General features: G+C 42.7%; 1 protein-coding gene across 1 annotated transcript; it reads right to left on the reverse strand.

Annotated features, from left to right (window-relative positions):
• Window positions 1-34,710: 34,710 nt before the first annotated feature.
• On the reverse strand, window positions 34,711-88,050 carry KIT (KIT proto-oncogene, receptor tyrosine kinase). Its single transcript, XM_040418855.1, is given in 24 exon segments — window positions 34,711-35,203; window positions 35,723-35,828; window positions 36,117-36,216; window positions 37,406-37,441; window positions 37,444-37,465; window positions 37,467-37,505; window positions 38,123-38,134; window positions 39,891-40,013; window positions 41,167-41,294; window positions 41,608-41,687; window positions 45,923-46,073; window positions 50,550-50,660; window positions 50,743-50,847; window positions 51,995-52,121; window positions 52,211-52,317; window positions 54,017-54,204; window positions 55,091-55,205; window positions 55,293-55,408; window positions 55,644-55,839; window positions 56,750-56,909; window positions 60,340-60,473; window positions 63,832-64,113; window positions 65,803-66,084; window positions 87,930-88,050. Coding segments are annotated over 24 exon segments (2,922 nt in total). The 5' UTR covers window positions 88,009-88,050; the 3' UTR covers window positions 34,711-35,080.
• Between the last annotated feature and the right edge of the window lie 56,129 nt (window positions 88,051-144,179).

A 144,179-nucleotide genomic window follows, 5' to 3' on the forward strand; every position in this document is an offset into this window, starting at 1 on the left:
TGGGAAGTTCAAGGTAAGATCTGCCTACCCAGTGTCCTGTATCCGATGATGGCCCAAGAAGCCCATGGGGTGACGCACCAGGCAAAAGGTTCTATGATCGACACTGTGGCCAAAAGTTGGATCGCTCCAGGGTTCTCCACCATGGCAAGCAGGTTTGTACAAAGTTGCATGGTTTTTGCTTTGAATAATCCAGGTCACGTGGTGAAGACTCCAAGCAAGCACACTCCGAGGCCATTTTACCTGTTCCAGAGACTGCAGATAGACTATATACAACTGCCTAAGGTAGGAGTATATGAGTTTGTTCTCGTGTGTGTTGATATCTTTTCAGGGTGGCCGGAAGCTTATCCCGTGTCTAAGGCAAATGCAAAGAACACCGCAAATAAACTGGTCAGTGAACTCATATGCAGGTATGGTGTTCCTGAAGTTATTGAGTCAGATAGAGGTTCTCATTTTACAGGTGAAGTGATGAGAGAGGTTATGCAAGCCTTAGGGGTGACCCAAGCCTTTCAAACAGCTTACCATCTACAAAGCAGCAGCCGTGCCGAGCGACTGAACGGAACAATTAAGTAAAAAATTCAGAAGGCCATGCAAGAAACAGGTAAACCATGGACAGAGTGTTTGCCTTGTACTAAATAAGAACCACACCGAACAAGAAGACAGGGTTGTCCTCTTTGAGGTATTGTTTGGCAGTGCCCCATGGCTAGGACTGTATTTTCCTCAACAGCTGCAGTTACACGCTGATAGTATGGTCAGATACATGAAGGCCCTTACTGAAAGACTAGATCACATTCATAAACAAGTGTTTGCTTCCAGTCTTGAGCCTGGAAATTAGGTGGTGATAAAGAGGCACGTGAGGAAAACCTTTGAGCCCAGATTTGATGGTCCCTTCCAAGTCCTGTTGAAAACTACAACCACTGTAAAGGTGGAATGAAAGACTAACTGGATTCACACCTCACATTGCAAGAAAGTGCCAAACCCTGAGGATGGAAATCTTTGCACTGCTACTCCTGGCTCTGAGCATCCAAGCTCTACATGTGAACCTAAAAAGTGACTGTAGCAATGCCCTTATTAGGCATCATCAGGTCATGTTAAAGAATATGACAGATGCGGACAATTATAAAAACTGTTGGATCTGTACTCACAGTCCTGTGAGTTCAAAGACTATGCCTTATTTAATGATTCCGGTACCGTGGTTAGAGCTTGCTGACATAAACTGTAGAGACTTTTTATCCATTCGAAGACCAGAGAATGAAAGCCTTAAGTTTAACTCTACTGCAGTGCCCCTTCCTATTGCTGGATGGGTAGAGTTCACCTGGTGGCAGGCCAATGTGACCGCAAAAAAAAAGACAGCACTGTCAGAGTATAGGATTTTGATGGACAGAAGTAGGCCAGAAAGAAAGTACGAAAGCTTCATCTAGGAGATTTTGATTTTCCAGTAAAAGTCTCTTTTGCACTGGCCCAAGGATATGATCAGACTGAAGGAGTCACTACAGTGGCAATACAAAGGGCTCTACATAACGTGTTATGGGAGCATAACAACAAGTTTGAAGGGTCCATAAAGGATAGTGATGACTGTACAGACAACCCTGGGGCTGTATTGACTCCTAAAACTGATGACAGTTATTCCTGCGGGTTTGGGGGGGGAATAGGCAGTGATAATGATGGTGGTCAAAAATGGTGTTTATACAATGAAAGTGTAACCATTACTGCAGTTGCTTACAGTTGCAAGAAAAAGTATGTGAACCCTTTGGAATGATATGGATTTCTGCACAAATTGGTAATAAAATATGATCTTATCTTCATCTAAGTCACAACAATAGACAATCACAGTCTGCTTAAACTAATAACACACAAAGAATTAAATGTTACCATGTTTTTATTGAACACATCATGTAAACATTCACAGTGCAGGTGGAAAAAGTATGTGAACCCTCGGATGGTTGAATTGGTTCAACCTCCTTTGGCAGCAATAACTTCAACCAAACATTTCCTGTAGTTGCAAATCAGACGTGCACAACGGTCAGGAGTAATTCATGACTATTCCTCTTTACAGAACTGTTTCAGTTCAGCAATATTCTTGGGATGTCTGATGTGAATTGCTTTCTTGAGGTCATGCCACAGCATCTCAATTAGGTTGAGGTCAGGACTCTGACTGGGCCACTCCAGAAGGCGTCTTTTCTTCTGTTTAAGCAATTCTGTTGATGATTTACTTCTATTCTTTGGCTCGTTGTCCTGTTGCAACACCCATCTTCTGTTGAGCTTCAGCTGGTGGACAGATAGCCTTAAGTCCTCCTGCAAAATGTCTTGATAAACTTGGGAATTCATTTTTCCTTCGATGATAGCAATCCGTCCAGGCCCTGACGCAGCAAAGCAGCCCCAAACCATGATGCCCCCACCACCATACTTCACAGTTGGGATGAGGTTTTGGTGTTGGTGTGCTATGCCTCTTTTTCTCCACACATAGTGTTGTGTGTTTCTCCCAAACAACTCAACTTTGGTTTCATCTGTCCACAGAATATTTTGCCAGTACTGCTGTGGAACATCCAGGTGCTCTTGCGCAAACTATAAACGTGCAGCAATGTTGTTTTTTTTAGACAGCAGTGGCTTCCTCTGTGGTATCCTCCCATAAAATCCATTCTTGTTTAGTGTTTTACGTATCGTAGATTCGCTAACAGGGATGTTAGCATATGCCAGAGACTTTTGTAAGTCTTTAGCTGACACTCTATGATTCTTCTTCACCTCATTGAGCAGTCTGCGCTGTGCTCTTGCAGTCATCTTTACAGGACGGCCACTCCTAGGGAGAGTAGCAGCAGTGCTGAACTTTCTCCATTTATAGACAATTTGTCTTACCGTGGTCTGATGAACAGCAAGGCTTTTGGAGATACTTTTTATAACCCTTTCCAGCTTTATGCAAGTCAACAATTCTTAATCATAGGTCTTCTGAGAGCTCTTTTGTGCGAGGCATCATTCACATCAGGCAATGCTTCTTGTGAAAAGCAAACCCAGAACTGGTGTGTGTTTTTTATAGGGCAGGGCAGCTGTAACCAACACCTCCAATCTCATCTCATTGATTGGACTCCAGTTGGCTGACACCTCACTCCAATTAGCACTTGGAGATGTCATTAGTCTAGGGGTTCACATACTTTTTACACCTGCAATGTGAATGTTTACATGGTGTGTTCAATAAAAACATGGTAACATTCAATTTGTTGTGTGTTATTAGTTTAAGCAGACTGTGATTGTCTATTGTTGTGACTTAGATAAAGATCAGATCACATTTTATGACCAATTTGTGCAGAAATCTATATCATTCCAAAGGGTTCACAAACTTTTCGTGCAAAAGTTTGGACACACCTTCTCATTCAAAGAGTTTTCTTTATTTTCATGACTATGAAGGCATCAAAACTATGAATTAACACATGTGGAATTATATACATAACAAACAAGTGTGAAACAACTGAAAATATTTCATATTCTAGGTTCTTCAAAGTAGCCACCTTTTGCTTTGATTGCTGCTTTGCACACTCTTGGCATTCTCTTGATGAGCTTCAAGAGGTAGTCCCCTGAAATGGTCTTCCAACAGTCTTCAAGGAGTTCCTAGAGATGCTTTGCACTTGTTGGCCCTTTTGCCCAGCTCACCCCAAACCATCTCGATTGGGTTCAGGTCCGGTGACTGTGGAGGCCAGGTCATCTGTCGCAGCACCCTATCACTCTCCTTCATGGTCAAATAGCCCTTACTTTCAAAGTTTTCCCAATTTTTCGGCTGACTGACTGACCTTCATTTCTTAAAGTAATGATGGCCACTCGTTTTTCTTTACTTAGCTGCTTTTTTCTTGCCATAATACAAATTCTAACAGTCTATTCAGTAGGACTATCAGCTGTGTATCCACCTGACTTCTCCTCAACGCAACTGATGGTCCCAACCCCATTTATAAGGCAAGAAATCCCACTTATTAAACCTGACAGGGCACACCTGTGAAGTGAAGACCATTTCAGGGGACTACCTCTTGAAGCTTATCAAGAGAATGCCAAGAGTGTGCAAAGCAGTAATCAAAGCAAAAGGTGGCTACTTTGAAGAACCTAGAATATGACATATTTTCAGTTGTTTCCCACTTGTTTGTTATGTATATAATTCCACATGTGTTAATTCATAGTTTTGATGCCTTCAGTGTGAATCTACAATTTTCATAGTCATGAAAATAAAGAAAACTCTTTGAATGAGAAGGTGTGTCCAAACTTTTGGTCTGTACTGTACTTCTTTATCATGTAACCTATAATTATACTCTTCCTGGTGATCTTTATTTTGCTTGTGGAGTGGCAGCATATACAGTCAGGTCCATAAATATTGGGACATCAACACAATTCGAACATTTTTGGCTCCATACACCACCACAATGGATTTGAAATTAAACAAACAAGATGTGCTTTAACTGCAGACTGTCAGCTTCAATTTGAGGGTATTTACATTCAAATCAGGTGAACGGTGTAGGAATTATAACTGTTTGCATATGTGCCTCCCACTTGTTAGGAAACCAAAAGTAATGGGACATAATAATAATCATAAATCAAACTTTCACTTTCTAATACCTGATTGCAAATCCTTTGCAGTCAATTACAGCCTGAAGTCTGGAACGCATAGACATCACCAGACGCTGGGTTTCATCACTGGTGATGCTCTGCCAGGCCTCTACTGCAACTGTCTCCAGTTCCTGCTTGTTCTTGGAGAATTTTCCCTTCAGTTTTGTCTTCAGCAAGTGAAATGCATGCTCAATCGGATTCAGGTCAGGTGATTTCCTTGGCCATTGCATTAAATTCCACTTCTTTCCCTTTAAAAACTATTTGGTTGCTTTTGCAGTATGCTTTGGGTCATTGTCCATCTGCACTGTGAAGCGCCGTCCAATGAGTTCTGAAGCATTTGGCTGAATATGAGCAGATAATATTGCCCGAAACACTTCAGAATTCATCCTGCTGCTTTTGTCAGCAGTCACATCATCAATAAATACAAGAGAACCAGTTCTATTGGCAGCCATACATGCCCACGCCATGACACTACCACCACCATGCTTCACAGATGAGGTGGTATGCTTAGGATCATGAGCAGTTCCTTTCCTTCTCTATACTCTTCTCTTCCCATCACCCATCACTCTGGTACAAGTTTATCTTGGTCTCATCTGTCCATAGGATGTTGTTCCAGAACTGTTAAGGCTTTTTTAGATGTCGTTTGGCAAACTCTAATCTGGCCTTCCTGTTTTTGAGGCTCACCAATGGTTTACATCTTGTGGTGAACCATCTGTATTCACTCTGGTGAAATCTTCTCTTGATTGTTGACTTTGACACACATACACCTACCTCCTGGAGAGTGTTCTTGATCTGGCCAACTGTTGTGAAGGGTGTTTTCTTCACCAGGGAAAGAATTATTCGGTCATCCACCACAGTTTTTCTGTGGGTTCCGGGTCTTTTGGTGTTGCTGAGCTCACCGGTGCTTCCTTCTTTTTAAGAATGTTCCAGTTGTTTTGGCCATGCCTAATGTTTTTACTATCTCTCTGATGGGTTTGTTTTGTTTTTTCAGCCTAATGATGGCTTGCTTCACTGATAGTGACAGCTCTTTGGATCTCATCTTGAGAGTTGACAGCAACAGATTCCAAATGCAAATAGCACACTTGAAATGAACTCTGGACCTTTTATCGGCTCATTGTAATTGGGATAATGAGGGAATAACACACACCTGCCCATGGAACAGCTGAGAAGCCAATTGTCCCATTACTTTTGGTTCCCTAACAAGTGGGAGGCACATATGCAAACTGTTGTAATTCCTACACCGTTCACCTGATTTGGATGTAAATACCCTCAAAGTAAAGCTGACAGTCTGCAGTTAAAGCTCATCTTGTTCATTTTATTTAAAATCTATTGTGGTGATGTATAGAGCCAAAAATGTTAGAATTGCGTCGTTGTCCCAATATTTATGGACCTGACTGTAAGTGGATTCCACCTGGAGCTTAAGGAATCTGTACTCTTGTCTGACTGACTCCAGCCACATTCCTACTGTCACATGATAAGCTTAATATAATTGCTGTGCCTTAACATACATTACATAAAAGAGTTGCAGACAACAATCCCAGACCATATGGGAAGCCTCATGTAGTAGAGATGAGTATTACAAATAAGTTCTTTAGTGCTCTGTTTATTTACCCAATGATCATGCAGATGTGGGATAAGGTATTGAAAAGATGAAGGAAATGAGAGATAAGTGGTTGGATAAAAATAGTGTGAATAAAGATTCTTGGTGGTCAGACACTTTCTCTTTTTTTGAATCCAGCAAATTGGTTCAAAAATATTGGTGGATGGCTTGTGGGCATAGTGCAGGGGATAATACAGATTTTGTTGATTATTGCACTTATTTACATTGTGATTAAGCTCACATTAATGTGCTTGAGTAAAGTGTGTGACAAAACCAGTAGTAGGAGAGATTATTAAATGTGTTGAGATTATCCCTCATGCAGGAACGGATATGCAGAACCTTGGAAACCAGCAGCAAGAGGAATGTCCGGCTGAAGTATGTGTACCTGTTACCTGCAATGAGGGAATATCTCAAAATGGGGGAATTGTGAGGGATAGCACCTTCATTTTGTATACTGGATTCCATTTAATAAGCTGGTTTATTTCAGGTCAGAATGGAGAATTGCTGAACTGTGTGTACGTGAGACAAACAAAATTTATGTTACTTGTTAGTTCTCAGAACTATGTGTATGTTCTGGTTCTAGATACTTCTCAAGGATGAATAACTCAAGGATAAGATAAAGCTTTTTGTAATTAAATGTGCTTGATTTACAAATACCAAAAATGTTATTATTGTTAATCACACGATTCTTACATAAGTGACGAGAGCTGTGTTGGCTCGAGTCCTAGAAACTGGGTATAAGTATTTCTGTATCCTCTCAATAAAGTCAAGAGATTATTCTGATACAACCTTGAGTCTGTGTCGTTTATCTCTTCCGAGTACTCGCACCTTTACCTGATTTGGACCCCAGGCAGGTCAAAGATGCAGGGGTTTTGCCCCAACAGGGTCATTTATCAAACTGGTGTAAAGTAGAACTGGCTTAGTTGTCCATAGCATCCAGTCAGATTCCTCCTTTCATTTTTGACAGCTCCTTTGGAAAATGATAGGATGAATCTGATTGGTTGCTAAGGGCAACTAAGCCAGTTCTACTTTACACCAGTTTAATAAATGACTCCATAAGTTCTCCAAGGGATCCTTATCCAACATCACTTCAACCTCTCCTGACATGTCTATATTAGTGACTACTTGCATTCCCCATGTAATAACAATTCTGGAACATATATTCTTATGACTCTATCATGTGCCATTCCTTTATTATTCCTGCTAGAAGTTATACATGAATTGCTGTCAGTTTGCCACGAAGGTTCAGATGGGTGTTACCAGTTGGGGGGGTGGGTGGGGTCTGAAATTATCCAATCAGTGCTGCCAGTGTCAAACTGTGCGGGGACACCCACGATAGTAATTCATTTATAACTTCTAGCAGGAATAATAAAGGAATGGAACAACACAGCGTCATAAGAATAGATTATCCAGAATTGTTATTACAAGGGGAATGCAAGTAGTTACTAAAACAGAGGTGTCAGGAGAGGTGACAGGTTCTACTTGTGCTTATCATTTTTACTTGCAGTATGCAGTTTCTACAAAATAATTCAACCAACTATGACACAACCAATGTATTAGTACATACCATATATTGTTTTGTTAAACTTTTGACATGTTATAATGACCTCAGCAGGGGTGCATCTAGCCTTTCTGCTGCCTGAGGCGAAAACTGAAATGACGCCCCCCCTTCCCCCTCGTGCCAAATTCTCAACCTAACTTCTTCCCGCCGTTACCATTAAAGGCATACTTGCAAAACATTACATATAGTGCTAAAAACATACTGTTTAATATGGCGATACAATTGAATATGCAGAGATGAACGTTTCCACAATGAAAGCACTCATTGCCCAAAGCCTTTACGCTGCCCCCCACTTGTCATTACCTGGTGTTGCCCGAGGCGGTGCACCCGTGTGGACCTCAGATATTTTGATCAGTGGGGATTTGGGTGCAACCCCCACTGATCACAAAAACAAAGGTGCAGAAGTTCTCAGCTGAACACGGTGCCCCTTTTAGCTTTGATTGGCCTTGCTTGCTTTTCCTCAGCGAACCAAGCATGCGTTTTATGGATTTATTTAGTAAGTATTGATCTGTACGCCACACTCTCAGCTCTCTCCGAAGAGCTAAGCAAAGCCGATCCAAACCAAAGGGGCACAAGAACATGCACCTGTGCTAAAAACACGGACCCATGGACCAGGCTAAAGCACTGATGTGTGAATACACACATTAAAATGAATGGGGGCGTGTGCTGTCGGTGGAGACCACGTACAGCACACATCTATGAAACGCTGACGTGTGAATGAGGCTTAACATGTTAAGAGATTAATAAAACGATAGGTACCTTTAAGCTGGTTATACACAAGAGAGAACCGAATCCACAGATATCAACAGAATCAGCCTATGATCTATGTATAAGGGGGTCTACAGCTGTCCCCCAATTCTGACCCTTTTGTTGTTATATGAGATAAGCAGCAGCTTGTTCTCCTCTCCAAAACATGTGCCGGACTGAGGCAAGCATGTGCGCATCACCTATGTATGACTGGCTTCACTGTTAGGGCAAACTTCCAGGGATTTGGGGGGTCATTTACTGATTAGGTGTATTTTAGGTGCAGATTAGTTGGCCAACTTCTCTGTGCTCACACCTGGTCCAAAATTGTGGTCGTGGTGTGGGCAAGGCCCGTCTCATTCATCATTTTCTACGCCTGTTTTAGGTGTAGAAAATAGTAAAAATTTAAAAAAGCTAGGAAAGCTGACTTACATTTAGACTGGTGCTGGATGCGCCAAAGTTATGGAAAGGCCTGCGCTGTTCTTAAGAAATGTGCCCCTTTGTTTTTGCCTTCTTCTGGATCAACACAGTGAGATATCTATAATATGTTGACTACTACTCCACTTTACCATGTACATTTGTAGCTTTCACAATCCTGGCTACTAAGACTAGCTTATAAAATGACATTAATAATATGATAAAATAATCAGCAGCTTTCCGGTGAGTTAGTGAAAAAATCGCTGTATAAATTATTTCTCTCAACCATGCTTGAATGTGGCTGGTGTAGTCGTGCACATAGCTATCATATGACATGACAGATGAACATTACACAATCCCTGTCATACATCATGTGCCGTATGAAGGATGATTTACTTTAATTGGGATATGAACATTTTGAAAGCAGTTTTTGAAGCTCGTGTTACGGGAATGCCAGTGTAATTTTGCTGTCCTGGGCACGCAGCAGCCGTTTAAGTAGTAAATGAAGGAAATGATGAGCGTCGTGTCTACAGAATATTGTAATTTGGAATGATATGATAGTGCACGTCTGGGTTTACACAGAAAATAGTTCTGACTAATGTTAAGACTACAATTAAAACATGTTGGAATGACGGAATTGGCCATGTTCCAGTTATTCTATTAATTGTAGATTAAGCCGTCTGGTTGGCAAATATGATGGATCATGGATAGGGTGGATCAGGTCATTGTACAGTTGGCTGTATATCTGGTTCAACCCTTTTGTAATTGGTATACTGATCTTTTGGATTTATCATTGGATCATGACCACACAGTTTACTCAATAGGGCAATAAAAACATTATTAGGCCAAATTTATTAAAAGGCAAAGGCCTCTTAATACATTTTGTGAAACTCCCAGCAGTCCATGCACTAGAAATTCAAATTCATGCGGCATACATTTGAACGCATGTACCATAATCGCATGACTTTTTTGCAACACAATAATCGATTAAACCATTTGGTAAATGTATTGTGTTTTTAATTGTGCTGATCTTGGAGCAATTAGAAAATTTATTATTGGCTTTCTGCTAAAAAACTAGCCTTGCAAAGTCACATTTTTTGGTGCACACTTAATTTGCTAAAAGAATTTCTGTTTTCTGCTGCTTATGCCAGTTTCTGGAAAAGTGGTGCAAGTGGGGCTTAGAGAGAGGGTCGTGACCTCCAATGGCCCAAATAATTTATGATGGGTGCCAGCAACCGGTGTAAATTATAGCTTAAGTCTATGCCCACTCCTAACTGGTGTAGATTTGACTTTCTGGCTCATGAGGTTCCCTGAGATGCATCTGATTTAGTAAGAGGCTTAATAAATTAGTTGCATCTTAATCCAGAACACAGGCTAGTTTCACACTGGCAGTAAAGAGATCCAGCAGGCTGTTCCAGCAAGGAACACCCTACCGGGGCTCTCTGGATCCGGCACAGCTGGACGCTACCTGAATGCCCACCACACCATTAACTCTCATGGGCACTGGCAAGAGATCTGAACGCAACCTGGCAAATATGCGACGAATCGGCCAGACAAAAACCGCTGTGCATGGTAGTGTAGGTTCCCATCTTAAGAGGCCACCCATTGGTAGATGGGCCCAAAGAATTGTGATTGAAAATGTATACATAATGCCTCAAATTTGGGATTCAAGATAATCCATGTTTTTAATGTCTGCATATGTCTTTGCACATAATAAAAATGCATGTCATCGTGTGCAAATGGACAGCCGTCTAAGATGTGCATTGTCGTTATGGATGGGAAAGGGTTAAATGTAGCAGTGTCTTTTATGTAACATAATCTCGATACAATGAATCTGCAGTAGTTCTCCTTGAGTAATGTTGTTTTCATTTAATATTAGTAATGTCTTGGGTTGTCGTTTATTGCAAAATACAAGAAGTACATCCGAAAGCATTGACTGAAACGTGAGACCGTTAAGAGCAAAAGATTTCTGTGGTTTCTCCTGGTTCATCTAAAGTGTACTAAAACCTTGCTATCTGCAAACCAATGAAAGATGTCAAGCTCATAAAACATGATCAAGTTCCTGTTGTGAAAGCAGAAAAGCCCTTCTCAGGATGCCCCACACATTTGGTCAGATAGAGATCTTGTGCAGTTCAAGAATTAAACCCACGTTAGACGTTTGCTGCTTGACTGTTCTCATACTATGCTGGATCCTCACTGTAGCATACCTTCCATTCTTCACGTTTCTGACCTGTCATACATTTTTGCTTATTGACAGGTGAAGCACCTCAGAAATGTGACCATAAAGACACACAGGGGTTCTGTATGATGATAACATATCAGCAGTCACAAACGTAGGATGATGCCTGCGTTGCGTCCTGTGGTCAGCGCTGGTTGACTAATTTCTATGGTACAAATTGCTGTTAAAAATATTCAGAACTTAAAGGGATTCTCTGGGATTTTAATATTGATGAACTAGCCTTAGGACAGCATACCTCCCAACTTTTTGGAAGTTCAAAGAGGGACTATTTTGGTTCACTGTGTGAAAGATCTATTTCCCCTGCCTATTTATACACTTCAATCATTTTCTTTTACACAATAACACAACAATTATCTGAACATAGCAATTTCTAGAATCCAAATTGCATGTAATAATGAAGTAATATACAAGGCGGGCAGTGGCGTACATAGAGAAGAAAGGGTCCCATAGCAAGGATCAAACCGGGCCCCCCACACAAGACAGAAGGGTTTATGCCTAAACCCTTTTCAATGACCCTTGGGCCATTTTTTCCACTGCCTCATTTGCTAAAAGTTGTTCCTTTAGATCAGGGGTGCACAACGTTTTCTGGATGGGGCCACATTGCCAGACTGAACCAATGACGAGGGCCAAAAATAAGATTTAAAGGGGTATTAACAACTGAAATACTGTATTTATGGAATATTGAATGCACAGTATATACCATTAATGTCTAGTTACAGTCCCAGGACTCCCATCTAATGGGAGAAATGCATGAAAAATACATGTGAGCAGCCACAAGACACAGACATACATGTCTGTTACCAGATGGTTGAGGGCTGCACAGAATGCTATCAAGGGCCGCATATGGCCCCCGGGCCGCAGGTTGTGCACCCCTGCTTTACAGGGTAGAGTCCTGACCAAGTTTTCACCCCCAGGAGAAGAGGGGATGATCCCAACTGGGCCCCCTCTTGCCCTGGGCCCCATAGCAGCCACATGGTCTGCCGCTATGGTAGTTACGCCCTCGAAGGCGCGCTCTAATATACAGAGGAGAACCAGGCAAGCATTTTCTGGATCAATATTGTAAATGTAATAATGCAAATCTATACTTCAGATCAAAAAGAGGGGAATTTAAAGGGGTTCTCCGGGCTTTTAATATTGATGACCTATGCTCAGGATAGGTCAACAATATCAGATCGACGGGGGTCCGACACCTGTATGAAGGGAAGGCGCGCGTAGTGTGCATGTGCCGTCTCCTGTCTCTCTTCCTGCTCGCTGCTACTTTGCCATAGACAAGAGAGAAGGGAGGCGACACGTGCACACTGTACATACAGCTGATTTGGCGGGAGTGCCGGGTGTCAGACCGCTGCCGATCTGATATTGATGACCAATCCTGAGGATAGGTCATCAATATTAAAAGCCAGGAGAACCCCTTTAAGGAGCAAAGAAGGACAGAGGGGCTGTCCCTCTAAAAGAGGGACTCCTGGAAGGTCTGGGATAGGTCATCACTGTTAGAGTCAAGATTTCCATCTCACCAACATTCATCCAGAGATGGATCCTGTTGCACGGATTTGTCCCTGGCCTGGGCACCAAATAACATCAAAAAGCATGGCAATCCAGCATACTTGTAAACCAATTCTTTATAATTATAAATTACAGTGACACAATTGACTACTGAACCCCAATTAAAAAAGCCACTTACGTGTTTCAAACGCTACCTGCGTTCTTAGTCATAGCATTATACAAGTGTTTGGCTACCGGTTATAACACAACAGGGATACCAGATCTCAATTAACAATTAAGAAAGGAAGGAGTATTGCGTTATTATCAGAAGCCAAACACTTGTATACCTCTATGACTAAGAACGCAGGTAGCGTTTGAAACACGTAAGCGGTTTTTAATTCGGGTTCAGCAGTGTATTGTGTCATTGTATTTTTTAAATCTTTGCAAATAAAGAGAAAAATTGATTCACAAGTATGCTGGATTGCCGAGCTTTTTGATAATAGGTCATCACTATCAGATCAGTGGGGAGCTGATTCATAGCATCTCTGCTGATCAGCTGATCTGCATAAGCTCTGGCAGAAATACAGTAGTTGCTGGAACTACACAGTTCTGTCCACTAGGTAGTAGATGGAGCTGGTTACTGCAGAGCTGCTCTGCAAAATAACTGATTGGCGGGGGTGCCAGGAGTCTGACCCTCACTGATATGATATTGATTATCTATCATAAAGATGGGTCATCAATATACAACTCCCGGAGTACCCCTTTAATGCATGTACATATATACAGTACAGACCAAAAGTTTGGACACACCTTCTCATTCAAAGAGTTTTCTTTATTTTCATGACTATGAAGGCATCAAAACTATGAATTAACACATGTGGAATTATATACATAACAAACAAGTGTGAAACAACTGAAAATATGTCATATTCTAGGTTCTTCAAAGTAGCCACCTTTTGCTTTGATTACTGCTTTGCACACTCTTGGCATTCTCTTGATGAGCTTCAAGAGGTAGTCCCCTGAAATGGTCTTCCAACAGTCTTGAAGGAGTTCCCAGAGATGCTTAGCACTTGTTGGCCCTTTTGCCTTCACTCTGCGGTCCAGCTCACCCCAAACCATCTCGATTGGGTTCAGGTCCGGTGACTGTGGAGGCCAGGTCATCTGGCGCAGCACCCCATCACTCTCCTTCATGGTCAAATAGCCCTTACTTCAAAGTTTTCCCAATTTTTCGGCTGACTGACTGACCGTCATTTCTTAAAGTAATGATGGCCACTCGTTTTTCTTTACTTAGCTGCTTTTTTCTTGCCATAATACAAATTCTAACAGTCTATTCAGTAGGACTATCAGCTGTGTATCCACCTGACTTCTCCTCAATGCAACTGATGGTCCCAACCCCATTTATAAGGCAAGAAATCCCACTCATTAAACCTGACAGGGCACACCTGTGAAGTGAAAACCATTTCAGGGGACTACCTCTTAAAGCTCATCAAGAGAATGCCAAGAGTGTGCAAAGCAGTAATCAAAGGAAAAGGTGGCTACTTTGAAGAACCTAGAATATGACATATTTTCAGTTGTTTCACACTTGTTTGTTATGTATATAATTCCACATGTGTTAATTCATAGTTTTGATGCCTTCAGAGTGAATCTACAATTTTCATAGTCATGAAAATAAAGAAAACTCTTTGAATGAGAAGGTGTGTCCAAACTTTTGGTCTGTACTGTATTTCAATTGTTAGAGGTTCTCTGCTGGAATATAGGGATCGTGCGCAATGTGAGGGGCACATACCCTAAAGAAAGAAACCCAGCATGCGCTAAACCCAATCCCCATTACTACATTTCCATTACTGGTCTCTAAGTCAGGGGTGTTGCTAGGGTCTCAAAAGATTTGGGGCTCAAGCCCAATGTATATGTGTTGAATTTTCAAACCAACCCCCCCAGCCACAGTGCTAAAGGAATATTTGGATGGACATTACATTCACCTCTATCACACATACAGGAGACTACTACACCACATAGTTGCAAGAAAAAGTATGTAAACCCTTTGGAATTATATGGATTTCTGCACAAATTGGTCATAAAATGTGATCTGATCTTCATCTAAGTCACAGCAATAGACAATCACAGTCTGCTTAAACTAATAACACACAAAGAATTAAATGTTACCATGTTTTTATTGAACACACCATGTAAACATTCACAGTGCAGGTGGAAAAAGTATTTGAACCCCTAGACTAATGACATCTCCAAGAGCTAATTGGAGTGAGGTGTCATTCAACTGGAGTCTAATCAATGAGATGAGATTGGAGGTGTTGGTTACCGCTGCCCTGCCCTATAAAAAAACACACACCAGTTCTGGGTTTGCTTTTCACAAGAAGCATTGCCTGATGTGAATGATGCCTCGCACAAAAGAGCTCTCAGAAGACCTACGATTAAGAATTGTTTACTTGCATAAAGCTGGAAAGGGTTATAAAAGTATCTCCAAAAGCCTTGCTGTTCATCAGACCACGGTAAGACAAATTGTCTATAAATGGAGAAAGTTCAGCACTGCTGCTACTCTCCCTAGGAGTGGCCGTCCTGTAAAGATGTCCGCAAGAGCACAGCGCAGACTGCTCAATGAGGTGAAGAAGAATCCTAGAGTGTCAGCTAAAGACTTAAAAAAGTCTCTGGCATATTCTAACATCCCTGTTAGCGAATCTACGATACTTAAAACACTAAACAAGAATGGATTTCATGGGAGGATACCACAGAGCAAGCCACTGCTGTCCAAAAAAACCATTGCTGCACATTTACAGTTTGCACAAGAGCACCTGGATGTTCCACAACAGTACTGGCAAAATATTCTGTGGACAGATGAAACCAAAGTTGAGTTGTTTGGGAGAAACACACAACACTATGTGTGGAGAAAAAGAGGCACAGCACACAACATCAAAACCTCATCCTAACTGTGAAGTATGGTGGTGGGGGCATCATGGTTTGGGGCTGCTTTGTTGCGTCAGGACCTGGACGGATTGCTATCATCGAAGGAAAAATAAATTCCCAAGTTTATCAAGACATTTTGCAGGAGAACTTAAGGCCATCTGTCCTCCAGCTGAAGCTCAACAGAAGATGGATGTTGCAACAGGACAACGACACAAAGCATAGAAGTAAATCAATAACAGAATGGCTTAAACAGAAGAAAATACACCTTCTGGAGTGGCCCAGTCAGATCCTGACCTCAACCCGATTGAGATGCTGTGGCATGACCTCAAGAAAGCGATTCACACCAGACATCCCAAGAATATTGCTGAACTGAAACAGTTCTGTATAGAGGAATGGTCAAGAATTACTCCAGACCGTTGTGCACGTCTTATCTGCAACTACAGGAAACGTTTGGTTGAAGTTATTGCTACCAGAGGAGGTTCAACCAGTTATTAAATCCAAGGGTTCACATACTTTTCCCACCTGCACTGTAAATGTTTACATGGTGTGTTCAATAAAAACATGGTAACATTTAATTCTTTGTGTGTTATTAGTTTAAGCAGACTGTGATTGTCTATTGTTGTGACTTAGATGAATATCAGATCACATTTTATGACCAATTTGTGCAGAAATCCATATCATTCCAAAGGGTTCACATACTTTTTCTTGCAACTGTACCTATTGCATCCAGGGCTGTCTTCTCTGACATTCTCTTTACTTATCTTCTCCATTCAGCCTCGATAACATATGATTACTTTTTTCAGACACCTCTTGTCTCTGCAGAGTTTGCCCAACAGACATCTTAGATTCCTCAGTTTTCTATCATCTTCCCCCTCCTGGTGCCCCAACAGTGTTATCCTGCTGCTGTATAATCCCAATACTGTGTTTGCTGTGCTGCCCAATGCCCCTAAATACTAAATTTACTACAAACCGGTTCCAAAAAAGTTGGGACACTAAACAAATTGTGAATAAAAACTGAATGCAATGATGTGGAGATGGCAAATGTCAATATTTTATTTGTAATAGAACGTAGATGACAGATCAAACGTTTAATCCGAGTAAATGTATCATTTTAAAGGAAAAATACGTTGATTCCAATTTTCACGGTGTCAACAAATCCCCAAAAAGTTGGGACAAGTAGCAATAAGAGGCTGGAAAAAGTAAATTTGAGCATAACGAAGAGCTGGAAGACCAATTAACACTAATTAGGTCAATTGGCAACATGATTGGGTATAAAAAGAGCTTCTCAGAGTGGCAGTGACTCTCAGAAGCCAAGATGGGTAGAGGATCACCAATTCCCACAATGTTGCGCAGAAAGATAGTGGAGCAATATCAGAAAGGTGTTACCCAGCGAAAAATTGCAAAGACTTTGCATCTATCATCATCAACTGTGCATAACATCATCCAAAGATTCAGAGAATCTGGAACAATCTCTGTGCGTAAGGGTCAAGGCCGTAAAACCATACTGGATGCCCGTGATCTCCGGGCCCTTAAACGACACTGCACCACAAATAGGAATGTTACTGTAAAGGAAATCACAGAATGGGCTCAGGAATACTTCCAGAAACCATTGTCAGTGAACACAATCCACCGTGCCATCTGCCGTTGCCAGCTGAAACTCTACAGTGCAAAGAAGAAGCCATTTCTAAGCAAGATCCACAAGCTCAGGCGTTTTCACTGGGCCAGGGATCATTTAAAATGGAGTGTGGCAAAATGGAAGACTGTTCTGTGGTCAGACGAGTCACGATTCGAAGTTCTTTTTGGAAATCTGGGACGCCATGTCATCCGGACCAAAGAGGACAAGGACAACCCAAGTTGTTATCAACGCTCAGTTCAGAAGCCTGCATCTCTGATGGTATGGGGATGCATGAGTGCGTGTGGCATGGGCAGCTTGCATGTCTGGAAAGGCACCATCAATGCAGAAAAATATATTTAGGTTCTAGAACAACATATGCTCCCATCCAGACGTCATCTCTTTCAGGGAAGACCCTGCATTTTTCAACAAGATAATGCCAGACCACATTTTGCATCAATCACAACATCATGGCTGCGTAGGAGAAGGATCCGGGTACTGAAATGGCCAGTCTGCAGTCCAGATCTTTCACCTATAGAGAACATTTGGCGCATCATAAAGAGGAAGGTGCAACAAAGAAGGCCCAAGACGAATGAACAGTTAGAGGCCTGTATTAGACAAGAATGGGAGAGCATTCCTATTTCTAAACTTGAGAAACTGGTCTCCTCGGTCCCCAAACGTCTGTTGAGTGTTGTAAGAAGAAGGGGAGATGCCACACAGTGGTGAAAATGGCATTGTCCCAACTTTTTGGGGATTTGTTGACACCATGAAATTCTGATTCAACATATTTTTCCCTTAAAATGGTACATTTTCTCAGTTTAAACTTTTGTTCCGTGATTTATGTTCTATTCTGAATAAAATATTAGAAGTTGGCACCTCCACATCATTGCATTCAGTTTTTATTCCCAATTTGTATAGTGTCCCAACTTTTTTGGAATCCGGTTTGTATATAACAGTGCCATACACAGGGCCGGCGCCACCTGTAAGGCGACCTAGGCAGCCGCCTAGGGCGCAATTTAGCAGGGGGCGCCGGAACCATGCGGTTTAAAAAAAAACAACGTTGGTTAAGTGGCCGGCGGCGCCCCTCATGCTGCGCCACCGCTCTAGTAAGCAGGGCCGGCGCTTCCATAGAGTCCTTAGGGGCCCCCCCGCGCCGGCCCACAACTAACTATAGGCAGGACACGTGTCACACGGAGATGAGCGCTTCCATTGTGGAAGCTCTCATCTCCAGTCATCTGTATTGCCGTCCTCAGGACAGCGATACAGATGGCTGTGCAGCAGGGCAGGGGGGGAGAGGTGTGTCCCTTCCCCTTTCTCTGATAGGCTGCAGGCACTAGGCCGGCAGCCTATCAGAGGCCGGCGCAGGCGGCGCGATGACGTCATCGTGCCGCCTGAGCCCTGAGCCGTACAGCGCGGGACACAGGCCGGAAGAGGCCTGCATCGCAACGCTGACATGGAGGTAAGTGTTTGTTTTTTGTTGTTTTTTGTTGTTGTCAATACTGGTGGCTACTGGGCTGGTACATGATGGGGGGCTCTGGCTACTGGCACATGATCGGGGGGCCTATGGCTACTGGGACATGATAGGGATAGGGGGGCCCTATGGCTACTGGGACATGATAGGGGGGCCCTATGGCTACTGGGACATGATAGGGGGGGCCCTATGGCTACTGGCACATGATAGGGGGGCCCTATGGCTACTGGCACATGATAGGGGGGCCCTATGGCTACTGGCACATGATAGGGGGGGCCCTATGGCTACTGGCACATGATGGGGGGGCCCTATGGCTAATGGCACATGTTGATGGGGGGGCCTATGGCTACTGGCACATGTTAATGGGGGGGCTCAGGCTACTGGCACATGATATAGGGGGGGCTCTGGCTACTGGCACATGATATAGGGGGGCGCTGGCTACTGGCACATGATATAGGGGGGGCTCTGGCTACTGGCACATGATATGGGGGGGGCTCTTGTTACTGACCCATGGTGGGGGGGCTCTTATTACTGGCACATGATTGGGGGGCATCTATGTGGGCACATTTTACTGGCACATTATTGGGGGACATCTATGGGGGCACTTATTACTGGCACATTGGGGGCACTTATTACTGGCACATTATTGGTGGGCACTATAGGGGCATCTACTGAGGCCACAAAGAACGGCTATTTTATATGGGGGCTCTGTATAGGGGTATTTTATACTGGGACACATTATGGTGGGTACTATGGGGAAGGTGGGAGAGGAGTACTATGGGGTCATCTACGGGGGCACTGAGAAGGGGTATTTTATACTTACAAATTATGGGGGACACTGAGGGCATCTACTGGGGCACTATATATGGGGCATTTTATACTGGTACATTATGGGGGGAGGGAGGGGGGAGGAGCACTATGGGGGCATTTACTGGGGGCACTATATAGGGGTATTTTATACTGGCACATTATGGGGGCACTATGGGGACATTAGCTCAACTGGGGGCATTACAAGGGGGTATTTTTAGCACTGTCACATTATAAGGAGAATTATTTCTACTAGGGGGGCATTATGGTGGGCTTTATTACTCCCCCATGGTATGACCCCCTAGTAGCAGCACCAGCCTCTCCCTGCTCTGCTATCCCTCTGCCCATTATCCAAATCCTTATTATGAAATCTTTCTCATTAGGATAAAACACATCAGCTCCGCCGAGCCCCCCAGCCAAGGGTCAAGCCAAGTAACTGTAAGTTTTCATATGAAATATGTTTATGTTATACACATATAGCATACACTGTGCCCCACAATATATAGTTTCTTCTGTAGAAGTCATCAAGTGTTATGGGGGGGGGGGGGGGGGGGGGCCTTATTGTTTTTCGCCCCAGGCTTGTTTCTTTAGCTATGGCTTAAGTTATGGTAGTTATTCTCCACCTTTCTTAATAGGGGGCTTTATTGCAACATATAAATCTCTTTTAATTTAAATGCTGAGAAACGTGTGGAACATATGTGATGTCATGATATGGGCAGATCATCTGATAAGGGGGGGGGCGGCAATTTTTATCTTGCCTAGGGAGGCAAAAAACCTTGCACCGGCCCTGGCCATACAGATAGTCCCGAAACTGCTCCAAAAAGTCCCACCAATATTAATAATTCCCTCCCAGACTGCCCCTATTAGTAATAGTGCCCCATACACTGATAATGCTCCCTGATTTTGCTCTTGTATTACATGTAGTGCCATATTTTAGGTACAAGTACCTCTATATTTTACTCAATAATAATAATGCCTCCACAGAATCCCAAGTAGTAATAATGCCCCACAGTGCCCCAGTAGATAAAGCTCCCTAAAGTGCCCTAGTAGTAATAAGGTCCTTCCATAAGGCCCTGTAGAACCACCTGTAAATATAATACCCCCTTATAAAGCCCCCAGTAGTTATAATGCATTCTATTGTGCCACCAATTGTTATTATGCCTCTATAGTTAGTGCCCCTAGTAAGTATAATGTCCACTGTAGTCCCCCAGTATTATAGCACACTACTGTAGTGCCTCCAGTACTTAAAATACTAAGTGAAGTTATAATGCCCACCTACATAGTGCCCCTAGTACTTATTTTGCACCCCTGTTATCCCCCCCAGTACTTATAGTGACCCCCTGTTGTGCCCCCAGAAACTTATGCTGCCCCCTGTGGTGACCCCATACTTATGCTGTTCTCCTGTAGTGCTCCCAGTGTTGCCCCCCTGTAGTGCCCCAGTACTGTCTTCCCCCAAAGTGAGTTAGAAACTCTGTTCTGCCCTCAAGAAACCCAGCGATCAGGTAATAGCCATCTCCATTGAATGCTATGTACATGCAGAAGAAAAGAAAATATGGAATGGGTAATTACTTTTGTATTCTCCTTGGGGTCCCCAGCTGTCATTGAAATCTCGCGACGTGACCTGCTCCTGCTAGATTGCAGCAGCTTTCATCCCTCTCTGCATATGTACGGCGCTCTGGATTATAAAGACCAGCACTTGGTCATTACCAGGTTATAGGGGTTTTCCAGTCCATTAAAATGAATGGGAGCAGCCCCACAGTAACCAGATTTTAAATTTAGCAAATCCTTGGTGTGAAGTGATTTTTGTACATGCCAGAATGAAGAATTATTGGGCTTCACTCCTCCATAGGTTTTCTATACCTGAAAGCATCAGGAAGCTGCAGGAAAGGACAGGGACCATGCTGTATGGTTATGCATTTGTCACGGCTGAGGATGGGGAAAACCCTCAGCCGTGCGGTATCAGCAGATGGAGTCGCTGCAAGGCCAGGACAGAGAATTAGGGAGCTGGTCACCTCCTACACATCCCTAACTCTGACCCTGTCTCCTATCCGTATGAGCCGACCCTGATGGTGGGAGGGCTCATACTCCGGAACCTGATATTCCTGCTCGCCCTCAGGGTGGCCCTGGACTAGGAGCAGGGTAAGACGACCCGTTCCTCCTAGACACGGAGGAACAGGAGTCTCACTGGCCAAGATACATAGAAAGGGGGAACATAAACAGACATATGGCAATGACAGGTAAGTGAGACTAGTTCCACACTTACCTGCCACAGACACACAACCTGGAATCCACGTGCAAGTGCTGCTATCAACAACCAACATAAAGGACACAGCACACAACAGACATCACACGGGAACCCAGTAAACCATATGCTGCAATAACAGATAAACCATAAACTAACACCAGACATAACGTTTATGACAACCAGGGTGGCCCTCACTGGCAGATGGTAAATAAGCAGGAGGCTGTCTCCAGCAAGCATGGCTGAAGCACCCTCTGACTACTGCCTTCCACTGAGGCTTTATAGGGCCAAGTAGCCACACCCACAGTCAGACACACCCAGTGCACACACACACTAGGAAGGAAGTTAACCCTTCCAACACCAGGGAAGGGAAAACAACAACTTAAAGGGGAAGTGCACACAACACATATAACACTCCGTGCACACCGATAAAAGGCACACCTATAAAGAGAGGTTGCCAGGTGCAACCGCATGCCTACTGCAGCAAGCTGCCTAGCACCGCTCAGGCTGCTCTGCTGCCACATACACAATGTTGCCAGCGGCAACCACAGGTGAGGCAACATACTATAGACCTGTGATTGACAACAACACCAAGACCGCAGGCAACTGCATGCGGTTAAGAGTCACGACCATGACCATAGCCGTGACAGCATTTTAGGACTGCAACAAAGCTGTTGTACAATAGAAGCAGAATTAATTGACACCCCAGTCTCAGTCCTGAGTATGGGTGTACATAACTACCAGGGCAGTCCAGCAGCCAAGGGTGCCCACCTAGCTGCAGTGGAAAAGAAAAGTTAATGATTACCATGAATGATGAAAAAGAGAGTGAAAGATTGAGTGAAAGTACATAAAAATCACATATCCTAAATTCCCTCTGCTGATGATGATTAAGGTGAAGTGGAGCCCCACTCCAAGTTGCTATATAGGGCCCTATGGTCACTTGTTACACAATGGTGTTCTGCTCATCTTGACTTAACCACCTCCGGACCGCCTAACGCACAGACGCGTCCGGAAGGTGGTTGATTCATTCCTCGTAGACGCATATACGCGTCATCTCGCGAGACGCGAGATTTCCTGTGAACGCGCGCACACAGGCGCGCGCGCTCACAGGAACGGAAGGTAAGCGAGTGGATCTCCAGCCTGCCAGCGGCGATCGTTCGCTGGCAGGCTGGAGATGCGATTTTTTTAACCCCTAACAGGTATATTAGACGCTGTTTTGATAACAGCGTCTAATATACCTGCTACCTGGTCCTCTAGTGGTCCCCTTTGTTTGGATCGACCACCAGAGGACACAGGTAGCTCAGTAATATGTTGCACCAAGCACCACTACACTACACCCCCCCCCGTCACTTATTAACCCCTTATTCACCCTTGATCACCCTATATAGACTCCCTGGTCACCCCCCTGTCATTGCTCACCCCCCTGTCATTGATCACCCCCCTGTAAGGCTCCATTCAGAGGTCCGTATGAATTTTACGGATCCACTGATAGATGGATCGGATCCGCAAAACACATACGGACGTCTGAATGAAGCCTTACAGGGGAGTGATCAATGACGGAGGTGATCACCCCATATAGACTCCCTGATCACCCCCCCTGTCATTGATCACCCCCCTGTCATTGATCACCCCCGTCAGGCTCCATTCAGACGTCCGTATGATTTTTACGGATCCACTGATACATGGATCGGATCCGCAAAACACATACGGACATCTGAATGGAGCCTTACAGGGGAGTGATCACCCCATATAGACTCCCTGATCACCCCCCTGTCATTGATCACCCCCCTGTGAGGCTGCATTCAGATGTCCGTATGATTTTACGGATCCACTGATACATGGATCGGATCCGCAAAACACATACGGACATCTGAATGAAGCCTTATAGGGGGGTGATCAATGACAGGGGGGTGATCACCCCATATAGACTCCCTGATCACCCCCCTGTCATTGATCACCCCCCTGTCATTGATCACCCCCCCTGTCATTGATCACCCCCCTGTCATTGATCACCCCCCTGTAAGGCTCCATTCAGACATTTTTTTTGGCCCAAGTTAGCGGAAATTATATATTTTTTTTCTTACAAAGTCTCATATTCCACTAACTTGTGTCAAAAAATAAAATCTCACATGAACTCCCCATACCCCTCACGGAATCCAAATGCGTAAACATTTTTAGACATTTGGATCCCAGACTTCTTCTCACGCTTTAGGGCCCCTAGAATGCCAGGGCAGTATAAATACCCCACATGTGACCCCATTTCGGAAAGAAGACACCCCAAGGTATTCCGTGAGGGGCATATTGAGTCCATGAAAGATTGAAATTTTTGTCCCAAGTTAGCGGAAAGGGAGACTTTGTGAGAAAAAATAAATAAATATCAATTTCCGCTAACTTGTGCCAAAAAAAAAAAATTTCTATGAACTCGCCATGCCCCTCATTGAATACCTTGGGGTGTCTTCTTTCCAAAATGGGGTCACATGTGGGGTATTTATACTGCCCTGGCATTCTAGGGGCCCTAAAGCGTGAGAAGAAGTCTGGGATCCAAATGTCTAAAAATGCCCTCATAAAATGAATGTGGGCCCCTTTGCGCATCTAGGCTGCAAAAAAGTGTCACACATGTGGTATCGCCGTACTCAGGAGAAGTTGGGCAATGTGTTTTGGGGTGTCATTTTACATATACCCATGCTGGGTGAGATAAATATCATGGTCAAATGCCAACTTTGTATAAAAAATGGGAAAAGTTGTCTTTTGCCGAGATATTTTTCTCACCCAGCATGAGTATATGTAAAAAGACACCCCAAAACACAATGCCCAACTTCTCCTGAATACGGCGATACCACATGTGTGACACTTTTTTGCAGCCTAGGTGGGCAAAGGGGCCCACATTCCAAAGAGCACCTTTAGGATTTCACAGGTCATTTACCTACTTACCACACATTAGGGCCCCTGGAAAATGCCAGGGCAGTATAACTACCCCACAAGTGACCCCATTTTGGAAAGAAGACACCCCAAGGTATTCCGTGAGGGGCATGGCGAGTTCCTAGAATTTTATATTTTTTGTCACAAGTTAGCGGAAAATGATGTTTTTTTTTTCCTTACAAAGTCTCATATTCCACTAACTTGTGACAAAAAATAAAAACTTCCATGAACTCACTATGCCCATCACGAAATACCTTGGGGTGTCTTCTTTCCAAAATGGGGTCACTTGTGGGGTAGTTATACTGCCCTGGCATTTTAGGGGCCGAATGCGTGAGAAGTGGTTTGAAATCAAAATCTGTAAAAAATGGCCGGTGAAATCCGAAAGGTGCTCTTTGGAATGTGGGCCCCTTTGCCCACCTAGGCTGCAAAAAAGTGTCACACATCTGGTATCCCCGTACTCAGGAGAAGTTGGGCAATGTGTTTTGGGGTGTCATTTTACATATACCCATGCTGGGTGAGAGAAATATCTTGGCAAAAGACAACTTTTCCTATTTCTTTATACAAAGTTGTCTTTTGCCGAGATATTTCTCTCACCCAGCATGGGTATATGTAAAATGACACCCCAAAACACATTCCCCAACTTCTCCTGAGTACGGAGATACCACATGTGTGACACTTTTTTGCAGCATAGGTGGGCAAAGGGGCCCACATTCCAAAGAGCATCTTTAGGATTTCACAGGTCATTTACCTACTTACCACACATTAGGGCCCCTGGAAAATGCCAGGGTAGTATAACTACCCCACAAGTGACCCCATTTTGGAAAGAAGACACCCCAAGGTATTCCGTGAGGGGCATGGCGAGTTCCTAGAATTTTATATTTCTTGTCACAAGTTAGCGGAAAATGATGATTTTTTTTTTTTTTCCTTACAAAGTCTCATATTCCACTAACTTGTGACAAAAAATAAAAACTTCCATGAACTCACTATGCCCATCACGAAATACCTTGGGGTGTCTTCTTTCTAAAATGGGGTCACTTGTGGGGTAGTTATACTGCCCTGGCATTCTAGGGGCCCTAATGTGTGGTAAGTAGTTTGAAATCAAAATCTGTAAAAAATGGCCTGTGAAATCCGAAAGGTGCTCTTTGGAATGTGGGCCCCTTTGCCCACCTAGGCTGCAAAAAAGTGTCACACATCTGGTATCCCCGTACTCAGGAGAAGTTGGGCAATGTGTTTTGGGGTGTCATTTTACATATACCCATGCTGGGTGAGAGAAATATCTTGGCAAAAGACAACTTTTCCCATTTTTTTTATACAAAGTTGTCTTTTGCAGAGATTTTTCTCTCACCCAGCATGGGTATATGTAAAATGACACCCCAAAACACATTCCCCAACTTCTCCTGAGTACGGAGATACCACATGTGTGACACTTTTTTGCAGCCTAGGTGGGCAAAGGGGCCCATATTCTAAAGAGCACCTTTCGGATTTCACCGGCCAATTTATACAGATTTTGATTTCAAACAACTTACCACACATTAGGGCCTCTAGAATGCCAGGGCAGTATAACTACCCCACAAGTGACCCCATTTTGGAAAGAAGACACCCCAAGGTATTCAATGATGGGCATAATGAGTTCATGGAAGTTTTTATTTTTTGTCACAAGTTAGTGGAATATGAGACTTTGTAAGGAAAAAAAAAAATCATCATTTTCCGCTGACTTGTGACAAAAAATAAAAAGTTCTATGAACTCACTATGCCCATCAGCGAATACCTTAGGGTGTCTACTTTCCGAAATGGGGTCATTTGTGGGGTGTTTGTACTGTCTGGGCATTGTAGAACTTCAGGAAACATGACAGGTGCTCAGAAAGTCAGAGCTGCTTCAAAAAGCGGAAATTCACATTTTTGTACCATAGTTTGTAAACGCTATAACTTTTACCCAAACCATTTTTTTTTACCCAAACATTTTTTTTTTATCAAAGACATGTAGAACAATAAATTTAGAGCAAAATTTATATATGGGTGTCGTTTTTTTTGCAAAATTTTACAACTGAAAGTGAAAAATGTCATTTTTTTGCAAAAAAATCGTTAAATTTCGATTAATAACAAAAAATGTCAGCAGCAATGAAATACCACCAAATGAAAGCTCTATTAGTGAGAAGAAAAGGAGGTAAAATTCATTTGGGTCGTAAGTTGCATGACCGAGCAATAAACGGTGAAAGTAGTGTAGGTCAGAAGTGTAAAAAGTCGCCTGGTCATTAAGGGTGTTTAAGCTATGGGGGCTGAGGTGGTTAAAGACCAATCATTACTCTGGACAGGCCTGCTTTAGTAAATATATTTGTTTGCCATCAAATAACTAGCTGGAACATTTTCTCCTCTAGATGTTCATCTATTCCTCTATTATTCCTCCTGGAAATATATAATACTGTATGATGCATTGGTGTTACCTGCAGTCTGACAATATTAGCACCACGGTGTACGATTTTTGTTTCTCCAATTCATATAGAACCGGACATATCTACTGTATGATATCAGAGGCGTTTGGAGGTACAGTAGGGCCCCATGCACCTCTATGGGTGCCTTATTACATATTACAGCCCCATACTAAACAGAGCCATAATACAGCCCCCGTGCCTTCTGCTCCACCTTGGCGTAATGTACAAGGAGAGGGCACGCCGACACTCAGGTAGGAATGTCTAGTTGACAGCTTACATGGACTCTTCTAGCTAGCAATGTGAAATACACCATTGCTTGTTTTTCCGTATGGCATATACAGTAATTACATAGAAAAAATTGGGCTGGGCATAACATTTTCAATAGATGGTTCCGCAAAAACGGAACAGATATGGAAGACATACGGATGCATTTCCGTATGTGTTCAGTTTTTTTTTTGCGGACCCATTGACTTGAATGGAGCCACGGAACGTTATTTGCGGGCAATAATAGGACATGTTCTATCTGTCAACGGAACGGAAAAACTGAAATACGGAAACGGGATGCATACGGAGTACATTCCGTTTTTTTTGAAGAACCATTGAAATCAATGGTTCCGTATAACGCAAAAACGCCAAAAAAGGCCCATAAACGGAAAAAAAATGGTCATGTGAAAGAGGCCATTCCGTTTCCGTATTTCAGTTCCTCTTTCACATGACCATTTTTTTTCCGTTTATGGGCCTTTTTTGGCGTTTTTGCGTTATACGGAACCATTGATTTCAATGGTTCTTCAAAAAAAAACGGAATGTACTCCGTATGCATCCCGTTTCCATATTTCAGTTTTTCCGTTCCGTTGACAGATAGAACATGTCCTATTATTGCCCGCAAATAACGTTCCGTGGCTCCATTCAAGTCAATGGGTCTGCAAAAAAAACTGAACACATACGAAAATGCATCCGTATGTCTTCCATATCTGTTCCGTTTTTGTGGAACCATCTATTGAAAATGTTATGCCCAGCCCAATTTTTTTCTATGTAATTACTGTATATGCCATACGGAAAAAACGTAACGGAAAAACAGAACAGAAACAAAAAATGAAACAACGGATCCGTGAAAAACGGACCGCAAAATAATGAAAAAGCCATACGGTCGTGTGAAAGAGGCCTTAGAAACATGCTTTAAAGAAAAAATTGTATCTTGAGATACTTGAAAAAGGTTTGAATCTTTGAACTTACAATTTCTCAATATTATTTCAGGTCAGGAAAACGTTAATGACATTTTTTTTAGCTTTCAAGATGTTTGCAAAGAAACCTGAATTAGGCTACATGCACACGAGTGTATGTGTTCTGCGGTCCGCAAATTGCCAATCCGCAAAAAAAAAACGGAAGCCATCTGTATGCCATCAGTTTTTTTTTTGCGGATCCATTTTAACAGTGCCTAAAACGGACAAGAATAGGACATGTTCTATTTTTGCGGGGCCTAAGTAACGGACATACGGATGAGGATAGCATGAATGGGTCTGCATCCTATCCGCAAAAAACACGGAAAGAAAATACATTCGTGTGCATGAGGCCTTGCTCTGGACAAGATAAATGTCCAAACTGAATTGCTTTGAAAGGTTGTAAATATTTCTGACAAAGGGAATGTGTCACATACACTACTCACAAACAGATAAGGTATTTGGCTTGTGGGTAAAATTTCATGTGAACTTAAAGGGAAGCTGTCACTGGGATTTTGTGTATAGAGCTGAGGACATGGGTTGCTAGATGGCCGCTAGCACATCCGCAATACCCAGTCCCCATAGCTCTGTGTGCTTTTATTGTGTAAAAAAAAACGATTTGATACATATGCAAATTAACCTGAGATGAGTCTTGTATGTGAGATGAGTCAGGGACAGGACTCATCTCAGGGTAATTTGCATATGTATCAAATCGTTTTTTTACACAATAAAAGCACACAGAGCTATGGGGACTGGGTATTGCGGATGTGCTAGCGGCCATCTAGCAACCCATGTCCTCAGCTCTATACCCAAAATCCAGGTGACAGGTTCCCTTTAATGTGACTTTATCTAAACTTTTGAATGCACATGTGCAGCTGTTCAATTTTTTCTGTACTTTTTGCACAACTTGAGCTTAACGGCCAAATTCACAACAGGTGTTTGATCCATGAATCGCCCAATAAATTTCCTTGTTCAATTAGAATTGGTATTTAAACAGTCCTCCTCATCAGCTGTTCACATTTTGACATCATGAGACCAAGACAACACCTAACAATTGATCCACAGTACCTCGCCATTGCAAGGCTTCAAGCAGGATGTTCTCAGACGGAAGTGGCCACTGAGCTTAGAGTGTCACAGAGTGTTGTCAGCAGAAATACATAGAGACTGGAAGAGTCACAGAAAGGCATAGAAGTGGACGTCCTTTGGTCACATCCCACACTGATGTCGCTTTATTGTTAACAATGCCCTGCGGAACCGGATGATGAATGCCACACAACTCCAGGAACATTTAATGGAGGTAAGAGGCACTCAAGTGTCATGTCAGACCATTCAAAACCATTTACATCAGCGTGGTCTGCGAACTAGACACCTTCAAGGGTACCCGACCACAGGAGTCATCGTCTTGCATGGGCCATGGCGCAACTACGCTGGACGAGGAACCAGTGGACCTCAGTGCTGTTCACTTATGAAAGTCGATTCACGCTGAGCAGAAATGATGTTGAAGATGTCAAGGAGAGCGCTCTGCATCAGCCACTGTTGTCACTAGACAAGCCTTTGGTGCTGGTGGTGTTATAGGTGTGTCTAGCCAGTACAGAACAGTCCTACACTTTGTGAATGGTACAGTGACAAGCCCATACTACATCATGAATACAGTCATTGAGCCTCTGCATGAAAAACACAGGCCTAATTTCATCTTCATGGATGACAATGCAGCAGCTCATCGAGGTTGCATCATTAGGGAACGGCTGCTGGAGACGGGGGTACCTCAAATGGAGTGGCCTACACTTTCTCCAGACCTGAATCCCATTGAAAAGCTATGGGATCAGCTGAGTCGCCGTGTAGAGGCTCATAACTCTGTACCCCAAAACCTCAATGACTTGAGGGCCGCCCTTCAAGAAGAGTGGGATGCCATACCTCAGCAGCAATAAGTCGACTTGTGAACAGCATGAGACGTCGTTGTCCAGCTGTAATTGATGCTCAAGACCACATGATAAGTTATTGAGACATTGACATTTTTCTGGGGTTATACCCACCACTGATGTTGACTTTTGTTTCAATAAATTGTTTGAGATGAGGAAATCACCATTGCTGCTTCTACTTAAATGCCCTACTTTCATGATATAATATCACTGTAGCGTGAGCTTTTTACGTTTTCCATAAATTTTACCCGAAAGCCAAATACCCCTAACTTTTTATGAGTAGTGGTATAATTGCCTCTGCCAGTAAGGCTCCATTCACACGTCCGTAGCGTGTTTTGCGGATCTGCAAAACACGGACACAGCAATGTGTGTTTCGCATTTTGCGGACCGCACATCGCCGGCACTAATAGAATATGCCTATTCTGTCCGCATAGGACATGTTCTATTTTTTTCGGGAACGGAACTGCGGACCCGGAAGTGCGGCGATGAAATGAATGGGTCCGCAATTCTGTTCCGCAAAATGCGGAACGAAATTGCGGACGTGTGAATGGGGCCTTAAAGGGATTGTCCAGGACTAGAAAAACATGGCTGCTCTATTCCAAAAACTGCACCACATGTCTTGGTTTGTGTCTGGTGTTGCAGCTCAGCTCCACTGAGGCGAATGGGGCTGATCTGTAATACTACAGACAAACTGTGGACAGATCACAGATGCTGATCAATAGATCAGAAAGCCATGATGCCACAAGAGAGAATCAATTAGAAATCACAGTGATTTTTTTTGCCAATGAACAACATAGCGACACTTTTTTTCGAATCCGTTTTTATTTACTGATCGTAGAATTTTTATTCTATTCCTGAACATGATTATAGGGGATGCCATTTTGCCTGGGCTGTTGTTAACAGCATTTGGAGATATGCTTTACAGCAGCCACCATGGGCCGTAGGCATAATGGACAGGGAGTGACCTCATTGACTTCTGTGGGAGAGTTTTCCAGGCATGCTGTGTGACCTGTGCAGAAGTCAGGAGGGAGTAGATAAGCTACTACTATGAATGGTGGATAATGTGCTATCTATACATAGGTGATATCTGTCATTGTAATCCTGCCTGTGATGATAATGAGATGATGGCTGAAAAGTGATCTGTACAGATCAGGAAGAAGCTCCTATTATTAGGCTTAATGTGAAAACTGATGGATTTTAGGCTTTATTTTTTTTTATATATTGACATAGAAAAAAATAATCGCCAAAATTCTTTAAAAATATTTTTAAATAACATAGGTTATTTTATGATGATGCCATTCCCCAGTAAATGCTGAAAGCAGAATACACATGTTCTTCAGATTTGACACATTTTTATAAATTGTTATTGTGTGATCTCTTTTTACCAAATGCTGTAAAGACCTTTAAGAGTACCTAGATTGAACCCACAGCGGCAGTCCTAAAAAAAATACACACTTTATTAAAATATTGGTTTCTGTTCTTTTCCAACACTTTGAGACTCTTTCAAAGACAACCACTTATTGGAGCCATGATTATACTTTTATCCATTATACTATACTATCAACAAGTTTAAAGGGGTTGCCCCATCAGAGACAACCCCTTAGGCCGCTTGCAGACGAGCGTGTGCGGATTAGGTCCGGATGAGTCACGGTGCATTGCAGCAAACCCGCGCGAGTAGGTACGCAATTTCAGTCAGTTTTGACTGCGATTGTGTTCCGTTGTTCAGTTTTTATCGCGCGTGTGCAATGTGTTTTGCACGTGCGACTGTGGTACCCAGACCCGAACTTCTTCACAGAAGTTCAGGTTTGGGTTCAAGGTTGTGTAGATTGTATTATTGTACCTTATAACATGGTTATAAGGGAAAATAATAGCATTCTGAATACAGAATGCATAGTAAAAAGGTCTGGAGGGGTTAAAAAAAAATAAAAAAAAATTTAACTCACCTTAATCCACTTGTTCGCGCAGCCAGCATCTCTTCTGTCTTGTTCTGTGAGGAAACGACCTTTGATGACATCACTACGCTCATCACATGGTCAGTCACATGATCCATCACCATGTGACGGACCATGTGATGAACGTAGGTGCCGTCATCAAAGGTCCTATTCCTAACAGAACAAGACAGAAGAGATGCCGGTTGCGCGAACAAGTGGATTAAGGTGAGTTAAATTATTATTATTATTTTTTTAACCCCTCCAGCCCTATTTTACTATGCATTCTGTATTCAGAATGCTCTTATTTTCCCTTATAACCATGTTATAAGGGAAAATAATAATGATCGGGTCTCCATCCCGATCATCACCTAGCAACCGTGCGTGAAAATCGCACCGCATCCGCACTTGCTTGCGGATGCTTGCGATTTTCACGCAGCCCCATTCACTTCTAAGGAACCTGAAAAACGCACAAAGAGGAGCATGCTGCGATTTTCACGCAACGCACAAGTGATGGGTGAAAATCACTGCTCATGTGCACAGCCCCATAGAAATGAATGGGTCCGGATTCAGTGCGGGTGCAATGCGTTCAACTCACGCATGCACCCGTGCGGAAATCTCGCCCGTGTGAAAGGGGCCTTACAGTTTAATGACACCATGGCAATTAGCCTATTGATGCTCGTCTGGCTCTTAGCAAACCCTGGCAAAATGGATGATTTTACTGGGGAACCCTGCCGCATGGATGAATGAACTGGTCCTGTAATACATGGATGGTTCAAGTCCCATCTATGGCGTTCGGCCGAACGTGTATGGGTATTCAATGGGGAGAGAGGAGAAAGCCAGATTATCTCCAAGGACCTAGGAGAACTAAAAATATATATGTGTGTGGGGGTCTTAAAGGGGTTATCTAGGAATTTGATATTGATGACCTTTCCTAAGGATAAATCATCAATATCAGATCGGCAGGGGGCTGACTCCCAACACCCCCACCGATCAGCTGTTCAAAGAAGCTGCAGTGCTCCATGAGAGATTAGGTCTTTTCATAGGCCAGTAACATCATTGTACATCGGTCACGTGGCTAAGGTACAGGTCAGTCCCATTCAAGTGAAAGGGGCTAAGCTACAATACCAAGCACAGCCGCTATACAATGTACTGCGCTGCGCAGTGCTTGGTAAGTTATGAAGGGACCACCGGAGCTCTAGTGAGCACAGCAGCCCCTTCAAACAGCCTGATATGGTGAGGGGAGCCGGGAGTCTGATCCCTGCCAATCTGATATTGATTACGTATCCTGTGGATAGGTCATCGATATCAAATACCTGGATAGTCCCTTTACATCTCCTAATGCATTTAGTGATGGCATTAAGGGGGTCCAGCTGAAACAGACGAGGTGGTCTTGTCTGCCAGCGGTGAGTCCTTTTCTTCAGGTGTTGTTGTAGGTAGCGGCAGCTCCTGACATAGCCTATCAGATAGTGAGTACAATTGCAACAAACAGATGCCCCAATTTTAAGGTAGGTTGTATTGAAGAACGTTTCCTAGAGGAATTTGACAGTAGCATTCAGTACTGTTCTTTGCCTTCAGCCATGTGGGAATAAAGGCTTGTCAACACAAAGACAGCACCAACTACGCATATAGGCTAAGCTGTGAAGCTAGCCTACATCTAGCATGGGAAATAGAGAGGAGTGTTTTTTGGTCTCCGTGTTTTCATGCAATAAGGAAAACTTGTAACATGACGAAACAGTTTATTAACAACTCTTTATAACAATCAGGCAACATACCCCAAATGTCTTGAAACTTGCAACACTAATTACACCTATGTACATACATACAAAAATATTTTGAGTAAAGGGAAGGGGTAAATGCAAAAAATTGCTACATTTTCCATATTTACAGAAAAAAATAACACAAAATAAAACATAAGAACGAAATGTTAACATCCAGTCACATTGAAAGTAACAGTTGCCGTAAAAATGTACAAAAATATAACATCTTAAACCATTAAAATAAAAGTGTTTGACTAAGTGCCCCCAAAAAGTACCTTTCGCATTAATGGTTTGGTTAACAGGCATATTCTAAGTGATTTGTCTGCGATCATACAGAGGAATTTCTACCATCCCTGAATGGCCAGAGGTCAAAGCATTCTTTTTTTTTTTTTTGGAAAATATTTGACATTTTAAAAGGTGCAAAAAATAGACAAATGCAGTGCAAATACAGGGTAATGCCTCAGCCCACCTTTTTGTATAGAACCAAAATGCATTAGAAGAAAGGGATCTCAGTAAGACAGGGCTATAATATTCATCTGACCGGATATACAACTGTCATGAATTGTCCAAGGATTATGGTAGTTGTAGTTCAGCAATCCACCGATCAGTAATTTGTGCTTTGACCTATTCTATACAAAGCAAGGCATCCCTCTGGTACTAAAGATGAAAGTTATATATCCAAATAATTTAACTCGAATAACAATATTTGCTGTATCTATCAATATGAATAAGTGCATGAGAATGGTCAATAAATATCTGCATGAAATATACTGTATAGGAGAAATGAATCAGTAGCAAGACACTGGAGACGTACGCGTGTCTGGTCACACAGCAGAAGCGGTTCAGCAGGATTCAGCTGTTGCACTGAGTTTTTTTAATGCTACAAGTCAATTAACAATGCCTTTAAGTCTCTTCGAAAATTCCTGGATCAGTGATCTCAGAAGCTTTAAATCCAGGATCTCAAGTCTTTATCCATAATCCACCACCGGTCACTGACACACAGGTCGAGCTTTCATGCAGTTGGTTGTTTCCATATGATTTTCACAAGGAAACAACGTGTGACAATATGTTTGAATATACCTAAAGTCTATTTCTTCTGTTATCACATGTATCAGCAATGCCAGCGAACGTTCTGTCTTGAAATTCAGCAGCTCAGTAGGATTGCGACAATGTTGTAACATTTGGAAATGTGTGTGAAGATAAGATCCACAAGCAGCGAGAAGCGACATGAAGGGATCTTCAGCGTTCCCTGTTGGCCAGTAAGGGCTGAGTAGATGATGTGCTGCTCCCCACTGAATTGATCCTCACGGAATGATCCTCAGGGGCGTGGTTCAGACACACAGGAGAGCCGTTTGAAATCTTCTGTTTTTGTGACAAAAATGAGAACAATATTAGTATTATAAATATTAGGCAATGAGTACAGCACATCCATAGCGTTTCTAGCCAAAAATAATTGCCAGGCCTGAGCAAGGTGTCTAAGAAGGTGATATACAAGATGCCTAAGGTTATTTTATCATATTGGGATGTTTCACATTTCAGTTCATGGAGACATGCATGCTCCATCACATGCAATATTACAGAGCAAATCTTCCCTATAAATATTGCCTTTAGTGGACAATATTTGCGTCATACAGAGGAATCACATGACAGAACATGGAGGGATGTGTACAGGACATATTCCATGCACACAGCCCTGATGAGCCAAAGGAGGCTACATCTGTAAGACCTATTAGAGAAGAGCCTGAACACCAAACATTCAGTGTCCACATTGCAGCTATCACAACCTATCAGTCTTCGTGATCTATTATATAATTAAAAGCAGCAGAAGGCCCATTATAGCTTAAAACTTTAGACTCCAGCAAAAAGAAAAAATATACTTACATGCCCCTTGCTGTCTGAAAGCTGCTGTTCCACCATCTGTACAATCTGCTTAAAGGTAGGTCGCTTCACTGGGTCGCTGTTCCAACAGCTCTTCATTATCTCATAGCTGAAAGTGAAAAATATTGATGAATATTAATTGAAGAAGCGATCCTACCAAATATTATTTTTGGATTTCTTCAGTTGCTAACAAGTAAGGAGCCATAGGAAGGAATTCGGAGAGTCATGTGCTCCCATGGCTCCACTAGACTACTAAATGTAGTAAATCTAATTAGATTTTTATGCTACAAATTAAAATAATCTAATAAAATATTATTCTTTTTTGTCTGTAAAATTAAAAGATTTTCAAAATGTCAATAGAAAAAAAAAAATAGGAACCAAACGTGTGTTTACTCACAGCTCGGCTGGTGCACAATCTGGGCTCAGCATGCGGTAACCATCCTTTATCATTTTGTAGAACTTGGAGTCCACCGGCATATGAGGGTATGGGCTGCTTCCTGTTCATTAATCAAACAAAGCCATGTTAAAACAGGATAAGAATTACAGAAGCAGAAGAAACTATTAGTTTGGGGAGGGCAGGGCTGACAGTAATCATGATTTTTGTTAAATTAGGACTTCCTTTAACAAGAGCCACTTATATGCACATCACTGTTCACCACTTTATTCCTGTAAGACATCATTAAATAGATTGCTGACCTCAGAGCATGACCTCAATGGTTGTAACTAGGGATGAGCAAATCGACTTCGGGTGAAACATCCGAAATCGATTCGCATAAAACTTTGTTTCAATACTGTACGGAGCGAGCGCTATTGGCTCCGACGAGCCAAGGTTATTACATTGCGACGTCTCGCGAGACTTCGCATAATAACTTCAGAAATTGATTTATACTGTAAAACTCGCTCCGTACAGTATTGAAACAAACTTTTATGTGAATCGACTTAGGATGTTTCATCCGAAGTCGATTCGCTGATCCCTAGTTGTAACCTGTCCAAATAAAGAAAAAAAGAACTTAAATGTCTGTGGTCCTGCCGTTTCCTTCAGGGACTTTCTGTCACCAGCAGACCATAAGTGGAGTGGTCCCTTGACCATTGCGGGTTGTTCCATATGTAATCTCTGAGGCAGTGATTGCCCACAGTGGTCACAGACCACATCATTTCCTGGACCCAGAGGTGGCTGGGAACCAAGCAGCAACGTGGGAACCATGGACAGGTGAATTCTTTTTAACTAGCCACAGGTTATTGGGTTTGCCTACTGAGGTTATTGATACTAAGCTGACATCATCTGTAATACGTATACACCCATTGCCTATAACTACTTTGCTAGTATCTCCTATCCTGTGCTTGGGGTAGTTAGTCCTTCTCTTGGGATTTGGATCCAAATAATCATCCCAAGCATCTTACTTTGCCTTGGTATGACTTGGACATTAATATGGACCAGTGATTTGATGAGTGTGCTTTAAAAAATGCCTCAGCTCCAGGGCACAGGAATAAAGGGGCGCCAAACCATAAAAGAGTAAAGTTGAGTAAACCACTGATTTCAGCAGGACTGGTTGACTTAGAGCTGAGTGTACTTCTACATGGGATGGCATGGGGCAACAGAGTAGAAAAGCGTCAGTCTTTGTGGAATTTTTCATCTGCTTAATGGGTGATAAGTACAAATTTTGAAATAATGAGAGGCAACGTATCCCAGAGAAAAGATCTCCCAAAGTAGGATCCCATAAACCATACGTCACTTTCAAATGTATAGCACACAATGAAAAATACTTTCAGGTGCCATCCACTTCATCTGGGAGTCGAGCCTATAATATAATGTTAAAAGATTCATTAGATAAATCTAGGTTATTGTGTATAGATGTTCATTTCTGTACCGTGGAGGATCTTGTTTGCATTTCATTGCCATGTATAATAAGGATACTGAAATAAGCCACAAAAGCAACATGCCACAATAAAAGACCTAATCTGACCTATAAGAATGTACTAATCATACTATCTCATTCTCAGATCTTGTACGACTATAGTGACCCAGATACAGGTCACGGGACACATGCATACGTCCTTTAACCGGGTTCTCTAGCAGCTTTTATTCTCATGGGGTGAGGGAACTGCAGTTCACCATTTGCTTATGTTACCTGACAAATCAAACGACGTTTGTTTCTTACACTATCAATAAACACCTACATTTGCTCTAGTAAAGGATGAAACTTCATCGTTCTGACTCCGTTTTACAAGGCCATAATTTCATGACATGTCATATCCTCTCCTTGGTTGGTACCTAATCATGCATCTAAGATTAAACTGTTATAAAAAAATAAAATGCTTGAAGGGATAGTCTAGTGTAGAAAATCCAACTATTATATGTAAAATTATGGCCTACAGAGTTAACAGAGGAAGGGGAAACCCAACTGGTAATCTCTCCTCATTATAGTTGAAGACCTTAAATTACTTCTGACATCCTTTCAACAATTCCAATAAGCACCCTGCTCTCTAAGACCTCCAAACACCCAGATGACCCACAAATGTAGATTATGTTTCTCCAAACAGTACATCCACCTTAAAGGGTTCTCCGGTTAGATTTTGCCATATGTAGCTGACTGACACTAGCGATGTGCTAGTGTCAGCAGTACATAACAGTCTTCTTTGTTCACTTCTGTCTGCAGCCGTTCACCTAAAAAACGTACTTTTAATCCATATGCTAATGAGCCTCTAGGTGCTATGTGGGGGTCGATTCAGCACCTAGAGGCTCCATCTACTGACCGTTTTCGCCGCCCATGTCATTCTTCTAGCCCGCCCTGCTCCTCTTGATTGACGTCCGATTTGCCTGCATCTCAGTCTAAATCCTGCACCTGCGCCGTGCGCTTCTGTATAAATGGTCAGTAGACAGAGCCTCTAGGTACTGAATCGACGCCCACATAGCACCTAGAGGCTCATTAGCATATGGATAAAAAGTACGTTTTTTAGGTGAACGGCCGCAGACAGAAGTGAACAAAGAAGACTGTTATGTACTGCTGACACTAGCACATCGCTGGTGTCAGTCAGCTACATATGGCAAAATCTAATGGTAGAAACCCTTTAATGGAAAGTCCTCAAATTTACGTAATGTGAACTGCACCCAAAATACATTTAAAGCTCATTTGCTTGAGAAGCTGTTTGTGATATTGACAAAGAGGTTTAAGAGATCTACTATGTTCCCAAAAATACACTTAAAGTTTTATGTAAAGAAAGGAGAGGTTGTCACAACCCTTCTCTCTACAGACCATTATAGGGGATGTCCCATCTAGATATTTATGGCATATGCATAGGATATGCCTTATACTGTATGTCCAATAGGTTCTGGTCCCACCTCTGCGACCCACTCCTATCTTGAGAATGGGGCCCTGTCTAGAACCACTATAAAAGGAGAGGAGGCTGCGCATGTAAGGCTCTCTCTATTCACTTCTATGGGATGTGTGAAAATAGGTGAGTAACTGTTCTCAGCCCTTCACGGTGATGTGAGACCGGTGTTTTTTTTCCAGAGGTGGGAAACGCACCTATCAGACATACATGATATAGTGTGTAAATATGCCATAAGTATCCAGATGGCAATACCTATTTAAGGCAAATCCTATTCAATTAGAGACATTCATTGCTGGTTATTGCTGCAATTTTTTTTTACAATGGCAAGTAGTATATAGTTGAATATAGATGCCTCAACCCATACAATGACTGAAACCGATGTGCAAAAAAGGTAGAAGAATATAAGGAGGAAATATCTACTTCTTCCATTGCCACTTCTGCACTTATTGCCCTGGAAAATATTATAAGGTTATTTTCTCCTCAATAGGGACAGTGTCTGGAAGCTATACACCTCAACGCACCCTCTCCTGATATATTAATATGCCATGGCTGAACTATATTACCTTTTCTATCAACTGCTAATCAGTTTAGAAAGATCAATAAAAAAAAAATCTCCAAAAAGTACATTATGTCCAGGGCTTCCATTATGTACATTAAAATGTGCCTAATAGGTCTACTGAAGTGTCATTTTTACACAAAATTTTACATTATATCACCAAATCATTACATTCTCTCCAAGAGAGAGCGTCCTGATGTGATTTGCCATCTTCTTAGGGTTTTCTAAGGGAATTTGAGAACACTGAGCAGCACTAACTGAATTACACCTGCTCGGACTTACATTTCCTTTAACCACATAATTCGAGTCATTCTTGATATCTCTAGCAAGGCCAAAGTCACAAATTTTTGTTATCCGACCATGAGTGAGGAGAATATTTCTTGCTGCAAGGTCTCGGTGAATGCACTGGTGAAAAAATAAAGGAACACAGAAATACATATATTAGAAAAGAATCAGCTTCGCCGGTAGGCAAAATGTACTGCCATGATGAAAATAGTAAAACTAGGCTCTCAAGAACAAGAGTGGTGGGGATGAAAGTCTTATTTTGCATGAAGCAGAGCTTAGTGAAAGTCCCATACATCATCTTATCAAAATGGTGAAAAAACTCTTTACATTTTAATCTGGACCCTGCTTTCTTCAGACAAGATAGATGGGGGGCTGTTGGGCTTTGCACTCAGAATTCAAAGGATATGGACAAAATCCCTGGGATCCTTCTTTTTTTTTTTTTTTTACTTTAACAACTTTATTAGTATATAAAAGAAATACACAAAGAATAGAATATGAGTAGACACTCAATATAGTTAATACCCTTTTTTCTTTTTTTCCTCCTTTACCCCCAACCATATTGTAGTAGTGGCCCACATTTTAGAAAGTAATTTTGTAGTCTCTTTATAGTCCCGATCTCGACTAATCAATAGTCCAGATTCCAAAAGAGTAAGTATGCATTATATGAATAACTCCCTACTAGGCTCCTTAAAAGTGCACTATTTTTCCATTCATAACACATCAATAACTGGGCGGCAATAAAGTAACCTTTGAAGTAGGAGAGGTTTAAACCCCCATACTTCAATGGTTTGTATAGGTATTCCAATTTTAGCCTTACTCGTTTTCTTCCCCAAACTAGATCATTGATTATTCTTTCCTCCTAAAAAAAAAAATCTACTGTGTATGGCCAACTTTATGGAGACCTCACCACTGCCAATCCTAGAAATGGGTGCATATGATTTGGAAGAATTTTCAAAGCTAAATTTCTGGTTCTTGTCTGGAGACCAATTTTATGATACAAAACCAAGCTTTATGCGTCAATGATTAAAATACAACAGAACAACATGGATACCTTGTATCTCAAGGCTCTCTAATAGTGTATTCAATAGAACATGAATGTTTAGAAACTGCTTTTAAACCTAAAGAAAAAATAACTTTTTTGCATTACTTCTGAGAATACCCAATATAACTGATGTAGATTTCCCACTTCCAATGTAAGTAGATCAGTAACTGGATCTTTGCCTTGCATGTCTATCAAGTCCAAATGTGTGTGAGCATCTGTGTATTAACTCACATTTTTAGACGCCAGGAAGTTCATGCCCTGTGAAACTTGATATGAAAAGCTAATCAGATCTTCTGTATCTAGGGCTAAATCATCTTCTTCAGGCATTGCAATGGTGACATCCTGATCAACATATGAACCTATTCAAGATAAATGGTTTAAACAGTAAGAAGGATATTTCAAACAACCGTATCACGACTCTGAGAAATTACCACTTTATTCTTCAGCGGAAGCAAACAAAAGCCTTGCTACAGCAATAAAACTATGTGAAACTTAAACAAAAAAAAGCTTGGTTTGGAAAAAATACGGCATTTCATAAAAATGTAATTATTTGAGCTTTCGCTTTTCTCTTTTTCTGTATTCATCGTAAACTGACAAATATGTACATGGGTAGGTAGCCATGATGGTTCCATCTACAGGGAAATTAAATTCTAGAGAATGAATTCAACTCACCTGATTTTCTTTTGTCTGACTTGGATGGCACCACGTAAGAAACTCCAGGCTTCATGTCCATGTACTCACTCAATTCATCACTGTAAAACAAGAGAAAATAATTTTTTTGAAAAAACACAGCCACTATTTACAGCTGCTCGACTGAAGGATTCAAGAACAAAGACAAGGATATCAATGTTTTACTTGGCAGAAGAACAAGCATAACAACTCCTGACATCCATGTTCTGCAGGAATTGCAGCACAGGATGCACGTATAATTAATGAAGATACGACCAATGGTGGCAACAACAAGACTTATTAGATACATTAAAAAAAAGGAAATACTTATTATTTCATACATGGAGTGCTATCCTTAAATCCCACCTGCCATACCACAATGTCTTCTGACGAGCCATATGCTGGTGTATTTACATAAAAGAACACCATCAGGTCCACTACCATTTCTTAAAGTGATTACACGTGTTAGGAGCAGAAGTTATACCCATTACATTGTATCAGGAGGGGAAGAAGGCAAGTGATGAACAATAGATCAGTCTCCAGGGAAACTTTAAGTTACTGTGGTTTACTTGAGACAAGACCTTGCACAAATGCTGCTCACAGGTCAAGGAGAAGACTGATTAAGACTTCTGCTCTTACAAGAGGAGATGCGTCTCTGAACACTGCAGTGGAATAAATACTGATGAGGTTCATTTTTATTTGTAGACACAGTAATCCCATGCTTTTATTTAAGCTCAATTTCCTTGTCTACATTAGCACCATTAATCACTAGGGTAGACTGAGTCATGTAATTTCTTAGAAGTTTTTTAACTTTTAAGGTTAATGTCCTTAAAGGGGTTCTCCGGGCTTAACCTTTTTTTGGCTCTTAAAAGTTAACCGGTTGAGGAAAGATTATTGCTCACATATATAGTGACGTCACCGCCTCCTGCTGGAGAAATCTCCGGCCGTCAGTCTTCACAGCGCACTAGGCTGAACACTAGTGCGCATGTGCAGGATGGCCGGCCGTCAGTCGTTGTATCGTACAGGCTTCTATGTGAAGCCTATACTGACTCCTGCACAGCGCGATGTAAGCGCTGTGCAGGGGTGACAGCATAGCGATCAGCCACAGAGGCTGATCACTATACTGTGCATGTCACAGGGGACACTGGATGGCAAACAGGGGACACTGGATGGTAAACAAGCGGGCACTGGATGGCACAAGTGGGCACTGGATGGCAAACAAGGGGCACTGGATGGCCCCATGTGGTAATGAATGGCACAATGGGGGAAATGGATGTCACAAGAGTGCAAAGGATGGCACAATAGGGGAACTGGATGGCACAAGGGGGTCAATTGATGGCACAAGTGGGGCACTGGATGACACAATGGGGCACTAGAAGGCCCACAGAGTCACTGGATGGCAAACAGGCACATTGAGGGCACAAGGGGGTCAATGAATGGCACAAGTGGGCACTGGATGGCAAACAAGGGGGCACTGCATGGCACAATTAGGGCACTGTATGGCGCAAGGGGGCAATGGATGCCACAATGGGGTAACTGGATGGCACAAGGGGGTAATGGATGGCAGAATGGGGACACTAGATGGCACAATGGGGATATGCATGGCAAACGGGCACTGGATGTCACAAGGGGGGCACTAGATAGCAAACGGGGGACTGGATGGCAAACGGGGGCACTGGATGGCAAATATGGGGGCACTAGATGGCAAACAAGGGGGCACTGCATGGTACAATGAGTGCATTGGATGGCATAATGGGGAACTTGATGGCCCAAGAGGGTCAATTAATGGCAAACAGGGGCACCGGATGGCAAACAAAGGGGCACTGCATGGCATAGTGGGGGCATTGTGGATGTCACTGTTATTGGGGCACTGTGTATGTCACTGTTATGGGGGCACTATGGATGTCAATGTTATGGGGGCACTATGTATGTCACTGTTATGGGGGCACTATGGATGTCATTGTTATGGGTCCGCTGTGAATATCACTTTTATGGGGGCGCTGTGGACGTCGCTGTTATGGGGGTGCTGTAGAAGTCACTGTTATGGGGGTGCTATGGATTTCACTGTTATGGGGGCGCTGTGGATGGCACTGTTATGGGGGCACCGTGGATGTCACTGTTATGGGGGCGCCGTGGATGTCACTGTTATGGGGGTGCCGTGGATGTCACTGTTATGGGGGCGCTGTGGATGTCACTGTTATGGGGGCGTCGTGGATGTCACTGTTATGGGGACGCTGTGGATGTCACTGTTATGGGGGCGTAGTGGATGTCACTGTTATGGGGGCACTGTGGATGTCACTGTTATGGGGGCACTGTGGATGTCACTGTTATGGGGGCACTGTGGATGTCACTGTTATGGGAGCTGAGATAGGGCTCGTACACAGAACTGTATCTGTTTTGCGGTCTGCAAGTCGTGGATCCACTAAATAAGGTTACTGTCTGTGTGCAATTCACATTTTTTGAAGTCCTACTGAGTTCTATGGGTTTTAGATCTGCATTATGAGGACCAGAATAGGACATGTTCTATCTTTCACAGAACTGGCCTACGGATGTGGAAAGCACATGGACGTCATCAGTGTGCTTTTTACATCCATATGTCAGTTCCAGTAAAGACAAAACATGTCCTATTCTGGTCTTCAAAATGAGGACATCAAATCCATAGAACTCAATGGGACTGCAAAAAATGTGGATCGCAAAATGGATACGGTTGTGTGCATAAGGGTTTAGATACACAGCTCAGCAGGCAGTATCATACAAGATGGGATTAGATACAGTTTAGCAGGCAGGATCATAGAAGATGGATATACACAGTTCAGCGGGCAGTATCGCACACAACAGGATGTGTATCAGGCACAAATACAGGATAGGATTAGATACAGATGTGTTTGGATACGTTTGCTGATTCAAGCTGTTTTTCACCATCTGGAGATGGTGAGGGAAGAGCCTGTGGACGGTCAGTGATGGGATTAGATACACCGCTCAGCAGGCTGTATCACAAAGGATAGGATTAGATACACATGAGGGCAGAGCCTATGGACAATCAGTAATGGGATTTAGACACTGGGTGAGAAGTAGATTCATTCTGGGTGTAGAAAGATAGACTCAGGAGTTGTAGTGAGTGTGGCTGCTGCAGACAGAGCAGAGTGGGGGGCGTGGCCAGCCGGTGACTCATCACTGTGCAGTGCAGCCAGGCTTGTGTATCAATAAAGTTATGTATTCAACAAAACAAAAAGGGGAGAAAGTAAACAGATCTGCCAGGATAATGGGATGTCTTCCAGGGGGGAAGGAAAACTCAGACATGAAAAACAGGTATTGGGGGCTTATGTATGCATGGAGAGGGGTGTTGGGAGTACATAAAAAGAATTTTGATTTTGAGACCGGATAACCTCTTTAACTATAGCACTAGGGTTTTTAGTGTTAGATAGACCACATGTGCCCTGGTAGCAGCCACCCCCCAGTAAGAATCACGGCAACTGGAATGTAAATGTTTTTCATTTGGTGCTACTACAATGGTTGTCCAGAGCCATGATGTGACACAATAAGTATTAGGCAGGTAAACTAATAGGTGGTAATTTGTCTATTAGCCCAACATACTTAAAGGGACACTTCTATCAGACAAGAGGGTATTTGCAAAGATCAATATTCATAGAAATTATTTTTTATTTTTTTTGAATTCGTGGCTGTTTTTCATTTTAGCAGTACTATACTATTGAAAATTAAATACAAAACACTGGACTTCTGTAGCAGTCAGCACACATGATAAACCCTCCTATATAGAGATATATATAGATATAAGGGGCAGTTGTTATCTAAAAGGTAATCCTCATGATGCCAGTTGGTGTAGTATTGGGATCACAACACGACCGCTCTATTGTTCTCTTGATAGGCCTAGATAAAGATGTGTGATGCTGTAATTGAGTCACTCATCCTCCTCTTTCTGGTCTCAGTGATGGTCTGACTTAGAAAGTCAAGGGAAGTTGTTCGTCTTGCAAAAGTTCAATCAAAGGAGGACGTTAAGAGCCAGAACAGGAGGTAGCATACATGGAGTGACTTTGAAAAATAATATCGAGAAAAATATCCAATACTTTTTTAATAAAAAATACATAGAATATTCATATATATGTTGTTAATATGTGATAAAAAATGACTTTCTGTTTTATATATTTGAGTTTTTTTCTCCATGAGTTATTTCAAAAACTTGGATAAATCCATTCAGGTAAATCACCTTAAGATGTCCTGGTAAAAATATGCAAAATACATCCATTTTAAAAAGTTCTAATGCTGATATGATAGCATATGTGACAAATTCTCTACTCACCAAACATGTTCCCTTGAGTTGAGGAGGTTCTTGTAAAGGGCACTTTCTGAATGGTCCTCAAATTTTTGGCAGATGAAGGAATCACGTTTTCTCCGTAGATAATTCAAAAGATCTCCATAGCAACAATATTCAGTGATGACAAGGGTTGGGCCTGGGAAATAAAGTTCATTTGAAAACTATAAGAGATATTTCAGAATGTATGGGAGAAACAAATAGCATAAATTAGGAGAACATCTGATCAAATAAGGACATCACGCTGGGGTCACAAGAGCTGAACATTATGTAGATGTGATTTGCTGCAACCACACAAACTATATGACAATACAATACCATATACAGAGATAATTTTCTAAGGGAATGAACTACAAGGATGTTCCAGGTTGGAAATGACATCTCCAAGGCAAAAATCGAATTGACTTTACACTTCAGATTTGCAAGTCGCACTTTATATTATAGGTATGTTGCTCTACTGTACTAGGGTTCTTCCTTACACTGAAGTTATATCTTATATTTCCTACAAGCATGCATCTAGAAAACCATCAATATGACAGCGGAATTCTGTGTCATTAGAGAAATGAAGACGACACATACTCCTTAAACATCAGATCCAACCTACGAAAAGTTAAAGGATGATGCTGTTAAACATGCATGAGAAGTTTTCTATTGAACCAATCATTACAAGATCAGCACTAGATTTAAAGTAGCTTCTCCAGAGTAGTGAAATGACTAATTCCTTAAGAGCGCAAATTATAATGTGAGCTCGAATGCAGCTGGAGAGCCACACAAGAGGTTTCTGTTTGAAGAAGTGATCCACTTAAACAGGCTGCCAAGTATCTAAAAACAGCCTGCCGGGTCACTCTACACTCAATTATATAATGCCATCTAATGATTTATTCCTCTGCTTACCCAAAGACTAAATTTATGTTCCGAATGTTTTAAGGCATACAAGAAATCTTAAAGAAACAATAAACCTAGAAATGAATGCTAAAAGTAAGGCTACTTTCACACTCGCGTTTGGTGCCGATCCGTCATGGTTCTGCACAGACGGATCCGTTCAGATAATACAACCGTCTGCATCCGTTCAGAACGGATCCGTTTGTATTATCTGTAACATAGCCAAGACGGATCCGTCTTGAACACCATTGAAAGTCAATGGAGGACGGATCCGTTTTCTATTGTGCCAGGTTGTGTCATAGAAAACGGATCCGTCCCCATTGACTTACATTGAGTGCCAGGATGGCTCAGTTTCGTCAGACGGACACCAAAACGCTGCAAGCAGCCTTTTGGTGTACGCCTCCAAAGCGGAATGGAGACTGAACGGAGGCAAACTGATGCATTCTGAGCGGATCCTTTTCCATTCATAATGCATTTTGGATCTGTTTTGGACCGCTTGTGAGAGCCCTGAACGGATCTAAACGGAAAACCAAAACGCCAGTGTGAAAGTAGCCTAAGAAGACATACTTGTCTTCAGTACTTGTCAGGCTGCAGCATTTTCTGCAAAATCCTAGAATAAACAGAAAAAATCCTGCAGAGAACAAAGGGTTAGTCCCCAACTGAGCTTTTCCATTATCAGCTGGTGGCCAACTGGGAGGGGGTGGGGGGGGGGGGCTTAGCAAAGGGGGTTTGTCTAAATATGTTGGGCAGAAAAGGGAGGTTCCTGCTCCTGCCAACTGTATTGCAGCCAAACACAGCACAATGAGAAGGATGGGGGACACTGAGGGATTTCAGTATTAATTGCAATACCAGACAAAATAAGAATAAGGGAAGGGTTGGAGTAGTATATATATATATTTTTGTGTGTATTGTCTGTGTTTAGTGTTCCTCTAAATTTCCACAAGGACCTTTATCTATTGTACATATAAGAGTCCTGGCCTAATGGATTTTACAACAACTGCTAATATTTGATGATGGTGCAGGGGTTGGAAAAATGTCATGGTGCTTCTCATGGCCTTTTTTAAAAAATGAGTGACAAGGAATGCAACCCTAACGTCCCACCCACTATTTCTAACACATTCAGACACGCCAGAAAAAGTGTCCTAGGAGGGCTTTTTCAACCACCATGTTTTCAATGTAAACGGTTTGATAAATCGGTCCTATTGTCTACAAACTGGATTAACAGATATGACAGGCTTGTGCCTGACATGTAAGTACTTATAGAAATAGCATATTTTTATTTGAAAGGGATTTTCACATAATTAACTTTTATGGCATGTCAGTCAACTTGCTGGAAACTGAGCAGGTCAGAGTACCTAACTTCAGTAGAGAAGGGCTGTCCATGGACAGTTCTTCTCTGTTGCAATCAGAAGAAGTCTAGAAAACCAACGAGTTCTCTTACATTTGACTGACAAATTAATTGATGAGGAAAACCCCTTTAAAATGACTTATAGCAAACCAGCATGTCATTTCCCTGGATTATAGTGAGGTGGACTGGTCATACACCCTACAGGGAAATTACCCATTGGGCCAATGCCCAGGGGGCCACCAAAGTCCTCCTCAGTGCCGCCAGCCAGGTACATAGCAATCTGATGCTCTCAACATTAATTAATGCTAGGAACAGCAGGTACTTAAGAAGCTGGCTGAGGGCTTGTATGGTAATACAGTTCAATACTATAACGGGAGCGGCAGTATTTATTTTGTGCTTCACTGTGGTATTTGGTCCCCTGGGGGTAGTATTTTGTGCAGCACTAAGGTAATGGTGGCCCCGCCTTCTGTCACCTACAAAATGGGGCCACTTTTAGTTTTTTTTCCAGGGCCACTTTAAGTTCTCAGTCCACCCCTGCTGTATAGAAAAGAAATTGGTAACTAAGGGTATGTTCACATATACAGGTTGGCCCTTCAGGCAATGCACCTTACTACTGAAGCTCTGAGTATACCCTAAGGGTAACGTCAATCAGAGATTTGCAGTTTCTCCTCTTATCAGAAGGTGCAGAATAGAAGAATGATACTTTTTTTTCCTCACACATTATCAGAAGCTTTCTTTTCTCATAATGAGCCCCGTCCCTCTCCAGACTCGGTGAGATGTCGGAGTGTTCCCTTTATGTGGCCCTGTGCATGTTGACTCAGCTCATCGTCTGCCAGACATAGCACGGTAAAGAGTATGGCGGCCTGAACTCTACTGAGCAGATGCTGTGTTTCTGCCTGACGAAGGACGACTGGTGATGCGCTTACTATGTACGAGATACAACGGCACAAGTGCCTGGCTCCATAAAGGCTTAGTCACACATCGAAGTCTTAAGCCGTACTAGCAATTAAGCGATTATCATTAACCCCTTAGGCAACCAGGTGGCCTACGTATTATAAGCGCGCTTGAGTCTGTACATGGTAATCCTTTAAAAAAAAAAATCGCATAGAAATAAAATAGAATAGAATAACTGATAGTACTGTCCTGCTGTAATCCCCTATATAGCCCACACTACCCATGTCACAAGGAGCAGAACACATGCTGTTTGCGTCTCCAACTTCCTCAGTCTCAGGGACTACGTTTACTCTTGATGTAATAAAAACTTAAATGATACAACGTATTTCATCATACAGGAAGCCAAATGTTACTTTGTGGCGCTGGCATTGTTTTCACTGTAAAATGTGGAAATGTCTGTTATTTTCAAGGCACAACAATTGGGCACCCAGAATGCTGCTGGTATAGAGATATGCGGTGGGTACTCTCTCCGCAGTAAGTCACTTTCCCAGTTAGCGGAAGCGTAAGGACTCACATGACACCGCTGTATTTACAAAAACAGGGTATTGATTTGTGGCACATGATCTGTACACTGCCAATAGGTTGATATGGACGACTAATGAATTGGAGGCATATGTGACAGTTCATTACAAACAATTCATGGGCATTTTAGAATGTATTAGTTACAAACCTGCTTTTTTCTAGATGCTGGCATACAGGCTACAGCTGTCCACACAATATCAGATAATGCTGACCAAACCTGCGGACCTCAGCGACCATTGAGTGTATATAGGGTAGTGATGAGTGAATCGGTTCACCCTGCTACAGACAAACGCAGAGGGCAGATTAAGATGGCCGCCAGTCTTGCAAAAGCATCTTAATCTCGTGCATGTGCCGTTACGGTGAGTAGTGGCACATGAGTGAGTATACTTAATTCCAAATCCAAACATGGGATAAGTGGCGCACTCCACAATCATAGCGAATCTGGATTTGTAATGCAGTATATTTGCGCATTTGCCACTACCCACAGTAATGGCACATGCGCAAGACTTAGATGGTCTCGCGAGACTGGTCTGCCCTAAGCGCTTCCAATACATTTTAACGGCGCAATTATTTTCTGGCCCACAATAACGATAATATGATGAATGAATCGGGTTTATCCATAGTAGGACAAACCAATTCTCTAAACACTAGTATAGGCCACATGTCGTGGAAAAGAAGGACTGGGCTGTTGGATTTGAACATGCCTGATCCTTTTGTACTCAGGGGAGATAAGCTCTGCTAAAGGTGTTTGGCAGCATATTACTCCCCCTTCCTAATTTATAGCACATGCTTGTATGGATGTGTATGGCTAGATCAGGAGGAATAGCTCGCGACCGAATGAGTGTTTGCTCGACAGCTATCTGAAATGTTTGGGCAGTGTTTAGCTTCCAAAGACATGCATTTGGTTACCTCCCACGGTGCAGGCTCCTAGAAGGTTTACAATGTTTTTGTGATGGCCAAGATAGCTCAGGACCTTCAGCTCAGACATAAGGGCTTCCCTCTCCGTAGCATGGGCGCTCGCTGCAAATAGAGAAATTTTATTCAGTGTCAGGTATACAGTGTCGCTAATCATGAAAATGAAACAAGTAAGAGTAATACTTACGTTTCAGCATTTTCACAGCAACTGTGAGTGCATTGTCTTCCTTCAATAGGCCATATGCCGTGGCCTCAACCACTTTACCAAAAGCGCCAGCACCCAGAATCTTACCTATAAGGAATGAATAGACAAATTATGTTTGTGCAATAATTCACATAGACTTTTAAATATAGTCCTTTATGATATAATACAAACCAAATAATAGAATCAAATATTCATGCAATGGAATAATAACCAGTGTGCATCCAGACATCATTATAGTGGGTGACACCAATAATAATTTGCATTGGCTGATACAGTAAATTATGCAATAGTCACACTTTTTTTTTCCCAAGCACATTGTAGACATGTAAAATGTGACTTAAAGAGGACCTGTCACCCGTCACCCCCCCTCACACACACACACACACACACACAACTCTTTTAATAACTACTTGCATTCCCAATGTAATAGAAATTCTGGAGCATCTATTCTTTAATTTCTATGTTGTGTCATTCATCTATTATTCCCGCTGGAAGTTTATAAAAGAATGACTAGCAGTTTGCAATGAAGTTCCATTTGGGTGCGACCAACTGAGGGTGTGTCCCTGCACAGTCTGAAACTAGAGGCACTGATTGGATAATGTCAGACTGTGCAGAGACACACCCAACTGGTAACACCCAGCTGAACCTTTATTACAGGCTGCTGACAATTCATTAATAAACTTCTATCAGGAAGAATAGAGGAATGTCCCATCAGAGAGTAATAAGAATGGATGGGCCAGAGTCATTATTACATTGGGAATAACAGTAGTTACTAAAACAGATGCGTCAGTAGATGTGTCACATCTTCTTTAAAGTGGACATATATCGGGGCATCAGAACTCTCCCCTGATAGCAGATATTGAGGGAAAAAAGATTGGGCTGTTGGATTTCAACTTGCTTGATCCTTTCATTCTCAGGGGACATAAGCCACTGCCAAAATCCATGTCTATTCAGCTGAGCTGAGGTGTGCATGTGTATGAGGGTGGGTCAGGAGGAATAACTGTAGGCCTCCGAAGGCTGTACAGTGCTGTGAAAGGAGCCATAGCCATTTTGTGCTCCCAAATGGGGCTCCAAAGGGTGACTTATTATTAGGTTATTTCCCCCTGGAAGCAGATATACAGTATTGGCACTATTATTTCTCCATAACCGATAAATGCAAGCTTTTGTCATGCACAGTATAATAAAAACATACAGAAAAGAACTGTACAACAATAGAAATAATCAATACACTAACCAAAGCACAGCCTGTCTCTAGGGAACTCCCACTTGTTGTCATAAGGAAGTTGCGTTGGATCGATGTAAACATAATTATTTCCATTGATTTCTTCCACTACTTTCCACTGAATTTCATACTTTGGTTTCTAAATTAAGAAAATACATAAAACTAAGTAAAAGGACAACAAATCAACATGAAACCTTGGTAGGAGCCCAACACAAGTGTCTGCCGTACCTGCAAGTACTTGTACATGAGGACCGCCGTGGCCACGCACATCACCGCGGCGGCTACTATAAATCCGATCAGCAAGGGCGTAAACAGCGTGTGGGAACCCATATCTGCTAGAGAGGTAAAGACAAAAAATAGAAAGGTTTCCTTACAATATGAAGACAAAGTAAAATAATACCAATTTATAATCTTCTCTGTAGAAAGGCTGATTTCTGCAAACCAGAGCAAATAATCGTGGAGGATCTGTTCACGGCAACCGATCAGATCACTTTTTTCAGGATGCTTGCTGTAGGCAATGCATCTATATTTGTCTTTTTATACCTAAGCCTCAAAATTAGTGGGATCTGTTGTCCTTATTCATGTGGTTCTATTGAATTAACTAGGGCACTATTACATATGTGGCTGAGCTGTGGGGACTGCACCATAACTCTCTAATTGCCAGAGAGCTCATGTACTTGCAACCTGAGATCATAGCCTGGCAATTAGTGGTACCCGTAGCAGGGTACTCGTGGCCTGGCACAAATGTGTAATAACACCCTTAAAAGAGTATGCCACCAATGTCTGATAGCTGTGGGCACCCTCTATGACCCACAGCTATCTCTAAAACAGACACAAACATGTGTGGCCACCCTCCATTCATTTATATAGGAGTGCTTAAAATACCCATGTGCTGGCACAGCCCCATAGAAGTGAATGGAGTGGTGGCCACGCTTCTGCAGTGGGCTTCTTATTCATTTCTATGGGACATCTGAAAATACCCGAGCATGCCGTTCGACCGTTTTCAACACTCCCATAGAAATTAATGGAACGTGGTCCTCTTTCCTTCACTTTGCGGGCTCTGTTTTAGAGTTACTGCAAAGGTAGGACCCGCAGCTATCAGATACTCAGGCCCGGCACTATAATAAGGCAGACCAAGCGGCTGCCTTAGGGCTCAGAGACGCTAAACCCTTTTTTTTTTTTTTTTATAAATCACTTGCGCGCCACCGGCCGCCCCCCCGCGGCTGTTCTCCTCTGTGTCGTCCTGGTATCTTCTCTCTGGGCTCCCGACAAGTTTGAGGACCTTTCCCACTCAGCCAATCAGTGGCCGCAGCTGTGCCACGTGTCAGGCCAGTGACATGACACAGCTGCGGCCACTGTGGCTGGGTGGGAAAGGTCCTCAAACTTGTCGGGAGCCCAGAGAGAAGATACCAGGACCACACAGAGGAGAAGGGGAGCTGCTGCAGACGGGACCAGGTGAGCATAATGTTTTTTACACAACATTAATAGAGGGGTGGTAACATGGGAGGGGGAGAAATGTGACATTAGAGGAGGGGAGTGATGTGAAATGGGAAGGGGGGGATTGATGTGAAATGGGGGGTGGTGAAATGTGACATTAGAGGAGGGGAGTGATGTGAAATGGGAAGGGGGGAGTGATGTGAAATGGGGGGGGGGGGTGAAATGTGACATTGAGGGGGTAAAATGTGACACTGAAGGGGAGAAATCTGACATGGAGGGGGAGAAATGTGACATTGGGTGGGAGAAATGTGACATGTAGGGGGAGAAATGTGACATGGGGGGAGAAATGTCACATTTCTCTCCCTCCATGTCACATTTCTCCCCTTCCATGTCACATTTCTCTCTCCTCCATGTCACATTTCCCCCCCTCTGGTGGGGGGGGGGCGCGCCAAAATGCAGCTTCGCTTGTGTTGGCAAAAATCCTTGCACCGACCCTGCAGATACTGGTGATATATCCTAGCGATATGCCACCAATGTTTGAGATAACACAACCCCTTTAAATTTTGTTCTGCGAAAATATTTCACATTTTGCTTTACCTGTAACGGCAAAACTGAATATAGACGTAATCCTCTCCACATCATTGTAGGCGATGCAGTGTACGGTGCCGTTCTTCTCCTTAATAGAACTCACATCAATGATACTTTCTACAACTGTGCGCCCAAGAGAGGAGTTTTCCATGCTCTGCTTTGTGTCAACTGGCATTATTGCCGGAGAATCCGTACACCTGCAATAACAAAGTCACGTCACACTCGCTTCTTTATGAAGCTCCAGCGGTTAAAGAAAATGGAAATTACAGATAATGAGGCAGGGACGGCAATAATGCAATATAAATACGAAAATGAAATGGAGTCGACTATGTTGATGTTGTTACACACGAACGGAGGCGCTTGCAAAGCAGATTACTGTGTCACTCCCACAGAGCTGGTTGACACATTAGTAATTGTGCTAATGTCTCAATACAGTACTTAAATAGATCCTATGTCAATAATGCATGGAACAGTCAGGAGTCATGTCTGGCTGTCAATCAGTGTGCACTCAGGACACTAACAGGCTGCGTCTAAGATTTAAAGAGGACCTGCCAACTCTTCTGACATTCCTGTTTTAATAGCTTCATGCATTCCCCATGTAATAACAGTTCTGGAACATCTATTCTTATGGCTCTATGTTGTGTGATTCCTTTATTATTTCTACTAGAAGTTATGAATGAATTGTTAGCAGTCTGCAGTAAGGGTACAGAGGGGTGGTAACCAGTTGGGGGTGTGTACCTGCACAGACTGACTCTATCCAATCAGTGCTGCCATTTTCAGACTGTGCAGGTACACCCCCCAGCTGGTTACCTCCCCTCTGTACCCTTACTGCAGACTGCTAACAATTCATTTATAATTTCTAGTGGAAATAATAAAAGAATAGCACAAGATAAAACTATAAGAATAGATGCTCCAGAATTGCTATTACATGGGGAATGCATTAGGCTATTAAAACAGGCATGTCAGGAGTGGTAAAAGGTCCTCTGTAAAGAAAAATGAGCTCCTGCAATAAAATTCAGGTTCGTGATGGACCAATGAGATTTTTATAAAAATACTTAGATTTATCTATAAGTAAGTGATTACCTGGAGTCAGATCCCGGACAGAATAACCAGTCAATGGAAGGCGCAGGGTACCCCGTTGCCACACACTGCAGCATATCGTTACCCAGTTTCTCAACTATGAGGATTTCTGGTTTTGCTGGAGAAATGCACAAGAAATCCAAGTCATTAAGAGAAATCCTTCAGAAAGTCTCCACTATATAAGCAAGTAAAAGATAAAACTTACTCTTCACTGATATGTTGAAGCTGACAGACGAGTTGGCATCGGAATTCGAGGCATAAAACATATAGATTCCCTTCTCGTTCCCTTTCAGGCGGATCAGATGTAGCTCACTAACATACCTATCAGAGGTAGAGTAGTGCATTCCGTTATAGGTGATAGTTACAGCAAGGGTTAGACATTGTATAATTATTACGACAGTCAATTTAATCTATCACTAACATTTTAGAGGGATTCACAGAAGCTAAACATAAGGGAACAGTCCCAAAACCCTAAGCTATTTCACTTGCGTGGTGGACTGTATGTTCATATTAAGCGTATATAATTCTCAAAAAAAGAAGTAGGTGATGGTCATACCTATTGTTGCCTTCGTCTCGCGACTGTACAAAATGGTCAGAGGTGTTGAGAACAGTCTCATTCATGAAAGTCCACAATTCTTCATCTGGTTGAGGATATGCTTCAATATAGACCTGCAGTATGATGTTGTCCCCGGCATTTACCCCCACATCAAGTGTGGTGTTGTCCATTACAGACAGGCTGATGTATCCAGTTTCTGTTCACAAATATAAAAATTGGAATAAAAGTAGAAAAAACATTAAAGGATATCACTAATATTAGGTTTAGAGGAAGACCACTAGGGGCAAGAATCTAATTTGGAACAAAAAATTGTGGGCATTTACAAAAGGCATGTCAATGAAAAGTCTTGGGTAGAGCCTACACTTTAAATGACTGGTGTCCTTCCCACTCCCAATTCACAACCCATTCATGACAACAAAAACAGAAAACCAGCAGGGCAGGAAAAAAACACATACCGGTACATTTAACTAGTGGAGGAGAGACCCATATCTATCGGGCATTTTGTGGCATATCCACAGCCTGTTCCATAAATACCTGAGACAGGAATACTCCTTTAAAGGGGTTATCCAAGAGAAAGACAGACCACCCAGAGTGGCCGACCCACAGTGAAGACGGTGTCTAACACTCCCCCGCCGGCTGTTCCACTCCTTGCCGCACTGAGGTCAAAATCCGTTGATGGGGGACACGTGACTGCTGCAGCCAATCACAGGCTGGAGTGGTGACTTGTTCCCATTTGTCATGATGCAATTGGAGAAGATCACCACTGCGACCTGTGATGGCTGCAGTGGTCATGTTTCCCCCCTTCAACGGATTTTGACCTTGCAATGAGAGGAAGAGCCGACCCAGGAGAGTTAGATGCTGAACCCAGAGGCAGGGACGAAGTAAGTAGGATACCCATCGTGGGTCGGCCACTCTGGGAGGTCTGTCTTACTCTTGGATAACCCCTTTAACCCATGTTAAAGTATCGGCAATGTGCAGCCAGCCAAAAAAAAAAGTCTAAATTAGCTTGGTGGCAGTCAAACCATATTTTAGCCTGTGTCGTCAATACACTTAAATGGAGAAACCTTTAAAGTTATATGTAGCTGTGATGCCAAACAAGGACTTACCAAGGACATCTAATGTGAAGGTGGCTTTGCTCACACCGATACTGTTCCTGGCTTGACAGGTGTATACACCAGAATCATTAAGCTGGACTGCACGGCTGCTAAGAGTGTTGTTCCGTTCAAATACTGTACCGGATAGGTACTTGCTGTTTGTAGTGGACTTCTGTAAAGAAATTACCAAATGAATAAGATATCAGCCACATTCCCCCTAATTGCCATTCCTCATGTCAAATGATCAAGAATCCAAAACCATCCACCTGTCAAACTGTCCAGAAACGAATATTTTAAGGCTGGGTAATGGCAGATAAATGGATAAGGATAACAATGCAAACCCTGAGTGCGGGGAGAGCTTATTATTGTGATGTCCCTGATTGGAGATTCACCTTTCCAGCTTCATTAAAATATGCTAATGACAGAACAGCGGCCGGCTGTATCTCTATGTGCAGACAAAAGAGACATAATGAAATGACAGATAGGAAATGGTGGATGATGAGCGGGGACTACGAGAAGAGAGGAAGGAAGGAAGAGGGGGCTTCAAGATTCCACAAATACTGCTTTTTTTTCAAGATTCCACAAAGGAAAAATGCTAATGATTGGTGGGAGGTAATGTTGGAGAACATGTAAAATATGAAGCTCTTCTGACAAATGATGTCTCTCTTTACATTACATAAGTATTTTTTTGTATATATTTATATCATGATGATAAGTAGAGAGTTTATATCTTCCTGCTGCAAATGACAGCAGGGTAGTCGCCCCTCACCCCTTGTTTTCACACAACCGTCATGTTTACACTGAGCTTCTTCTAACCAAACAATACATTGACCTCATAAACTCGGAGACCAACTTCCCCTATTGTTCATCTTATGCTACAAAAATAAATCCAGTCACCTGTCTTTATAAGGCAAGACATTTTCAGCCACATGCTATAGAAGTACTACCATATTTATATCTTTTAAAGGTACAGACCTTTAACATAAAAAATCCTAGTAAAGTCCTTGAGGTGTTTTCAAGTCAAGTTGTACTTTAAGGGTTTGTCTCCGTTCAGCAAACTGCATTTATCATGTAGAGAAAGTTAATACAAGACACTTACTAATGTATTGTGATTGTCCATATTGCCTCCTTTGCTGGCTGGATTCATTTTTCTATCCCATTATACACGGCTTGTTTCTATGGTTACGACCACCCTACAATCCAGCAGTGGTGCCCGTGTTTGCACACTATAGGAAAAAGTGTCGTCCTCTCTGGTGCCCCGGACCACAGGAGTGCGCATAAGAACTTTTTCCTATAGTAGATAAGTACGACCACTGATGCTGGATTGTAGGGTGGTCATAACCATGGAAACGAGCAGTGTATAATGTGATGGAAAAATTAATCAAGCCAACAAATGAGGCAATATGGCCAATCACAATACATTAGTAAGTGTCTTGTATTAACTTTGTCTACACGATAAATGGCATTTGATGACATGAGAGAAGCCCTTTAGGTGATCACACATATTAGAGAAATGTCTGAGCCTGACAACTTCAGCAGGACTGGTTGATCATCTAATGTGTATAGAGATTCATTGTACATTGATGAATCCCATTATCCCTCAACTGGAGTCTTCAACAGCTGGATGACACTTCATGCAATGGCAATAATAGCTGTCACCCAGCTTTCCTGGACTGCTAAGTCAGGCAAAAATAAGTGAGTTAGGGATGTGGCAATAAAAAGAAAAGTCAGTGATTGAAAGCAGCTGCAGGATCTATATTTCCTGGTAACGTTTTGTTAAGTGCAACGTGTTTTTTTTAAAAAATAACTTGAAGTTTCTTCTGTTATGCAGAAATAAGTGCAGTCTCTTGTAAAATGTCATTCACAGACAGAATCTTGAGCTCTGAACATCTGACAGCCAAGCGGGATCACAACATCCACGACCCCCCCACTGTATTTGCACACAATGTCTCGTGACCTCTGGACAGCAAAAATTAGGTGGAGAGTGACAGATAACCAAGACAATGGAATGAAGATCTCACAGAATATTCAATTGTGCAACCTTTTGTGAGCACCGTTACCATGATGCTGTAAACGGAGATGTCCATAGCAACAAGTATATGGGGAACATGCTTACTTGTTTTCCTGAAATGCCTAGGGCTAAACAGCTTTTGATAGTTCTCAGGGTAGATATATACAATGAAGGGACTATCAAGGTTTCAGCGTAGACCATAACATCTATACATCCAGTTCAGCTCTTCAAATGCCCTGGGGCAAGGAGCTGTTGTCCATATGTTTAGTCACCTATGTGCTATGTCACCTGTGTCTACCATATAGTGAGGCACTTGAGTTAAGGTGACCAAAAGCTATTCCTCTCCACTCCTCCCATACACATGCACCCTCTGCTCATCTGTTCTCTATGGGGAGAGCAGGATAGGTTACTGCCAAACACCTTTGGAGGTGGCTTCTCTAACTAGAAAAAAAAAGGATTGGACATGTGAAAATCTAACATATCAGATCCTTCTCCCCCCCCCCCCCCCCCCTCCATATCTGCCAGGACGAGCGTGATCTCCATTCATCTAATGCGCTTGCACTACTTTATGACAAAAGAAGCACTTGGATAGTGGTGGCGCTCATGAAAGGGGGTGATTCCTTATCTGCATTGAACATAGATCCCGGCACGTGCTCCTCTTCAATAACTTGTCTCTTTTTAACGCACTGACAAAGTAACTGGACACATTTCAAGACGTCTTGGGTCCTGAGAAAGGCTCAAAGGGGGCCGAAGTGCGTTCTATTATTGGATGTTAATGCATTGAATAAAAGCACAATATTGAAGAGGAAGCATGTGCTGGGATCTATGCACTCCTTTAGGCTACTGCTACATGGATATCCAGTCATTCAGATGATCAGACACAACCACGTACAGTAATGCATACTTGATCATTGTGAGAAGTGTCTGGTAGCAGATTATTCCGCTCTACCCATTGAAACATTATGAGTCCGGAGCAATATTTTACAATTACAAAAGAAATCTGATTCATTAACATTCATTTAAAAAAATTGAAAATTCTCTTAGCTTCTGCATCCCGAGTAGTGTACTTCCCCAGGACAGGAGGAGATCCTGCCTTCTTCCAGTAACAATGAGAACATTTGAGAAATGTGTACACTGAACACACATTCATTCCTAGACAATCCCACACTTCTCTTTTATTTCTTTTTTTACGCTGACGTATTTGATAAGATAGGCTGGCTCTAAACGGACTATTCAGAAATACACTCCAGGGCGGCTTCCTCTAGATCTACAGACTTCTGTTTATAGTGCACTGAGAATTCAAGACACCCACCAGCTGTCATCACAGAGCAATCCTTCCCTTCATTAAAGGAGCCTTTCAAATCACAAAAGCTTTTATGTGGCCAAAACAGCAAATTAATACGTAAGCGGCACAACCACGTTTTAATAATTCAGCATTGTTTGCAGGCCATTATTCAGAGATGTGTTTTCATTTTCCAAATACAGCATGGGATGCTGTTGAATGGCAAAGTGATTGATATCTTGTGGGAAATGTCACATTTGGTTCTCATGTGATGCACGGTAGACATTAGGAAGCAAAGCTTCTGCTTACCATGGTTGGTGCATCTAGCCAGTTGACCTCCACAGTGTTAACATCCCTCACCACACAGGTCACCTCCAATGGTTCCCCTGCTTTCAGAACCAGTCTAGATTTTGTAACAGACACTACAGGTTTTCTTTTCTGAACTAAAGGGCAATAAAAGACATAAAAGATACAAATTATTAAAAGGGAATGTAATATTTTCTTACCAAAATACATCAAATATTCAGTTTTTTTAAAATAAAATAACCCATCTCTCTGTTTTTGAATAGACTCTCAGGGTGTCCTGTTAGGGAATTAAATGAAATATATATATACAGTCAGGTCCATAAATATTGGGACATCGACACAATTCTAACATTTTTGGCTCTATACACCACCACAATGGATTTGAAATGAAACGAACAAGATGTGCTTTAACTGCAGACTGTCAGCTTTAATTTGAGGGTATTTACATCCAAATCAGGTGAACGGTGTAGGAATTACAACAGTTTGCATATGCGCCTCCCACTTGTTAAGGAACCAAAAGTAATGGGACATAATAATAATCATAAATCAAACTTTCACTTCTTAATACTTGGTTGCAAATCCTTTGCAGTCAATTACAGCCTGAAGTCTGGAACGCATAGACATCACCAGACGCTGGGTTTCATCCCTGGTGATGCTCTGCCAGGCCTCTACTACAACTGTCTTCAGTTCCTGCTTGTTCTTGGGGCATTTTCCCTTCACTTTTGTCTTCAGAAAGTGAAATGCATGCTCAATCGGATTCAGGTCAGGTGATTGACTTGGCCATTGCATAACATTCCACTTCTTTCCCTTAAAAAACTCTTTGGTTGCTTTTGCAGTATGCTTTGGGTCATTGTCCATCTGCACTGTGAAGCGTCGTCCAATGAGTTCTGAAGCATTTGGCTGAATATGAGCAGATAATATTGCCTGAAACACTTCAGAATTCATCCTGCTGCTTTTGTCAGCAGTCACATCATCAATAAATACAAGAGAACCAGTTCCATTGACAGCCATACATCCCCACGCCATGACACTACCACCACCATGCTTCACTGATGAGGTTGTATGCTTAGGATCAGGAGCAGTTCCTTTCCTTCTCCATACTCTTCTCTTCCCATCACTCTGGTACAAGTTGATCTTGGTCTCATCTGTCCATAGGATGTTGTTCCAGAACTGTGAAGGCTTTTTTAGATGTCGTTTGGCAAACTCTAATCTGGCCTTCCTGTTTTTGAGGCTCACCAATGGTTTACATCTTGTGGTGAACCCTCTGTATTCACTCTGGTGAGGTCTTCTCTTGATTGTTCACTTTGACACACATACACCTACCTCCTGGAGAGTGTTCTTGATCTGGCCAACTGTTGTGAAGGGTGTTTTCTTCACCAGGGAAAGAATTCTTCAGTCATCCACCACAGTTGTTTTCCGTGGTCTTCGGGTCTTTTGGTGTTGCTGAGCTTACAGGTGCGTTCCTTCTTTTTAGGAATGTTCCAAACAGTTGTTTTGGCCATGCCTAATGTTTTTGCTATCTTTCTGATGGGTTTGTTTTGTTTTTTCAGCCTAATGATGGCTTGCTTCACTGATAGTGACAGCTCTTTGGATCTCATCTTGATAGTTGACAGCATCAGATTCCAAATGCAAATAGCACACTTGAAATTAACTCTGGACCTTTTATCTGCTCATTGTAATTGGGATAATGAGGGACTAACACACACCTGGCCATCGAACAGCTGAGAAGCCAATTGTCCCATTACTTTTGGTCCCATAACAAGTGGGAAGCACATATGTAAACTGTTGTAATTCCTACACCGTTCACCTGATTTGGATGTAAATACCCTCAAATTAAAGCTGACATTCTGCAGTTAAAGCACATCTAGTTTGTTTCATTTCAAATCCATTGTGGTGGTGTATAGAGCCAGAAATGTTAGAATTGTGTCGATGTCCCAATATTTATGGACCTGACTGTGTATATATATATATATATATAAAATATATGACTGATAACATATTTATATATAAATATATTACTATTGTACACTCTAATGCCGTTTACTGAAATCAAAGTAACTAGAGGCACGTTTTCTGATTTTTGGATCATTGGCTTCTATCTGTGTTATTCAGGATACAGTTATCTGTGCCTAGAAAGAGAAGTTCATCTTCATTTTCTTATTATGGGATGGAGCAGAGCGCGCTATACTCCAGGGAAGAATGTAAGATCATTAGTAGCTGGGGTCACGTGTTAATGGATGAGACAGAGCTACAGCTGAAGCACAGCAACATGACTTCATTCCGTAAATTATAAGAAAAGTCATTTCGCAGGCGGCTTGGGAGAGACTTTTAGGAAAACGTTACCATACAAATGTCATATCGTTCTTGGACTACTCAGTGGTACTTTACTATAAGACTGCACGACATACAAATTGGTCTGATGTTTTCTGGGATAGAGGAAATTGTAAATCAGCAACTTACTGCTTACTTTTTTATCTATATTAATAAGACAAGCAACTACTAAGACTAACCTTTCAATATCCACTATACAAATATCCTATGTGAGCTATTTAAAGGGGTTAATGTATCCTAAGAGGACCAAAAAGTACAGTTAATCCTATTTTCTTGCTGTATTTTGCATAACATGCTATTCCAACATTAGTGGTGTGTGCGTCTTAAGTTGTTGCTCCTCTCTCTGTGGCATCAGATAAATTATATTTTTATGAAAGGGATTTTTTAAACTCAATATTCAGAGAAAGTATTTTTAGAAATGTTGGCTGTTTTCCTTTTTCATTTCGGCAGCACATTACAACTGAAAATGAAATATAAAATATTGTTCTTCTATAGCAGTCAGCAGAAATTATAAGACCTCCTCTGCTGCTGGGAGGGGAAGATGTAATCAGATGGGTAATCCTTATGATAATAGTAGGTGCCAAATTAGAATAACATTATGGCAGCTTTGCTGTTCTATTGATAGGCTTAGGTAAGGATGCCGACAGAAGATTATTGCATAAGTAATGCTCTAACTGATTCTCTAACTGAACTAAAGGGGGTTCTCTCTGGTAGGAGTGATGGGCTGACTTACAGAGTTGTCTTGCTAAAACTCCAGACGAAAAGGAAGTTTAGAGCGAGGGCACAATGTAGACTATATGGAGTGACCATGAAATTATATGCAGAAAACCACTTTTTTTTTAAATAAAAAAAATTACATTTAAAATTACTTATGTACTATGTTACTATGTTACATTGAATACTCGCATATTGGTTGTTAGTACGTGTTAAAATAAATTATGGAAGTGTCCCTTTAGTGTTAAGAGGTAAAAAACCAACTCTGCTTATTATCTTGCAGCTAAAGCCAATCCATTTGTGATTCAAGTCACCCACAGCTTCTGTAATGGGATTGAAAATCAAACCCACAATGCACTTCACGGGAAAACAAGCTTAAGTAAAGACCTTAAAGTCAAATCTAGTCACAAAGACAACAAAAAGATTCAGATATGGATGTATCTAACTCACCTGGAGTCACCACCAATCTAAACTCCTGGGAGGTCTTAACAACTCCATTTTGATTCACAGAACACACATAGTAATCGATGAAATTTGTCTGTACATTTTTTATGGTAATGCCGTTTTCAATGTCACTTTCATACACAAAACCTTTGGGCAGGGGGGATTTGTCATATTTTCTAATAGAATAATCTGTAACTTCCGAGTCGGAGACAAAACAGATGCCGGAAATATCTTCACCTTCTCTCACATCATAATATATCGGAAACTCAAGGAATGGGTTGCTTAAATCTGAAATAAGCACAGGGACTATGATTTGACAAATACCAGTTATTGAAAAGTGTGAAACAAACAAAACATGATTAAGAACTAACAGGTGCGAAATGCGTTACCTCTTCGCATACATTGATTTGTTTTATCATCTTGGAATAAATATTACATTTTAGCAGCTTAACCATAATTTTTCCATTGTTCCTGTATTGTAAATTGTGGGTTTTACTTTAATGTTTTCATAGAACAGAGCATAATCAAATATATATAGTTTATATAATATAAAGACCATTTATATAAACATATATATACACACACATATCAAATCTGAGTACAGAAACACAACTCTTCTTGTACTAGGCCTCTTTCACACGGGCGTTGCGGGAACATGCGAGATTTTTCTGCGCGAGTGCAAAACATTGTAATGCGCTTTGCACTCGCGTGAGAAAAACCGCGCATGTTTGGTACCCAAACTTCTTCGCAGAAGTTCGGGCTTGGGATCGGTGTTCTGTAGATTGTATTATTTTCCCTTATAACATGGTTATAAGGGAAAATAATAGCATTCTGAATACAGAATTCATAGTAAAATAGCACTGGAGGGGTTAAATTTTTTTTTAAAAAAATTTAACTCACCTTAATCCACTTGCTCGCGCAGCCGGCATCTCTTCTGTCTTCATCTTAGCTGTGTGCAGGAACAGGACCTGTGGTGACGTCACTCTGGTCATCACATGGTCCGTCACATGATCTTTTATCATGGTGATTGATCATGTGATGACCGGAGTGACGTCACCACAGGTCCTTTTCCTGCACACAGCTAAGATGAAGACAAAAGAGATGCCGGCTGCGCGAGCAAGTGGATTAAGGTGAGTTAAATTTTTTTATTTTTTTTTAACCCCTCCAGCGCTATATCACTATGCATTCTGTATTCAGAATGCTATTATTTTCCCTTATAACCATGTTATGAGTGAAAATAATAATGATCGGGTCCCCATCCCGATCGTCACCTAGCAACCATGCGTGAAAATCGCACCGCATCCGCACTTGCTTGGCGTGAATATGTTTTCCCTGCCGTGACTGTCAGTCTTTGGGTCCATTCACACGTCCGCAATTTAGTTCCGCATTTTGCGGAACGGAATTGTGGACCCATTCATTTCTATGGGGCAGCACGATGTGCTGCCCGGACATGGAATTGTGGACCCGCACTTCCGGGTCCGCAATTCCGTTCCGGAAAAAAATAGAACATGTCCTATTCTTGTCCGCAATTGCGGACAAGAATAGGCATATTCTATTAGTGCCGGCAATGTGCGGTCCGCAAAATGTGGAACGCATATTGCCGCTGTCCGTGTTTTGCGGATCCGTTGATCCGCAAAACACGTTGCGGACGTGTGAATGGACCCTTAGTGGTGGAGGGCAGCAAAGCAGGCAGGGAGCCTCTGGGTGCAACTGCACCCCTGTCGTTGCACCTGGGGTCCATTTACATATTATAAAAGAATGTTTTTGTACACATTAAACCTAAATAAAGAAATGGGACTAAAAGCATTACAGCTGGATTAATGCTCATCAATCTGGTGACAGATGCCCTTTAATATCTTTCCATCTGTAGTACAAACATAGCTGTTTGGACCAATTTTATTAAAGTCCATTTACTGCGAGCATGTTTCCCAAATGTTGGATGAAATGACAGTAGTGTGCAGTACACAAGGGACTTACCTTTGACAAAGAGATAGATGGCGTTATTATCTGTAGGGTTGACACCTTTATTGGCGCAGATGTATTTTCCGGTATGTTTCCGTTCTGCCTTTAAGATTATGAGGTTGGACCCTCCACTGAAGGATTTCTGTTGTGAGCGAATAACAGGCCTTGGCTTCTTACCATGTCCCAGCTTTTGAATGTACCATTCTACTGGGGCAGAATCTGTGCAAGACACCTTGAATGTGTCTCCTGCATTCACAAGTTGCCTTCCAGAGACAGATATTGTAGGAGAGGAATCTGCTGCAAAATAAAAAATATATATTAAAATCCCCAAATGCTGCTAAAGACAGAAACTGAGATTTTACAAATGAGGAATAATTTATATAACAAGCTGATATCAGAGCAAAAATAACATAACGTAGAAAACTGCTTAAAGGTCATAGACAGTAACAATGTGCTATTCATTCAGCCCAAATAACCAGAGCGAAACAAATATTTCAAAGTGATAAATGAAATGATTGTAAATAAGTGTTTTTCTTAGTGACAACCTTCTGAACCTCTTCTATTGCTGTACCCAAGCAGCACGTCACTCTTGGGTCAAATGCCACTGTTGGTTTCCTAGAGAATTTAAGCAAATCATCACTAGGATGATCATCTTAGCTGAGCAATTACAAACAGAGATATTTTGTATTATTTTGTGTGATGGGAGAAATACACAGGTCCATTCATCTCAGGTATTCTTCATAAGAAGGATTCCTGCTCCAGTCATGGTTTATGCCGAGAATTAGCCTTTACATGGCTTTTGTTACCAATGTACATACATTTACATGGTTTTCAAATGTTGTGCTAAAAGGTAACTTCATTAAAGTAAATACTTACATAAAGCCACCATAAAAAATTGTCAGAATATCCGGCCATATTATACTAATGAAAAATATTCTATTTGCGCAATGATACGGACTCCATGAAAATACAGATAAATCAATTTGACCGCTATCTGGTCATCAAAATTAGACAAGAAGTTAGCGTGAACAGTTAGGAACACAAGAACAAAGAGGCATGCAGTTGTGCTCGATATCTGGAATATAATACTAAAAACAGACCGAATCAGTGGTACTAAGGACTAAATGGCAGTATATCACCATGTGCTACCAAAGGTACAAAAGAGGTGAACAAAGCCCAACTTCTTCAAAAGTAGCTCTTTCAAAATGTAGCTTTGACTAATACAACATATGTTTTTACAGCCCATTGCTATATGTTTACTTATCTCTCTTATCTTCACATCCAAACCCCAGATATGGTTTGGACACCACCACAGAAACTAAGAATGAAGACAGATTTATAGCGCTCTACGTTCAACTACCAGGAAACTACTGTCTAGCATCTGCATGACTCTTTTCCTGTGGGGTACATGCCAATGTAGTTGAGTGATTCTATGAACAAACCCACAGTTCAGATATTACAACATAATAAAATTGCAATATGCCAACTACTCCCTTTTAAACGTCCTTGGATATGGTTCACATCTAAATGGTCATTTTAGGGATTACACAAAATCATGTATCCACTTATCACATGTAATAAGAGAAAGAATTTGTTCATCAGAAAAATAGGAGCTTGCACCCAAATTCTGAGCTCTAACCCATTAGTAAGGCTAAGGCCAACCACACCAATGCCCATTCAGCCCTCCACACCCAAATGTTCACTCCAGACACCCTTGGCATCATCTTAGCTCACCAAAAAACAAAGGATCGGGTAGTTGAAATCCAATAGCTTGATCATATCTACCTGACATCTGCCATTGAGAAAGAATTGGTAGACCCCCATACACATCCGATGGTTCTGCTGACATTTATTTAATGTTTATGGCCAGTCTAAAGGGATTGTCTAAGTTATTTTTAAAATCTATAACACTCACCTGTTTCTATCCCGCCACTCCGGTTCCCCTACCGCTGTTTGTATACAGATTAGCAGACAATCACTGTCCTCAGAGGTTTATGGCATGAGATTGCTAAGGACAGTGACTGGCTGCAGAGGTCCATGTGCCACATACCTGCACATCACTGCTGCAGCCTTATATATAAACCGTAAGAGGAGGACCAGAGCTGCAGGGGTGAAACAGGTGAGTATAAGATTTTTTTATTATTATTTTAAGTCATTTAGTGGCACATGGCAGATAACTCAGACAACTCCTTTAAAAGTCCTCGAAAGAAACTTAGCCACACTTAGTGCTCGAAAGAAAGACACACTTAGGTTGCTTTCACACAATCAGTGTTTGAGTAAGTAAGGAGTAAGGCTGAGTTCACACTTCAGTTATTTGGTCAGTTATTCCCATCGGTGACTATGAGCAAAAACCAGGCGAGAAGACTACCCAGACATACGGTACAATGGAATGGTTTGGACCTCATCTGCGTTTTACACTTGCACTTGGTTTTGGCTCACAATCCCTGATGCAAAACAATGACCGAACACTGACTGTGTGAAAGCAGCTTTACTATGAAGTATGCAACCCCAGGAGAGCCCAGTTCAGTTTCTACTTGACATGACACTTGTAACTGCATTAGTAGTTCCACAACTTAAATTCTTCGAGGAACCACAGAAGAAGCCTTACATTTTGGGTTGCTAGTGAAATCAATGGGATTCCATTGACTTCCATACTTGCAGGTGACCCATAAGCCCTAAACTCCCATCATTAACGTGTTCACTTCTTCAGACAGTTCTATCAGGGATAAATAAATCTCAAGAACCATGCATGCTGAGTGTGTGATGTATTTAGTCAAGGTAAACTGTTATCATATCAGTATTACAACACCTTTAAGATGACCATCATCATCTCTTCTGTTTTCTATGATGATTTATCTCCAAGGCTGCAGAAGTAGCAAGATAAGCAGTTTTCACAACTAAAGCTGATCATACACATTAGATAGAACTTGGTTGATGGTTGAACAGCAGTTCAACAAACAACCATTTTGCAGACATGGACATACACATTTTACTCCATATTGACTGTTCAATGAAATCGGGTGATGGACGACCCTTTGTCCGACTATCAGACGAAAATAATAACACAGCCGCCTTCCTTTCAGATAATAACGGTCTATCATCGGCCAGGTAAAACAATCATTTGTTGTTCAATTTTAACCGGCGAATGTTCGTTTAGTAGACTAATGTGTATGACCACCTTCATATTTCACAGATATCAGTTCTCAGAATGTGCAACTTATCAATTATCCTCTGTCTTTAAAGCTCAGGATGTCTAAACCAGCAGGAATATGGACTCTTCTACAATAAAGCTATGAGAATCTTAGAAATCAATTTATCTAAGACAATTAGTTAGTAAATAGTCATCATTACATAACTACATAACTATTGGTGTCTGTGCTCCTCAAAGCAGCAATAAAATGCATTGAGAGGACTCCTGAGCTCACAAACATAATAGAGAGGACTCCTGGAGGAGTCCTCTCAATGCATTTTACTGCCGGTTTGCAGGAGCACTGCATCAGAAAGCAAGTGAGTAAGAAGACACCAATTACATAACTGGACTCAGCGCCATTTGTTCTATACATTTGCTACCAATGGTGTTAGAGCAATCCTACTTAATTGCATGGTTATATATGTAATGACGTTGGAAAATTAAATCTAGCTGCGTTTTGCATGGCTATTGTTTTCATGTGTCTGAAAAAAAAACTAAGACTAATTCAACTACACTGTGAAAATAATTTACATTTTTTTTATTTTTCCTGCGCTTACAAATTAACCAACTTAAATGACTTCCTCATGTAACTTCCATAATTTAACTTCCATGAAATTCAGTAAAATGCTACTTATATAATATGAAACATATGCTGAAATACAGAAGCCATAAAGATTATTTTTTATTTTTTATTGCCCTAAACAGTTGGTCTGTCTCAATCTCAATCATCAAGACGGTTGTTAAATGTATGCCCAGTCCTAAAAATAATCACCTCTTATCAATAAAACCCTGTTCCCACGAGCTGGCTCTCCCGGTGATTTATTAACCCTGCATAGAAAAACCCCATATAATGTTGCATTGTAAATACTTATCCTGAAAGCAGTGAAAAACTAAGCTTTATGGATTATCAAATCAGAACACATGAATATAAGAGAGTTTCATGTCTCTACGTGTAAAGAAGAAGATGCAATCACCCATATATTGTATACCTATGCGCTAGACAAGACAGCTAGAAATTGTATACCATACAAACTCATCTCTGCCGGTCAATTAAGCCCTACAAGGATTATACTCCATCATAATGCACTCAGAAAACCTGGAAAGACCTGAAATGCCCAATCTGCTGGCCTGGCCCGCTGCCCACTCCACAAGCAGACAAACAATAGAATAAGGGGGTGGCAGCCAGCGAGTATTTGTTATTAAAATTACAAAAGGAAATGTAGTTGCCTTATTAACTTAATATTTATTCAGTTCCGGGACATTATAATAACATTGTGCGTCCAAATCACTCAATTATAACTGTAAAAGTAAACAATAAAAAAAAAAAAAACTGCACACAGTACATTTATCTAACCCTTCCATGTGGCAGGCATGTTCCAAAAACCAAATATACTACAGATATCTTAAATCTCAAAACTTAAAGGGGTTGTTTACTTTGGGGGTATGTTGGCAGACCTGCAAATGGAAGCCTACTTACCTGCACTCCCAGAATGTCAACTTCCGTTTTGCTGGCCGCAGCGGCATGTCAAATAGTCATGTGACACAAGAGGAGTGTGTCAGCGATACGGCCAGCGACTGGCTGCAGCAGCGTAAAAACAGAAGGAGGAGTGGGGGGCCAGCATCGGGAAGAAGGTAAGTATGCTTCACTTCGCAGGTCTGCCCAAGAGTGGGAAGTTTGACAACCCTTTCCCCCACCAAGGTGCACAACCCCTTTAAAGGAACACTCAGGGCCGGAGGCAGCAGAGCATGCCATAAGGACTAGAAAAACACAAAGATAGAAGTCGTATACCACCGCCCTCTCAGGCCCTGCATTAGGAATAACACAGCGGATCCGTTTTGGGGTTCTCCAGCATTATAAAAACATGGCTGCTTTATTCCAAAAACAGCCCCACACCTGTCCATGGGCTGGGCCTGGTATTGCCTTTTGTATTGGGCTGGAATACCCCTTTAACATCCAGAATGCCATGCCTAAGGACATTAGGATGTTCTAGGAATTGTAGTTTGTCATAGAGCCGGTGATTCTATTTTCTATACCAAACCAATATAAGGATATAAGAAACTTTAGAGTTTATGAGAACAGATTCACGTCTTTCTTGCTTAGGCTACTTTCACGCTAGTGTTTATAGTGGATGCGGCAGGGTTCAGCAAAAACGCTTCCGTTACTGATAATACAACCGTCTGCATCCGATATTTACTGATCCGGTTGTATTATCTTTAACAAAAGACGGATCCATCATGAACTCCATTGAAAGTCAATGGGGGACAGATCCGTTTTCTATTGTGTCAAAACGGATCTGTCCCCATTGACTTGCATTGTGGGTCATGACGGATCCGTCTTGCTCCGCAATCTCAGGACGGAAAGCAAATCGCAGCATGCTGCGGTTTGCTCTCCGGTATGAGAACGGAATGCATTTTGGAGCAATCTGTTCTGTTCAGTTATGTTTTGTCCCGATTGACAATGAACAGATCTCAATACCGGAAAACATTAACGCTAGTGTGAAAGTAGCCAACAGTCCAAAATACTAAAATTCTAATAAATGATAGTCTTCAAAAAATATATCTTAACTGCCCATGACTAATAATTGAAAAACACACACAAACAAGAATGCAGAAAACATAAAGACCTTTACGAACTGTAAAATCTGTCATAATTGAAAAAGTCACACACTTGACAGGTGCTTTAATCCAGCAATAAATTCCCAGCCCTGCACAGTCTACCTCTTGCTATTTAATATTATGTAATTCTATCGCAAGCAACAAGACCTTTGAAAATGAGTGTTCTCGGATACTGTAGAATGAAACTGCCCACACATGTGGGAAACTACTTGTTGTGCTTTTTTTTAACCATTTTTTGTAATTCAAAGTGGGAGGTCATGTTATGTCCTGAGATTGTCTGTGAACCTGTCGAGTATAACTTCCCATTTATATTCAATTTATCATTGTCTAAACTCACTTTTAGGACAATGCAAGTAGACTAACATGAAAGCCCTGACTCATCCGAGAAAGGGATCCTGCAGAGCCCTCACTTATTTCAGAGCTCAGATTGATTGAAATGAAGGGTGACTTCACGCAGCCCCTTCTTCATAACCGATTGGTATCAGCGCCAGCCTTCTCTTGAAATTGCTAGGGGACAGAATTCAGAGTCCGTTCACACAGTGGATTTTGACGTAGTCAATATTTGCTGTGTTATACCACCTTGCTGTGGTTGTTCAATTTGGATGCCTCAGACCCGTTCTGAAAGGAGCTAAACTGCGAGTGGACACCGCCAAGCAGCCGCGGTCCGCACCGACCCCTGAACTGCAATGCTGCCTTCCATTAAAAACAATAGGAGGCAGACCTCATGCGCCCACCTCATTTTCGAGTGCTGTCCATTTACATTCCCATCTGAATATGCAAGGTCCCACTAGAATTGTAATGAACAGCAATGTGACGGAATGTATCCCCATTTCACAAGAGTGTCATACCATCACCTCCGCTATTGATCAGTATTGATGAATGCTGAACACCAAGGAACACCAAGAGGAAAGAGAAATGTATACTGACAGCAGATGATGAAGGATAAAGCTACAAGTTCATATATTAAACATACGAACATGTAATGGCTGGTGGACAAGCAAAATAACCATCCAGGATATTGTAAGGAGTCATCACTAACGCGGGCATCCTTAAATGGATTGTTCTAAAAGGAGCACAAAATTAAAAGTAAAATGCCTACAGCAGTCGATGTATCAGTCCAGTGGTCACTTGATCCTGTAGCACCAGGAACGGAGTTATTTTATCCAACAATAAAGCAGCCAATAACGGTTTTCACTGCACTGCCTACTACCGTGTGTAAGTTACAAAAAAGGGGCACAATAAAAAAATAAAAAAACGGAGTTCTTCTTTAAAGTGTCCCTGAGTTTTCCAAAAAAGTTTGCATAATGGCTGTGCTTCTTTGTACAATCATAACTGTGAAGGAACCAGTGTTTTTTAGGCTTCTCTAATGTCTCTTTCAGCCACAAAATTTTCAGTTTCAGCTGCACAGCTAGATGCATTTTACTCAGAAGCAGTGGGGAGTATGTCTTCTATGCAAGTCTACAAGCAGTGTACAACCGTGACATCCTTTCTTTTACTTCCTACTATGTTTGTTTTCAGCTCTGGGGCTCACAGAACAGATAAGGAGGTGGAGATCACAATTACAGAAAAGCAGGATCCTCCTGTGATGTTCGAAGCAGTTATTTTTTTTTATCAGGCTCAGGATCTCAGCTAGCTCTGACACACCTCCACTTCTTCTGAGTCTCTGTTACCAGGGCAGGATCTTGACTGACAACAGGCAGTGGACGGAACGTTAGGAGGAAGCGAGACCCCTAGTGGTCATGACTTTACAGCTTTCTTTCAGGTGGATGCAGGCAGAATTTTTTTTTTTTAATACAAGATAGGAAAAAACTGTTCCAGCACTAGTGATGAAACTTCATTGCACTTTATTTCTTCTTGTAGCAAATATAGACATTTTCGAACACAGGTGTGTTTTTAGTCGCAAGATTTACAAATCTGCTAGTTACACCATTCTCTATGAAATTAAATAGTGTGAAAGTACAGTCACCCTTTAAGCACACTAAACTCAAATTCTCCCCAGCCTGAAATGGAAGACGGATAAAATATGTTCACCTGTAGCATGAGGACAACACACAGTTCTTATTGTAATACAATTCTTATATTACAATCTAGTAAAAGTCTTATGACTCTAATATTGCTTCAGGATACATACCGTAGGCAACACGTTTGTAAGCCATCATGTGAAAACTATGCATTGTTAATGAGCAAACAGTTGGCATCTATGACTTTGTCGCTATGTTGATCTGGAGAATATGGAACACTGGTAGGTACTTTACAAGGCAAGGTCAATCACTGGCCCGTGTTGCCGGCCGCCAAACTGCATAAACATGGCCTCATGTAGACAGGGGAAGTGACAATAATGTATACAAACAGCGGCACAAACAATCCAAACCTTCACACAGTCATTCGTACAGGCAATTATCTGCCCAGGTGAAGGTCCCGAAACAAGCAGATCGGCGCTTGTTACTGGGCGGAAATCTAACTGTGTAACTCGTCACATCGAGAAATAATTAGTTATCATATTCTCTGTAGTCAACCACTTTGGATTAAAACTCTCAACAGCCCATGCAAATTGAGTGATCAGAAGAACCTTTTACCAACAGTACTTACTAAGGTCCTGGACATAGATGTTCCAAATGCATGTTAGTCTACTTTCACACTTGCGTTTTGGCTTTCCATTTGTGAGATCTGTTTAGGGCTCTCCCAAGCGGTCCAAAACGGATCAGTTTGCATTCTAAATGGAAAAGGATGCATCAGTTCAGTCTCCATTCCGCTCTGGAGGCGGACACCAAAATGCTGCTTCACAGCGTTTTGGTGTCCGTCTGATGAAAGTGAACCAAACGGATCCATCCTGACACACAATGTAAGTGAATGGGGATGGATCCGTTTTCACTGACACAATCTGGCACAATAGAAAACTGATCCGTCACCCATGGACTTTCAATGGTGTTCATGACGTCTTGACTATGTTAAAGATAATAAAAACGGATCCGTTCTGAACGGATGCAGACGGTTGTATTATCTGAACGGATCCGTCTTTGCTATGTTAAAGATAATAAAAACGGATCCGTTCTGAACGGATGCATGCGGTTGTATTATCAAGATTTTTTTGACAAGCTGCTGCTTTTTTACTGTAGATGCATTGGAGCAGTAATTGGTTGGAATGGTGGACACACCCTTAAAGAGTTCCTGTCACAAGGATTTATGTATAAATGGTAAGGCATCACGGGAACAGACTGTACTGACATCTTAGCATGTGTTAAAAATTTAAGTCCAGTTTCTGCTTAAGTTTGTGATTTTAATTATGGATAAAACTCAATGACAGGCAAGAGAAGGTTTTCAGTCGGTGACCTTCTTCAGACCATTTTGCCTGTGTTCCGGCAGTAATACGGTGATGTAATGGCTTTTGAAACTGTAAGCATTCACTGCAAGCCACTGGGACATCATTTCATTCTTTGACACTTTCTTAAATTAACGTGCAGCCAAAATGTGTCTGGATGAGCCCCCATTACCTTGTTTACTAGTGCACTGGTGATTTGCTCTCGTATGACTGTGAGCTCGGAATGGGCCAGTGTTTCTAACTCTCCCTGCATCTGGCGCATGGGCTAGTACACCCATTTTCATTGTGCATGCCCAGAAAACACAAAGCAAGAGCGCAGGCAGATTTCAGGAAGTTATAGGGAATTAAGAATATGAAAATACTTAAATATTACTTCATTATAAATATATTACCAAACACCTTACATTAGTTATAACAGCTCGTTTTGTCTGGGAAGCAATAATTATGAGAAACAAAATGGCGCCATCCTATTAGTACACACAAAACCTGTCCTAATCACACAGGAGGACAAGTTACTTTTACAACACTGAGGTAAAGAGCTGCCTCATCCTCCTCTCTGCTCTGCTTGTCAGGGATTATGATCCCGAATACAGATGATAAGATCTTTAGCTGAATCTCTGTTGGAATTGAGTCCATGAACAGATGTGGCTAATGAGCAGCAGCACTTGTATGCAGTCTCCATTACCACAGCCCCACATTACCACAGTCTGTCCTGTCCATCCTCTCTGTACTTCATGTCTCCTCATGAACTCCATTCCCACAAAGATTCAGCTAAATATCATATTAAACTGTATTCAGGATCATAATCCCTGACAGTCAGAGTAGAGAGGAGGATGAGGCAGCTCTTTAGCTCAGTGTTGTGAAGTAACTTGTCCTCCTGTGTGATTAGGACAGGTTTTGTGCGGACTAATAGGACGGCAGCAATTTTGTTTCTCCTAATCATTGCTCCCTAGACAAAATGAGCCATTATAACTAATGAAAGGTATTTGGGAATATATATATATATTAAAGTAATAGTTACGTATTTTCATTTTCTTTATTCCTGGAAAACCCCTTTAAGTGTTGATGTTGAGCATTCACTAGCACATCAGTCATGCCATTGGGCGTGCCAAAATGGACGTGACTGCTCAATGACGAATCTACCTGCAGAATTTTGACAAAAGCATTGCCTGTAAAGCTGTTACAGGCTGCATTCACACGTCTGTGGTGTGTTGCGGACCCGCAACACACCAGCCCGGCACCCCCATTGAAATGCCTATTCTTGTCCGCAAGCTGCGGACAAGAATAGGACATGCTCTATCTTTTTGCGGAGCTGCGGACCCAAAATCGGGGCCGCGCTCCGCAATTGCGGCTGCAGACAGCACAGTGTGTGCTGTCCGCATCCATTCCGTCCCCATAGAGAATGAATGGGTCCGCACCCATTCCGCAAAATTGCGGAAAGGATGCGGACCCATTTTGCGGACGTGTGAATGAGCTAAAACAGCTCTCTATCCAGGTATTGGTGGTTTATTATGCAAAATCCATGTGTTTCCATAGGTTAGACTGAAATATTAGAATAAGTTTGATGCACATAACATTGCATCACATATCAAATAATGGCAGAACTATTTACTTAAAACTAACCCAAGATCACAAGTTTTCTTCCTGCAGATAATCAAATGTTAATGGCACTGACTCAGGCCCAGTGAACATGCCTTTTATTCTTCCGTGAATATCTCTTTCATAAACTTTCATAAAGAGTTCCATTTCAATCAATTTATATGATGGGTAGAAAGCTCCTTGTATCAGGAGCATGAAAAAAAAGCTCTGTTCTGGACAAGATTTAGGTTGTTATCCGTGCATGATAATCTAGCAGCTCAATATGTACATGTCACGGATGGAGGTGAAAAAAAGAATATTGCATGGGTCTGAGAGCTGGGACAAAGCACATTTCTATCTATTCTTAACCAAATGCCATCTTATATACTGGTGTTACTATAAGTGGAACACAACTGAGGCTGAGGGTTAATGCACATTTCCAAGGTGGCTGATCCGTAAAGGCAGCGTGAGTTACACCTGAAAATAGTACTCTCATGTTTTACAGCTATTTCACGGTAACAAACCCTGACTATGTAATCCATTGTCGCACCTCCGCAATGTTTATTTTGTATAATCTGTCTGTGAAATTCTTTATAACCATTCATAAGACACAACTATGCACAGGAATACTTACAATAAGCAAGGAAATGACTAAAACAAATATTTGGTATGTATTCCAAAGACTGTACATATGTATATAACAAACATTAAACCTGGCTAATATTGATGGCTCTAACCGATCGAGGCATGGACACCCCTAGATCTCTGAAAGTGTCCTGGGTATCTGGCACTTAGATATTAGGACCGGACCCTTTAAAGGGGTTTTCAAATCTTTTCCTGTTGGTGACCTATTCTCAGGATACAACATCAATATCTGATCAGCGAGGGTTCGACACTCCATACCCCAGCCAATAAGCTATTTCGGGATGTCTCCAGAGTCCATTGAGTCATGGACTCCTCAAGATCCCTGAAGGCGTTCTGTGGTATCTGGCACCAAGATTTTAGCAGCTGTTTTGGGATACCTCCAGCACTAAAAGTGAATGGGAGCAACTCTCATTAACCAGCTTCATCCACTACACAATGGATGAAGCTGTGTAGTTCTGGCAGCGACTTCTGGTGCCGGAGCTACCCCAAAATAGCTTATCAGAAGGGGTGAAGAGTGTAGAAAGCCCCCCACAATCAGATACCAATGGCCTATTCTGAGGATAGACCGTCAATAGTAAAATCCTGGACAAACAATTTTAGCACATTACACAGATGCCATGAAGGGGTGTCTCGGTCTGCAACAATTTTAAGGTAGGCGGTATGTGTACTGAGAGCTTTTGGTGTTTGATAGGGGTCAATATAATCACTCAGACCTGCATGTGGGTACCCAACCCTTTATGTAAAAGCTGCATTTTTTTTTACATCTTTCCATCATAAACAATTTCAACTTTTTTTGTAATTTTTGCTACAGTAGCTCTTCTGTGAGACTGGACTAGGTTGACTGGCCCTCATCCTAGTCCACACATCAATGAGATTATGAGCACCCATGATCCTGTCGCTGGTTCACTGCTTGTCCTTCTTTCCACCCTAACCATCAGGAACACCACACAAGACCTGCCATTTTGGGGATGCTCTGATCCAATCGTCTAGCAATCACCCTTGTCAAAGGACACTCCACAAATCCTTCAGATTCCCTAAAGGGACATTCTAGCAAGTGTTGTTATGTGGCCAGTTGTTTAGCAATGATGCTGTAGACGTCAGATGGCTATGCCTGCTCTTCATGATCTGCTGGAGGCTGGTGTAGTCACCTACTATACTGCAGATGTGGTTTTAGCACTTACCGATAACCTGCCCTTCTGTATTTTATATGGAAAGATAGCCACTAATGCTGGAGTATTATCAATAATAGGAGTATTATCAATATTTCTCTTGTTTTCAGTTAGGTATAGGTGGCATAGTGGAAACCTCATATAGAAATTGTTATTAATCGTACAGATGTGTGAGTTTACTATCCCCATACTATTCAAGTTCATGGCATAAAGCTATTTATATGGAATATTGCTAATTTGTATAGACACAACTATTTCTAAATGACGCAGGAAATGTTATTAGTGAGCCGTACACAAGGTCATATAAACTAACATTTCTTTATCTTACTACTGTAAAGGCATTACTGATATCATTAGGCTAAATATCTACAATGAAAGAATAACAATTGAAAATACTTGTTCTGTTTCCTAAAATTATTTTAAGAATGGATGGTATAAGACAAAGCTCCTTATGATTAAGCAAACTGAAAGACATTTCCCAGCTAATGAGGACTACTTTCATAGAGAGGGGAGGACCACTCATCAAGGATGTTATGAATGCTTTGTTTCCTGTTGTCTTTTTTATAACATAAAGTTTGGGGAAATGAGTCAAATTCCTGAAATCTACTATGTAGGCAAGTGGAAAAATGCAAGGTGTAAAAATAATAACATGAAATGTACCAGCTGTGGTTTGTGGCCAACACTGGGTTTCTGTAGACATCTCTAATGCTTACGGTAACAAGAACCATTGTCTCTGGCACTCCACCTTTTACAAGATGTTTGCTTTGAAAGTTTTCTTCTATTTTATCCTAAAAATGAGGATTAAAAGTCCATTGGGTGGTTTTAGACTTTTATCATCCTAATACCTTATGGGACTGAAATCTATTTTGTGGTTGCACCTAGCTCCCTGTAGTTGTTCAGCACTTATACAACTTGACGCCATTTTCCAGACCACACTTGTATCTTCGTACTTTAGGTTTACCATGGATTACTTCCAATGTTTTGGGAGAATGGGCACTAAAATAGATATCAGGGGGTTACGTTGGTGCCTTTCGCACACCCAGCAGCTTTCAAAACAAATTATTCTATGGTTTCAACTAAAAACTGTCTTATGGCAACCAAAGCGAGGAGACTCTAAGCGAGATTAAGTGCCATCTGCCTACACTGAATGAATGCCAAGCCTTTTGGCAAAAAGCAGGCTTGCCAAGAGTCAAGTCAAAGCCGGACAGCCATCTTGCATGATATTGGGATGACTACAAATCATCTTTCCTCCATAGCTTGGAGTTCAATCTATGAACACTCTTATGCATGCCAACCAATTTGGCAATAGGCATGCTTGCCAAGTTTCAAGTCAAACCCTGTCAGCCATCTTGTATGACTACAAATCCGCTTTCCTCCAATCTGAAGAAAGTAGCTCATTCAAAGAAGATAAGTCAAGCTCTTCTAAAGCGTAGTATTTAGAGCAACATATTCCCTAATGCCTTGCAATATTAGATTGTGTATGTCTTTATAAAGCAGATTAGCCTTCTCCGGCCAATATGAAGGCATTACTCAGTTCACTGTTCTGCAGCACTGACAGAGCAGACATGTAAATAGATATGGTCAGTGTAGACATTACAGATAACGAGAGGATTTCAAGGACCAATTAACATTTACTGTCCACTTAACTCTCTCTTCATTGCAAAGCAAGACGCTTAGTGGTTTCAGGCCGAGGCCAGCTCCCCTAAAGTCAAATTATGTCATTAAACCAATGCTCAATTACTACCCATAATAGCATCCAAGAGGCATCGTATAGAAGGAGCTGGTGTCATAAAAATAAAACGGCATCTCTTATGACCAAAAGGTAATCATTCCTAAACTTAACGAGGGTCATGATTCCAGAACTACTGGCAAAGTAAAAGAAGCCATTTACACCGCATGTGATTACAAGCACGTTGGAAATCAAGCCTCTTGTCTCACATGCTGTCAAAACACTGCCATAAATATATACCTGTTGCCTTCAGCAGAAAACAGAAATCATGCAATCAAGGACTATACAGAAATTATAGGGATATGTAAATAACCCTTTACTGCTGTGGCTGGGCATTGAAGGTAAAAGCGAAGGGAAGTGTGCCTTGAACAATGCCACTCGTAATGATCCCCTGGCACATCTGACTGATAGGCAGCATTATCCACACAAGACAGGTTAGAATGAAACAAATGGCGGAGCTGTTCAGAGAGGAAAATAATAGAAATCTGTATTCATTAGAACATTCTTCCGAATTTCCGAGGATTCTTTTTAACGGAAAGCGTAGAATTATGCGAAGATATAACCTAAGTGAGTCGCAGAAACAGAAAAAGTCTTAGCTTTTTGCTACCAAGTAACGCATCTGATGTAGGAACAACCTCTGGTGCACATTTTGGACACATATATCTGGCCAAAGATATGACTGAACAGTAAATAGGTCTCTTGCCAGTAGATTGAACCAGTATTTCTCAACTCCAGTCCTCAGTGCCCACCAGCCGGTCATGTTTTCAGGATTTCCTTAGTATTGAGCAGGTGATATAATTAGTGTCCATGCATCAGGACTTACCACAGGTATTCATTCTGTGGGATATTCTCAAATCATGACCGAGAGGTGGGCCCTGAGGACTGCAGTTGAGGAACACTGGATTGAACCATAAGCATGCATAGATTTACTTTAGAGGCAGCCATATTGACAAAGCTTGTAGAAGGCCCCTATTATACTCTACCAAGAGGGTCAGTGCAATTTAATAGTACATTGTGCTGACCTCTATCTGCGAGCAGGTGGAAATGATCATGAGTTGAATGCATAAAGCAGTGAATATCCCAGCAGGGTCCTAGCAAAAATAGCGAGAGGACAAGAATTTACTATTATTTTAACCCTTTGAACTAATACATGGCTTATATTTAATAGATTATCTGACTAGATGCAGCAAATGGTTAATGTTTCTAAACTTCAAAGTGCCAAAAACTGATCTAGTTGTTAGATACGTTGCAGTTCCTTCACTCTGCTTCTATTCTGAGGAGCCTAAGTGCAATAAAAATGAGCCAGCTTGTAACACTCACTGACAAAAGCATCTAGAGGGTCACACTGTGGGTCCTCCTTATTAGACTGTCTGATCGAGAGGGTCCCCACTGGTGAGGGACATTCATGGTCAAATAAAATCAATAGGGTGTTCACTAATGTCTAAGAGCAGAGACTTGCTGATCACCACAGTACACAGTGGTCTAAAGTTGGTCAAGATGGACAATTTCAACCAAAACAACTGTTCATCTGGTCATGTTCAACAACAAACTATCACAAACAACACAAGGTTGTCATCTGGAAAGAAGTTGGACGTGCTCAAAATTTTGGTTTGATAGTCTCATGTCCACAAACAATCTTTTTGTGAAATGTCCTGGAAAGAATGAATGTAACAGCCAAGTTGGGGGGGGGGGGGGGGGGGATCTGAATAGCTGCATTGGCAAAATCAGACGTCCATACATTCAACTGTTGGCAATCATCTGCCTACTTTTATCTAATTGTGTATAGCCACCTTAATAAAGGGAAGTGCTGATCACAGGAACCCTTTGGATTTCCTCATCATGCCCATTTAGTAAAGGTAACAACAGGTCGTGTAAACCAGGCAACTCTCATAACAGATAATCTTTAACCTGACTCCCAGACTTTTGAGAAGAAAGATTTGCTGAATGCTGACAATTTCCACAAGAGCAAATATTTCAACTAAACTATTATCTACTCCTAAGCAAACACACATTTTGCACACACTGCTTACTGTGTTTACATTTTTTGCAATCAGTCTGTAGTAGTCACATTTTGGACGGTCCTTTACATGGGCAAATTTCTTCCCAGTAACGAGCACGTTGACCAGCGCTGGTTTAAGGATTTTCCCATGGGCAGGTGATTGCTGGAAAGGACTGCCGTATGAGCAATCGAATCATTCATTTGGCTCTTTGTTTATGTTATTGTCGGCAGCACGTCCCCTGTTTACACGAGGCGATGTGCTCATTTTTATACCGGCATAAAAGATCCGATCTGCCGACCGATGACTTATCAGAGGCACTTAACCGGAAAGGTCTCTTTACACGACGACTTTTCAAATGACTGATGAACAAACGGCGGTCTGGAAAGTCATGCAACTCGGATAGGAGAGCCATTTCCATCAGAACGATCCTCACTGCAGGCGAGCAGCAGTGTCACTGTTGCCTGGTGATGACTCTCACGAGTGCACTACGCAGCAATAGTAGCCAGCACTACCAGGAGCAGTGACCGATCGTGCCATCAATAGTTTTTATGACAGTGCGATGAATAGCAGTGATAAGCAATAGGTTTTATCATTTTTTGCTGACCATTTCTTCATTTACATCAGCCATGCTACTGGCAGTAAAACGGTATTATGTCTACACCGATTCTTCACTTTAAACTGGTCCAAACCTACTGCTACCATTGAACTGTGTTATTACATGGAGCCCCAATCTCATATGCAGTATGCACTAAAGACATACACTTAACTGAACTACTAAACTAGTGGTCTTCAATCTGTGGCAGTGGGAAGCTGTAGGTTGCAGACCACTACATGTGACCACAGTTGGCTCCACACCAGCTCCACACTTTGTAGTTGAGTCATAGAACTGTCATGTGGTTCCTGTTTACATCTGCTAACTTACTACGCACATTAAAAAAAGCCCTCTGGGGTCTAAGATGTATTTTGTGTGTACAGAAGGCACGCTACCTGAGTGAGCACATGGCATGCCGATTTTAGGTCTAGACTCTGACAATGATCAGCGATTGCTTGTAAATTCCTATTCATATTTGTTTTTTAGAGGATTAGAACATGCAAACACATTCCCCTTTGAAGCTTCCATTAGCTGACCCCCCTAATTAGGCTTTAACCTGCATTTTATGCTTTTATTAACCTGGGCCCTATAATAAAAACGGGAAACGTTAAAATAAAAAACAAATAAGTTACCTAATCTTGTTCATATATGGTGAGGTGGCCAGCTCGCCAGACGTGCATTGTTACTGAATTTACAGAGCACACGTCCAGGGCAATTTAACCCTTTGAGGGCAATATTTCAGGAAACAACTGGGTGGTTACTAATAATGATTCTAAATTTAAGTTCTACTAGAATGGACATTGAATAGTTTTCAGAACACACCTGGGGTACACAGCACCAAATATACCATGTTCTTGGACTCTCATTTCGTGTAAAATGCGATTTGTTGTAAAAAGCATAGTCCGACTGGTAGTCATAGACATGGTTAAACTGGTTGTTAACGCAAAGTCAAGGTAACTTAAGGAGCAGCCAATGTGCTTAGGTGCTTACTGCTGGTGCCAAACCATGTGGGCTGTTTTCTCTTGATGTCTATGGAAGATCTCACTGGCAGTAAACAAAAACCTGCTGTACATTGTCCACCCTGCTTTAGCCAAACCTGAACGTACCCAGTCAATAAACATAATGGGTTCCATACCAACAAAACCCTTTTGGTAGATGTTCTATTGGTACCTGGGTACGACCACACAGTCAGGTTTCTGCCAAAATCATCTTAAAAGGTGAGAAATTAAAAGGATAGATGATATGACATCTTTTTTTAATTTTCTCCTGGTTCTGACCTCTAAAACTGCATGCTGAAACCTGACCATGTCGCTGGAGCCTCTGAGCTTCTAGAACAATCATGGGGGGCGGGGGTGGGGGATCTTGGAAACCACCCCCCCCCCCCATTCGGAGCAGACTTGTGAAGAAAAACATACCTACCTGCTTCTCACTTCCTGTTTGACGCCATTGCAGCCAATCACAGGTAGCATTGGTGACATGCTCCGCTTGTCTCATGACTAATGGTCTTGTGATGCAAGGTAAGCAGGTGACTGCTGTGGCCATCGATTGGCTGCAGTGGCATCAAATAGTATACATCCAGAGAGCCCAGCGGAGCAGCCGAGGACTTAGAGTGAAGGAGCAGATATGTATGCTTTTCATCACAGGCCTGCTCAGGAGGAAGGGTTGCCAAACAACCTCCCAAAGGCCCACAACCCCTTTGAAGTGGATCTACGCCTTCTGTTATCTGCTGGTGTCCCATAACTAGGTGTCTGAAGGTGTCATTTAATAGCTCCTACTGCTGAGGTCCCATGATGGGTTTAATAGTACTAATGCAGTCTACAAATAAATGAATAGTAAACAGAGACTAAGCATGGTCTGACTGGTACTCGTATACATGGTTAAACTGGTCAATACTTCAAAGCAGGAGTAATTTAAGGAGCCAGGTAGACAATGTGCCTCGGTAGTTGCTGCTAGTGCCAAGCTACGTGGGTTGTTTTCTCTTCATGTCTATGGGAGGACTCACTGGCAAGAAAAAAGAATCTTGGACTAAGTAGCTCCTAAAGCCTTCAGTATTGTCCACTCCTGGTTTGCCCACACCTGAACATACCCAGTCAGGACTATTTCGGTAAATGTTCTATTGGTATCTGAGTATGGCCACACGGTCAGGTTTCTGCATACAGTTTCGGAAGTGAAAATCAGTTGATCATAAAAGGAGAGAAAGTATAAATGATGCTTGCTCTTAGGCTACTTTCACACTAGCGTTTTTACTGGATCCGGCAGGGTTCAGCAAAAAAACGCTTTCGTTACTGATAATACAACCATCTGCATCCGTTATGAACGGATCCGGTTGTATTATCTTTAACATTCCCAAGACGGATCCGTCATGAACTCCATTGAAAGTCAATGGGGGACGGATCCGTTTTCTATTGTGGCAGAGAAAAAGGATCCGTCCCCATTGACTTGCATTGGAGGTCATGCCGGATCGGTCTTGCTCCGCATCCCAGGACGGAAAGCAAACTACAACATGTTGCGGTTTTCTATCCGGTATGAGAACGCAACTAAACGGAACGGAATGCATTTTGAAGCATTACGTTCTGTGCAGTTCAGTTTTGTCCCCATTGACAAAGAATGGGGACAAAACTGAAGCGTTTTTGTTTCCGGTATTGAGCCCCTATGACGGATCTCAATACCGGAAAACTAAAACGCTAGTGTTAAAGTAGCCTTAATTGAACTTTCTCCTGGTTTTGACTTCCAAAACTGTATCAAGAAACCTGAACATGTGGCCGTACCCTCTAAGTTTCTAGAACAATTAAAGCTGGTACTGAACCTTAAAGTGGACCTGCACCTTCTGTTATCTGCCGGTGTGTCACAGCTAGCTGTCAGAAGGTGGCACTGGTAGGTCCTACTGCTGGGGTCTGTTTGGCTCTCTATGGGCAATATGTAAATGTGTAAACTCAAATCTAGGTACTACTTTCTAAATATGACATATGGCAAATGATCTATGCATTTACACATATGACTGCAAACCTCTGCCAAGCCTATTATTAGTAGATGAATCCCAGTACGTTAGTACACCCTGAGCAAAAATGTAGAACTTTCAGAAACAGCAGTTCCAAAGGAAGGCTAAAGACGAATAAATGTAGAGTTGGGAGATAAAATCACACCATGGGGTAAATAGCGTAATCCCTGTGCTGCTGTTACGGGCTGCTTCCTAAATCACCTATATGTTTCTTTACAGGCCACTAATCCAGGAAATCTCCAGTGATCACTTATAATGAATGATCAAAAAAAAAACAGAACAAAGAGTCCTAGCGGTCTCCTACAGTAAACCACCAGTCCACCCTCTGCTATGCGAAAGACCAGAAGACGCATAAAGAAGGTCTATGGTAGAAGGTTGTTTACTGAGCAGGGAAGGGGCAATTTGTGTTGTTGTCCCAGTCTCTTATCTCCAGTCTGGTCACCGTAACAACATAAGGAAGGTAGTCATGTTCTAGGACCTTGTAGATGTCTTAGGTTTCACTAAGTTTTCATTCACTTCCAAGGCAACCATTCAGAAGTACAAAACAGACACAAATGACCAATTGACCGGCGGTACATTCCAGGACAGACCTAATAACAGAGTCTCCTTTCCATCAGGTTCAGGGCAAACAGGTATTCCTGAATTACCTGAACGTTCAAGCCTTAGCCGCACTCTATGGATGAAGTGGTGTCACCATGTCAAGTGAGATGAGCTGATCTCAGATGGTCAATGAATAATGAAGGGCAGAAGATTGCTAATTCATTGGCTAGGTGACATATGTAACCTGCCTAGGTGGCTTGCACGCAGAGCATGACATGATTTTGCTGGCACACAACACACGGTCGTTATAAAATGCAAATTACTGGTAAGTAAGTTTATGAGTCTTCAGCAGGATACGGTTAATGATGGTACTTGTAAAGTGTACGCAAAAAGCAGTCTGCCCCAGGGCACCAGGAATACCTACTAGGAGACTGGCTTTACCCAAAACCAGAACCAGGTTCCAATCAATCAACTCCAAATAATGTTACTATCGTGGGAATCATTTTACGGGAAAAACTGGCATAAGAAGTCATTGTCCTTGTCAGCCTGAAGCATCATCTCTGAACCAGGGACAACTTTAGAGATTTTTCTGCTAATAATTTTGCCCATTTTTACACAGGAATTACCAGTACAGAGGTCTCGATCTGCCAAATCTTTGACCCCAGATATAAAGGTTTTCCCCAGACAGGACAATAGATTTTTCTACCATCCTAAGGAAAGGGCACTGATTTCAGTGATTTTTCCCATCATTTCCACAATGTTTGCATCTTCCACATGTCAGACAATAATAAAGCGGCGTGGCTTCAGTTTATAACGGAGCTGTGCTAGCTATGAGCTGCAATTTTTCAAAGTGCCAGAATAGGGTCCGAATTTTGGACAACAAGGACAGTCTTGCAGCTTGTTATTCCAGCCATCAAGTGGTCAGAAACCCCGACAGAAATGCTGGACCCCAATGTGATCAGACACATCGATAGCACTGAGCCCTGAGGACAAACGGGATCCACAGGGGTAACTGCACACAATCCGGATTACCTGCTGTTTGTTGTGCAAAGTGACTGACATTTTCTATATCTTACATACACACTGCATATTTCGCGGAAATTTACCCTCTGTGTGGATCTGAAACTCTATCAACTCTGTCAACTCTATCTGCGATTACGCACTTTTTATGGAGCGATTTTCCCCATAGGGTAAACTGAAAATCTGAACCAAAATCAGATAAAATTTGAAAAAAAAACAAAAACACTATACACAGTATGGATTTCACGTGGATTTTCTGCATACAAATCAGCAATATCTAAGTGTTCAGATCTACAGAGAGGGTTTCTATGGCAAGACCAACCTGACTGCATCCCCCCAGTCACCTACATCAGCAGTCAGTCATCCTCATGATGTCACACAATGCAAAGTATTTGTAAAAGCTCCAAAAGTCTCCACCAGCAATTCACTGCTCAGCTGCCTGCTGCTGTGGAACTACAAGTGCCAGACCTCCTACTGGGGGAACGTGTCCTTCCACATGCAAGCCGCCAACCTACATGACACGCCAGTCAGCAGCCTGGTAGAGCAGGACGTTAATAATTACATGCCGGCACAAAGAGTCTAGATAAGGTGATCAACGCAGGGATTAACCCCCTGCCTGCCAGCACGACCAGTCAGCTCCACAGGACCAGGCGATCTCCAGCTCGGGGTTAACAAAGTTTGCAGGGGGCGCAGACTGATGGGTGACAGTCCCTGCCAGCAGTAAAATGCCCAAAAGTGCAGCTGACCTGTGTGATAGGTGACCAGCAGCAGCAGGCACAGCGCATCCCAGCCCATGATGAGCGTCCAGGAGGGAGGCTGCCTCATAGCGCCGACTCCTAGTCTGTCGTCTTCTCGCTCTCTCCCCGAGCAGCAGTCACTACAAGTGACCTCCTCACCGGGAGCACTCAGCAAGGTAGTCAGAGCGCCCCGGCCCCGCCCCTCCTGCCTGACCCCGCCCCCACGCCCCGCCCACCGAGCATGCTGCCTGCTCAGAGCACAACAGAGGAGAGCAGTGCTGTGTGCTCATCACCCAGTGTACAGACAGCAGAGCTGTGTGCTCATCCAGTGTACAGAGGAGAGCAGTGCTGTGTGCTCATCACCCAGTGTACAGACAGCGCAGAGCTGTGTGCTCATCCAGTGTACAGAGGAGAGCAGTGCTGTGTGCTCATCCAGTGTACAGAGGAGAGCAGTGCTGTGTGCTCATCACCCAGTGTACAGAGGAGAGCAGTGCTGTGTGCTCATCCAGTGTACAGAGGAGAGCAGTGCTGTGTGCTCATCACCCAGTGTACAGACAGCGCAGAGCTGTGTGCTCATCCAGTGTACAGAGGAGAGCAGTGCTGTGTGCTCATCACCCAGTGTACAGAGGAGAGCAGTGCTGTGTGCTCATCCAGTGTACAGAGGAGAGCAGTGCTGTGTGCTCATCACCCAGTGTACAGACAGCGCAGAGCTGTGTGCTCATCCAGTGTACAGAGGAGAGCAGTGCTGTGTGCTCATCACCCAGTGTACAGACAGCGCAGAGCTGTGTGCTCATCCAGTGTACAGAGGAGAGCAGTGCTGTGTGCTCATCACCCAGTGTACAGAGGAGAGCAGTGCTGTGTGCTCATCACCCAGTGTACAGAGGAGAGCAGTGCTGTGTGCTCATCCAGTGTACAGAGGAGAGCAGTGCTGTGTGCTCATCACCCAGTGTACAGACAGCGCAGAGCTGTGTGCTCATCCAGTGTACAGAGGAGAGCAGTGCTGTGTGCTCATCACCCAGTGTACAGACAGCGCAGAGCTGTGTGCTCATCCAGTGTACAGAGGAGAGCAGTGCTGTGTGCTCATCACCCAGTGTACAGAGGAGAGCAGTGCTGTGTGCTCATCCAGTGTACAGAGGAGAGCAGAGCTGTGTGCTCATCATCCAGTGTACAGACAGCAGAGCTGTGTGCTCATCCAGTGTACAGAGGAGAGCAGTGCTGTGTGCTCATCACCCAGTGTACAGACAGCGCAGAGCTGTGTGCTCATCCAGTGTACAGACAGCGCAGTGCTGTGTGCTCATCCAGTGTACAGAGGAGAGCAGTGCTGTGTGCTCATCACCCAGTGTACAGAGGAGAGCAGTGCTGTGTGCTCATCCAGTGTACAGAGGAGAGCAGAGCTGTGTGCTCATCATCCAGTGTACAGACAGCAGAGCTGTGTGCTCATCCAGTGTACAGAGGAGAGCAGTGCTGTGTGCTCATCACCCAGTGTACAGACAGCGCAGAGCTGTGTGCTCATCCAGTGTACAGACAGCGCAGTGCTGTGTGCTCATCCAGTGTACAGAGGAGAGCAGTGCTGTGTGCTCATCACCCAGTGTACAGACAGCGCAGAGCTGTGTGCTCATCCAGTGTACAGACAGCGCAGTGCTGTGTGCTCATCCAGTGTACAGAGGAGAGCAGAGCTGTGTGCTCATCATCCAGTGTACAGACAGCAGAGCTGTGTGCTCATCCAGTGTACAGAGGAGAGCAGTGCTGTGTGCTCATCCAGTGTACAGAGGAGAGCAGAGCTGTGTGCTCATCCAGTGTACAGACAGCGCAGTGCTGTGTGCTCATCCAGTGTACAGAGGAGAGCAGTGCTGTGTGCTCATCCAGTGTACAGAGGAGAGCAGTGCTGTGTGCTCATCATCCAGTGTACAGACAGCGCAGAGCTGTGTGCTCATCCAGTGTACAGACAGCGCAGTGCTGTGTGCTCATCCAGTGTACAGAGGAGAGCAGTGCTGTGTGCTCATCCAGTGTACAGAGGAGAGCAGTGCTGTGTGCTCATCACCCAGTGTACAGAGGAGAGCAGTGCTGTGTGCTCATCCAGTGTACAGAGGAGAGCAGAGCTGTGTGCTCATCCAGTGTACAGACAGCGCAGAGCTGTGCTTCAGAGGAGCCTCAGTCATAGTATCACTTATACCATCAAATATCAGGGAGACCTTCACACCCCTTTAAGGAAGTGAAAGACTTCTTGGAAGGGCTCCTGCGCACCACCGCAATGGCTCAGCGCTCCGTTTGCGGATGCGGACCTATTGACTTGATACGCAAGATACAGCCAAAGATATAACATGTTTTATCTTTTTGCGATGCCCTTCGTAGAGCTTCTGACCTGTGCCTCCGCTCCGCAAAAAAGTGCCCGTACATTGCGGACCGGCCGTTTACGGTCATTGAGCCGGTGCGCTCACGTGCGTTAGCCCTAAGGCTGCGTTCAGTTTTGCAGTTGTTTGCTTTTGTAGAAATTGCATATATAAGGGCTCATGCACACGAATGTATTTCGTTTCCGTTCCGTTTTTTTTTTTTTAAACGGAAGGTAGTACGTATGCCTTCCGTTTCCGTATTTCCGTTCTGTTCAAAGATAGAACATGTCCTATTATTGTCCGTATGATGGACCACGATAGTACTGTTCTATCAGGGGCCTGCTGTTCCGATCCACAAAAAATGGAATGCACACGTCATCCGTATTTTCTGCGGATCGCAAAATACTGACAAAGCCATACGGCCGTGTGCAAGAGGCTTTACAAGAACAGCCAAGAAATTGGGCATGCTTGGAGTTGTAGTTTCACAGCAGCTGGATTGCTGACTCCTACAGTACTGCAACAAATCTGCAAAAAGTCACCAGAGGAGGCCCAACACCCCGATCCCTTCATGAGCACCTTGCCCCACCGCAGTGCCCCCTGGCACGCTTTTAATTCTCTATGACATCAAAGGTCTCCACGTTACCAACTGAAAACCGCATGTTTTTGTTTCATCAGGACGCCCCCTGGACGTACATGTCATGGGGGACTTCTCCTCCTTGAGACCCCACCACCACCACGAGACACGGGACAGAACATTCATCCCTAGGTTCCTTCATACAAATGATCCCATCAGTACCATGGTAGACTAAACTGGCCGACAGGGAGTTGGTGTTTCCAATCTGGGCAACCACAGAAGTATGCCGATGAACATCACAGACATTTTACATGTCTGACGACTTTTATCTCGTGTATGGGGGTCATGAAGGGGTAGTCCGAGATAATTAAAATTGTTGGAACCCCCCCCCCCATTTGCCTGAAATACAAGATGATGTTATACTCACTTATTCCTCGTACTGGCACGTCACCGCTGCAGAACAAGGACCAGACCAGCACCATAGAGAAGGGCGCTGGGAAAAGGGGTGCGTATAACATAGGGAGCCTGGGGCTTGTCCGAGATTCCCTGAGGAGCACACTGTGGTCACATGTATTTCGTGGACAGCTTTCTCTGAATGTCATTTTCTCCAGCAGAGGAAACGTCTGGACGGCCGCAGCGTCCCCAGAAAAGTCCGCTGTTTGCCGGAGGTGTTTCCATACCAAGTAGGTTGCCAGAGACGTCTGCTTTATAAACTAAAACGTGTGGCGGCCGGAGTCAATAAGGCCACGTTCACATCTCCGGGGAACGTTTCCGTCAGCCTACTGGAGTTCAACCGGATCCTGTGTTGCTGGATTCTACAGATCACCACCGGATCCCTATTGACTGTAAAGGCATTCTGCGGTGATCCAGTCACTTTCCGGCATGAATGCTGGGTTTGTGCCAGAAAAATACCGCTGCCGGCATTTACACCAGTATTTGGCATGCCAGAGACGTGAACGCGGCCTGACGGAAAGTAGACAAGACCTGCTGCTAAGGGCTCATTCACACGACCGTATGAATGGGTCCACATCTTGCGGAACGGGCGCGGACCCATTCATTTCAATGGGGCCGCACAAGATGCGGACAGCACACCGCGTGCTGTCCGCATCCGTTGTTCCGTTCCGCGGCGTTGCAAAAATATAGTGCATCCCCTATTCTTGTCTGCCAACAAGGACAACAATATAACGCTGGCTGTGTGCGGTCCGTGAATGCACCCTTATCCAGGAGAAAACGTAAGGCTGCTTTCAAATTCAAAAGATGAAGAACATTTTTAAAAATCGTATTCATAAAAGTGAATAAAATGTGGGATGAAAAAAATTCAGCACAAAGGCTGATTTAGGGTACTTTCACACTTGCGGCAGAGGATTCCGGACGCAAACGGATGCATTTGTGAGACGGATCTATCTCACAAATGCATTGCAATACCGGATCCGTCTTTCCGGTTGTCATCCGGAAAAACGGATCTGGTATTTACTTTTTTCTCATTTTTAAAGGTCTGCGCATACGCAGGCCGCAAAACTGGATCCATTTTGCCAGAACACTTGGGGCCGGATCCGGCATTAATGCATTTCAATGGAAATTAATGCCGGATCCGACATGTGTTCAGGATTTTTGGCCGGAGAGAAAACTGCAGCATGCTGCGGTATTTTCTCCAGCCAAAACACGTAAAAAAGGTACTGATCTGATGCATCCTGAACGGACGGCTCTCCATTCAGAATGTATAGGATAAAACTGAGCAGTTTTTTCTGGTATTGAGCCCCTGGGACGGAACTCAGCGCCGGAAAACAAAAACGCTAGTGTGAATGTACCCAAAAAAAAACAAAAAACGTGAATTATGAATTTGAGGTAAAGCGCCATAGACTATGCTGATATTTCAGTCAGTGTGACCAATATCAGTACGTGGGACGGGATACTTTTGTGGACATCACAGACATTTTGACAAAATAGTGTATTTATTTCCACCAATGCTTGTTATTAGGATTACACAGCCTCCATAGAGCCTATTGCAGACACCAGCGCTTGTTAGCGGCACTTTTCCCTCACAAAAGCCTCCATATCTGATCCTATCTGTTAGACCCTGAGGGGGGCGGCTCCGGCCTCGCGGTTGGCGCGGGCTGATGGAGAGGAGAGAGCAGCAGCAGGTCCAGCAGGGGGCGCTGTGCAGGCTGCTCGGCGCTGAGTGAATGGGGAATCTTCCCATTGTGCAGAGCTCTGTCCTCCTCCTCCTCTAATGTAAACACATCCCGGCTGTTACTCTGCGCAGTGCGCATGCCCCTTGTCTTGTGAAGTTTATCACCGTTTATGTGTCAACATTGTAGTAATCCCCCTCCCCCTCCTCCTCCTCCTCCTCCTCAAGACAGTGTCTGACGTGTTAGTCCCGAGACTCCCATGATAATAGGTTATTCCAGACGAAATTAACTATTTTCAGTTTGGCAAGGACGCATGTGCCCCCCCCCCAGCCCCCCAGTCACTTTATTTCAGTAATTATTTTTAGGTAACAAGCATGGAGTCATGACAGGAATATCAAACCTGAGGCAAAGGCAGGAGATCATAGCAGGCAGATTCCATGTGTAGTTGCCCATAGCAACCAGTCCAATGGCAGATTTCATTTTCTATCAGAGCAATGGAGGTTTCATTAGTTGCTATGGACGAGTCCCGGGTCATTCTGCTGGGTTCTGTGCTTTTATATAAAGTCATTTCTGCATGACGTCTTCCGTGGACGCGGTGTATCAGAACCACCTCCGAGAAATTGTCCTTGTTGCATTGGAAACATAGGGGGACGTTTATTAAGACCGGCTTTTTAAGTTGGTCTTAGTTTCCCCCTCTGCGCTTCCGTCAGATCCGTCTCACTGATGACGAGGCACATAAATTAGGCACATCTGTGGCAGTCCGTACGCCTGGAGGAAAAACGACGCCAGCCCCTGACAGGCATAGTTTTTAGCTAAAATTTGCATCTGTTTCCAGGCACAAATTTAAGTAAATTTGCTGGGGCTGGCCCCCGACACGCCCCTATCACGTCCAACGGGCGCACACAGCGCAAAACCGGCTGTGCGACAGAATGTCTCAGAAAAAGGGACTTGCAACACTTTTTTATGTCTAAATGTGTTGCGAGTCCCTCAGTAAATGTGCCCCATAGACTCCGAGGCAACAAGGGAACTTTTAGGGTTTGGCCTCATGCACACGACCATTGTTGGGTTCCGTGTCCGTTGTTCTGTGATTTTCTGCGGACCCATTGACTTTCAATGGGTCCGTTGAAAACTCGGAAAATGCACCGTTTGTCATCCGCGTCCGTGCTCCGTGTTTCCAGTCCGTCAAAAAAATATGACCTGTCCTATTTTTTTCACGGACAACGGTTCACGGACCCATTCAAGTCAATGGGTCTGTGAAAAAACACGGAGGCACACAAGATTGTCATCCACGTCCGTGATCCGTGTCCGTTTTTTTCCTATCATTCTCAAGGCAAACTTGACTTAGATTTTTTTTTCACTTTTCTTGTCTGCTGATCCTCCAAAAATCAAGGCAGACACACGAAAAAAAAAACGGAAACGGATCACGGAACAACGGAACCCCGTTTTGCGGACCGTGAAAAAATACTGTTGTGCGCATGAGGCCTTTGTCTGCGCGGAGTATTCACTGCTCAAGTGCCCTGTCTGGACATGTCAGCACTAAGCCCAGTCATTGGCTGCAGCAGCGCCCGTGACCCTCTCCGCCTGGAAGTTTACCTAACGGGGACTGCATAAAGGGGCCCAAGGAGCCAGAATTGAGTGGTTGGGGGGAGGGGGGAGAAGATGAGTATAGCAGGCTGGGGTTAAAATTTTAAAAAGTGGACAAAGCTGGGAAAAAATATTTAACCCCTTAGTGACCAGCTTTTTATGGGCCAAAAGGACCAAGTGCTATAACTTTTTTAATTTTTTCCTGTTAATGTAGCCCTATGAGGGCTTGTTTTTTCTGGGACAAGTTGTAACTTTTAAAGGTGCCATTTTGGTGTACACATAACTCGACGATTAACTTTTTTAAACTCTTTCTGTGAGCGGGATGAGAAAAAAGCAGCACTAGACCTCTTTCACACGGTCAGTATTTGGCTGGTATTTTTGCATCCATATTTGTAAGCTATAACCAGGCGTGGGTGCAAAACACAGAAGAGGCACAAATATTTCTATGATACCTTTTCTCTGTAGGTTCCATTCCTTCTTTCACTTACAAATACTGACCAAATACTGAGCGTGTGAAAGAGGCCATACTGCCACTGAGTTTTTGCATTATAAATTTAGCTGTGTTCATTTTTCAGCATAATTAACATGATATCTTTATTCTCTGGGTCAGTACGATTAAAGGGATACCAAATACATATAATTTTTTTACGCTTTTCTACTTTTGCACAATAAAAACTTTTTTTTTTAAAAGAAGAAAATGTTTTTGCATTGCCGCATCCCAAGAACCATAACTGTTTTATTTTTCTTTCTACGGAGCTCGGTGAGGGCTTGGTTTTTGCAGGATGACTTGTAGTTTTTATTGGTATCATTATGAGGTATGTAACACTTTTTGAGAGTTTTTAATATATTTTATTTGTGGCCAGCAATTCTGGCTTTTTTTTTTTTTACTTCGATTACCATATGGGATAAATTACATGATAATTGTGTAGTGCAAGTCGTTACGGATGGGGTGATACCAAATATGTCGAGATGTTATTTTTACAATTTCAATGGAAAAAAAGGTTTTTTTTTACTTGGAATTTTTTTATTTAATAAAACTTTTTTAAAACTATTATAGTACCACAAGGGGACTATAATAGGCGATAGTTTGATCGCTTATAAAATACATTGCACTACTGAAGTAGTGCAATTTGTCCTGTTGGAACACGCTACATGCTTCAAGCACTATTGCCCGCGGCATGCAAAGGGTTAAATGGCCCAAATCATGTCAGAGCCAAGCCCCTGCTCTCTGCTGCATGGGAGACCCATACTGCTCTTAGACTGGGCCCCTTAGTGACCACCGTAAAAAAGGTGTATTGGTGGTCACTAAGAGGTTATAGGCAATGGGTGCCTTTTGTAGCCATTATAATAATTAATTTACATGCATTTTGGAATATTTTTTTTTTTTTATATTTATAAGAATATATTTTTTGATCAAAAATTTTACACCATTTTGCTTCTGCAGCTTCTATGTTTCACAGTTCATAGCAGCTGCAGAATACTGTTGCTTGACAGGCCAACTGATGGCTCATTCTCCAGCCTCCCTCTGACCCCTACTGAATGATCTTCTAGACTCAAAGTTTAAGGGCTCATGCATACGGCCATAATCCCGGAGTCACCAAACACAGATCCCGGCCGAGTACATCCCACCTTTTATTTTTTAACTTCACTAGAAATGTCCTTGTACGCAAAATGGACAAGAATAGGACATGTTCTATTTTTATTTGCGGGGCCGCAGGAACAGACGTGCGAAGGCAGACAAAACACGGAAGGCTGTCCGCATCTTTGGCAGCCCCATCCGATCCACAAAAAATGCGGACAGAATGGATTTGGACAGAAACTACTGCCATGTGCTTGAGGCCTAACTTTGATTTGTACATGAATCAGCATAGACGGTGTCCATACCTTTTTGAAGGGTTTAGGCCGAATGCACACGGCCGTGTTCCGCGGCCGAGAGCGGTCCGTGGTATGCCGGGCTGGATTCCTGTTCAGAGCAGGAGCGCACGGCGTCATTGGTTGCTATGACGCCGTGCGCTTCATGCCGCTGCTGCTGTACAGTAATACACAGTATAGTATATTACTGTAGTGCATCGGCGGCATGAAGCGCACAACGTCATGGCAACCAATGACGCCGTGCGCTCCTGCTCTGAACAGGAATCCAGCCCGGCATACCACGGACCGCTCTCGGCCGCGGAACACGGCCGTGTGCATTCTGAGTTCACACTTCAGTTATTTGGTCAGTTATTTCCATCAGTAAGGGCTCATTCAGACGGCCGTATGCTGTCCGCGAAAATACTGAATGCTATCCGTTTTTTTGCGGATCCGCAAAAAAACGGATCCGCAAAAAAACGGATAGCATTCAGTATTTTTGCGGACCCATAGACTTCAATGGGGCCATGTCCTGATTTTCACGGACAAGTATAGGACATGTTTCATTTTTTTTGTGGATCCGCAAAAAAACGGATAGCATTCAGTATTTTTGCGGACAGCATACGGCCGTCTGAATGAGCCCTTATTGTGAGCCAAAACCTGTAGTGAAGCCTACTCAGCGGTAAGCTATAATGGAAAGATTTGCTCCTGTTCTGTCTTTGTGACCCGCACCTGGGTTTGGCTCACAATTCCTAATGGAAATAACTGAACAAATAATTGAAGTGTGAACTTGGCCTAATACTGGGAAAAATAAATTTTTTATCAAGTGCACGAAGTATGGCCCTGAAAGAGAAGATCCATACTTACCTGATCCACTGGAGCAGTGTGGATCAGGTAAGTATGACTCTTCTATCTCAGGGCCATACTGTGGGTACTTGATAAAAAAATATTTTACCAGAAAACCCTTTCAGGGGGTTATCTGGGACAAAAAAATGCCCCCAATATGCCGGGCCCCTCACACTGATTCTACTTACCTGGCTCCCCGCGCCGTTCCTGGTCCCCGCACCGCCGCAGCTGCCTCTCCCCATGTGGGGCAGCCAACGGCAGGCGGTAACAGGGACGAGCCTCCCTAGCAACGCGGGTGACACTAGGGAGCCATCCATCACCGCCTGCCATTGGCTGCCCCCCCCTGACACCGGATGTTTTAATCCGCACACAGGGAGAAGCAGCTGCGACGGTGCGGGGACCAGGAGCGGCGCAGGGAGTGGGGAGCCAGTTAAGTATATTCATTGGGAGCGGGGCATATGGGGGGGCATTTTTGCATTCGGAGTACATTCCGTTTTTTTTTGCGGAACCATTGAAATGAATGGTTCCATATACGGACTGGATGCTTAACTAAAAAAACGGCTTATAAATGGAAAAAAAACAAACGGTCGTGTGAAAGAGGCCTTAGGCACATGTGCCTTGTGATAAATTAAGTGCATGCTCCAGAGGCACAGGGGATAAAACGGAATTTTACAAAATTCCTCCCAGTGTGTCTTGCAGACTTCTTATTAAAACTGGTGTAAATAAAGACAGTCTTTAGTAAATGTGTCCTTTGTGTCTATTTTACAACTCCCATTGAATTTGAAATTTAAGAGTGCCCTGCAGAAATGCTGATCATGGGAGTCATGCCCTTCCCCAATAAATGAATGAGCGACCATGGAATACATCTTTGAAGATGCTCTGTGCTCTGACTATGAAGTCAAGCACACGTGCAGTGTACTCAGGGCCTGCAGGGCAGCACGGACAGTTACTACAGATTTGTATTACGGAGCCACGATGTGATGACTGTGTACAGCATTGTTTCTAGCTGAGAATATCTTTATTACACAGTATTCAATGTAAATTGGCATGATTTTATTTCTCTCAGATTATATAAGGAATTGGTGTAAGTATGGTTCTATAGGTTTTTATAGGTGCTGCAAAAAAGACCTACCACCACAAAATGCAGTGCAATCTACAGGCAGGAGGAGCTGAGGAGATTGATTTATAGTTTTTCAGGCAAAGATTCGGTAACATTTTTAATTTATACATTTAAAGGGTTATTTGAAACTAAATCAGACCTCCAGATGTGGCCAACCTATGGTGTTGATGATACTCACCTGGTACCCACTGCTGGATTCGGTTTGTGACCTGCTCCCCTTGCGTCTCACGTTACACAAAGAGAACAGGTCACCGATGTGGCTTGTGATTGGCTGCAGTGGTCATGTGTCCCCTCATCGGCGGATGTTGATATAGGCGCAGAGGGGAGTGGAAGCGCCAGTCCGGGAGCCACGCAGATTGAATCCAGTGGCAGGGACCAATTATCACCACTGTGAGTCGGCCACTTCTGGACTGTGGCGGAGCTTGATAGAAACATAAGGAAACTCTCATAGGCTGTAGTGGAAATTGCAGTCTGTACAGGAAGCAGTCTGAAGTTCTCATGCTTAAGTCCCCCAGGGGAACATAAAAAGAGGTTTTTAAAAATATTAGATAATAAAAAAATGAAAACAAAATTCAAATCACCTTTTTCCACATATTAAAATTAAATCTAAATAAAAACAACATTAGCACTGCTGCTCCCCAAAATGCCCATACTATTAAAATATACAACTATTTATCCTTAACGGAAAAAAAATAATCAAAATGGCTGATTTGCCGTCTTTTTTCATTGCTTTGCTTCACAAAAAAAGGATAGAAGTGATAAAAAAAGTCATACACACTCTAAAATAATATCAGTAAAAAATGGAACCCACAAAACAGCTTCTCATTACATTCTATGCAATTTTAAATGATGCCATTAGAAAGTACAACTTGAGCTGCAAATAAACAAGCCCTCTTATGGCAATGTAAATGGAAAAATATATACAAAAGTTATGGCTCCAGGAAGGCAGGGAGTAAAAAACTAGAAGGTAAAAAAATGGAAAAATCGCAAGGTCTTGAAGGGCTTAAATCTCTACTATTTCTGACTTCAGTTGTACACAGGAGCAGTCTTATAAGTGATTGATAGCAGTCAGGTGTGGTATGAGATAAATGTATACATTTCAGGTTTTACTGAATCTTTTCCCTCAAAAGTATTTATCTGCTGCAATCTGCTCCTGCTCTACAGTATAACATCCTCCCTGCTGATTACGCAGCATTTTGTATAGACAGACCTTCCTTAAAGGGGTTATGCAGTATTTTTATATTGATAGCCTAATGGTCTATCCACAGGATAGGTCATCATTATCTGTGGGAGTTCAACAGTTGCTACAGTGTTAAGAGTCAATGAGGACAGAGCGGCAGTCTGGGGGCACAAGGTCACTAGTGGCAGGACGGATCCCAACGGAACAGCCCGCCGGAGGTCCGTGCCGCTAGTGTGAAAATAGCCTTAGGCTTCGTTCACATCACCACTCAGCCTTTCCGTTCTCCTGCTCCGTTTAGGAGCAGGAGAACGGAAAGGACGGAAAAGGCACATAACTGACCCCAAACTGAGCCCTTAGGACCCCATAGACTATAATGGGGTCCGTTATGTTTCCGCTCAGAAGATGATTTTTAAGTGGATGCAGGACTTTTGTCTCCGCTTAAAAATTATCTTCTGAGCGGAAACATAACGGATCCCATTATAGTCTATGGGGTCCTAAGGGCTCCGTTTGACTCAGTTTGGCGTCAGTTATGTGCCTTTTCCTAAACGAAGCAGGACAACGGAAAGGCTGAACGGTGATTTGAACGAAGCCTTACCTTACCCTCAGCTCAGACCTCCATCAGACATAAAAAAAAAATGACCTCTCCTGCTTTGGACAGCGCTGGCACTCTGCAGATCCACTCACTGATCCTTGCTCTTCTTCCAGCCTACGCTGCACTGTAAACTGACGTTGCACAGCCACAAGTCAAGGTGTGTGTCTACGTGCACTATGCCCTGATGCTGTACGCAGTTAGGACGGAGTGCAGGGAGCGGCGAGTACAGTGCACTGTGCTTCCTTCACTGCTCCCCGCACCTTCCACATGCTAATGACCAATTCCATAATGAAAGTGGTCATTAGCATTCGGGCTATATGACGCACTGCCACTTTTCCCTCACATTTGAGAGAAAAACGTGCGTCTTATAGTCCGAAAAATACGGTACATTTACAGATACAACACTTTTGTAATTGTTTGATATTAACTAGTGCAGGAAAAACAAATATCAGTATTTTATGATTGGCTTAGGCCTCCTGCACACGACCGTTGTGTGCACCCGTGGCCGTTGTGCCGTTTTCCGCTTTTTTTCGCGGACCCATTGACTTTCAATGGGTCCGTGGAAAAATCGGAAAATGCACCGTTTTGCAGCCGCATCCGTGATCCGTGTTTCCTGGCCGTGAAAAAAATATGACCTGTCCTATTTTTTTCACGGCCAACGGTTCACGGACCCATTCAAGTCAATGGGTCCGTGAAAGAACACGGATGCACACAAGATTGGCATCCGTGTCCGTGATCCGTGGCCGTAGGTTAGTTTTTATACAGACGGATCCGAAGATCCGTCTGTATAAAAGCTTTTTCAAAGCTGAGTTTTCGCTTCGTGAAAACTCAGAACCGACAGTATATTCTAACACAGAAGCGTTCCCATGGTGATGGGGACGCTTCTAGTTAGAATACACTACAAACTTTGTACAAGACTGCCCCCTGCTGCCTGGCAGCACCCGATCTCTTACAGGGGGCCGTGATCAGCACAATTAACCCTTTCAGGTGCGGCACCTGAAGGGGTTAATTGTGCTGATCACGGCCCCCTGTAAGAGATCAGGGCTGCCAGGCAGCAGGGGGCAAACCATCCCCCCCCTCCCCAGTTTAAATATCATTGGTGGCCAGTGCGGCCCCCCCCCCCTCCCTCTATTGTAATTATTCGTTGGTGGCACAGTGTGCGCCCCCCCCCCCCCCTCCCTCTATTGTAATAATTCGTTGGTGGCACAGTGTGCGCCCCCCATCGGCCCCCCTCCCTCTATAGCATTAACAACATTGGTGGCCAGTGTGCGGCCTCCCATCTCCCCCCCCCCCATCATTGGTGGCAGCGGAGTTCCGATCGGAGTCCCAGTTTAATCGCTGGGGCTCCGATCGGTAACCATGGCAACCAGGACGCTGGTTGCCATGGTTACTTAGCAATAGTACAATAGTAGAAGATTCATACTTACCGGCTGCTGCGATGTTCGTGTCCGGCCGGGAGCTCCACCTACTGGTAAGTGTCATTGCTAAATGAACTGTCACTTACCAGTAGGAGGAGCTCCCGGCGGGAAGCAGACATCGCAGCTCCCAGGTAAGTATGAATCTTTTACTATTGTACTATTGCTAGTAACCCGCTGCCACCAATGATCGGGGGGGTAGATGGGAGGCCGCACACTGGCCACCAATGTTGTTAATGCTATAGAGGGAGGGGGGCCAATGGGGGGCGCACACTGTGCCACCAACGATTACAATAGAGGGAGGAAGGGGGGGGGGCGCACACTGTGCCACCAACTAATTATTACAATAGAGGGAGGAAGGGGGCGGGGGGGCGCACACTGTGCCACCAAGGAATTATTACAATAGAGGGAGAAAGGGGGGGGGGGGGGGCGCACTGGCCACCAATGATATTCAAACTGGGGAGGGGGGGGGGTCTGCCCCCTGCTGCCTGGCAGCCCTGATCTCTTACAGGGGGATATGATAGCACAATTAACCCCTTCAGGTGCGGCACCTGAAGGGTTAATTGTGCTGATCTCAGCCCCCTGTAAGAGATCGGATGCTGCTAGGCAGCAGGGGGCAGTCATGTACACAGTTTGTAGTATATTCTAACTAGAAGCGTCCCCATCACCATGGGAACGCCTCTGTGTTAGAATATACTGTCGGAAATGAGGTTTCACGATCTAACTCATATCCGACAGTATATTCTAACATAGAGGCGTTCCCATGGTGATGGGGACGCTTCAAGTTAAAATATACCATCGGATTGGAGAAAACTCCGATCCGATGGTATAAAAGGGACTCCAGACTTTACATTGAAAGTCAATGGGGACGGATCCGTTTGAAATGGCACCATATTGTGTCAACGTCAAACGGATCCGTCCCCATTGACTTGCATTGTAATTCAGGACGGATCCGTTTGGCTCCGCACGGCCAGGCGGACACCAAAACGACTTTTTTTTCATGTCCGTGGATCCTCCAAAAATCAAGGAAGACCCACGGACGAAAAAATGGTCACGGATCACGGAAAAACGGGACCCGTTTTTGCGGACCGCAAAAAAATACGTTCGTGTGCAGGAGGCCTTATATAAATATAAACCTGAAAAACTGGTATAAGATGAAAATGTAACAGAGGGTATTCTATGACTGTAAAGGACGTTATTTTTACATTCACCAATGCAGCAAACACGTAAGTCATTAAACAACACATTTCTTTTAGTGGATAGGTCATATGGCAAATTGGAGAAGGTAACCTTTACATTGCCTCAGGGCTATTAAAATACCATCCCAGAAATACATATTGAATTACCGTTTTCGTTATATAAAATGGTGAGTTCATTATAACTCTATTACTTGTATTGACTTAAACTTTATATGAAACAAGATCATTTATGCAAAGCACACCATTCAGCTGTCAGACTGCAGATTATTATTATTCTTTTTTTTCCAGAACATAAATTGTCATTTTGTGTTTGTTGATTAAAATGTATCTTTCCCAATTTTTTTTTTCTTAAAAAATTACAATTTAATACAAATCTTATTTGAATTGAGTAATCATCAAACCCTACACCCCCGCTAATCAGCCACTCAGGTGTTTCTCCGGTGCTGGAAATAGGTGCCAGAATAGGTGCACAGAGCTGGTTACTGTAGTGCTGCACAGTGCTGCACTAACCAGCTCCATGTATTACAGAATGGTGTCGTTCCGTCACCTATTTCCCAAGCAGCTGATTGGTGGGGGTGTGATCTGTCCATGGATCCAAATACATCCGATTACTACTGATTCATGGCCCACACCTGTAGTTGTCGAGCTGCATCTGTACTTGCTATCTTTCCAAGTAATTCGTATAATACACATGCAGATCCCACAGTTGCACTGCACTGCGTAAAGGCGCATTTACACGCAGTGAGCTGTAGCAGATTGTCGGGAAGGAAAGAGTTCATTCCTGACAGTCGGCTGCTCTCTCAATGGAGATGAAGGGCTGCATTTACATGCAGTGATCACCTCCACTGTATGAGTACGAGGGATCACTATTACGATCGCTCATCCTCATACAGCCGCATTGTTTCTGGGCAGCAGATCGCTGTTTAGACCTCACAATCTCCTGCCCTGAAATGATAATTTAGGTGCCTGTACAAATGACAGGATAGAATCTGCAGCACATTTAGACGGGCAAATAATCGGGCATCTAAATCCACCTTAAGGGCACCCGAATAAAGACTTGTCTACACACACCACACACTTTGCCATCCATAATGTCCATCCATAATCTGTTTATTCTGCTCTTTTGCCTCTCGCTGCGCCTATAAACAAGGCCAGTGGTGTCTTGCCTCCGCCATCCTGCCGGCATTGCACGCTTCCTTCTTTTCTTCTACCGTGCAGACTCCACAACAAGTGTTCAGGGTCTGCGCAGAATAAGCAATGTCTGCAATGGATGTACAAGGGCTGTGATAGTGCGCCCACTCTCTTCACTTGGCAGCTTTGCCTTATTGGGCCTTAGTGGACAGTGCATGATTTTAGATTTTTTTAAATATAGATAGTAAGATGGAAAATTAAAACAAAAACCATAAAAAATGTTAAAAAAATAAAATAAAAATACTGTTCAACATATAAATGTGATTTAAACAATAGATTATTTTCTGATGAAACATTCCCTTTAAAAAAATCAATATTAAATCTGCAGTGGCCACATCGATGCTGTATCATATCGCCTTATCCTTGGGATATGCTCACAAGGCATATTTTTAATGAGGATTTTGACATGTCTTCCTCAGTGCATTTGCATAAGAATGCCTAACATAACTGTCTTGTTGAAGTAAGTGGAAATCTGCACCATGGTAAATATAGAGCAGATTTTTCAACCCAGAAATAAAAATTTTTTGCCAATTTTCGCTGCTGTGTCCTATTGAATAGGTCTAAATCAATGGTCCAATCCATGGTAGTGCGAGACCAGGGCAGAAATTCAAGAATCAGCCTTGGATTTCTGCCACGAATGGCACAGCTGTGCTGCAGAAGCTGTCACACCCTAACAGATAACTGTAAGAGTAAACTGAGATATGTGATATCTATGATTATCGGTACTGTGTGGGGATTTTGAGTATTGATCCCACTGCTGGTGACGGATTCCCTTTAAGTAATGTACTAACACCTCATACAATAACTTACATACATACAATTTGCTTGAGAACTGTGTGAAGAATTTCTAGTTCATAAACCTGGCCATACACAATACATTAAGGACAGGCCAGCCAAACCCAAAACCGACTGACCATTTAATATTTTTGGGGGCTTCCTAAGTCTCCTCAAACAGCAAAAGTCAGGGAAATTTGGCAGTTTGATTTAATCATGTCCGATCCTCATATTCTCAAGAAGATTACCTTCTGTCAGAGGAGTTTGGTAGCGGCTTTTCCCTGCTTCCCTTGCACTGAGGGCGCATGTATGACTTGTTCAGCTACCTACTGTAATCTGTATGGCCAGCTTTAGGCTGCATTCATATAGCGTTTAAGCCTGCAGGGCTTTCCATTGAGGATATACCAATGAATCCTCGAAAACAATATTTGGAAGTTTACCGCAAGCAATACCTTGACTTTAAGGGGTTAAATGGAGTTCATCTTGGGACTCTGTTGGACCCTTTTTCCATTCTTTTTTTATTGTATGCCAAAAATGCAGAAAGGAATGGAAAACGGGTGAAATGTAGCCCAAGGATAAATCTTTGAACTCAGTTTAACCCATTAAAGTCAATATATCCTTTGCGGTGTATGAATACCTTTTTTTCTGGTATTCAGATGTATACCCCAGACATATGCTGGGTTTATACAGCCCGATTGTCAAGCAGATTATCAGGGACGAACGTTCCTACGAATGCTCGTTCCCAATAACCTGCCCGTGGAAAGGTGCAGCCGATCACTCGATTTATTGGAAACAATCATGCTGTCTAGACAGCACTCTACTGTCCGGAAACAATGCAGCTGTATGAGGTCGAGCAATCGCAGTAGTGATTGCTCCCTCTCATACTGTGGAGGTGATCGCTGCTTGTAAATGCAACCCTTCACCCCCACTGAATGAGCAGCCAGTAGTCAGGAAGGAACGCTTTCTTCCTTCCCGATAATCAGCTGCTTAGAGTTTTTTAAAGTTTCCATGACAAATTCTTAGTAGACTGTGAATATGTAGTCTGTGAATATGATGCTGGTTACTGCTCTGACTGACGGGATAGCTACCTCTTTATAATGGTCATGTTGTTATATTGGTGAATTAACACTTGAACATTGTTAATAGTATCAGCAAAACCAAGAGTGGATGTTTCCTTTTATTGCGCAGGGCTATTACAAATACAAAAATGTATTTCTAGGCAAATCAAGTGTGTACTTTAGTGGACATGAAGAATGGCAAACATTTTCATGAGCCACAAATATGCATAGTGTAGTTGTCAATTCCCCTTCCCAACCTCTCCCATCAGGTCATAGAAAGTGCATTACTCAGCATGGCTTACAATATGTACAGGTGAAAGTGTCTCCCATGCTAATGAGAAGTCTTTGTGTCTAGCCTGATGCATGATGGGAGTCAAATTCAGAATAATAAAATGTATGTATTACCTATTTTCCAATTGCCTTATCCATTTAACTTATGGATGTATTTGGTTTGCAGTATTTTCTAAAATACTTTATACTCTATGCTTCGAGTCCTGCTTGTACTTGGTGTCTTTAGTAAAGAGAAATGTTCCTCTGTTCAGTCTCGTACTAACAAAAATCACCTGCCTGCTGCTACTGTTAGGAGGCTGATCTGTATGCAACTCCAATTCATATCAATAGAAGCCATATCTACTGTAGTTTTATACAGATCCGCCCTCTAGTGGTGACAATAGATAGCCAAGATCTTTATAAATATGTACACAAGAAACTACTGCAACAGTGCTAAAAAGACAGAAGACATAGCCATAAAATACAACCATGCCTCTCAACTTTAAAATAATACAAAGTGCGAAAACTTCTACAGTGGTTATAGCGTGACATGGCTATGTTTTTTTACATTAAGCTATGCCTTTAACCCTGCACAATCCCTGTCCATACACGCACAATCCCATCCAGTAATGATGCCCCCTTACACAGTAAAGATGCCCCCTTAGCGCCATAGTATCTTTTTAATACCTGATTATTACCCTCACTCAGGATTATTCCCACTTAGTGCCTTCTTTTGCACAGAGGAGATAGGAAATTTAAAGCATAACTATTGCTAATATCCTTAAAATAGTGGAATAGCCCCACACACAATGTAAAAATAGACACCAACAGCTTAAAAAGTCAAAAGGATTTTTCAAGACTTTAATTCTCAGTTCTGTCTCTTAATAATCAGTGGAGGTCCAACACCCAGGACCCTTCTGATCAGCTGTTTGAGAAGGAATTGGCGCTGCACCTAGGCCACGTGACCAATGAATGTGTCGTCAGTAGCCAGGAAAAAGCTGAGAGAAGCTTCTCAAACAGCTGATCGATGGGGGTCCTGGGTGTCAAACCCCCACTGATCAAATACTGATAAACTATCCTGTGGATAGGTCATCAGTTATAAAGTCTCTGAAAACTCCTTTAAGTCAACTCATTGTTGTATAATTAGTAAAAGATCGGATAACATAAGCTAGACCAAAAAATTGAAATGGTCTTACCAGTCAGTCAGTGGGTGGTATAAGAGGTTACAATCCCAATCCCAGCTTCACGCTGACCAGAAAGACTTAATGTATGAACTACTCCAAATTTGGGACCTACAGCATAAATAAGGAGGGCAGTGATTGTCTCCTCATATACCACCTGACTGGTAACACCATTCCAATTTTCTTTGGTCTAGGGTATGGTATCCGATCTTTTGAGTGATCATCTGACACAGATGATTTTTATCAGCTTTGGAGGCTATCCCTGCTTCATGTTTTTTGGTAATTATAAGTTGTTGATATCTATGTGTAGACTGTGTTTGAGACTATTCCACTATGTTAAGGCATAGTAAAAGTTATGTTTTAAATTTCCTGTCTTCCCTGTGTAAAGAAATAAATTAATGGTGTGGAGTGATTTTTGAACACTCTTCACAGATAAGTGCCACCACCCACAATATGATGTCCAAAAGGGCTGCTTGACAGTATGATGCCCTAAGGGTCCCCCCACACAATATGATGCCACCCTAGTGTCCTCTCAGACTGAGTATAGTAAGGGAATGTCTACAATCAGGGAAGGCAACATCTGTGAATCACTGGATTTGTCTGGACATGTCTGTTTGGTAAATAATTGTATTTCACAAAAAGTTTACAAAAAGTCTTTGTGTTGCCCAGAGCTATTGAAAACTGGGTATTACCATTCCCTATGTTAAGGATGTCCCTATACAATATGATACTGTCAGCGATGATTGGACATTGTCAGTGTGTAGGGACACAGCCCTTTTGACAAGCGGAATATAGTTGCCAACTGTCTCAAATTTAGGGGTACTGTCCTGGCAATTGTGTACTGTCCAAGGATGGAACTGGATGGAGTAAACACAAACCCCTCCCATAAATGAATGTCCCCATGGGCAGGGCTTAGATGCCCCTATTTTACCAACTGAAACATTGGTAAGTATGGAGGAATGTAACAGCCAGTTGTCAATTTATTTATATAAGCAGATCTTGCATGTGTCTTAAGGCCCCCATACACATTAGTGTACTAGCTAAACCAGCTGAGAATGGCAGGTTCAGCCCACAGTTCAATGTGTATGGTATGGCAAAGTGGTAGTTGAAAAATGGAGGGGGGGATCTATGTATAGTTAGGGGTGTGACTAATTTAGGGGTCTGGTTTAATTATTTTAGGGGACTGGAGTATGAATTATCGTATTTTTCTTTCCATAAGACCCATCGGATCATAAGACACACCTAGGATGTTAAGGAAGAAAATAATTTAAAAAAATATATTTTTCATCAGAACACCAAATCAGGCCCCCAATCCTCATCAGACCTTACATCAGACTTGGGAGATCTCAGTTCAGATCTCAGTTCAGACCCCGATTCTCATCAGATCTCCAAATCCAAATTAAACCCCCAATCTTCATCAGACCCCCAATCTTCATCAGAGCCCCATCAGACCTCTAAATCAGACCCCCACCTCATTAAACCTCAGGTTAGACCCCTACTTTTGGGGGAAAGAGTCTTATGGAACCTTATGGAACGAAAAATACAGTACAAATCATTCTCATTTGGGGACTGATTAATTTGGGGGTTTATGATGTGGGATTTGAATTCATTTTGGGTCTGATCTGGGGGCTCATTAATTAAAAATTCTGGTCTGGGGCCTGCATCATTTAAGATTTCTCATTTATGGGCTCCATTAAATTAGGGGTCTGAATTAATTTAGAGTTTTGGGGTCTGAATTAATTGTTGGGTCAGATTAACTAAAATGTCTGGTCTGGGCTCTGCATTAATGTAGGACTCTAGTCTGGAGGCTGACTTAATTTAATGGTCTGTTCTGGAGAAGGGGTCTGGTGTTTGCATTAATTGTGAGGTCTAACATCTAGAGTCTGAATTAATTTTGTCATACTGTTTCATTCTTGATTTATTATTCTGCTTAAAAAGGAAATTTTTTCCCAGTACAGTGATTTATAAGTACTTGTTTTTAGTATTTTTCTCTTCTGAAAATCAAATTGGTAGTGCATTGCCAAGATAATTTATTCCAGGGGGTCCCCATTGCTAAAGAGTTTTAGAAACCATGATCTACCGGCTGTACACGTAGAAAGGATTTAATGTAGTGGAATGTAGTTTTCTGTCCCTGTATAAATATCTGAATTAAAGTACATACACGTAACTTCATCAATTCCTACAGCAGGAGAGAAACATATTTAGTTTGGCAAAATGAAGAGACAAAGGGCTGCATTAGACCTGCAGATAGTCGGGCAGATCATCGCTAACAACTGTTTGTAGGAACGCTCGTTAGCGATGATCTGCCTGTTTAAATGTGCCGCCGATTACCCAATCTGCGTTAAAATCATTGTTTGCCTGCGGCAGATCATGCCATCTAATCACGGTCTGCCGCCAGCAAATAATGATTTTGTATGGGGACAAGTGATGGCATTAGTGATCGCTCCTCCCCATACTGTGGAGGAGATGGCTGCATGTAATAGCAGCGGTCTCCTCCACTGATGAGCAGTATTATTTTCTAAACACCTATGGCATCTGATATGAGGCAGTCTGCCCATCTTGTGTAATCTTGTAGGAGATAAATAGCAGCGATGTAATATAAACAATTGGATCAACCTATTCTTCTAAACTCTAAAGCCTCTTGCCAGTCCTCAGCCATCAGGGATGGGATGTGCTCCCTCCACTTAGCCTCTACCATAAGCGGGGCTATAGCTATGCAAGAGCCTATTAGGTGCTAGTATCTATTAAAAAAATGGGTGTGTAGTACCCCAAACTTTTCTTGTAACTGCACAAATGAAAATAAAATTCAATTTTCATAATTCTTTTAACTTACAATTACCATAGTCTCTCCAGATCTCTCTACGTTCTAGAGTTAGCAGATGAGGGTTATCCCTCAGTGGGATAGCATCTGGGAAGTCACTATAACTATGTGGCTTTGCAGATCGCCACACTTGATGTGCCAGAGGATGTATGGGGAGTGCCCTTCTATTTAACAAGTGTATACTCTCCAAAATGAAAAAAACAATAAGAGTATATGGATTCAACAAATAAAGAAATATATTAATCACACACCATTCATGATTAAATATTTGATTTTATTAACAGATGTAATTTAAACATGAATGGAAAGACACAATTATATTTAAAATCATTAAAAATCCACAAGGATGGTGGTCTAAGAGCGGGGAAGAAGATATATAAAGTGCAAGTGCCTAAAGAGATCAGAGTTGCTATTTCCAAAAACACAGACAATGGCATTGGATGTAAAGATGATAATAGTTCAAAAATGTAACAAATACACAAAATAAACATGGCCAAATTAAAAGGGAATATAATAATGACCTTGAGTATAAATTAATAATAACTCAAAATATGACGAATGCATAAAGTAGATATGACAAGGTCAATGAAAGATATAACAGTAAAAAGTATCAGGCAATGAGTACACTAACCAATAGTAAATCCTACGCAAAAGAGTACCACCAGGCCACTCCCTGACGCGCATTTCGCGGTCCGCTTCCTCAGCGGGTAGTGGCTGATGGAGTGGCTGAGGGAAGTATTTATAGGGTCACACGGAGGATATTGAAGAATAAACCCAAGGCACCTGGCTTTGTTTGAACCAATAAACAGCACAGTGGCAGATGTCTGAATAGTTGTCATCAGTATAAACCAATAAAAGCAAACCCACATACCTGTTGATTATTAAGGGGAAGGTGCCGCTAATTATATGGCGATCCTAGACAAAGGAATCGCCCCGCTACTGGGTACCTGGTGGGGGCCAACGACCACTTCGTAGAATAATGAGGACCGGACAATCTGATCCTACCTCGGACGAGGTTACCGGAACCTACCCTTGTAATGCCCCTTCCACAATCTGGCGGCAATTCTTAATCTGCAGAGGTTTGATCACTTGATCCGAGCAGAAGGCAAAAGCGACAATCCTCAGCATGCATCCCATTGATTGAAATGTTCTTAGTTATGCATTCATTGTTCATTGACCTATGGTTAAGTTACTGGGGGATGGTTTCCTTAGGGGCCCCTTGTCCCACAAACAGTGTTATACCAGCATGTCAAAAAGGGGATTGATGATCATTATAGTGGTCGCTTATTGCAAGGTTTCAAATCAGTCCCTGATGGTATCATTCTACCTTTCTTTAACCGCAAGGTATTGAATTAGCAGCTAGTTAGTATTATTTTGCTCCTATGTAACATTATGGTGTGCTCACCATACGAGTACTCAGTTACTCTCACCTTTTTCCTTCTTTTTCTGTGTCTCTCATTGTTGGTTCGTAGGGAGCGGCTTCTCTGTAGAAAGTCCGCTTCCGCACACGGTACACGTCCCTTCTTGTGGATACTGCTATCTTTTTGGTGTCCACACTAGACGTGTCTGCTACCCTCAACTTTCTTCACCTGTTTTCTGTTCTGAGTGCTCTACTTCCTTTCTCTTGGTCCTTCCCTACGTCTTACCCCTTCTTGATCTCCTACTTCCCTGTCCCTTCCACCAATTAGCAGATCTTAAGGCAATGGCAGCGATAAAGCTGGGGTCTATGAATGTAAGGGGCTTTAGCACCCCGCAAAAACACTCCCAGATCCTTTATCACATGCACAAGCAGAGAGTTTCCATATTATTATTGCAAGAGACACATTTCAAGAGAGGCCACCTACCCTATCTCCGGGACCGATATTATACACAGTGGTACCACAGCACATGCTCAGATTCTAGGTCTAAAGGAGTTTCGGTGGCTGGCCATAAGTCTTTCAGGGGGGAGGTGACCGGTATAGAAACGGATGGAGAGGGGCGCTACATTTCGATTAAGCTGAAGATACAGGGGATTATGTTCACTGTGTTCAACTGGTATCTACCCAATCATAATCAGATTTCTACTTGCAGATCTTTCCTAGAACGCTTGTCTGACTTTGCGGAGGGTCAGGTGGTGATCGGCGGGGACTTCAACTTCACAATGGATCCTGCCGTAGACTCCTCTGCTAACTCAGATCCTTGTAAACTGACACTGTACGCTATTCATTCTTGTCCTGTCAATATTCATATAAAATGTTTAAATAAAACAGTTTAAACATATATGGAGAGTGGACGGAGTAGTGTGATATGTATAGAAAGTGTTAGGAGTGAATGAATTATAATATAGAGGATTGTAAATGTGGAAAGTGTGAAATAATAAATTATAATCAGCCGCTCCATGAGCCACTACCCCTTGAGAAAGCAGAACGCGAAATGCTTGTCAGGGAGTGGACTGGTGGTCCTCTTTTTGTGTGGGATTTACTATTGGCTAGTATGAGAAATACAAGAAAAAGTCTGGAAGAGCCATTCTTCCCTGGTTCTTGGGCCTCTGCAGGGTAAGTAGGGCCAATTTACGTCTGGCATCTCCCCAAACAAATGCAGTCATCCAGGAGTGTAGGTGATCAAAGAATTTGCGTGGGATGGGAGTCCATACGTGCTCCAACAAATATAACCCCTTAGGAAGCAAAATCATCTTGATGAGATTGAGTCTGCCCTTCAAAGACAGAGGAAGGGTTTTCCACATCTTGAATCTATCAATAAAATATGATTCCAGGGGGGAGATATTCTTAGAGAAAGAGAGCTGGAGGTCTCTAGTAATAATGATACCAAGGTATTTTAAATGATCAACTACCAGAAGGTTGTGGTATGCTGAACGCCAGGATTGGGCTGATTTAGACCAGTTTTCCCCCAACATTTTTAGCTAAAAAGTCCCAGTGAAAGGACTAGAGAGTAGAGACATAAAATATAAGCATCAGTCATTTTTCTGTCTGCTTTCTCATGTTGTCATATTACATAGTTCTTTTGTCTGTTCATTTACACAGTGCAAATAACACCCATTAAAACAATGAACGTTTGTGCAGAGTAGTTATGGAAAGCAATAAATTCTGCCCGTTGTGTTTTCATATAGCATGTTGCCAGCTTTGTCTTGTTTGCTGGCACTCCGCTGTTTACTTTAAAAGATCAGCACGTGTATAGGTATGCAAAGCAGTCCCTTTCAGATCCTAGATATGTAAAAACAGTTGTCATCTTGGTGTTTGGCAAAAGAACAGGGGAGTTCTCAGAACTGGAAAGGGGAAGAAAATACCAAATATGTGATCTATAGAGAATGCAATCATGTGACTATGTAGTGATCGAAGCAGAGATATATGAGAATTGTACATCCATAGCAACACCTACCAAAAGTTCACAAAATCCAACATTCAAAAACAGTGAAAACAAGTTAAACTTTTCTTGACTAAAAATAGCAATAAGATAAATATTGGATTGTCAACATCAGCAGAAGTCTAATATTCAAAAGCATCTTAAAATTAATATTTATGATACCAAGTACTTTTAGGGTACATTTACATGAGAAATTAAAATCAGCCGAAAATTTGCCATGTGAATCCATGGCAGAATACGAGGCAAAATTTCCACGAGTTACCGTACATATAGTTTTGTTGCAGCTGTACGGCAGATTTCACCCTGCACATGCGATGCTAGCCCACAGCATAAATTGGCATTCTATGGATATAAAATCAGCAACACATAACAATTTTTGATGCAGTATATGGATGACATTGGTTTAAACCTTATCTACTTTGCAGATACTATAAAAATTTCTGCTTACAATTCCCCAGTGGAAAATCCACACTGTAAATTCATGTCATGGATGTACCCTTAACCCTTTCTGCCCGGAGGTTTTAGCATTTTTGTTCTGTGCTCTCTACCTTCTCAGAGCCATAACTTTTTAATTTCTCCGTTCACATAGCCGTATGAGGGCTTTTTTTTTTGTTAGAATTAGTTGTACTTTCCAATGACACCATTTAATATTGCATATGATGTAGTGGGAAGCAGGAAAAAAATTTCAAATGGGGTGGAATTGGAAAAAAAAGCAATTCTGCAACTGTTTTATAGTTTTTTTTATATACGACGTTTGATAAGCGATAAAACTGGCCAGTTACTTTCATTTTCCAGGTCAGTACGCATTCGGCAATACCTTATATATGTAGTTTTTCTTGCGTTTTCATACGCAGTTTCATTTTTTTTGTCTCCATAGTCTGACCCCTATAACTTTTTTATAGTTATGTATATGGTGCAGTGTGAGGGCAAATTTTTTTGAGGGGCGATCTGTGCTTCCCATTGATACCATTCTTGGGTGTGTAGTACTTTTTGATAATTTTTTCTTAATTTTTTTGTGGGAAATTAAGTGACCACAAACTGTGAATGGGCCTTTTTGAAAAAATTTTCAGTTTTGGGAAAAATATTTTTATATTTTATTAGTATTGGCTTTTTACACGTGGAGATACCCATGATGTGTATTTTTTTATATTGTTTTTTTATAGTTTTTTTATTTTTACTTTAGAGAAAGGGGGTGATTTGACTTTTTGTTGTTTTTTTATTGTTTAATTGTTTAGTTTTTTTTATAGTTTTTTTTTAATTCTATTAATTTAATTTAATATTCAAAAACTTTATTTAAAATTTTAATTTTTTTACAATAATTTGATTGCTATTCTTATAGATTACAATGCATTACCAGGCAGGCGCTCCATAGAAAACACTATGAAGCCGCCTCCTGTCATTCTCAGTGGCAGGGGCTGCCGCATACATGCATCGGCTCCTCCGATCAGCACTGGGTTTTCACGCGCATCCGAACGGTTAAATGACCACGGCATCCGAACGGTTAAATGTCCACGACCGGCAAATTGTTATATGACATTTTGAGGACTTAGATTGATTATACATTTTCGTTATCTCTTTTTCAAATTTGTTACAAATTTTATTTTTTATTTTTGTCTGGCTCACTGAGATGGCCGCACATGCTTAGTTTCATCCTTTAACTGCCTCCTGAGTTGTGATAGGGAGAGCATGGACACACACCCTTCACTGCAGCAGAAAAGACACTCACCTTGAGTTGTCAGCTGCTGCACAGCGACAATTGAGAGTACAACAGAAATAATATCAGCTAAGTATCTTCTGGCGAGGGTGAGCACATGCCTGAATGAGCAAAATTTAATAACTGGTACGACAGCGACTGCACCACAAGCAACTTGGCCAGGTGGGAGTTAAGCTTATTGCTGGTTGTGAATAGTTTTCTCATTGCCACACATCCCGTTACAGATGTCTCACGATGGCGCGGAAGACAATGAGGAGGAGGATCCTGAGTAGTAGAAGAAGCAGCTGATGATGATGACAAGGATGCTGTACTGCTTAAGGATAGGGCCTGGCTGCCACAAAAACAGTTTGTGTGAAGGAGGACAGACTAGTTACGATTTGGAATGCTGGCCAGTTTTATTTACCCACAGGATCTAGTGATGCCGCCTGCAGTAGAGCCCTGGTACCTATATTTGTGTTTGAACACCCCTGACTTATCCTGTAGATCTTGCACACAGCAGTAGTTTTGTGTGCCACCATATGGAAGTTGCTTGCACAGAGCTAGCAGCAGCCAAGCCTGGCCATGGTCTGGCATGTTTTGAGTCTGCGTCCACAGTATCAGTGGCATCATCAGTTTCTGAGCTTATCACCTTAGAAGTAGATCTGAAACTGGCAGTTTGGGAAGTTTTGGTCATACTTTGCCTCTGCTCTTTATTGCTGCCGCGGCCACCATCCTCCTCCTCGGATTTCACCTCCTCCTCCCAACTGATCTGTCCTGTCCAACACACAATCATTGTCATAGTTCTCACCCTGCCCGCCATTTTTATCAGACTGTTATATGTCATTGTGAGCTCCTTGGCCCTCCTCCCGATTCCCTGCTCTGCATTTGCCCTGGTGCCTTTGTTGCTACCACTGCCCCTACTACCACCATCATGGCTAAAAATGCCACTATTAATACTACCTCCCCCACCCCATCTATGGATGGGGCCCCCTGGCTCCCCTGGCCCTCGTCCTCATGGTAGTCAAAATGCTGAAGCTGACTAATCTTACACAACTTATCAACAGGGTGAGTCTTTGAGTATCTTCCATAGCACATGGGATTTTGTTGCCTCTTCTTAGACAAAAAAGAAGGAGCCCCCCTAGCAGGGTGCAGTGAAGACAGAGGTTGGGAACCTGGAGTTCATACCTCCATGATGAGTACTGATGGCCTACAATATTGATGGGACATATTAAGAGATTCTATTAATTTAACCCCTTAATGACCCATAATGAATTTATCCATCATGGGTGGGCAGATCATGTATTGAGCAGGCTCACAAGCTGGCTGAACGGAGATAACTCTGATCCTAGTTATTTAAACCCTCAGATGCAGCGGTCAATAGCAACCACAGTATATGAGCGGTTAGAGGAGTTGTGGGAAAATTGCTTTGGGGGGTCCCATACAAAAATGTTCTTATGGGGCTCAACCTTTTGTAGTTACGCCCTTGACCATTAGGCCTCTTTCAAATGAGCGTGACGGATTGGCTCCGGATGCGTTCAGGGTGCGTTCAGTGAAACTCGCACCATTTTGCAAGCAAGTTCAGTCAGTTTTGTCTGCGATTGCGTTCAGTTGTTCAGTTTTTTCCGCGCGGGTGCAATGCGTTTTGATGTGTTTTTCATGCGCGTGATAAAAAACTGAAGGTTTACAAACAACATCTATTAGCAACCATCAGTGAAAAACTTATTGCATCCGCACTTGCTTCCAGATGCAATGCGTTTTTCACTGAAGCCCCATCCACTTCTATGGGACCAGGGCTGCATGAAAAACGCAGAATATAGAACATGTTTTTCACGCAATGCAGAACTGATGCGTAAAAAAAAACGCTTATGTACACAGACCCATTAAAAAGAATGGGTCAGGATTCAGTGCGGGTGCCATGCGTTCACGTCACGCATTGCACCCGCGCGGAAAACTCGCTCGTATGAAAGGGGCCTTACTATTATAATATGAAAGTAAATATATACATCATATAAAATTACTTTTTGTAGAAAGCTGGACATTGTATTTGTCAGCATATCACTGGTCAAGTAGGGAAGAGGGGACCGCCATTGCGTACAGACTGAGCACGGTGCTCGGCTATTATCGGCAGCTTCATAAAGAATGAATGAATTAGCAAGCACATGCAAAACCTGCTGCTTCATCAGCACAGGGGTACAGGACCCTGTGCTTGGGATCGGTGGGGAAATGGACTACCACCAATCAGTTGTTTATCACCTATCCAGTGGGTAGGTGATAACTTTTAGTTACTGAAATACCCCTTTCAAATTTTGACTGCATGCAAATCTACTACATACTGTGTACACATTAACCTCCTAACAGTCACATTAAAATTGGAAAAACCCTCCCAAAAATGTCACTTTTTTAAATTGTAGATTTTTAATATGTGTCTGAAGTAAATCTTGTTGGCGCACAACTCTTTGCATTTTATACACTTGTATAGGAGCGATCCATCCCATTGAAATGAATGGAACGGCTTGGGTGTAATTACACCTGCTCACCGCTGCAGATGCGGCAGGGAGCAGATAAACAATAAAGAGGAGGCAGCACTGGCACGCCTTCTCTTCAAACAGCTGATTGGCGGGGGTGCCGCCTGTATTATCCCCGCCGATCTGACATTGATAACCTATACTGAGGATAGGTCATCAATAAAAATAACTTGAACAACCCCTTTAAGGACCAATAATATTTCCCCCGTTTATGTTCCAGCAGGCATAACTTTTAAATTTTTTCTTTTAAATTATTTTTTATTTTGCGGTTATAGTAATAGGTTTTTTTAGGAACCATTTTGGGATATATATAGTGTAGTAAATAACTTTTATTATTTTATTTTTAGGGGGAAATATGAAAAAGCATCAATTTTAACATTATTTTGGAATTTATTTGAGGCGTTCACTGTATGGTAAAAACAACATAACTTTATTATGTGGGTCAGTACACTGATGGTAATGCCACATTTCTATATATTTTTTATATTTTTCATTTCCTCCTGCAGCCTGTCAGCTCTGCAACAGCTCCCTCTCCTCCTCCAGACTGAAGGGGAGGGGGAGAGACTGCTTTAGGGTACTTTTACACTAGCGGCAGGATGGATCCGACAGGTTGTTCACCCTGTCGGATCCGTCCTGCTGCTATTTCGCCGTGCGGCCGGACCGCCGCTCCGTCTCCATTGACTATAATGGGGACGGGGCGGAGCTCTGGCACAGCACGGCAGTTCGCGGTGAGAGGCCGCCGGACTAAAAAGTCTAACATGCAGTACTTTTAGTCCATGGCCTTTCGCTGTGCACTGCGGTGCCCATTATAGTCAATGGGGACGGAGCAGCGGAACGACAGCACGGCAAAATAACGGCAGGACGGATCCGACAGGGTGAACAGCCTGTCGGATCCGTCCTGCCGCTAGTGTGAAAGTAGCCTTAGCTGCACATATCTCTGGTTTGGTAGCTGCTAAAGATATGGGCTTTCCAAGCTTTCAAGCAATACCAGAATGACAGCAATATCTTCGCTACAAGGGAAGATATCACTGTTTGAAATCAGGATGCAGTGAATGTAGCTGACAGTGAAAGTAAAAGCAGGTTTTACGTGCGATTATTCCCGACTTGATTTCTAACAGTGATATTTCCTGATTATCTTCGGCTAATGCTGTCATTTTGGTCTTGTATGAAAGCCTGGAAGTACCAATCTAATTGTCTCCTCATCCCGCAAAAAGACAATCGCCCAAAAAGACAATTGCCCAAAAAATAAAAAAACTATGGCTCAGAATATGGACACACTAAGACCACATTTTTTTTGTTTTAAAAAAGCTGTTATTGTGTAAAACTTAAGCAAATTAAAAAAAGTATACATATTAGGTATCGCCGCGTCCGTATGGACCGGCTCTATAAAATATCACATGACCTAACCCCTCTGGTGAACACCGTAATTTTTTAAAAATAAAAACGGTATAAAAAAAGCAATTTTTTGTCATCTTACATCACAAAAAGTGTAATAGCAAGCGATCAAAAAGTCATATGCACCCCAAAATAGTGCCAATCAAACCGTCATCTCATCCCGCAAAAAATGAGACCCTACCTAAGATACCCGCCCAAAAACTGAAAAAAATATGGCATTCAGACTATGGAGACACTAAAACATGATTTTTTTTTTCAAAAATGAAATCATTGTGTAAAACTTACATTTAAAAAAAGTATACATATTAGGTATCGCCGCGTCCGTATCGACCGGCTTAAAAAAAAAATCACATGACCTAACCCCTCAGGTGAACACCGTAAAAAAATAAAAATAAAAACGGTGTAAAAAAAGCCATTTTTGTCACCTTACATCACAAAAAGTGTAATAGCAAGCGATCAAAAAGTCATATGCACCCCAAAACACTAAAACATGATTTTTTTTTGTTTCAAAAATGAAATCATTGTATAAAACTTACATAAATAAAAAAATTGTATACATATTAGGTATCGCCGCGTCCGTGACAACCTGCTCTATAAAAACACCACATGATCTAACCTGTCAGATGAATGTTGTAAATAACAAAAAAAATGTGCCAAAACAGCTATTTCTTGTTACCTTGTCTCAGAAAAAGTGTAATATAGAGCAACCAAAAATCATATGTACCCTAAACTAGTACCAACAAAACTTCCACCCTATCCCATAGTTTCTAAAATGGGGTCACTTTTTTGGAATTTCTACTCTAGGGGTGCATCAGGGGGGCTTCAAATGGGACATGGTGTCAAAAAACCAGTCCAGCAAAATCTGCCTTCCATAAACCGTATGGCATTACTTTCCTTTTGCGCCCTGCCGTGCGCCCGTACAGCAGTTTACGACCACATATTGGGTGTTTCTGTAAACTACAGAATTAGGGCCATAAATATTGAGTTTTGTTTGGCTGTTAACCCTTGCTTTGTAACTGGAAAAAAAATATTAAAATGAAAAATCTGCCAAAAAAGGGAAATTTTGAAATTGTATCTCTATTTTCCATTAATTCTTGTGGAACACCTAAAGGGTTAACAACATTTGTAAAAATCAGTTTTGAATACCTTGAGGGGTGTAGTTTGTTATATGGGGTCACTTTTATGGAGTTTCTACTCTAGGGGTGCATCAGGGGGGCTTCAAATGGGACATAGTGTAAAAAAAAACAGTCCAGCAAAATCTGCCTTCCAAAAACCGTATTACATTCCTTTCCTTCTGCACCCTGCCGTGTGCCCGTACAGCAGTTTACGACCACATATGGGGTGTTTCTTTAAACTACAGAATCAGGGCCATAAATATTGAGTTTTGTTTGGCTTTTAAACCTTGCTTTGTAACTGGAATAAAATATTAAAATGGAAAATCTGCCAAAAAAGTGAAATTTTGAAATTGTATCTCTATTTTCCATGAATTCTTGTGGAACACCTAAAGGGTTAACGACGCTTGTAAAAATCAGTTTTGAATACCTTGAGGGGTGTAGTTTCGAGAATGGGGTCATTGGGTGGTTTCTATTATGTAAGCCTCACAAAGTGACTTTAGACCTGAACTGGTCCTTAAAAAGTTGGTTTTTGAAAATTTCTGAGAAATTTCAAGATTTACTTCTAAACTTCTAAGCCTTGTAATGTCCCCCAAAAATAAAATGTCATTCCCAAAATGATCCTAACATGAAGTAGAAATATGGGAAATGTAAAGCAATAACAATTTTTGTAGGTATTAATATGTATTATAGAGTAGAGTAGAGAAATTGAAACTTGGAAATTTGCAAATTTTTCCAAATTTGGTATTTTATTTATAAATACAAATGAATTTTATGGACTCCATTTTACCAGTGTCATGAAGTACAATATGTGACGGGAAAACAATCTCAGAATGGCCTGGATAAGTCAAAGCGTTTTAAAGTTATCACCACTTAAAGTGACACTGGTCAGATTTGCAAAAAATGGCCTGGTCCCTAAGGTGAAATAAGGCTGTGTCCTTAAGGAGTTAAGTACTTTTGCCACAACCTAAGCTGAGCTCGGGCTAAACAGTTAAGTGTTTAAAGGGGCTTTTTGGGACTGCTTTTCTGCAGACAGAATTTTCTAGGCAAGGGGTTCACAGCTTTCTATCAGAAAAGGATCTCTGAACATTATAAAAAGATATATTAATAAATTGATCAGCACAAAATTTTGCACTGGATGTAGAAAAAAATTATGTACAGATATGTTAATTTAAATTAAGTTTAAATAACTTTTCAGAGTTCTTTATTTTCTTCTTGTATGTACACATTATAATGTTTGTTTGACCTATTAGGGTTCATACACATGTCCTTAAATGTTGGATCATGGATCTGTAAAACACGGATGCCGGCAGAGTACAAGGCACCATATTTTTTTTTACTTTTGCAGAAATGTCCTATCCTTGTCCACAACATGGACAAGAATAGGACATGTTCTATTTTTTGCAGGGCCGCAGAATGGACTTACGGATGCAGTCAGCACATGGGTGTGCTGCCCGCATCTTATGCGGCCCCATTGAGATAAATGGGTTTGCATCTGATCCACAAAAAATGCGGAATGGAATGCGGACCAAAACTATGGTCATGTGTGTGAGCCCTTAGAGTCAAAAGAAAATTGGAAGCAAGAGATGTGTGCTAAACATGGTAATGGCAAAAAAACTGTTCACTTGCCTGATAATGTTACTGACAACAGGACTGCATGTGACAGATGAAGAATCATGATGTGAAGATGGGGGAAGGGATAGTAAGAAACCACAGATAGATAGCGGAAATGAGAAAACCTCAGTGGTCATGCATTGATCTGTCAAATTGATACATAAGACTCTGATAACGAACCTCCCTATGTATGCTACTGTATAAACTGAGACATTTATTACATGTACATATTATAATAATCGCTTGTGCCTTGTTCACACAGTCTCTATGGTATTGCATGTATTATGGACCCATAGGCTTTCTGTGTGCTACTGTATGAGGCTTTCATGAAGCTACATATACTACTAGAGATGAGCAAATCAAAGTTGACGAAGTGGAATTCGATCCGAATTTCAGGAAAAATTTGATTTGCACCGAATCTGAATTTCCTGACGCTTCGTGGTAATAAATCACATTTTTTCCTAAAATGGCTGCAGCACATGTTAGGACATGGAGCAAGGAACTCTGGGAATGAGGGATCACCCCCAATTCCATGCATGCATCCAATCAGCATCCAGCCCTGTAATGTCACAGCCTTATAAATAGCCTCAGCCATCTTGGATCCAGTGTACTTAGTGCAGGGAGAGACGTCAGCAGGCTCTAGGGAAAGTGTTAGGAAAGACTTGAAAGCTTTTATTTTGCTGAATAGAAGTTCAGGGAAAGATCATTAGAAGTATAGGGAAAGGATAGCGAGTAGGGTTGAGCGAACACCTGGAAGTTCGGGCTTGCCGGGTGTCAAAAAAACTCCCCCCCCCCCCATCAAAACTGCTCGATGAAATCATATCAGAAGAGTACTTGCAACCGTCTCACCATATTTTTTATTTTATTTATTTTTTTATGCTCAACGCAAGATTTATTGAGAGCAAAAGAAAATAATAAATTACTGCTTAAACTGCTAAAAGTCGCGGGCAGAGTGGTGGAGGAGAACTGCAGTATAAAGGAAGGCAATACCCTTAGAAGAGTAGTCATGAAATACAATCATCAATAATGTGCAAAAACAAAAAAACTGTCATGTTAGCATTTAATAACTAAAACCCAATCACAGCAGGTCTCAACTAGCACACGCAAGTAAATGTACAAAAACCAAGTAACATATAAAACCAGATTCAAAGCATAGATGGCAAGGCGGATTACTGTATACTGTACATAAAATGTATGGAAGTTACACCATGCCGGACAATATAACCTCTGTGCCATGCTGTACAATAAACAGTATAACCCCTACAAAGTGTAGAGGTATACTGTATATTGTGTGGCACAGTGTATGCTATATGTGTATAACATAAACATACTCCACATGAAAACGTACAATTACTTGGCTTGGCCCTTGGGGATCTCGGACACAACTTCAACACTTTGGCCGCGGGTTCGGTGGAGTTGATGTTGTGCTTTATCCTAATGAGAAAGATTTCATAATAAGGATTTGGAGAAAGGACAGAGGGATAGCAGAGCAGGGAGAGGCTGGTGCTGCTACTAGGGGGTCATACCATGGGGGAGTAATAAAGCCCACCATAATGCCCCCCCAGTAGAAATAATTCTCCTTACAATGTGCAAAACATACCCCCTTGTAATGCCCCCAGAGCTAATGTTTCCATAATTTGCCAATATAAAATACCCCTTCTTAGTGCCCCCGTAGATGACCGCATAGTGCTCCTCTCCATAATGTGTCCCAGTATAAAATGCCTCTATACAGAGCCCCCCATATAAAATACCCCTTCTTTTTAGCCTCAGTAGATGCCCCTATAGTGCCACCCAGTAATGTGCCAGTAAGATGTGCCCCCATAGATGCCCCCAATCATGTGCCAGTAATAAGAGCCCCCATAGATGCCCCCCAATCATGTGCCAGTAATAAGAGCCCCCCCACCATCATGTGCCAGTAGCCAGAGTGCCCCCCTATCATGTGCCAGTAGCCCCCTTATGTGCCAGTCGCCCCCCCTATCAAGTGCCAGTAGCCCCCCATCAAGTGCCAGTAGCCCCCCCTTATGTGCCAGTCGCCCCCCCTATCATGTGCCAGTAGCCCCCCTATCAAGTGCCAGTAGTCCCCCTTATGTGCCAGTAACCCCCCTTATGTGCCAGTAGCCCCCCTTATATGCATGCCAGTAGCCTCCTGTCATGTGCCAGTAGCCCCCCTTATATGCCAGTAGCCCCCCTTATGTGCCAGTAGACCCCCTTATGTGCCAGTAGCCCCCCTATGTGCCAGTAGTCCCCGTTATGTGCCAGAAGCCACCCTTATGTGCCAGCAACCCCCCTTATGTGGCAGTAGCCCCCCTTATGTGCCAGTAGCCCCCCTTATGTGCCAGTAGTCCCCTCTTATGTACCAGTAGTCCCCCCTATCATGTGCCAGTAGCCCCCCTTATGTGCCAGTAGCCCCCCTATGTGTCAGTAGTCCCCCTTATGTGCCAGTAGTCCCCCTTATGTACCAGTAGTCCCCCCTATCATGTGCCAGTAGCCCCCCTTATGTGCCAGCAGTCCCCCTTATGTGCCAGCAGCCCCCATTATGTGCCAGTAGCCCCCCTTATGTGCCAGCAGCCCCCCTTAAGTGCCAGCAGCCCCCTTTATGTGCCAGTAGCCCCTCCTATGTGCCAGTAGTCCCCCTTATGTGCCAGCAACCCCCCTTATGTGCCAGTAGCCCCCCTTATGTGCCAGTAGCCCCCCTATCATGTGCCAGTAGTCCCCCTTATCTGCCAGTAGCCCTACCTATGTACCAGTCTTCCCCTTATCATGTGCCAGTAGCCCCCCTTATGTGCCAGTAGCCTCCTATCATGTGCCAGTAGCCCCCCTTATATGCCAGTAGCCTCCTATCATGTGCCAGTAGCCCCCCTTATATGCCAGTAGCCCCCCTTATGTGCCAGTAGCCCCCCTTATGTGCCAGTAGCCCCCTTATGTGTTAGTAGCTTCCCTATGTGCCAGTCGTCCCCCTTATGTGCCAGAAACCCCCCTTATGTGCCAGTAGCCCCCCTTATGTGCCAGTAGCCCCGTTATGTGCCAGTAGTCCCCCCTTATGTACCAGTAGTCCCCCCTATCATGTGCCAGTAGCCCCCTTATGTGCCAGTAGCCCCCCTTATGTGCCAGCAGCCCCCCTTATGTGCCAGTAGCCCCCCTTAAGTGCCAGCAGCCCCCCTTATGTGCCAGTAGCCCCCCTTATGTGCCAGTAGCCCCCCTTAAGTGCCAGCAGCCCCCCTTATGTGCCAGTAGCCCACCCTATGTGCCAGTAGTCCCCCTTATGTGCCAGAAGTCCCCCTCATGTGTCAGCAACCCCCCATATGAGCCAGTAGCCCCCCTTATGTGCCAGTAGCCCCCCTATCATGTGCCAGTAGTCCCCCTTATGTGCCAGTAGCCCCCCTGATGTACCAGTAGTCCCCTTATCATGTGCCAGTAGCCCCCCTTATGTGCCAGTAGCCCCCCTTATGTGCCAGTAGCCCTCCTTATGTGCCAGTAGCCCCCCTTATATGCCAGCAGTCCCCCTTATGTGCCAGTAGTCCCCCTTATGTGCTAGCAGCCCCCCTTATGTGCAAGTATTGTAATTTGTACATATATATATATATATATATATTTAAAAAAAAAACTTATACTTACTTCCTCCAGGATGCGATGCAGGCCTCTTCCGGCCTGTGTCCCTCGCTGGCTCAGGTGGCGCAATGACATCATTGCGCCGCCTGCATCGGCCTCTGATAGGCTGCCGGCCTAGTGCTGGCAGCCTATCAGAGGAACAGGGAGGGGACACACCTCTACCTCCGCTTCCGGCTGCCGCAGCACAGACATTTATATCGCCGATACAGATGACTATAGAGATGAGTGAGCGCTACAACAATGGAAGCGCAGCGCTCATGTTCTGCTGTGCCCTGCCGGCGCCGCCCTTCTGACAGCGCCCTGGGCGGCCACCCAGCCCGCCCGGTCCAAGAAACGGCCCTGTTTGTAGCGGGGATCCAGCAGGGTGGCCACTCAGTGATCAGCACTGGTTAGAATGTGGGCAACTCGGCGGTCGTTGCGCAGGCACTGCAGTATGTAGTCGCTCATGTGTGCCAGGCTGCCCAGAGGCAACGACAAGCTATCCTCTGTGGGAGGTGTATCGTCTGTGTCCTCTGTATCCCCCCCAGCCACGCTCCAGTGATGCCCATGAGCTGCTTTGGGTGCCACCCTGCTGTGAACACAGTTCCTCCTCATCCTCCAGAACTGTGCTGTTGCTTGACAATTGTGTACCTGGCATCTGTTGGTGCAGGAACCCACCCTCCGAGCCACTTGTAAATGACTGGCCTGATAACCATGGAAATTATCCCTCTTCCTCCTCCTCCTCCTCCTGTGCCACATCCTCTTCCATCATCGCCCGAAGCGTTTTTTCAAGGAGAGATAGAAGTGGGATAGTATTGCTGAGGACTGTGTCATCGGCACTGGCCATGTTGGTGGAGTACTCGAAACAGCGCAACACGGCACACACTTCCTGCATGGAAGCCCACTCGTTGGTGGTGAAGTGGTGCGTGCTGCAGCTGAAACTGGAGTTCCACCTTGTGGGCACTTCGCATATGAGGGGGTGAGCGGGAAGGCTGAAGTTACGCTGCAGCGCAGACAGGCAAGCAGCAGCAGGGTGAGAACGCCGAAAGCGCGCACAGATGGACTGCACTTTCTGCAGCAGCTCTGACATATTGGGGTAATTTTTCAGGAACCTCTGCACCACCAAATTTACCACATGTCCCAGGCAAGGGATGTGCGTCAAACTGGCTAGGCCCAGAGCTGCTACGAGATTTCGCACATTATCGCACACCACCAGGCCGGGCTTGAGGCTCAGTGGCATCAACCACTCATCGATCTGTTGTTCCATGCCCGTCCACAGCTCCTGCGTGATGTGGGTTTTTTCCCCCCAAACAGATGAGTTTCAAAACAGCCTGCTGTCGTTTGTCTCTGGCTGTGTTGAAGTTGGTGGTGAAGGTGTTACTCTGACCAGATGAGGAGGTGGTAGAGGAGGAAACGGAGTAGGAGGCAACAGGAGGCAAAGAGAAACGTCCTGCAATCCTCGGTGGCGGAAGGACATGCGCCAAACTGCTATCCCCCTCATGCCCAGCCGCCACTGCATTTACCCAGTGTGCAGTTATAAACGTCCCTGCCTGTGCTTACTGGTCCACGTATCAGTGCTTATGTGGACCTTTCCACAGGTGGCGTTGCGCAGTGTACACCTATTTTTGTCCGCCACGTACTGTGGGACAGCCACCACCATAAGTTTTTTTAAAGTCTCCGTCTCCACCAGACGGAATGACAGAATTTCAAATGCCAGGAATTTTGAAATGATGGCATTCTGGGCCAGCGATCGCGGGTGGGTAGGTGGGTACTTCCTCTTTCTCTCCACTGTTTGGGAGATGGACAGCTGAATGCTTCCATGGGACATTGTGGAGATGCTTGGTGATGGTGACGGACGTGATGGCGTTGTTGCCACATCCTCTGTTTGTGGGGTGGCAGGTGCCACTGTCACTTCAGAGGGGGAGGAAGAGGCCGAGAATGCAGCAGAAGAGGGACCTGGAGGAACCTGAAATTTTTCGCGTTTTTTGAGGTTTTTACTCCACTGCTTTGCATTTAGATGCCTGGTCATGCAGATGGTGCTCAGGTTTAGAACATTTATGCCTCGCTTCAGGCTATGATTGCACAGCGTGCAAACCACTCACATTTTGTCGTCAGCACATTGTCTGAAGAACTTCCACGCCAGGGAACTCCTTGGAGCTGGTTTTGGTGTGCTCAGTCCCTGGGTGCGGTGGGCAGTAGCAGGCGTACTGGCTAGGGGATGGCCACTCTGCTTTTGCACACTGCTCCCTCTTTTGCTGTGCGGCTGGTGCTGTGTGACCACCACCTCTTCCTCCAAACTGCACACTTCACTCGCATGACCTTGATTCCATGTGGGGACCTCATCATCCTCCACATCATCTTTCACCCACTCTTCACCCCTGCCCTCCTTGCCGGTCTGCACACTGCAGAAAGCCGCAGCAGTTGGCACCTGTGTTTCGTCATCATCAGAGATGTGCTGCGGTGGTCATCCCATGTCCACATCCTGAAACATAAGTGGTTGGGCATCAGTGCACTCAATCTCTTCCACTTTTGGGGCAGGTCTAGGTGAATGGCCCACAGAAACCCTGCCAGCAGAGTCATCAAAAAGCATAGGAGACTGCTGCATGACTTGGGGCTCAGACTGCTTGGCTGATTTGCAAGGGGGTGAGGTGAAAGACAGATGCCCATGAGTTGCAGGTGCTAATTCTGCGCTTTCAGCAGGGGACCAGGTGGGAGACAATGTGAAGGAACTGGAGGCACTATCAGCCACCCAATCTACTACCGCCTCTACTATTTCTGGCCTCACCATTCGTACACCGGTATTCAAGCCTACAAAATAACGCTGAACGTTCTGTCGCCTACGTGCACCTGAGGAAGGTGTTTCATTTGGGCGTGTAGCTGGCACAGATCTTCCACGTCCTCTCCCTGCAACATGAGCTCCACCAACCCCAGCAGCACCACGACCAGGGCCACGTCCCTTATTTGATGCTCTCCTCATTCTTTGAGGTCAACCACTGAACTAACAGACAGATTAACTTTATTATTTTCCCTGCCACGTATGCAGTGCAGGTGTACTTCACGCAATAAATGGGTTTATGACATGCACCTAACTAACAGACGGATTAACTATATGAATTTCACTGTCACGTATGCAGTGTAGGTGTACTTCACGCAATAAATGGGTATCTGATGCGCACCTAATTAACAGATGGATTAACTATATCAATTTCCCTGTCACATATGCAGTGCAGGTGTACTTCACGCAATAAATAGGCATATGACGTGCACCTAACTGACGGATTAACTATATTATTTTCCCTGTCACGTATGCAGTACAGGTGTACTTCACGCAATAAATGGGTATGTGACTTGCACCTAACTAACAGACGGATTAACCTCCTGCAGCATCAGGTCAGAGTGCGCTTTGTACGTCCTGACGCTGCAAGCAGCTAGGACACAGCAGCGCGGACCCTGAGAAGAGCAAGCAGGAGGAGGGGTAAGTACTGTACAGTGCTCACAGTGCTTCTTTTCCCCTGCTCCTGCAGACTAGTGAGCGCATCCATTATAGAAGTGCTCACTACTAGTATTCCCTTTATAAGATGCACTGCATCTTATAAAGGGAAAAGCAATGAGCGCTTCCATCTGTATTGATGGAAGAGCTCATTGTTTCTGGCACCCCCCTGAAAGCCACCCCCCTCGCATCCCCCTAGGCACGCCACTGAATAGGAACAATCCTATTACACCTTGCTGCACTGACTGGGGACCCAAATTGCCATTATACAGCTCTGTAATTCCGTTCTTGTTATTGGGATGTTACAGCCATTAACAGGGTTTATTACAAGGAAATATTTCTACGTCTTATTTGCCCTTGTGCGGTGCATTATATGTTCTAAAGCATTTTTTGGCTTGTATTAGTGGGAAAAAAAGGGCTTATTAGCCGTTGTGTGGTGAAGTGCTAAAATGACAGCCCTTTTTGTTGTGTATTAGTGGCGAAAGAAAAATTTGCCGTTTAGCGGTGCAGTTCTATATTCTAAAGCCTTTAGTGGCATGTATTAGTGGCAAAAGAAAAAAATATTTACCGTTCAGCGGTGCAGTTCTATGTTTTAAAGCCCATTTTGTCGTGTAATAGTGCCAAAATAAAAATATATTTGCCTTTCAGCGGTGCAGTTATATGTTCTAAAGCCTTTTGTGGCGTATATTAGTCGCAAAAGAAAAATATATTTGCCGTTCAGAGGTGCAGTTATATGTTCTAAAGCCCTTTTTGTCATGTAATAGTGGCAAAATAAAAATATATTTGCCGTTCAGCAGTGCAGTTATATGTTCTAAAGCATATTGTGTGTCGTGTATAAGTAAAAAAAGAAAAATATATTTGCCGTTCCCTGGTGCAGTTATATGTTCTGAAGCCTTTTGTGGCGTGTATTAGTGGCAAAAGCAAAATATATTTGCCGTTCAGCGGTACAGTTATATGTTCTAAAGCGTTTTGTGGCATGTATTAGTGGCAAAAGAAAAATATATTTGCCGTTCAGCAGTGCAGTTATATGTTCTAAAGCCCTTTTTGTCATGTAATAGTGGCAAAATAAGAATATATATTTGCCATTCAGCGGTGCAGTTATATGTTCTAAAGCCTTTTGTGGCGTGTATAAGTGGAAAAAGTAAAATATATTTGTCGTTCAGTGGTGCAGTTATATGTTCTAAAGACTTTTGTGGCGTGTATTAGTGGCAACAGTAAAATATATTTGCCGTTCAATGGTGCAGTTATATGTTCTAAAGCCCTTTTTTGCGTGTATTAGTGGCAAAAGAAAAATACATTTGCCGTTCAGCGGTGCAGTAATATGTTCTAAAGCCTTTTGTGGCGTGTATAGTGGCAAAAGAAAAACATATTTGCCGTTCAGCGGTGCAGTTTTATGTTCTAAAGCACTTTTTTGCGTGTATTAGTGGCAAAAGAAAAATATATTTACCATTCAGCGATGTAGTTATATGTTCTATAGCCCTTTTTGTGTGTATTAGTGTGAAAAAAGGGCTTATTAGACATTGTGTGGTGAAGTGATAAAATTACAGACTTTTTTGGGGTGTTTTAATTTCCTTTTTATTTATTTGATCTAAAAGTATGTCAGACATACCCTTAGTTGGCATGGCCCGGAAGCAGGCCCTGTGCCCTCACCTGTCCTCAACCTGCCTCTGTCCTTTTCTGTTACCTCAGCCAGAGAAGTATTGCATGCTTTGGGCTCAGCTCCACTATACAGTGAGAACGAGCTGCTAGAAGACAGTTAGCAGCTACTGGCAAGTCAAGATGTAAAGGAGACATCCGCCGCTTCCTCCACTAGGCGGGCAAGTAGTGATGAGGAGAGTGGCGTGGGAGCTGGTGTTGTGAGCGGTCAGTCTCCTGACCAAGAGACAGTTGAGGAGGACATCAGTGACGTGCAGACAGTACTCGATGATTATGTAGCTGATCGCACTTGGGAGCCAGGTGACGAAGGGGCTTCATCATCGGGAGAAGAGGATGGCAGCTTGCCCGTGAGGAAAGTCGTTAGCGTGCCCGGGAGTCAGCAAGGTGGCAGCAGTGGGAGGTCGGTAGCCAAACGTGCCCGGGGTAGACCACCCGCTTCGCAGGAGCCTACCTGTCCGGAAAGTAGTGGTGCACGGGTTCATGGAAGCTGCGGCGGTAGCAGTCAGTCAGAGTGGATTCCTGATGCTGCCACCACCTCCACACTGTCATTGTGCCAATCTGGTACTGGTATTGCCACCCACCTCCCTACTTTGTCACCGGGTCACTCTGTGGTCTCCTGATGCTGCTCTCACCTCCATACTATGTCACCTTGCCACTCTGTGGCCTCCTGATGCTGCTGCCACATCCACACTATGTCACCTTGCCACTCTGTGGTCTCCTCATGCTGCTGCCACCTCCACACTATGTCGCCTTGCCACTCTGTGGTCTTCTGATGCTTCTGCCACCTCCACACTATGTTACCTTGCCACTCTGTGGCCTCCTAATGCTGCCGCCTCCTCCACACTGTCATTGTGCCACTCTGTGGCCTCCTCCTAATGCTGCTGCTGCCGCCAACTCCGCACTCTGTTATTGTGCCACTCTGTGGTCTCCTCATGCTGCCTCCACCTCACCACTATGTCATAGAGCCACTCTGTGGACTTCTTATGCTGTTCCCACCCTTCCCACTTCATGACTGGGCCACTATTTTGCCTTTCAACCTGGCTGACATCATCATTTATTTGTCCCTTCTTCTGATCTGTCAGAAGGAAGGAAAAATGAGATGCACAACGGATCCTGTCTGTGTAGCAGCTGTAAGGTTGATGGTGAACAGATCAAAACACTGACAGAATCCATGGATGGCAGGCTTTTGAGTGTCCTTGCAAAGAAAGGTGGCTATATCGGTCACTGATTTGTTTTTGTTTTGTTTTTGAATGTCAGAAATGTATATTTGTGAATTGGGAGATGTTATATTGGTTTCACTGGAAAAAATAAATAATTGAAATGGGTATATATTTGTTTTTTGTTAAGTTGCCTAATAATTATGCACAGTAATAGTCACCTGCACACACAGATATCCCCCTAGAATAGCTAAAACTAAAAACAAACTAAAAACTACTTCCAAAAATATTCAGCTTTGATATTAATGAGTTTTTTGGATTCATTGAGAACATGGTTGTTGTTCAATAATAAAATTAATCCTCAAAAATACAACTTGCCTAATAATTCTGCACTCCCTGTATATTCCAATCCGAGGGCTAGAGTGATGGTGGATGGGAGCTTGTCCCTGCCTCTTGCCCTGTATCGGGGCACTAGGCAGGGATGCCCTCTCTCCCCATTACTATTTGCTATAGCAATTGAGCCCCTGGCAAGTATAATAAGAAATGATAGGGAGTTCAAAGGTTTTGAATATGTGGAAGTAGATGAAAAATTATTAATGTATGCTGATGATATTTTATTACCGTATTTATGCACGATATTGGGGATCAGTTTAATAGAGTAATAGATATAATAGATAAGTTATTTTTTTTTTCTGGTTTAAATATTAATTGGGGGAAATCCCATATGATGTTATTTGGAGATGGGCAATCACAGAAGGACTCAAGGGTGCATGTGCTTGAGAAACACGAGAGTTTTAAATATTTAAGTATACAAATCTCCGGAAATATAGAAGAATATGAAAAGTTAAATGTACTTCCTGTAATAAAAGAACTTAGAACTAAAATACATATTTGGAAAAGACTACCGCTGTCAATTCGGGGTCGGGTAAACCTAATAAAAAAGATTTTTCTTCCAAAAATACTCTATGTCCTACAAAATGCTCCATTGAGATTGCCGCCGAAGATTTTTAGGTTATTAGATAGCCTAATGGGGCATTTTATTTGGAAAGGTGCTATCCCTAGGATAAAAAAAGAAGTGCTTCAGCTCCCAGTAAGAGAGGGTGGATTAGCCGTTCCTAATTGTTTTTTTTTACTATTATTATAGTCAGATAAAAGGTAGTTTGAATGGTTTAGTGGGAAGACTGGAATTAAATAAACTGGGTTGGAGAGTGGAATGGAATCACTTAGAGGTATTGGAATCTGGCATACTAGGGAAAAATATTATAGGAAATAGAATACTGAATTCACTGGAGTACATATGGGTGGAAGTTAAAAAAATATTAGAGATCAAAGGTTTTTTGCAGTATACACCTATTTGGAAAAAAATTTATTTAAAGGAATTGCAAACGATTAGGACTTACATCGACTGGGAAAAAAAGGGGATAAAATATTTTCGTCAAGTATTTGAGGAAGATAAACTGAAGGACTTCAATACATTAGTCAGGGAGTTTGGGATCCCCCAAAAGGATATCTATAAATATTTCCAGCTTAGGAATGCTTTGACGACAGCGGTGCATGTAGATAAATATAGAAAGGAACAATCAGATAGAATATATAAATTTACTAACGGAGGAGAAAAAAGAGGAATAACCGCAAAAAGATATGGGAACTTGATGGAGGGAAAAAAAAATGGATTACAATACTTGCCAGAGGAAAATGGGAAAAAGAACTTCAGTCTCTTACGGAAGAGAAATGGAAAGATGCTCTTAGAAGTTATACTATGGTGTCGGATAGGGGCTCACATAAGATATCACAGTTTTTTATAGTGCAAAGATTACACCGATAATAAAGAGAATGGGTGTGAGAACTTCAGATAAGTGCCCAAAATGTAAGGGAGAGAATGCAGATCTTATACACTGTTTTTGGAGATGCCCCAGACTTTTTAGATACTCGAAAGAGATAGCAGAGATTGTACTAGTATTTTTGGATGTTCAAGTTTTTGAAGATCCAGTAGTTTGTATATTGGGGGCAACTGAACATCTGAAGTTAAATAAAGAAGTACGATTGTTTTTGGGTAAAGTACTATTTCAAGCTAGACTCCTTATACTTATGAAATGGGTAAAGGAAGACACCCCCCCCCCCCCCTCACAGTGGGACAGTGGCGAGAAGCAGTTGTCAACCTGATTAAAGTAGAACGGGTGACTGAGAGCTATACTGTAGCAGAGCTGTCATATATAGAGATATAGTAGGCTGAGTGTGCTGGTGCGGCTGTCATGTGTATTAGATGTAGCAGAGCTGGGTTTGCTGGGGCAGCTGTCATATATAGAGATATAGTAGAGCTGAGTGTGCTGGGACAGCTGTCATATAGAGATATAGCAGTGCTGGGTGTGTTGGGGCGGCTGTCATGTGTATAGATGTACACTTAGCCAGCTATAACAGTAGAAGTCTCATATTTTTTCAGTTAGTAGGAATGCTGCTCTTATGGCTGTGTGGTTAAGTGCTTTGCCTCTGATACAGAAGGTCGTGGGTTTGAATCCCAGCAGAAACTTTTCTGAAATACAGGCTAAATTAGAATGCACAAGCACTGACTCCATATATGGACATACAGGGCGGGACACAGGAAGAGGCTGCATCGCATCGCTGACAGCTCTGCTACAGCGATAAGTGTTTTTTGTTTTTTAATACCCGACTGTTACTGCCATGGGGGGAGCGGTAGGCACTTGATACTGGCAAATGGGGGGAGGGGGGTTGGCACCTGATACTGGCACATGGGGGGGGAGATGGCATGGCATGGCACTATGATACTGGGACATGGGGGGGGGGGGAGAGGCACTTGATACTGGCACTTTTGGAGGGGAGAGAGGCACTTGATACTGGCACTTTTGGGGGGGGAGATGGCATGGCACTATGATACCGGGATATGGGGGGGAGAGAGGCACTTGATACTGGCACTTTTGGGGGGGGGGGAGATGGCATGGCACTATGATACTGGGACATGGGGGGGAGAGGCACTTGATACTGGCACTTTGGGGGGGGAGATGGCACTATGATACTGGGACATGGGGGGGAGATAGGCACTTGATACTGGCACGTGGGGGGGGGGTTATCACTTGATACTGGCACATGGGTGAGTTTGGCACTATGATACTGGCACATGGGGGGGAGAGAGGCACTTGATACTGGCACTTTTTTGGGGGGGGGAGATGGCACTATGATACTGGGACATGGGGGGGAAGAGAGAGGCACTTGATACCGGTGGGAAGGAGAGAGGCACTTGATACTGGCACATTGGGGGGGTAGATGGCACTATGATACTGGGATATGTGGGGGGGGGGGGAGAGAGGCACTTGATACTGGCACATGATGGGGGGGCATCTCTGGGGACACTTACTGGCACATTATTGGGGGGCATTATGGGGGACACTAGGCCGGCAGCCTATCAGAGGCCGGACACTGAGGACATCTACTGGGGAACTATATATGGGGCATTTTATACTGGTACATTATGGGGGGCACTAGCAGGAAGGGGGGAGAGGAGCACTATGGGGGAATTTACTAGGGGCACTATATAGGGGTATTTTATACTGGGACATTATGGGGGCACTATGGGGACATTAGCTCAACTGGGGGCATTACAAGGGGGTATTTTTTGCACTGTCACATTAAAAGGAGAATTATTTCTACTAGGGGGGGGCATTATGGTGGGCTTTATTACTCCCCTATGGTATGACCCCCTAGTAGCAGCACCAGCCTCTCCCTGCTCTGCTATCCCTCTGCCCCTTATCCAAATCCTTATGAAATCTTTCTCATTAGGATAAAACACATCAGCTCCGCCGTACCCCCCGCCAAGTGTTGAAGTGGTGTCCGAGATCCCCAAGGGCCAAGCCAAGTGACTGTAAGTTTTCATGAGAAATATGTTTGTTATACACATATAGCATACACTGTGCCCCACAATATACAGTATACCGCTACACTGTGTAGTCTGTTCTATAAGCACCATTGTTTTGTGGCGGCGGACAGAAAATAATCTGGAAGTGCCCCTCCCGAGACCAGGCTCTGACTGCTAGGGGGGGTCTGCTGAGCTAACGGATGCCCCCTATGGCAGTAGCACCACCATAGCCCCCATATATGGGGTGACACCATTTTCTACCGCACCGGATGACACCAGCCCTAGCAACGCCACTGGTGTAAAACTTACATAAATAAAATAAAAAGTATACATATTAGGTATCGCCGCATCCGTGACAACCTGGTCTATAAAAATATCACATGATCTAACCTGTCAGATGACTGTTGTAAATAGCAAAAAATAAAAACTGTGCCAAAACAGCTATTTCTTGTTATCTTGCCTCACAAAAAGTGTAATATAGAGCAACCAAAAATCATATGTACCCTAAACTAGTACCAACAATACTGCCACCCTATCCCGTAGTTTCTAAAATGGGGCCACTTTTTTGGAGTTTCTACTCTAGGGGTGCATCAGGGGGGCTTCAAATGGGACATGGTGTCAAAAAAAACAGTCCAGCAAAATCTGCCTTCCAAAAACCGTATGGCATTCCTTTCCTTCTGCGCCCTGCCGTGTGCCCGTACAGCTGTTTACGACCACATATGGGGTGTTTCTGTAAACTACAGAATCAGGGCCATAAATATTGAGTTTTGTTTGGCTGTTAACCCTTGCTTTGTTACTGGGAAAAATGGAATAAAATTGAAAATTTGCCAAAAAATTGAAATTCAGAAATTTCATCTCCATTTGCCAATAACTCTTCTGGAATACCTAAAGGGTTAACGACGTTTGTAAAATCTGTTTTGAATACCTTGAGGGGTGTAGTTTCTTAGATGGGGTAACTTTTATGGAGTTTCTACTCTAGGGTTGCATCAGGGGGGCTTCAAATGGGACATGGTGTCAAAAAAAACAGTCCAGCAAAATCTGCCTTCCAAAAACCATATGGCATTCCTTTCCTTCTGCGCCCTGCCATGTGCCCGTACAGTAGTTTACGACCACATATGGGGTGTTTCTGTAAACTACAGAATCAGGGCCATAAATATTGAGTTTGGTTTGGCTTTTAACCCTTGCTTTGTAACTGGAAAAAAATTATTAAAATGGAAAATCTGCCAAAAAAGTGACATTTTGAAATTGTATCTCTATTTTTCATTAATTCTTATGGGATACCTAAAGCAGGCATCCTCAAACTGCAGCCCTCCAGCTGTTGTAAAACTACAACTCCCACAATGCCCTGCTGTAGGCTGATACCTGTAGGCTGTTTGGGCATGCTGGGAGTTGTAGTTTTGCAACAGCTGGAGGGCCGCAGTTTGAGGATGCCTGACCTAAAGGGTTAACAAAGTTTGTAAAATCAGTTTTGAATACCTTGAGGGGTGTAGTTTATAGAATGGGGTCATTTTTGGGTGGTTTCTTTTATGTAAGCCTCGCAAAGTGACTTCAGACCTGAACTGGTCCCTAAAAATTGGGTTTTTGAAAATTTCTGAAAAATTTCAAGATTTGCTTCTAAACTTCTAAGCCTTGTAACATCCCCAAAAAATAAAATATCATTCCCAATATGATCCAAACATGAAGTAGACATATGGGGAATGTAAAGTAATAACTATTTTTGGAGGTATTACTATGTATTATAGAAGTAGAGAAATCGAAACTTGGAAATTTTCAGTTTTTTACAAATTTTTGGTAAATTAGATATTTTTTTTATAAATAAAAAAGATTTTTTTTTTACTTCATTTTACCAGTGTCATGAAGTACAATTTGTGACGAAAAAACAATCTCAGAATGGCCTGGATAAGTCAAAGCGTTTTAAAGTTATCAGCACTTAAATTGACACTGGTCAGATTTGCAAAAAAAGTCCTTAAAGGGACACTGACAGGCCCAATAAGCATATTTAGGTATATATATGACAGTACAGGTCTTATCAAGTGTATTAAAATCATCTAAGTATCCCCCTGTCCACCTTATAAATACCAAAAACTAAAGTTTTATAACCTGCTTGTCTCGTCTCCAATCTGCCCAAGGGGCGGCGTTTCATCTCAAAATGCGCCCAGCCAGCCGCTCCCAACTGCCGTTCTGAAGCCACGCCCAGCTCATCAATATTCACTTCGCTGGGCGGCGACTACAACTCTCCCCGACTCAAGTGCCCGGCGCATGCGCATAAAGCAGAGGCTGCAGCGGCCTCTAAGACGCAGACTGTCTGTACGCAGGCGCGATGTGACCCCGGCTGGGCGCATGCGCTGAAGTTTAGACGGAGGACGTGCCCAGAGGATTGAATTGGCCATGCGCAGGATCTTGAGTCGGGGAGAGTTGTAGCCGCCGCCCAGCTCATCAATATTCACTTCGCTGGGCGGCGGCTACAACTCTCCCCGACTCAAGATCCTGCGCATGGCCAATTCAATCCTCTGGGCACGTCCTCCGTCTAATCTTCAGCGCATGCGCCCGGCCGGGGTCACATTGCGCCTGCGAACAGACAGTCTGCATCTTAGAGGCCGCTGCAGCCTCTGCTTTATGCGCATGCGCTGGGCACTTGAGTCGGGGAGAGTTGTAGTCGCCGCCCAGCGAAGTGAATATTGATGAGCTGGGCGGGGCTTCAGAACGGCAGTTGGGTGCGGCTGGCTGGGCGCATTTTGAGATGAAACGCCGCCCCTTGGGCAGATTGGAGACGAGACAAGCAGGTTATAAAACTTTAGTTTTCGGTATTTATAAGGTGGACAGGGGGGATACTTAGATGATTTTAATACACTTGATAAGACCTGTACTGTCATATATATAACTAAATATGCTTATTGGGCCTGTCAGTGTCCCTTTAAGGTGAAATGGGGCCGAGTCCTTAAGGGGTTAAGACCCTTTGTTTATACTAGGGCCCCTAATTTGGGACTGAAGGTGGCACCTACAGTCAAACCTTATAAAAAAAGAACAATCTATCCATAAATGGATGAATATTAGTGGATTTCATAGATGTGAAAAATGCAATAACTGCAAAAGTGTAGTATTTAAAAAAAAAACAAGAAAAGTAAGCTCTACACAAAATTCATTCACACATAAAATAAAAGAGTTTCTAACCTGCAGTTCCACCAACGTGATTTACATCATCCAATGCCCCTGCCACAAACAATATATTGGGAGGACGAAAAGAACTTTTAAAAAGAGGATAGCTAAACATTTAACTAATATAAGGAACGGATATGAGAAACACTCATTGTCAAAGCATTTTAAGGACTATCATAACAAAAATCCAAAGGGACTTAAATTTGCAGCTATAGAAAAGGTGGGCGGACACTGGAGAGGAGGAGACCATATCTCCAGAATGTCAAGGCAATAACCGAGGAGAATCTTTGATTTCGATACACTTCTCCCTGCAGGACTTAATTCTGATTTAGAACTGTTCGGCTTTTTGTAGATGGATAGGTGCCCTTCACCGACGGTGGATCGCTGTTTCGCTATTGAGCGCCGCGGTTCCCCCCTTGGTGAGAGGCCCCCATCTTGAACTTCATGCAATAAACTGGAAAACTGTAATATAATATTAGATGAAAAATATCATTGATGGGAGAAAGAGGATGAATAATTAATGAAGAATGTATTTTGTGTATATATATATATTTTTTTATTTTATTTATTATGGTATTTTTTATATATTATGGTATTATTATTATTATAATCATTGTACAGGGTGGGACATTTATATGGATACACCTTAATAAAATGGGAATGGTTAGTGATATTAACTTCCTGTTTGTGGCACATTAGTATATGTGAGGGGGGAAACTTTTCAAGATGGATGTTGACCATGGCGGCCATTTTGAAGTCGGCTATTTTGAATCCAACTTTTGTTTTTTCAATAGGAAGAGGGTCGTGTGACACATCAAACTTATTGGGGATTTCACAAGAAAAACAATGGTGTGCTTGGTTTTAACATAACTTTATTCTTTCATGAGTTATTTACAAGTTTCTGACCACTTATAAAATGTGTTCAATGTGCTGCCCATTGTGTTGGATTGTCAATGCAACCCTCTTCTCCCATTCTTCACACACTGATAGCAACACCGCAGGAGAAATGCTAGCACAGGCTTCCAGTATCCGTAGTTTCAGGTGCTGCACATCTCGTATCTTCACAGCATAGACAATTGCCTTCAGATGACACCAAAGATAAAAGTCTTTTTTGTTTTGCCCATTCTGCAAATTCAGTGCGCCGATCTGGGTCATCCTCGTTGAGATGCTGCAGTAGCTGGAGTTTGTAAGGGTGCCATTTGTGAGTAGCTAATATCCGCCGAAGGGATGTTCGACTAATGCCACTCTCCAGTGACATGCGGCGAGTGCTACGCTGTGGGCTCTTGCTGAATGAAGCTAGGACAGCCACTGATGTTTCTTCATTAGAGACAGATTTCATGCGTCCACATTTTGGCAAATCCAACACTGAACCAGTTTCACGAAACTTAGCAAGCAGTTTGCTAACTGTAGCATGGGAGATGGGTGGTCTCGTAGGGTGTCTTGCATTGAAATCTGCCGCAATGACCCGGTTACTACGTTCACAAGACATCAACACGATTTCTATCCGCTCCTCACGTGTTAACCTCGGCGACATGTCAATGGCTGTAAACAAAGAGAAACTTGTAAATAACTCATGAAAGAATAAAGTTACGTTAAAACCAAGCACACCATTGTTTTTCGTGTGAAATTCCCAATAAGTTTGATGTGTCACATGACCCTCTTCCTATTGAAAAAACAAAAGTTGGATTCAAAATGGCCGACTTCAAAATGGCCGCCATGGTCACCATCCATCTTGAAAAGTTTCCCCCCTCACATATACTAATGTGCCACACCATACTAATGTCACCAACCATTCCCATTTTATTAAGGTGTATCCATATAAATGGCCCACCCTGTATTTTCTAAATTCTCATTAATTTAGATTGTCACAAGAGTATATGCATCTAAATGAGGATATGATTTATATTTTCTGGTCAATATTTTTAGTGAGAGGTTCTACCACTGATGCAGCTTGCGTTTGGGTTACGTTGCAGCTTGATAATCATAAGGTAACTCGTGTAAGTGTGATATATAGACCACCTGGCCAAGTCAAAGAATTAGATGATCTACTAGTTGAGGAAATAGCTAAAATGACATTGAAAGGGGAAGTTATCATTATGGGAGACTTTAATCTTCCTGATGTAAACTGGAAAACCAAAATAGCTACTTCTGCCAGGAGTACAGATATTCTAAATTCCCTACTGGGATTATCTCTACAGCAAGTAGAGGAGGAGCCAACACGGAAGGAGGCCATTTTTTGATTTAGTATTCACAAATGGGAATTTGGTATCTGATATTACTGCAGGGGGAAACTTGGGATCTAGTGATCACCAGTCAGTGTGGTTCACACCACACAAGAACAAAAGTTTTAGATTTTAGAAAAACTGACTTTTCTAAAATTAGATTAGAGGTACAGTACAGACCAAAAGTTTGGACACACCTTCTCATTCAAAGAGTTTTCTTTATTTTCATGACTATGAAGGCATCAAAACTATGTGGAATTATATACATAACAAACAAGTGTGAAACAACTGAAAATATGTAATATTATAGGTTCTTCAAAGTAGCCACCTTTTGCTTTGATTACTGCTTTGCACACTCTTGGCATTCTCTTGATGAGCTTCAAGAGGTAGTCCCCTGAAATGGTCTTCCAACAGTCTTGAAGGAGTTCCCAGAGATGCTTAGCACTTGTTGGCCCTTTTGCCTTAACTTTGCGGTCCAGCTCACCCCAAACCATCTTGATTGGGTTCAGGTCCGATGACTGTGGAGGCCAGGTCATCTGGTGCAGCACCCCATCACTCTCCTTCATGGTCAAATAGCCCTTACTTTCAAAGTTTTCCCAATTTTTCGGCTGACTGACTGACCTTCATTTCTTAAAGTAATGATGGCCACTCGTTTTTCTTTACTTAGCTGCTTTTTTCTTGCCATAATACCAATTCTAACAGTCTATTCAGTAGGACTATCAGCTGTGTATCCACCTGACTTCTCCTCAACGCAACTGATGGTCCCAACCCCATTTATAAGGCAAGAAATCCCACTTATTAAACCTGACAGGGCACACCTGTGAAGTGAAAACCATTTCAGGGGACTACCTCTTGAAGCACATCAAGAGAATGCCAAGAGTGTGCAAAGCAGTAATCAAAGCAAAAGGTGGCTACTTTGAAGAACCTAGAATATGACATATTTGCAGTTGTTTCACACTTGTTTGTTATGTATATAATTCCACATGTGTTAATTCATAGTTTTGATGCCTTCAGTGTGAATCTACAATTTTCATAGTCATGAAAATAAAGAAAACTCTTTGAATGAGAAGGTGTGTCCAAACTTTTGGTCTGTACTGTATACGAGTCCCTATTAGATTGGAACAGTTTCAATGGAATCCAGGAGAAATGGGACTACTTAAAAGTGGCACCATTGAAGGCAACAGATAATTGCATTAAGCTTGTCAGTAAAAGCAAAAAAAAAAGAATGAGACCACTGTGGTACTCAGCAGAAGTGACCAAAATCATTAAAAACAAAAAGATACCATTTAGTAATTATAAAAAATATATATATAGGATGACAGGGAAATTTATAAGATTAGGTAGAGAGGGGCCAAGCAAGTTATAAGAGCTTCTAAAGCACAGGCAGAAGAGAAATTATCTCAGTCAGTGAAAAAAGGTGATAAGACATTCTTCAGATACATAAATGAAAAAAGGAAACTAAAACAAGGAATTACCTAATTAAAATCAAAAGAAGGAAGGTATATGGAAGAAGATAAAGAACTAGCTGACTGCCTCAATGAATACTTTTATTCAGTTTTTACAAAGTAAAATGAAGGAAAAGGACCTCAGTTAGGGAGGAAGACTAATGAATCTTTTGATGCATGTGTCTTTACAGAGGAAGAGGTTCAAAGTCAGCTGTCTAAAATGATTACGAACAAGTCACAGGGGCCTGATTGGATACACCCAAAGCTATTAAAAGAGCTTAGCGGTGAACTAGCAAAACCATTAACAGATTTATTTAACCAATCACTGGTAACAGGAGTCGTCCCAAAAGATTGGAAATTAGCAAATGTTGTGCCCATTCACAAGAAAGGTAGTAGGGAGGAATCGGGCAACTATAGGCCCGTAAGCCTGACATCAATAGTGGGGAAATTAATGGAAACCATACTTAAGGAAAGGATTGTGGAACATCTAAAATCCCATGGATTGAAGGATGAAAAACAGCATGGGTTTACTTCAGGGATATTGTTGAATGGATTAGGCAGTGGCTGAGGGACAGACAACAGAGGGTTGTAGTCAATGGAGTATATTCAGACCATGGTTTTGTTACCAGTGGGGTACCTCAGGGATCTGTTCTAGGACCCATATTGTTTAATATCTTTATCAGCGAAATTGCAGAAGGCCTCGATAGTAAGGTGTGTCTTTTTGCTGATGACACAAAGATTTGTAACACGGTTGATGTTCCTGGAGGGATACACCAAATTGAAAAGGATTTAGGAAAACTAGAGGAATGGTCAAAAATCTGGCAACTGAAATTTTATGTTGATAAGTGCAAGATAATGCACCTGGGGCATAAAAACCCAAGAGCAGAACATAAAATCAGTGATACAGTCCTAACCTCAGTATCTGAGGAAAGGGATTTAGGGGTCATTATTTCAGAAGACTTAAAGGTAGGCAGACAATGTCATAGAGCAGCAGAAAATGCTAGCAGAATGCTTGGGTGTATAGGGAGAGGCATTAACAGTAGAAAGAGGGACCCGCTCATGCCGCTCTACAGAGCACTAGTGAGACCTAATTTGGAGTATTGTGCGTAGTACTGGAGACCATATCACCAGTAAGTATATTGATACTTTGCAAAGAGTTCAGAGAAGAGCTACTAAACTAGTACATGTATTGCAGGATAAAACTTACCTGGAAAAATTAAAGGACCTTAACATGTATAGCTTGGAAGAAAGACAAGACAGAGGGGATATGATAGAAACTTTTAAATACATAAAGGGAATTAACAAGGTAAAAGAGGAGAAAATATTTAAAAGAAGAAAAACTGCTACAAGAGGACATAGTTTTAAATTAGAGGAGCAAAGGTTTGAAAGTAATATTAGGAAGTATTACTTTACTGAGAGAGTAGTGGATACATGGAATAGCCTTCCTGCAGAAGTGGTAGCTGCAAATACAGTGAAGGAGTTTAAGCACGCATGGGATAGGCATAAGGCCATCCTTCATATAAGATAGGGCCAGGGGCTATTCATAGTATTCAGTATATTGGGCAGACTAGATGGGCCAAATGGTTCTTATCTGCCGACACATTTTATGTTTCTATGTTTCTTTGAAGGAGTGAGTTTACACTCAGAAACGCGTTTAGTGTTCCAGAACCTGCCTGCAAATGTTAATTCACCCACTGACATCTGGTGATTGAACAGGTGTTGCGATACCAGAGCTACCGTGAAGTTCACAAAGCACTCCCGCTTCCAAGTGAACCGCCCGCCGTACTAAAGAACCCAATCACGTGGGACGCCGGGCTTGGAGAGAGTGAGGCTGCAAAACTATACCGGCAGATCACGATCCCCTTA

This window comes from Bufo bufo, chromosome 2 (assembly GCF_905171765.1).
Source record: "Bufo bufo chromosome 2, aBufBuf1.1, whole genome shotgun sequence".
In the NCBI taxonomy this organism is placed as follows: Eukaryota; Metazoa; Chordata; class Amphibia; order Anura; family Bufonidae; genus Bufo; species Bufo bufo.